Raw genomic sequence first — 144,179 nt, 5'->3', positions numbered from 1 at the left:
TCCTAAAAAAAATTATTTCTCCAATCATAGACATTTCAAATTCTTGCTGCATTTTAATAGAAAATTCTTTACATAATCCATCTTCTCCTCCAAAGATTATATCATCAATAAAAACTTCTATAACCAAGATGTCATCATTAGTCACTTTATAATATAAATTATTGTCTGCATTACCTTTAGAAAAACCAATCTTCAAAAGATACTTATCTAATCTTGCATACCAAGCTCTTGGAGCTTGCTTCAATCCATACAAAGCTTTTCTTAACTTGCAAACCATATCTTTGTTATCTGTCAAAGAAAATCCATCAGGTTGTTCAATGTAAACTTCTTCTTCAAGATCTCCATTCAAAAATGCACATTTAATATCCATTTGATATACTTTGTAGTTCTTATGTGCTGCAAAAGCCAAAAATAATCTGACTACCTCAATTCTAGCTACTAGTGCAAAGGTTTCATTGTAATCAATTCCTTCTTTCTGAGAATATCCCTTACACACTACTCTTGCTTTATTTTTGATAACCTTACCATCTTCATTAAGTTTGTTTCTAAATACCCATTTGGTTCCAATTACATTTTTATCTTTAAGCTGGGGAACTAATGTCCAAGTGTTATTCTTCTCAATTTGTTCCAATTCTTCTTCCATAGCTTTAATCCAATATTTATCTTCACCTGCCTCATTAACTGATGATGGTTCAATTTGAGAAATAAGACATACCAATTCATTTTCCAATCTTCCTCTTGTCATAACTCCTTTATACTTGTTTCCAATTATCTGATCTTTAGAATGATTCAGTCTTACATACCGGGGTGTCTTTGTTTGCTATTGTTCCTCAGGTACTGGGGTAACTGGATCTTCATTCTGTACTGGTGGATTTAGTGTAGGTTCATTTGTCAAAAATTTAGTTGCCGGTTCAGAGTCTATATACCTTGAAGTTCCTCTAAATTGTTCATCAATCTTTACATTTGTACTTTCAACAATTTTTTGCAATCTTTTGTTAAAACATCTATATGCCTTGCTCTTAGTTAAATAACCAATAAATATTCCTTCATCACTTCTAGGATCAAATTTGCCAATATACTCATCTCTTCTGATATAGCATTTACTTCCAAAAATTCTAAAATATTTAAGAGTAGGAGTAATACCAAACCATAGTTCATGAGGGGTCTTACCGGTTTCACCTTTGATGTGAACTTTGTTGAATGTATAGATGGTTGTACTGACTACCTCTCTCCAATACACATGTGGTAGGTTTGCTTCTGATAACATACTTCTTGATGCATCCAAGATAGTTTTGTTTTCCCTTTCAATAACTCCATTCTGCTATGGTGTCCGAGGTGCCGATAGTTGTCTTCTGATTCTATTTACTTCACAAAATATATTAAATTCCTTAGATGTAAATTCTCTTCCTTGATCTGATCTTATACATTTGATTTTCTTATCGGTTTCATTTTCTACCATAGCTTTGAACAGTTTGAACTTTCCAAGTGCTTTTGATTTTTCTCTGAGAAAAGTAACCCAACACATTCTAGAATAGTCATCAATGATTAGCATGAAATATCTATCACCTTGTAAGCTTTTAGTTCTAGTTGGACCACATAAATTAGTATGAATTAAATCAAGAGCATTATTGGATTTTTCTGGAATACTTTTGAAACTAGCTCTAACTTGGCTATGGCATAAGAGACTCATCCTTTACTTCAACTTTAGCTGCCAAGGTCTATTCTACCAATTGAGCAGTAGGTGGCAGTTGATCTTCTATTATAACAAAAAAAACCCATCCATTGTCTGTCGGATCCTCATCAGAATCATCAGTTATTCCTTCATCAGGAATGTAACAAGATTTGTCTTTATTCTTCTTAAATCTATATCTTTGATATTCAGGGTTAGGCTTGTATGTTCTTCTAGCTTCTTCTCTTAGTCTAGCATGTCTATTAGGGCATCTTGAAGCCATATGACCAATCTTATTGCAGTTAAAACATTTAAAGGGTGCTTTACCTTCATACTTACTTCCAACTGGACCTTTAGGTATTTTCCTTGGAAATAGTGCTTCAAGTTCTTCAAGTTCTTCATTTTGTTTCCTACTTTCTTCAAGTTCTCTTGCATAAAAGGCTTTCCAATCTGATTTATCAAATGATGGTGAAAAATGATGTTGATGCTTTAAAGACTAAATCTGTCTTTATAGTAGCAACAGGACCAAATTCTTCAATTTCAAAAGCTGAAAGTTTTCCAATCAATGTATCCCTAGTTACTTATGTATTAGGCATTGTTCTTAACTCATTTATAGTAGTGACTTTCATTTTATATGCTAGTGGAAATCCTCTTAAAACTTTTGAAATAATTTCATCATCACTTAAGGTTCCTCCACAACATTTAATACCCAAAACAATCTCATTTGCTCTTTCCATAAAAGCAGAAATCCTTTCATCTTCTTCCATTTTCAGATGTTCATATCTGACCCGGAAGCTTTCAAGTTTTGCAATTTTGACTGTGGAATCTTCTTCACTCAATGTTTCTAAATGATCTCAAATATATTTAGCAGTAGACCTATCTAATAGTTCCATGATTTGTTGATCAGATAATGCACTCAAAAGTGCTTCTCTTGCTTTGCAATCATTTTCTTCATCTTTAGTCAAGTTAGGTGGATTGGGCTAACTCTGAGTAGGAGTAGTATAACCATTGTTTGTAACATCCTAGATGTCCTTTCCAATGCAATTTAGATGTGTCTCCATTCTGATCTTCCATATGCCATAGTTGGTTCCATCAAGTTTAGGACTATCCTTCCTGAAATAGTTAGTAGACATTGGATCTCCTCAAGCTGTTAAACTTCTGCAAAAGAGGACTAGGCTCTGATACCAATTGTTAGGTCCCAAAGACAACTGAGAGGGGGGGGGTTGAATCAGTTGTCTGATAAATTCAAACCAAAAATAATTAAACCAACTTAAACCTTAATAGCGGTAAACCAGTCTAATATGTCGGTAAATAGTTTTAACAATTAATTGCAATACCGGTAAGGATTAATGCATGAAACAAAAAGACAAAGTCATCCACAACACATAACACCAATATTTGTATGTGGAAACCCTGTAAGGGGAAAAACCATGGTGGGAAACCTTACCCACAATCAGACGATACTACTGCAGATAGTAAGTGTATACAAATGGGGTCTACACATGCAAAAAGGCAAAGTGCCTAGAGCTCACTGCTCAATCACAAAATATGAGTCACACTGACTACAATTGGATGGTTAAATCCAATAAGAATGTACTACTCAAAATAGCATCTTCATATGTTGGATTCAGTACCGGTGTAGTTTTGATTGTGTTCACAAAAACCCTCCTTCGATCTTCAAATGAAGTTTCCATGTATAGCTCTGCTTATTCTTGCGTATACCTTCACACAATCCTTTTTCACATTCCACATTTGATCTTACAAATAAGATCTTACATTTATACTATACCCTAAGACCAATTTTAGTAGGTCGGCTCTACAAGATATATTACAATAAAATCATTTTACAAACAAAACAATATCCAATGCAATAACCGATTCAACATGTCAGCTTGATGCATTTACAACAATAATAAATCATCTTCATACCATGCCGTGCTAATCTGGAAAAGATAAACCTGCCAATGTAACCTGGACCTATTTGTTGGTAATAGCAAATATCCAAATACGAATATACCAATAAACAAAACTCCAAGACAAGGTGTGCACATGATGTCTTCGACATAACCAAGTGTTTTCCATATCATTCCAAGCGTCGGTGATAATTATATCCTGCTGGTGTACTAGATACCAGTGATTGTGCATAATTCACTTGCTTGCTGGTGAATGTTGCTGATTCTCCAAAGTGCCAGAGTTGATAAGTGTTTAGTAGGTGTTGACATCAATGACAAAACCATACCAAAATACCAACATTATCATAACTTTCATTTGAACCATTGGATCTTTCTCTAAATTGGAGGATAAGTCTATAACAATGATATCAAGAAATTGACCGAAGAGATTGGCTTCATTACAAGGTAAGGGAAGCCTTTGTCATGTTTGTCTTCCTCAAAGTATGGTTGGTGTCTATTAAGTTGTTGTCTTGTAAGGGTGTTTTGAAGATTGAGAAGAGACTTTTGATGGGTATTAATCCCATTGTTGTCAAGTATGCCTAATTAGAATTAAATGTTTCCAAGGTTTATGTGCATTAGAGGGAAAATGATTCCTGAGATTGTCACTTCAATTAAATAATTACTGAAAACTTTTAATTGCTTGCTTGTAAATGAATACTTTAAATAAAAGGCCAACAAATGGGAATGGTCGCTAGATCAAATTCCCCTGCACTTTAGGCTTCGCTAAACCAAGGTGGGTGAACCTATACCTGAAACCTAAATATGTTGGTTAAAGGCTTTTCTATAGCGAATTTTAAAGAACCAATGACTTTTCAAGATGGCAATTGTTCTTGAATTCTATCTAGTTATAATTCTTGCTTGCTGAAAATTGTGAAATGCTTACTTATAAATGACAAGGATTTGTTGGGGTTGGGATCTAAATTAAAAACTTCATTCACAGTACCCATGAAAAACCTAATGAATGCATCATCATTTGGGAATTGAATGTATCTCTTCACATAATTGTAATTTCTAACCAGAACCTCCAACAACCTTATGCTCACAAAGACATTTGGGATAGTTAACTTACCCAAATTCGTCATCCAAGGATTACAAAGAGACATTTACTTGTTTCTTCTTAGATAATGGAATAGGAACAATTCATGTCCCCTCACCTTAGTCCAAACATCACCGACCTCTTTGTTTCTATCTTCCAACAGGTCCCTTCAAGGCAGGTGTTGCTTCGACTTTCTGGACTTTGGGCCAGGGGCTTGCATTTTTTCAATCATATCTTCATTAAGTCTTCTAATAGGAGGCACATCCTCTGTCTTAGTCTTCTTTAACCATCTATCTTTATAATCACATTTCTTCATTGTGGATTTTAGAAACTCAATGTATTCTCTCTGCAAATTATCTTTCGCTTGTGTGACACTCAGATTAGGCAATTTTAGTTTATATGCCCAATGCATCTACATATAAATTTGCATTGATGAGTTTCTCATAAAATTGCCTCATGTGAACCATAGATGTACCTGCTACAAGAATTAAATAAGAAATAACTATTTTGGTTTTGAATTTAGATATGGCAACGACTCGATGGAATGTGTCTCTCTGATGTATACCTCCTTTTGGTGCCACCTGTTTATTTTGGTACTATACTCTCCTTTATTAGGATATCCTTAGCTGATAACTTATCTTTTGCTATATAGGTGTAAGTCAACCTGATACTCCCATCGATAGTCGAGTTAGATCATTAGATGTCATAGCGATGAGCATTATTTCCCCAATGACTTTCTTCTTTGGCGTAGCTCTTCCCATTATAGTCTGTTCCATCTTCATAGGTCTTCCCGATGTCATCCGTGTTCCACTTAATCGACCAACTCTTCCATGAAGTATAGGGATAGCTTGGAATGAATTACAATGATAGGCAACACTTTCCCGATGAAGTATGTTCCATCGGTACACGCTTTACCGATGTCTTTTTTGGACATCGGGGTAACTCGAAATAACACATCACGATCCCTTTGGTTATGTCGATGGCCTTCCATCCATGCTAGCCTCTGATCATCCAGCCTCCTGGGATTACTAATCATCTATTGGTGATTCATCACTCCATTCCCTATTATCTCTTTCATGAGTGCATCTAAGGTGTTGACAAAGGGATTTATCTCTTCACTTAACCTTCCCCATGTATATCCATGGGAGAGCTCACAGATAAAAATCCTAGTATGTCCATCCTCAGGAAATCTGTCAAATTTTTATTTGTTGAGTCTGATAACCATTGTGACCTATGAGAAGACAGTATGGAATGTGAGTCTACGAAAAGACTCGGTAAGGGCCCTTTTCTATCCCATGATACTTCTCTAAATTTCTAATCCTCCAAATGTACCAAATAATTTCACATGAAAGCAAATTCCAAAACTGACTATTGTCTTTTTTAAGTCTTTTAATAAAAGCAGATACAACATCAAGTATGCTAATATGCTAAGGAATAATAAACCCAAATAACTTCCAAACCTCCTTAGCTATAGAGAAGTCAAAGATAATATGTCTAACTGTCACTTTAACCTTTAAAATGTGGGTAAGTGCACAAAGATGGTAGTAAAACGGGGGCGTATAAGTGAACACTTTTTTCTGAAATCAAGTGAACCTGAACTTGGAGGCAAAATTTTAAAGTCATCCACTCAAGATATGAAGATAATCAAAGAACAAATATTGTAGTACTCTGAATATAGTTTCCAAACTACTAAATTGTTTCAAAATTGGATAAAATTAAGGGGATCAAATCCTTCGCGTACAAAAAAATAGACCCTAATGTTTTCTGAAAAGCATAACATAGTGTTTGACGTGCCCATCAAAAAATCATAGTTAGATTTAGTATTTTGACAAATCTTTTGGCCGAAAGATAGTTAAGAGTGAGCACTAGAAGATGTGTATTTGTTTGTAATTTTTTGTTGAGTATTTTGTTTTTTATGTTTTTTCCAATCGAGCACATCTTGAAAATTAGGTACCTGTTCGTGTGCAAAGCATAAGTTGCACTAAAAAAATCCAAAATACAATTTATTTATTTTTAAATTGTAAAGAATCAAGTGCACTACAATAATATATAAAGTTTTTTTAATTTGGATGAGTATATCAAAAGTTATTAAAAACAAGGTGCACCTATGTTTGTGAGAACTATGGAGACATTGGTAAAAGAAATTCAATAATAATATGTTATTGTTAATCAAATTTAAAAAAAATTATATGGTTAGAAATCTTAGAAGATGGGTGAAAATATGGTGGCAATTTTAGAAATACCCACTTGATGAAGTGTAAACTTGATGATGACAAAGTCGATAAACCAAGTTGATAAAATAAAACACATCAAAAATGAAGGAAATGGAGGGAAATCAAACTTCCAAACCATAGCTTTGTCATCCAAGCCTATTTCCAAGCCTAAACATTCAAAAGCTCATACCGAGTACTTATGTTGTAAGTAGCAAGTACGTGCTATGTTTACTATAAGCAGCGCGTACGTGCAATGTTTAATATAAATAGCACGCACACGCTATTCTTACTATAAATAGCATGTACACACTAAGTTTGTTTAAATTATGTTCATCATGTATGCTCTCCTAAGAAAATTTACTGATGGATTTGTGTGTATGTATTGAATAGGAGGAAGAAGGGTCTAAAATTAAACCACGGGTGCATTACCGTGACAAACAAGGAAACCTGTAATGATATTCCTCTTGAATGTGTTTTTAATGAGCAAAGCAGATGTGGAAAATAGTGTCAACAAAGAAAAATGATGAGTCAGAGTACCTATAATATGTTTTTCAGAAGGAAACAACTGGTAGGAAGAGAAAGAGGGAGAGTAACACAGATGATGTCCTAGAGAATGATAGTGGTGGGTATGCGAGAGTTCCCATGTTGTTACACAATGCCTATCACCTAAAGAAATTAAAGTTTGTTGTAAGCATGGCAGTGGTACTATATGATGATTATCACTTGTCAAAATTCTTGGAAGGGTACATACCCATGAAAGAAATGAAGTGTGTAATTTCTATAGTCACAATCGAGATCAGTCATATAACCCTGCAAATTTAATAGAATGATATGTTTTAGAAAGGTGATACTCTTAGGCTTAGGTCAAGCTCTTACACTTTCTTTTTAGAGAACCCTCATTGTTTGTTCGCTTGGAGTCTCTCTTATGCTGACAATGGTCTAACTTAGCTATATCAAAACTAAACTATTGATGTTTTATTGTATGATGTTCTATTCATAACTTTAAATAATATATCATTTTATTAGCCCACCATATGACCCCTTAGGTGTCATTAGAGGTCATATTGTTTCCTAAGAGGTCATATGGTGTCCTGTGACCCCTTAAGACACCATAGGACCCCTTAAGACACCATATGACACCGTATGGTGTCCGATGACCCTTAGGATACCTTATGACCCCTTAGGACACCATATGGTGTCATTAGGGGTCATATGATCTCCAACGACCCCTTAGGACTTCATATGGTGTCGTTATGGTCTCTTTGAGCTTCATCTCCCTCCCCCCTCTCTCTCTCTCTCTCTTCCCTCCCTCCCCTCTCTCCCTCTCTCTCTCTCTCTTCCCTCCCTCCCCCTCTCTCTCTCTCCATCTCTCTCCCTCTCTCCCTCTCCCTCCCCCTCCTTCCCTCTCTCTCTCTCTTTCTCTCTCTCTCTCTCTCTTCCTCTCCCTCCCCCCTCCTTATTATCTCCCTCTCTCCCTCCCTCCCACCTACTTCTCTCTCCCTCTCCCATCCTTCTCTCTCCCTCCCCCCTACTCTCCCCCTCTCTCTCTCTCCCTCTCCCTTCCTCCATACCTCTTCTTCTCTCCCTACCTCCCCTCTCTCTCTCTCTCTCTCTCTCTCTCTCTCTCTCTCTCTCTCCCCCACTCCTTCTCTCCCTCTCTCCCCCCCTTCCCTCTCCCTCCCTCTCTTCCACCCCCCTCCTCTCTCTCTCTCTCTCTCTCTCTCTCTCTCTCTCTCTCTCTCTCTCTCTCTCTCTCTCTCTCTCTCTCTCTCTCTCTCTCTCTCTCCCTCCATCCCTTTTCATTCGCATTTTTTCTACTACAAATAGCACATATGGGGTACTGAACCTATTAGTTCACTATCATGCCATAACTTTTTTAAGGCATAGGAGTGCATACGCGGTACTTATTACTTGTAAGCATGTACAGGCTACTGAGCCCATTATTTTCTGCCCTACCATAACATTTTTTAGGCTTAGGAGTGTGTACACGCTACTTTTTAGAATAGAATGGGAAAAAAAATATCATTGGGCTTGCCAACATTTTATGGGCTAACAACGCGCACACGGTTATTAATGTAGCACATACATGGTACGTAGAAATAGTTTTAGTTGCCCAAGAGCCTCAACGGCCTCAAAAGAATATTTTGAGGTCGTTGAAGGCCCCACTTGAACTATGTCTGCACTTCTATCACTGTTTGATACATAGAAGTAAGTGAATTTTTTGTTTTTACATGATTTGAAATGATTGAATTGTTGTTCCTATTAGTTTTGTCAATAGTATTGTGGTTGTTTAATAGTTTGATTACAAAAAATAGTGATAAGATGCATATTTATGGTTATTTTTTTGTTTATGAACTTTTTTTTACATATATGTGTGTAGGGGAAAAAGCGAGACTAGGCCAACATGCCCTAATCCTACCTTTTGACACACATTGTGGAATACGAAAGAGCCTAGAGGTATCACACAATTGGCTACTTCTTTTTGTGGAAGAGAGAGTCACGGGCTACCTACTAGGGTTTCTATTCCTTTGTTGTAATTGAAAGATAAAATGATGCAAGTTCAATTCCTAACCCCAAAGTGCAAGTATGAACTAATAACAAGATTGCAGAATTGAGATTAAACAATGGAAAGCTATAAACACAAGGAAAAGACAAGAATGTAGATGCATACCCAGAGTTAAAATCTGAGTGAAACTGTCCCGGACGAGGGCGCGGGCGCCACTGTCCTGATTCTGCCCCTGAAACTACTCCTGAAACTGCTGTTTTGCAACCTGAAAAGCTATCGGAAATGCTAAAACTTGTTGTCTGACTGGGGGACCAGGGCACCCAGCGCCACTGTCCCAGGGACCAGGGCACCTAGCGCCCCTGTCTTGGCAGGACCATGGCACCCCACGGCCCTATCCTAGCTTTCTGGCTTGGAATTTGGTGTGAAGTCCTGTCTCGGTCTGCTTCTCCCGGATCTGCAACTTGCTGCGTCATCCGAATCCCGAAACCTGCACTTATATCTGAAAAGGTATGGTAGGCGGCTATATAGGGTTTTACTTTAGTCAAACCCCCGCTTTGGTGATTTCCACCTCCACGAATAGCCAAGTTGTATTGTAAAAGTAGTGTGTGTGCAGACCTTGTGTGTGTGCAAGATCCTAAAATGCAAGTAAGCAAACTAGAGCAACCTAGAAAGTAAACCCTAATTGCTTGTAAATGATAATGTAAATGCTCCAAATCAAGATGCAAAGTGATCTAAAGCATGAATACAAATGATATAATGAAACTTATGCAAAGACATGAAAACGACATGAAATCATACCCAACCCCAAGGGAGGGGTACAAGCCAATCTTCAGTTGGTGATCCCTTATTGCTCTTCGATGCCTTCAAAGCCCTAAATGGATGAATGGAATTGATGAATGTTTGATGGATGGATGTTGAATGTTATTGAAGTCTTCAAAGATCTGCTCTTTCGCTGCATAGAAAGTCCTTGAAACCAAAAATCCCCATCCTTTCTAATGAAGAAAGAGAGCTCTTATATATGAAACCCTAGGTCTTAATTTCAACTTTTGGCTGACCTAGAGATTGAATCTCCCACCAATTTCTCGGGGTTAAGCTTTATTTTATGATTGGATCGTGCTCCTAAAATTTCGAGAAAAATGTCCGAGACCATGTGCACTCTGGGTGCCATGGTCCCGGCAACTTCTCACCAAATTTTTAGGGCCGTCGGATATGATGATTTTAGGGAGAATCCCGAAGTTATAGGTGATTTCGAGATGTTTTGACCTCCGAAATCAAGCCCCCAAGTTCAAAATAGGACCTAATTAGGGTTTTTGATTAAATGATGTATTGGAGGAATAAAATAAAAAGGGCACACTTTAATGAGAGGGCCCAACTTTATGATGTGGAAGATGATGAAATAGAACCTTAGACCTAATTAATTTAATTAATTAAGTACTAAAGGAAAAATGCGATGCAAAGTGCAAGATGCGCTAAGGTGGGTGCTAAACTAGGTGTGAAATTGTACCACCCTAGCAAGTGCGTACAATTTATGACGCTACATTTAGCCCCCACTTTAGTGGTCATATGAGTACTACGTGCATATGCAAGCTAAAGTACAGGAAAGTAAACATTATTTGAAAAAGGATATATCCATAAGTCTGTCGAACGAAGCCCCCAGCGGTATCTGCAGTACACAGTTAGAAACCACACCCTACAAAACACACGTTAGATCACAAAATCACCTAATGCTTACTAAGGAAAGTGATGAAATTTGCGAGTAGCTATATGCCCCCCCTGTTTCGGCTTGCTTATTAGGGAGGTGAAACAGGATAGCATGTTTGCTTACGACAAATTGTGTGAGAGATTATTGATGAGAGATATTCACTGAAGAGGCTTCATCAAAGCACGTTTTGGAACATCCCGGGAGTAAGGGAACGAAAATATGATTCCTTGAAAGTGACTATTGCATTTGTCACTTTGTTGATTTCTGAGTATTGTTCATTGTAGCAGAGCCCACATAGCCATCATCATGCCTTCACGATGACCAGAGCATCCCACAAGGATGGAGATCGTGCAATAGGCCGTGATCAGTGACGAGCCACTAGACTAGGTGAGTTGACTAAAATTTGACTTTGACTTTCTGCATTTCTATTGACTTTGAGTTTCTGTGATCGAATGCGGGCCCTAGAATCTAACCCTGGGTCCCACACAGGGCGCCATGGTCCTATCAGGGCGCCATGGTCCCTGAGGGGCACCATGGTCCTCTCAGGGCACCATGGTCCCTGAAGGGCACCATGGTCCTCTCAGGGCGCCATGGTCCCTAAAGGGTGCCATGGTCCTCTCAGGGCGCCATGGTCCCAATCAGGACTTTGGCAAGGGGCGATAGTTTTTGTTTTTCACGTAGATGATTGAGTACTGATTTCACTGATGTTTTTGCATTGCAGTGTCTCCCATACATGAGAGAGCACACTGCGGTGCAGATTCTTCATAGTCTATGAGATCAGATTCCCCAGCTGACTCAGGCAGAGAGGGATATGTTATCGATAGTGGGTTTATGGTATGCGATCCTCATGCCGGCCATTCGATTCCATCCTGCAATGTTGATGGCACTTATGGAGCAATGGGATCCTGACACATGTACATTCCATCTTCCAGTAGGAGAGATGACAGTTACACTTGAGGGTGTGTACCGCATAATTCGCCTACCTATCAGAGGAGCCACCGTGACATACGCGACCGATCGGTCAGCGGAGGACTATCAGAGGGAGGAAGTATACTGCATAGGGAGGGTCATGCTGAGTGAGACTAGAGGTCGCATCATGATCAGTTGGCTCTTACATCCTACAGGAGAGGTGCCCCTTGTGAGACGTCTTATGATTGCCATCATTGCACTAGCCGTCTGCCCTAATGGGCAAGGTACGCACATGCATTGGGGTCTCACATGGTGCATCAGGGCTATGGAGAGACATAGGAGAGTATATGCTTGGGGTTGGAGTATGCTTGCACATCTCTATCATGACCTCGAGGAGTATGTGTTTGGACAGTGTTGTAGCTTGATGACATGCACACTTCTATAGGTGTAGATATTTGAGCACTTTACATGCACCAGGCCTGTTGGCTATCCAATGAGTGCGGCTAGTGAGCAACCTAGGGTGTTTGCCTATCCACTTACCAACGAGTGGAGATTTGGCGATTTACTATATTGGAGAGTGACATTCGATAGATTGACAGCTGAGGTGACAGTATGGAGACCATATCTGCGGATGCACAGATGGGATGAAATGGAGAGGCAGCTAGCATGCTTACAGAGGAACCGCCTACTGAGAGGACAATACTGACATATCATAGTCCCATTCTACTTTGACTGAGTACGGAGGCAGTTTGGGCTAGAGCAGTGTGTTCCAGTTGATGTACCTATCTATACTCGACACTCGCGAGTCCTTCCTAGACCCAGAGCAGTAGCGAGACCTATGACAGATGATATCGAGATTACAGATATAGAGGGGTCCGATCAGGATGTGGTCACTGATTACTCTGCAAATCCCAGAGCACAACGCAGGTATCTCTCATGGTTTGTGAGGACATACCCAGGGCCCATCTTTCCACCAGATTACCCGACAGGTCATCCAGGTCCATGGAGACATGGAGACCGAGATGAGGATTAGGGATCTAGATCGGAGGAGGTAGGAGATCCTGATCCACCCATAGGAGATCATTCTAATGCCGAGGAGGATGACACAGATAGAGATGATGATGAGGAGGAGTCAGATACAACTCCCCACCATTCAGTAGATGATAGCATAGCCTTGGATCCTCCTCTTATTCCCCAAAAGGGGGAACACGAGGCGATACGGAGACCTGTACCCATCGTGCACAGATCATCTGAGCGTGGGGAGCCTAGTAGTTCCCAGTCGCAAATGCTACCATATCACGATCCCTACTGGTGGGAGGTAGATCCAGGTATAGTAGGTTTATATTGATTGATTAATGTTTTGATGATATAGAATGGTACTAATACAAAATCTATTCTACTGCTATAGCTAATGTGCAGGAGTGGCATTCCTTGATCCAGCAAGCAGTGACATATATTTCCATGATGGCACAGATCCCTAGTTCCTCACAGATTTCTCATAGGCCTTAGGGGAACGCAGGTTGGCATGAGGACTCGTTTTCCCCATTTCGAGTACAGGTGGAAATATGGAGGGAGAGAGAGAGAGTTCTATCAGAGAACCTTTAGCGGGCACAGCGTGACCTAGCAGTAGCTCAGGCCGAGGCTACCTCGTATCGCGCAATCCTTATGGATAGGGATCGTAGGAGTTCCTCTCGGAGTCATTCACGATCTATATCACACTATACACCTATGGGTCCACCTTCACGGCCGGATCAGGAGGGAGCGTCTAGTCATCACTCTCCAGCCACTAGCCCTAGGGATGGGAGATGATCTCATGATGTAGGATAGGTCACATTTTGGATGTATAGTGACCTAATTTTGTATATGGAAACATGATCCACATATATATATATGTACATGCTTCTCTTTGTCTCAAACGTGTTATCTTTAATGCCTAAAATAATGTATATTTTGATTAAAGTTAATACATTTGGTAGATGTACATGTATGTTCTGAATTTAATTTCCATGTGATTGATTTCTCAATGCTCCATGATTAAATTGATAAATGTGTGACTTAATTAAAATATTTAATCAAGTACTACATTGATGATAGAGAAGAAATATGTGTTAAGCCAAAGAATCATATAACTAATGTGATTTAATTTTAAACTTAAACACAACATGATACGATTCTACTTAACACATAAAGACATTGTATAATGTGCCAACATAATGGAAATGTAAATCTTTTGCAATTTACATAAATGAATTCAAGACAAACTATAAAGTAAAGAAACATGCTTGTCAGGAACAAAGAAATATAGATTAAACACAATATCATTTAATTCTATTTGCTCTAACCAAGATATGCTAACATATTACCCAATTTTGAAGAACTAAAAAGAAGATAGATGAAATGAAAGATAAGGAATGAGAAATCAAGCATAGTATCTACGTAAGTGCATAACATTTATAGGTTCTTTAAGAGGCGTACCATCTACATCCGCTATTTTGTAAGCACCTGATCCATAATCTTCAATAACAATATACGGTCCAAGCCAATTAGGACTAAATTTTCCCTTTTCTTCAGGTAAGGTATTCACATTGCGCTGATTCTCATAGAGGACTAAGTCACCTACTGAGAAGGAACATTGAATAACCTTATCATTATAGCTTCATTGTAGAGTTTTGTGATACGCTTGAATATGCTCAAGAGAGTTTATACGTTGTTCATCAAGCATCTCAAGCTGTTGAAGTCTTTGTTCTCTATAAGAGTCATCATCTACTATACCTTTGAGAGAAACTCTAAAGGCATAATAGCATTAGCACCATAAACAAGATTATAAGGGGTAGTTCCTATAGCAATTCGTACACTCATTCGGTAGGCCCAAAGAGCATAGATTAGCTGAGTACTCCAATCCTTACCATGCTTATTCACGATTTTGCGAAGAATTTGTTCAATTATCTTATTGGATGATTCGGCTTGACCATTTGATTGAGGATAGTATGGTGTAGAAAAATGATGTTTGATATGATATTTCTCAAAGAATTTTTTCACGTCCTTGTTCTTAAATGATGTCCCATTATCTGAGATTATAGTGGAAGGTATCCTGAATCGAGAAATAATGTTTTCTAGAAGAAATTGACAAATCACTTCAGCAGTAGTAGAGCGAAGGGGAACAGCTTCTACCCACTTTGTAAAGTAATCTGTTGCGGTTATAATGAAAGTGTGTCCTTGAGATGAAGGAGGAGAGATTTTACCGATGAGATCCAACCCCCATGCAGAGAAAGGCCAAGAAGCTACATGAGAACAAAGTTCTTGGGTAGGAGCATGAATCAGATTATTGTGTTGTTGACATTGATGACATTTCTTAACAAATGAAAAAGAATCCTTCTGCATAGTTTGCCAATAGTATCCCATACGAAGCAATATTTGAACCAAGGATTTTCCTCCAAAATGCCCCCCACAGGCACCTGAATGTGCCTCTTCAAGAGCAATAGGGATTTCCGATTTGTTATGACAGCGAAGGAGAAGACCATTATAACCCCTTTGGTAAAGAACATTGGAAAGAATGATATATCTAGCAGAAAACTTGTGGATTCTAGCCTTAGTGTTCCTATTGGCGGAATCAGGAAAGGTACTCTCGGTCAAGTATCTTACGATATGCGAATACCATTCATCTGATTCTATAAAGTCACAACATGTCACCAAGCTAGAATCATCTACAATAGCTGGAAAAATAAGGTTGTGAATAACAAATTTAAGATCAACCATAGGGTCCTCTAAAGATACAAGAGAAGCCACGCATGCCATTGCGTCTGCATGTTGATTATCTTTTCAAGGAACAGGTTCCATGGTATAAGAATCGAATTTTTGTAACAAAGAGATAGCAAGGTCTTTATATTGTGATAATTTGTCTTGTTTTGCTTGATACAGTCCTGTTACTTGTCTTATAATCAATTGCGAATCTCCATAAATATGCATGTGATTTACATTCAAAGCCAAGGCTGCCTTTATTCCTGCTATAAGAGCCTCATACTCAGCAATGTTATAGGTACATAGGAAATTCAGACGATAAGATAAAGGAATGGATTTCTTTGTAGGAGAAATTAGAACAACACCTGCCCCCGATCCCGTACGACACTTAGAGCCATCAAAGTATAACTCCCAAGTTTCATCTTTCTCTATACAAAGAGTGAAGTCATCGGGAAAAGACTCAGGGTTAGGGAAGGAGAAAGGTGAAGGGGCCTCAACTAAGTGATCAGTCAACGCTTGCCCTTTAATTGCTCTTTGTGAAACAATTTTAAGGTCAAATTCAGTTAACATCATAACCCACTTAGCTAGGCATCCTGATAAATCAGTTTTAGAGAAAAGATGCTTAAAAGGATCAAACTTTACCATGACATGGACTTCTGAATTTAAAAGATAATGTCTCAATTTCTGAGTCGCAAACACCAAGGCCAAGCATTGTCTTTCTATCGCAGAATATCGGGTCTCATAATCGAGTAAGGTATGACTTATATAATAAACCGGACATTCCTTACCATCTTTATCATGTTGTGTCAATAATTCTGCGAGAGCATGAGAGGAAGTAGTTGTATAAAGAAGAAAGGGTTTAGAAGGTTCGACAGGTTGAAGGATAGGAGGATTAGCCAAATATACTTTTAAATCTTCAAATGCTTGCTGACAATCTTCGTTCCATTGAAAAGTGATGTTCTTTTTGAGAAGTTGAGTAAAAGGAAAAGTACGATCCGCAAGTTGAGATACGAACCTACAAATAGCTTGAATCTTTCCTTGTAAGCTTTTGAGTTGAGACACATTTCTAGGAGGTGGCATGTTGACAATAGCATCTATTTTCTTAGTGTCCACCTCAATCCCATGATGCGAAACTATGAATCCTAATAGTTTTCCACTATCCACACCAAAAACACATTTTTGGGGATTCAAGCGCATGTGATATATACAAATTCTTTCAAAGATTTGACGAAGGATCTTAATATGGTCTATATGAAGAATAGATTTGGCTAAAATATCATCAACATAATCTTCTAAAATCTTATGCATATAATCATGAAAGATAAGGGTCATCGCTCATTGATAAGTTGCGCCAGCATTTTTAAGTCCAAAAGGCATCATCACCCAACAAAATGTACCCCAAGGAGTGGTGAAAGAAGTTTTGAATTGATCTTGAGGATTAATGAAAATTTGATTGTATCCTGAAAAACCATCCATGAAGGATAACAAAGCATGTCTTGCTGTAGAATCAACTATCATGTCAATGTTTGGGAGAGGGAAATCATCCTTTAAAGAAGCCTTATTTAAATCTCGAAAGTTGGTACACATTCTTATTTTATTATCTGGTTTAGCCACAGCGACAATATTTGAAATCCACGAGGAATAATCAATAGGGCGGATAAATCCAGCCTCCAATAATTTTTCAATCTCAGCCTTAACAAGCAGAGCTACCTTAGGATTCATTTTTTGAATCTTTTGTTTCATAGGCTTAGCATCAGGAACTAAGACAATATTATGAGTAACAATCTTAGGATCTATACCAGGCATGTCAGAGTATGTCCAAGCAAAGATCTCAGGGAATTCATGCAATAAATCTACATATTGTTTTTGTTCTCCTTCATCCAAACACTTTCCAATTTTAATAACTTTTTCTTCATTGCAAGGATCCATCTTAACATCAATGGTGTCACTTATGAGAAGATTACTTTGTTGAGGAATATCCTTTAATTGAGGGAATTCTTCCACAATCTCATCATTATCAATCTCTCTTCCAAAATAAGCTTCAGTGTTCAAACAATAAGGAAATCCCCTATTGTGATGATAACGAGGAAGAGTGTCATATGCCCCCAAGAACTCAACTAAAGCATCATCGGTAGGAAAGACATCCAAAGCATAGGCACATGAAGGATCCCCATCAATATACTCAGGGTGTCTCATTGGTAGAGATGTAGAAATAACATTAACATTAATACATGGTCTCTTAGAAGCTTTAGTGCGCTTGTAGGGATTATAACCAAGTCCAAAGGTCTCATCATAAAGATTATTCCCTAGAGGAATCTTTATCCCTTGTTCGTGAGTGCCACAACCATTTCCATTATACCCATACTTAGCTAAAATATGAAAACCACGACCATAACGATCAGCCATTTTAGAAAGAGAAGGTGGTTTTTCATAAGATAAAGAATCAAATTCTTCAGAATTAGATGCGCGAGGAGAAGAAGTTTGAGAAGCGGCCACAAAATTATTGTTCATAGGTTCAGATAAGGTTGATTGATCTTTAGTTTCTTCCTTCTTTTTAACTTCAAGCTTTCTAGGAGGAACCCTATACTCACCTACAAAGGTGGGATTAAAGTCAAGAGATCCCCAATCATCTTCTGTGAGAACCTTCTCAGGATCAAAAGCCTCTTCATGTGTAGATTCAAGTTGAGAAGAATCTTCTTCAAGAACCTCAGACTCATCCAAAGAATTTTGATTATCAGAGGGTGATGATTCATCCATAGGTAAAGAGTCATCACTAGAAGAGGAAGATTTAGAAGAACTCCCTTTGGAAGTAGATGTTTGCAAACAAGCTTGAAAATTAGTATCGCTTATCAAGGTATATGTCTTATTGTTATAAATAAATTTAACTTGTCTATGTAATGTAGAGGGGACAACTTGCATACTGTGAATCCAAGGTCTCCCTAATAACAAGTTGTATGTTATATTTCCCGACATAACATGGATAGGAGTGGGCAAAGTAACAGGTCCCACTGTGATGGGTAAAGTAATAATACCTAATGAAGACTTAGCCACATTATCAAAGCCTCGAATGGGATGAGTCAGGCTCAATAAGGGATGTATCCACATTCATCTTATGCAATAGATTAATGCTACACACATTAAGACCAGAGCCATTATCTACTAGTGTTCATCTTATAACAATGTCATTTATGATAACCACAATCATCAAGGGATCATATTGATGTTGAATCTCACTAGTAGGGAATTCATCTTGAGTAAACACAATTTGAGCTTTAGGATTCATCATAGAGTTAACCAAAGACATTATATTACTAGATGTATTAGGTGGAGGAACATTCAAATCTTTCAAGGCATCTTGTAACATTCCATGATGAGCGGAAGAAGTTTGGATCAAATCCCAAAGCGATATCTTAGCAGGGGTAACTTTAAGTTGTTCTATGAGATCATATTCCTTACCAATAGCTTGTGAAATATGTGGAGCTTGCGGAAGAATTGGTTGAGGATTAGGAAGAGAAACTGGAGTAACAGGAGGAGGATTAGGCTGCCTATCATTTCTAGTATTATAAGTGTGGGCAACCACATGATAACTCTCTATAGTTAATTGCTTGGCATAACTATAAGGACTTATAGGTTTTCTTCCTTGCACAAAGATGATAGGTTTATTCGGAGTAAGAAAGGAATCATGACCATACCCTCCTTGGACAGTAAGGAGAGGTGATTTAGGAACTTGAAAGGTGGGAGAAGGATAAGCACCTTGGACTGTAAAGAGAGGCTTATTATGCTCATTCCAGTTTATCATGTTAACTAATTCAGAAGTTTTGTTCTTGCTTAAAGATTTTGATAAAGCCACAAAGTCATCAAGAGCATCATCCAACAAAGCATGATCATATCTATTAAAAGGTTTATCTTTTGATTCAAAAGGAGACATCTCTTCATAGAGAGGATCATTGAACACAACCATGTTACTAGATTTAGTGGAAGAGTTGATAGGAATGTACCCTTGAGAGGAATCATTCGACTTATCTTTCTCATCACACCGAAATGGCATAGTAACAATGTTTATAAGTTTTTGGTATAATGAAGGTTTGGTATCTTTAGGGTTCAAAAACTCATCTAAAGCTTCATCTAATTCATCTTGGCTATACTCATGATCAACATAATTGCATACATCATCATAAATATAAACATCTTGCAAATAAAAATCTGACATTTTGAAATAAAGATTGCATAAAACTTAAACACACAATGCAAAGAAACACACTCTTTCTTTTCCCTTTTTTTTTTCTCTCTTTTTTTTTTTTTTTAATGAAAATGAAACTTAAATGAAACACACTAAATCTAGATCTAGATCTAACAAATGCAATGCAAGAGAAGGCAATAATAGATTCATGTCGGGTTCACCAAAATGTGTAGGGGAAAAAGTGAGATTAGGCAAACATGCCCTAATCCTACCTTTTGACACACATTGTGGAATACGAAAGAGCCTAGAGGTATCACACAATTGGCTACTTCTTTTTGTGGAAGAGAGAGCCATGGGCTACCTACTAGGGTTTCTATTCCTTTGTTGTAATTGAAAGATAAAATGATGCAAGTTCAATTCCTAACACCAAAGTGCAAGTATGAACTAATAACAAGATTGTAGAATTGAGATTAAACAATGGAAAGTTGTAAACACAAGGACAAGACAAGAATGCAAATGCGTACCCGGAGTTAGAATCTGAGTGAAACTATTCGGGATGGGGGCGCGGGTGCCACTGTCCTGATTCTGCACCTGAAACTGCTCTTGAAACTGTTGTTTTGCAACCTGAAAAGCTGTCAGAAATGCTAAAACTTGTTGTCTGACTGGGGGACAAGGGTGCCCAATGCCACTGTCCCAGGGACCAGGGCACCCAGCGTCCCTGTCCTGGCAGGACCAGGGCACCCCACACCCCTGTCCTAGCTTTTTGGTTTGGAATTTGGTGTGAAGTCCTGTCTCGGTCTGCTTCTCCTGGATCTGCAACTTGCGATGTTGTCCGAATCCGAAAACCTACACTTATATCTAAAAAGTTATGGTGGGTGGCTATATAGGGTTTTGCCTTAGTCAAACCCCCACTTTGGTGATTTCCACCTCTACGAATAGCCAAGTTGTATTGTAAAAGTAGTGTGTGTGCAGACCTTGTGTGTGTGCAAGATCCTAAAATGCAAGTAAGCAAACTAGAGCAACCTAGAAAGTAAACCCTAATTGCTTGTAAATGATAATGTAAATGCTCCAAATCAAGATGCAAAGTGATTTCAAGCATGAATACAAATGATATAATGAGACTTATGCAAAGACATGAAAACAACATGAAATCATACCCAACCCCAAGGGAGGGGTACAAGCCAATCTTCAGTCAGTGATCCCTTATTGCTCTTCGATGCCTTCAAAGCCCTAAATGGATGAATGGAATTGATGAATGCTTGATGGATGGAGGTTGAATGTTATTGAAGTCTTCAAAGATCTGCTCTTTCGCTACATAGAAAGTCCTTGAAACCAAAAATCCGCATCCTTTCTAATGAAGAAAGAGAGCTCCTATATATGAAACCCTAGGTCTTAATTTCAACTTTTGGCCAACCTAGAGATTGAATCTCCCACCAATTTCTTGGGTTTAAGCTTTATTTTATGATTGGATCGCGCTCCTAAAATTTTGGGAAAAATGTCCGGGACCGTGTGCACTCTGGGCGCCATGGTCCTGGCAACTTCTCACCAAATTTTCAGGGCCGTCAGATATGATGATTTTAGAGAGAATCCTGAAGTTATAGGTGATTTCGAGATGTTTTGACCTTCGAAATCAAGCCCCCAAGTTCAAAATAGGACCTAATTAGGGTTTTTGATTAAATGATGTATTGGAGGAATAAAATGAAAAGGGCACACTTTAATGAGAGGGCCCAACTTTATGATGTGGAAAATGATGAAATAGAACCTTAGACCTAATTAATTTAATTAATTAAGTGCTAAAGGGAAAATGTGATGCAAAGTGCAAGATGCGCCAAGACAGGTGCTAAACTAGGTGTGAAATTGTACCACCCTAGCAAGTGCGTACAATTTACGATGCTACAATATGTAATATGATTCTATTTAAGACAACCAATATCAATGATGGGAAAGAACAAGTGAGGAAAGATGGAACAAAGAGAGGCTGAAAAGGAAAGACAAAGGCAATGTATGAAGAAATTACGTGACATAAGAACAATGGGAGAAGAAGGTATGTCATCCTCAACATCTCAATTTGATTTACCAAATGAACATAATGTACCTAATGCAATTGAATAAGAGACATTTGATTTACCATATGAACCTATTGCAATTGAAGAAGATGCCACATTGAGTAATCAATTAAATGATGAACATAAACCTTCTCTATTTGATGAATTGAATGTATATAATGCACCGATGTTAACACCTCCTAGAATCATTCGTAGGAAACCAAAGTTACTAATTGACATTGATGAGAATATATTGAAGCCAATGCGCAATAAAATGAATGAATGAACTTGTAGGAGAATGGTTAAAATAATATGGTGAAACTATTTTGAAAACTTAAATCAAACTGCAAGATGTCAATTAATTGTTCAAATGATTAAAAATTTGAATTTTAGACAGACAATGAAAATTCTAGGCCTAAGATCATCTGAAAGTAACAGTGAAAGAACTATTGTGAGAAATCTATTTGATGCATATCAAGCTATTGGTTCAAAATCACATACTAAAGATTCTAATGCTACTCGACGTGTCATTACATCAACCATAAAGAGAAAGGAATTAAAAAAAGATTGTTTGATAAGGAAAACAAGTAAGTCATTAAATATTAGTAGAACAACATTAAGTAAAGCATTAAAGAGGCGAGAAAAAATAGAGGAACCTAACAATAATTCTCTTTGGTATTCTCGAGTAGACTACCATGCAAAGATAAGGTTGTTGTTGATGCACTAAGAACATTAATTGAAACTTTTTGGCATGACAACACAAGAGTTTCGCCCAACCAAAGAGATGTTGTTAGAAGGCAAATTGGGTCTATAAATCATGAGCCACATGTCAAACACTATTTGGCTATGACTCAAACTAAATTTTATGAAAGATTCCTTCAAAAGTTTTCTCAAATAAGAATTTCTCAAATATTTTTTGAAATGGTAAACCCTTTTTATATTAAGATTAATCATGTATGCACCACGTGTTGTTGTAGGATGCATATTGAATTTTCCCTGCACTATGATATTTTTCGTCATATTTGTTATACTTTGCACACTAACAATGTTTTGAAGGAATGCAATATACAAGCACCTCCTAAGTCGATAAGAGAATTTATTTCAAGTGTGCTATGTAATAGACATGATGGTTGCATTTATTATAAGATACATTGTTTGGAAGGTTCTTGTGCTATATGTGGTGGTCTGCAACGTTTACCAAGATGCGTACATTTGGAGAGCACACATGAAATTGGTACGAAACTAGTTTCTTTCAAAAAATACAAGAGAGTCACATATGGAGTTAAATATGGAAAAGATTTGAAGAGATGTAAGCTAGTGAAAAATGATATATGTGTAGTTGAATTTATGAAAATGTTTCAAGAGAAAATAGTTTATGAGTACATAATGCATACACATAGAGCTCGATGGTTAGATGAGAAATTCAAATTATGTAAGGACACATTTACTCTTGGCACCATTGTCTGTATCATTGATTTCGCGAAAAATTATATAGTACAACCTCAAAATTAAGTGCAATCTATGTATTATCACTCTACACAAGTTTCTATTTTTGTACACATAGCATTCATGCATGTAGATGATAGCACAGAGGAGGATAGAAAGGTTGTAAGAGAGTATCACTTCTACATAAGTGATGATCGTACTCATTTATCAGAGTTTGTACAAGGATGCTTTAAATTTTTCTATGATAGTTTAAGGGAAAGGAACATACGATACAACTGACACTTAATATGGTTAGATAATTGCACCGTACAATTCAAGAATGCAAGGATGTTTTATTGGTTGACAAGGATGCATATGAAAAGTGGTGTACAACATTTTTGCAATTTTACTGAGGCTGGACATGGTAAGGGAGAGCACGATGGTGCAAAAGCATGTGTGAAAAGAGCCCTAGCTAGAGAAGAATTGAAGTACGAAGGTGGTGTTGAGTTGATAGATGCAGAAACAATTGTGCGATGGTGTAAGTCTACGATGGGTCTAGGTAATCCAGGTATGTCTATGGTTCATAGATATTTTTAGTTGATCACCGAATCTAACATTGAAAGTTTTCTAGATTGTTGTACATTTGCAGGATCGAGTGACATGCACTCATTTATGAGTTCAAATTCAAGTTCACTGGTAATTTATATGGGAGAAATGGTATATTTTTTCTCTTCATGCATATATTTTTTGTGGGAAGAATGTGAATCACAAGAGTGGGTTGACAAATGGTCTTGTAGACCATTGGTTCCCATTGATACATATCAAATTCATAGAGCACTACAATTGAGCTAGATGGAGACATCAGTGGATTTTGACCATGTATCCAACCTAGTGGATTCAGGTGTTTTTTTGAGTTATTTTTTTTGCAAGTATTCTTTTTGGTCCACTTTTTTGTACATCATACTTTATTTTTGGTATTAATTAACACTTTATAAAATATAGGTCATGTGTATGCAATTGTTGCAGAAGAGAACAATGAAGAAGGAATGGATTACTATTTGTGTCATTGTGTTGAGCCAAAAATAAAATTAACAACCACAATCATTGATGGAGAGGGTATTGAGTACCCAATAGGGTCTCTTGTTGTAACAGGAACATGGCTTCAGAGATACCCTATCAAGAATTCTGATGTGTGGTTGTTCGAGGACTTTGAAACACATAGACATATTCTTCATTTCTCTAACCTTGTTGTTGCAACAATATTCATTTGATGAAGTATCGTAATAGACCTCATAAAAAGATTTTATGGAAAGTTCGTGAATCTGACCATGAGGAAATGCTTGACACAATACAGGTTAGAGAAGATCCTGAAGGCTCACTTGATTGATTCTATGATTCAGAGTAGAATGATTTTGATGATTTTGTATATATTGTCGATGAATTGCTCTATATTATTTTTTTGTATATATAAATGCCCATGAGCTGATTTTTACATGTTTAGGGGCATAATTTTGTATATTTAAATGGCAATGAGTTGATTTGTACATATATACATGCCAAATTTTGTATATTAAAATGGTGATGAGCGGAATCGCACATATTGTAATGCCAAATTTTATATAAAAGCACATGAGATGATTTGTAAGATATTTTTTTGTATAATAAAATAACCAAGAAATGATTTGACCATATTTAGAGGCAAATTTTTGAATAATATGTGACTATTTTTTGTGTCAACATTTTGTGACAATGTTTCGAGTACATGTGATGTGATAAGGTCAATCATGAGCATTCTTGATTCTTGTATAATCATGGAGAATTATTTGAGTCATTATCAGGTCATAAGGGTTATAGATTGAGACTAGATACAATTTGAGCAAAAATTATCATTATTGTCAAAAATGTTGTCAAAAAAATTGTCAAGCAACTTGTGCATTGCATCGATAGGGCATGACTCTCGACGTTCCGGTACTTTGGGATGCACAAAAAGGGAATACCTAATGTAAACATGCCCACCTAGATGCACTTGTGACGTTGGTTTGTGCACATGACAAACCAAATCAATTCTAACCAATCCTGTAACTTTTCATTGCATGCAACTGATAGTTTTTGCAGCAGGCAAAAAAATGCTAGCAATTGAAAATGACTCTGATTAGTCAAAAAATTAGATAGGGCATTGTACAAGAGCCTCACATGACCCCACAAGTTCAAACTGATTGATCATATGCATCTTGGATTGGATGAAATAGTCCGTCAAATTTTGACAATTTTTTGGACTCAGGGCACTTGAGACATTGCCCTGGTAGGGTATGACTCTCGACATTCTGACACTTTGGGATGCACAAAAGGGGCATGCCTAGAATAAACCTACCCACTCGGACATACTCATGATGTCTCTTTGTGCACATGGCAAACCAAATCGATTATAGCTAAACCAGCAACTTTGCATTGCATGCAATTGACAATTTTTACAGCAGACGAAAAATGCTACCAATTGAAAATGGCTCTGAGTCATCAAAAATTGAGATAGGGAATTTTAGAGGAGCCTCACATGACCCCACAGGTTCAAACAAATCAATCATATGTGTCCTGGATTGGAAGAAACAATTCATCAAATTTTGACAATTGTTTGGACTCAAGGCATTTGAGACATTGCGCCGGTAGGGTATAACTCTAGATGTTCTGACACTTTGGGATGCACAAAAGGGGCATACCTAGCATAAAATTTCCCATCCAAATGCACTTGTGATGTCAGTTTATACACATGATGAACCAAATCAATTCTAGGCAATCCTGCAACTTTGTATCGCATGCAACTGACGGTTTTTGCAATAGGCGAAAAAATTCTACCAATTGAAAATGGCTCTGAGTCATCGAAAATCAAGATAAGAAATTTTAGAGGAGCCTCACATAACCCCACAAGTTCAAATAGATATATCATATGTGTCCTGGATTGGAAGAAATAGTCCATCAAATTTTGACAATTTTTTGGACTCAAGGCACTTTAGACATTGTGCCAGTAGGGTATGACTCTCGCCATTCCAGCACTTTGGGATGCATGAAAGGGGCATACCTAGTGTAAACCTTCCCATTTAGATGTGCTCATGATGTCTCTTTGTGCACACGATGAACCGAATCAATTCTAGCAAATCCTACAACTTTGCATTGCATGCAACTGACGATTTTTGCAGTAGGCAAAAAAATGCTACAAATTGAAAATGGCTCCGAGTCATCAAAAAATGAGATAGGCCATTGTAGAGGAGCCTCAAGTTACCCCATAGGTTCAAACATATTGATCATATGTGTCCTGGATTGGAAAAAATAGTCCATCAAATTTTGACAATTTTTTGGACTTAGGGCACTTGAGAGATCACGCCGATAGGGTATGACTCTTGACGTTTCGGCACTTTGGGATGCACAAAAAGGGCATGCCTAGCATAAACCTACCCACTTTAATGCACTCATGATGTCATTTTGTGCATACGACAACCAAAATTTGACCATTGCGAGCGTGAGAGTGCTCTCGCACCAAACACATATTGTTGTTTATATTCATATTATCAATTTTTGTTGTTTATATTCATATTGTTGATTACACATGCAAATATTCATTTAAATTTATAAAAGGGAAGCCACCAAATATAGTGAATACACAATCATAAACTGAATACAAAAAGTTTGGTAGGGTTAATTCAACATTTTAGAAATTTTATCAAATCATATTCCACGAGTGCAATATTTTTTCATATATTTTTTTTGCTTATATTTATAGTGTTGATTACATAGGCAAATGATCAATTAAATTTATAAAAGGACAACCACAAAATACAATGAATACAAAATAATAAACTCAGCACACATTTATTGGATCGAATATCAACATTTATATATATCAAAAAAAGGCATGTCTGCCAAGTCAATACAAGTATTACAAAAATGTGGCATATGCCATGTCCAAATCGATATACAATAAAAATGTAGATTATATCTACACATATTGGTCATTCTATGACCAAAACTAACACTATATGATCCTAAACTTGTGGTGGATCATCAAAATCAAGCCTCTTCGATGCAGTATAGGGCTCTGTAGATGGCTGCAAAACCATAATTCAAAAGCGAAGTTAGAATTCTTTTGTAGAAAATAGTTCACAATTAACAACATAACTATGAATTTAACTATAATTCCTTTGCAATTGAAATGTATATTACCTCATCAGCTAATCTAGGAGCTAATGTCTTCGCTCTCCTCTCCTTGTCACTCTTATGATTTTTCTTGAAGACATACTTAAAAGGATCCACATTATGGTTGTACCATGAAGGGGTCTATTGTAGATTAAATGTATAATTAATACAATGTACTAACATAAATATATCAAAAACACTTAAAATCTATAATATAGAGAACAATGATGTACCCGTGCCTGAGATGCTTCTCCAATGGACTAAGGATGGCTCACCATGTATGGAGAAACTGTCACTATTACCTATACAAAAAATGATCAAAGATTAAATATAATTAATATAATGATAAATATTGTAGGTTAAAAAAAAATTAATGTAATATATCAAACAAAAGCGTACTGGATCCTGAGATGCTTCTCCAGTGCATGAAGGAGGGTTCACCATTGATGAAACAACTATCGATATTTCCTGTATGAAAAAATTATAAGATTATAATATATCACAAGTTCACATGTACGCGTGCATATAATCATGAAATCAAAAAAATAAATTAGAGATACATACCTCTACCCTCTCTTGATCCACAAATGAATCTAGTGCATTCAACAAATCCACATAGCTCAATGGTTGTTGTACATGTAAAATAGACAAAAAACACTAATCAATCTACAAACCCCAACTAATACTTGATTTCAAGATTTTCAAACAATTGTACAACTAAAACTGTGTTCAATTACCTTCTTCCCATGTTTTGGCATATTCGAGGAATTTTTTTCTTAGGATGAGCCCAAGACACGGAGGGGGTACCCTAAGAAAACAAAATTAACATGAGATATTAGTACAGATAATATATTAAACATAATTTTAAAAATCTAAAATGAAATGACTTGCATATTCCATTAAAACAATACATAAAAAGGGTTGTACAAAATATGATACGTATAGCCTTGTAGGCCAAAATCGATCACTAAGAGTGTGATGTCATCAATCTGGGACATTTGGTCCTCTGTAAACACCTGCAAACCAAAAATTGGAGCAAGCATTAAAGATAGTTAGTATATCTTGTATTTTTTTTTAATTCAAAGTGTACTATTCTATTTTAACATGTTACAAAATTTATACCTCAGGCATCGAAGTTGCAACTGTAGTAACTAGGGGAGGAGTATGGGATACCGCTGCTGCATCCTCAAATGCATATTATTTGTCTCAATTTAAATTGATGTATAAATAAAAATTCATTTATGTAATTACAAATTTAAAGTGACTAATAAATAAAATGCTATGAATTCAAATCAACACACCTGTGTCTGTCGCTGATGGGAACACCATGTCCATTAGCTCATCTATCAGCGCAAAATCCTTAGCCATGTGGGCCTAACATCTACTCCTAAAAATCATGCACCGATGAGATGTGGATCCATTTGCACTAGCCACAACATCTATCCCCAAGCATATCCCTTAGAAACTAACACACATATGTTGGATGGGCTCTCTGTCGCCACCTAGAACAACTAATGGCTCATCATCTAGTACAATAGGGTGTATTAATGACATCCCATGATGGATGATGGCACCAGTCAACATTGTGGCCTCCTGAAGAGTATGTAGTTCCATCAACTCTTTCAGATCTACTAGGACAGCCTAACGCACCTTGGGTTTAGGTGCTAGGGGGCGGCAACTCTCCATTGGTAATCGCCTATAGGCTCCAGGTCTATCTTGGGTAGAGTGGCCACCTCTACCATGGAACTCTCTCAGGTCAAAATAGTTTGGCCGCACATTGAGCACAAACTCACAGTATAATTTTATCAAAAAATACAATGGCACCTCAGAATTATTACAAGGTGGATCATCAAAGACCATCCACCACCTCTACCAAAAAAGATTCTTCATCTACAAATTGGTATACTAATGTATGGGAAACCTCTTTGCATTAAGAGGTAATGACTAACCGGTTTTGGGATCAACGAAAAGGGCACATATTTCTTGTTTACTAATATTTTTGTTTTTGACTCCCTCGTATGATAGCCCATCGGCATAGAATTGATGACACCTATCCCTAAAGTTTCCCCATTTGGTAATTTGTGTGGAAGTAGCTATGGTACCACTAGCTAATGTTTCTAGGCTAGTGGCGAGGGATTGATGATGCTCAAGTTCAGATATTTTCAAGTTATCAATTAGTCTATTGAATTTAGACGTATTTTGTCCTAACTAATTAATTAATTGCTCCTGTGTTTCAAGTGTATGGTCAAAAGGAGGAATTGGGGGTGTATCTTGTGGGTTTTCAGAAGGTGCATTTGGTTGTTCTAGTTGTAGATTAGAAAAATCTGGTTTTTGAAAAAAAATGAAACAACCTAATCAAAATTAATGAAATTAAATTCAAAATGTAAAACAAATTGAACAAATGAGAAAGAAAGACAAAAATTAACAAAAGCTAACGTTGATCCATAGTGTCTAGAGGAGAAATCTAGCACCCCATTCGCGGTTTAGGAGAGAAAATGAAGAAAAAACAAAATAAAAATGCACCTTTCACAGGAAAATAAGACCCAGTTTTTTAAAAAACTTTTTTTGACAAGTATCGCGCATGCGGTTCTTTAGGGATTATTAGCGCATACACACTCATTTTCCTATAACTAGCGAGTACGCGCTCATTTTTCTAGAGGTAGCGCATACACACTACCTTCTCTACGCTCGGGAACAACAAACCAAAGCGCATATGCGGTCATTTTTTTTGGGTGTTGTCCACTTTTCTGACCACCATCTTTGTGCACATAACCATGTTACACAAATCATCATTAGAATGTATAGATCTGATAGGTAACTTATCAAGTAGAAGCAACCATTTAAAAGCTTTCTTTTTAGGAGCAACAAGATGTTGGCATTACAATAAGTTGGGAGATTGTTGGCATTACAATAAGTTTGATGGTTGATGATATTGAGAAGGTTGTTGGAGATGAATGATATAATTGATAAATGATGATTACAGTCTTAATATTATTATTTTGTCATTCATGTCAAGCAATTGATTTTATGATTCAATATGATGTTGCCATATCTTAAAAAGTATGTTTTGATAAGTATAAAGTTGTCGGTAAAAGACACAGAAAGAATGTGAAAATGAAGGGGAGTAATAAAGTTATTCAATGGGCAACTATTACCGAGTTAGACAGTGATGAGATTATGATGTTTTTATTGTTTTGATATCCTATATATATGTATTCAAAGACTGAACAAGAAGGGGAAAAGATTTCATGTAAGAGAATGAGTAAAGATTTGATACTATTCTATTTTATCGAGCAAGGAGCTAGTCGGTAAACTCTAAGGTTACCAATATCGGTTAATGAAAGAAAAAGTCACCGAGAAGAGAATGTCTAAAGAGTAAAGTTCAATATTAACCAAGTATCAACCAAGCAGTAACAAAATGCATTAAATAAAATGTATACATTATTTAATGAAGGATGCCAATGAGCTGGGGGTTTATTGAAGATAGGAATGTCATGCAAGAAGTTTGTTAAGGATCAATGACAATTAAAATTCAAGAGTAAGATCTACAACACAGATTGAACGGTCCTAACTGAGCACAAGTACCAAGGAAGGATACAAGTTTCAAGGCAAGATAAAACATTTTTTAGATCGAAGGATACAATGAACCTAGTCAAGTTTGAAGATCTGATGGCTAAGATTAATCATGAGAAATGTGATTAGGGAGGTTAAGCGGTCAGGAATTGCTTATAAATAAAGAGTAGTTGAAGAACAATGTATGTGGGCAAACTGAAGCACAATGATGCTACAAAAGTGATTACCGAGTACAGAAGATTGAAGATCTGATTGAAGAACAGATTGAGAAGCATGGAGAAAGATAAGTCTTATGACAAGATTATCTTGAGCATATTCAGCACATAGAATCTGCTTTAACATTTTACATGTCAAGTTGTAGATATATTTTATTACTATTATTTATGTTTGTAAGTGACGGGAAATTTCTTAACCGAGTGGACCTAACAATCTTATTTGTAAATCCTCTTAGAAGGTAACATTCTGAATGAGTGTTTGAAATCCTCTGACAAGGTCACTTCTAACAAAGTGAAGATTCTAATAGATCTGAGGGAAATCCCTTAACCGGGTCACATCTAGCAATGTGTATGTAATCTTTAATAGGATTTTCTTTTAACCGAGTATACTCTAGAAGAGTATATTTTCTTGTGGGTCTGAAATCCCACAGTGGTTTTTCCCTATTAGGGTTTCCACATTAAATCTGGTGTCAAATGTGATTTAATGTTTTATGTTTATCTGTTTATGAGTTTGAATGATTTATAGTCATAGTTGCATATGAATAAAGTGCTACTGAGGTTGAATCTGATTAGAGTAATTATTATTGAGGTTATCTGATTCAGCCCCCCCCCCCTCATCTAACTAACAATTGGTATCAGAGCTTGGACTCCAGAAGAAAAAGTTTAAAGGTACTTGAGGCAAGATCCGAAGATGTATAAAAGGGATGCACCAAAGCTGAACAAGTCAAGTTTCACCACATGGCAGAAAAGGATGAAGCTGCACTTATCAAGAATTGGAGAATATGCAACATATTATCTAGAAAATGATTACATTGCACCCAGTACCTACCCTATGACAATGGAAGAAATAAAGGCAAATCAAGAACACATTCAAGCGATGATAGAGATAACATCAACTTTGACCAACTCAGAGTTTAATGATCTAGAAGGTTGTAATGATGCCAAAGCAATGTGGAATAAGCTCACATCTGTGTATGGTGGAGATGAACATGTTCAAAGAGTAAAAGCAAATAGTCTAAGAGGACAACTTGAATCCATGAGAATGAATGAAGGTGAGAACATTATCCAATACAATACAAGGTTAAAGGAAATTGTCAATCAAATCAAAGGAGCAGGAGGAACTATTTAAGAAAAGGAAGTAACAAGTAAGTTGTTGAGAACACTTCTACCTACTTATGCCATTAGTCTCTGTAATAAATGAATTGAGGTCTATACCAAACATGCTATTCTCTTTGGATGCTACTATCGGTAAGCTACATGCTTTTGAGTTAAGTAATTTTGATAATAGTGGGTCTTCGGTAAACAAAGTTGAATCTGCATTCAGTTCTTTTCATCTCAGTGAATCTGAAGATTACAATGATAGAATGTCTAAGTATGTTGAAGGAAATCACAGTGGAGCAAGTGAGAGATTTCTCAAAAACATGGAAGAAGTACACAAACAATATGAGGAAATCAGAAAGCAAGAAGAGTTTGAAGCATTATTGGCCAGAAGGTTACTGAGAGGCAAAGGCAAGTATAAAGGGAAGTTACCTTTAAAATGTTTTAACTGTGATAAAATTGGACATATGGCTTCTAACTATCCTGACAAAGATGATGAAAAGAAATATTACCAAGATGACAAATAGAAAGACAACCAATACAAAAGACATCGAGACTTCAGAAGGAGAGAAAGAAAGACATGCCTAGTAGCTGATGAGGAATCCAATGATGATAAATATGATGAGACTAAGACTGAGGAAGTTGTATATGTAGCTATCAAAGATGGATTAGATGAAGAAAGGTATGAGGAAAAATCCTTAATATCACACATAAATAAAAATGATTCTTGGATCATAGATAGTGGATGCTCACATCACATGATAGGTGATAAACACAAGTTTGTTAAATTAGAAGATTATGATGGAGGTTATGTAAGATTTGGTAACGATACACCATGTCCTGTGAAAGGTAAAGGTTCTATTACACTTCTTGACAATGCTAAATGTGATGATGTATATTGGGTTGAAGGTCTGAAATACAATTTGTTGAGTGTAGCACAACTAAATAATATAGGATACCGAATAGAATTTTAGAAAGGAATTGTAAAAGTTCATGACAAACATGGAAAGTTGGCTACTACCGGGACTCAAACAAAAGGTAATACATTTCACCTTGACTCAACTTGGAACAATTGTCTGTATGCAAAAATAGAAGATACATGGTTATGGCATAAAAGGTTTTGTCATATAAATTTTGATAATCTGATCAAAATAAGTAAGAAGCATCATGTAAGAGGTCTACCGAGCTTGGAAAAACCTGTGAATGCAATATGCCAAGGATGCCAGATGGGTAAGCTGACAAAATCAAGCTTTACAATTAAGTCTTACACTTCTAAAGGAATTTTAGATCTTGTACACACTGATCTTTGTGGTCCTATGAAAGTTCAAAGTTACTATGGTGATAAATGATTCATATTATTTGTGGATGATTACTAAAGGATGATGTCAGTTATGTTTCTAAAAGAGAAATCAGAAGCTTTTCAAATGTTCAAATGGTATAAGGCAAGAGTTGAAAAAGAAAGAGGAAAATAGTTGAAATGTCTTAGATCTGATAGAGGAGGAGAATTCATTTCTAGTGAATTTAACTTATTTTGCAATGATCATGGTATAAAGAGACAAGTGTTAGCACCAAGGACACCACAGCAAAATGGAATAGTTGAAAGAAGGAACAGGTCAATTGTAGATTGTGCCATAACTTTGATAATTGAAAAGAGTGTACCTCAAATATTTTGGACAAAAGCAATAAGCACTACAGATTACACCTTGAACCGAGTACAACTAAAGAAAGGAACTATGCAGACACCTTATGAAATCTGGTATGACAAGAAACCAAATGTAAGTTATTTTAAAATATTTGGAAGTAGATGTTATGTTCACAAAGATGATAGAAATGGAAAATTTGATCAGAAAAGCGAGGAAGGAACATTTCTTGGTTATTCCTCTAGGAGTAAAGCATTTAAATGTCTGATCAAATCATCTAACAAAATTGTGGAAAGTGCAAATGTGAAAATTGATGAATTTGTAGAAAGAAGTGATGAAGGAAATTCCAAAGAACCAGAAGATTATGAAGAGTTTGTATATGTACAACCGACAAGTCTTACCAAGAAAGCCAATGAAGAAATTACTCAGTTACCAAGTGATGAAGAAGATCATCCAGAGCCTACCAAGCCTATATTAGCAAAATATGTCAGAAGAAATCATGCATCCAGTCAGATTATAGGAGATAAAGATGCTCTAGTGATGACAAGCAACAAACTGAGACATAACACATGTCTGATATCTAAAATTGAATTGAGGATAGTAAGAGAAGCATTAAACAATGAAGATTGAGTGAATGCTATGACATAAGAGATTGATCAAATCAAGAAAAATGAAACACGGACACTGGTTCCAAGACCAAAAGAGGAAAATGTAATCGTTACAAAGTGGATTTTCATAAATAAGCTAAATGAAAAAGGAGAGGTCATTCGGAATAAAGCAAGGCTAGTTTGCAAAGGTTATGCTCAAGAAGAAGGAATAGACTATGGAGAGACTTTTGCACCTGTAGCAAGACTTCAAGGTGTAAGAACATTGTTGGTATATGCTGCTTACAAAAATTTCAAGGTATATCAAATGGATATTAAATCTGCATTTTTGAATGGTATACTAGAAAAAGAAGTATATATTGAGCATCCTGAAGGATTTATTGAAGAGAAGAATAAAGATCAGGTATGTAAGTTGAATAAAGCTTTATATGGTCTAAAGCAAGCACCGAGAGCATGGTATGAAAGGTTGCACTCTTACTTAATAAAGATTGGATTTATAAGGACTAGTGAGAACAACATGTATATGAAGAATGATGAGAATGGAATATTGATGTTAGCCATATTTGTTGATGATATTATTTTATGTGGAAATGACTCTTTATGTAAGAACTTTGGAAATGAAATGTGCAAAAAATTTGAGATGTCATTAATCAGTGAGATAAAGTATTTTATAGGTTTACAAATACTGCAAATGAAAAATGGGATTTTCATTACTCAATCCAAGTATATAAAGGAAATCTTGAAGAAATTTGGAATGGAGGATTCTAAACCTATAAGTACTCCTATGACTACTAATTGTAAACTATCAAAGAATGGTGAATCTGCATCTATTGATGAGACACTTTACCAATCTATGATTGGAAAGTTGCAATATGTAGTTCACAGCAGGCCTAATATAGCGCATGCAATAGGTATAGCTGCAAGATTTTCTATAGATCCCAAAGAAACTCATATGACAGTAGTCAAGAGAATTTTCAGATATTTGAGAGGCATTGAAGATTATGGTCTATTATATGAAAAGGGAAATGATTTTGACTTAAAAGTCTATACTGATGCTGATTGGGCAGGAAATATTGATGATAGGAAAAGCACAAGCGGTGGAGCTTTCTTTTTGGGAGAAAGACTAGTAAGTTGGCTTAGCAAGAAACAAGGATGCATTTCACAGTCAACAGCTGAAGCTGAATATGTCGTTGCAGCATTGAATTGTACCAATATAGCATGGATCAAATAACTGTTGGAAGGAATGAATGAGATAGTTACCGGGCCAGTAACTATATTTTGTGATAATACAAGTGTTATTAACATTTCAAAGAATCCGGTAATGCACTCTAAGACAAAACATATCTCTATAAAGTATCATTATCTTAGAGAAGAAGTTCAAGAAAAGAATGTTGCGCTGGAATATGTTAGCACAAAGGAACAAATCATAGACATCTTCACAAAGCCGCTGCCAAGGGACACTTTTGAGTATCTCAGAAGTAAGTTTGGTGTCCTACCCCTATCTAGCACTCACTAATAGTGTTCGGTGATAGCATCAATTCTATGACTCCATAGAATACTATTTGTGAGTTGATGCTAATTTACACACTTTAGAAGGATGTCTAAAGTTGTGCAAGAAACAGTAAATGAAGACAAGTTGCTCTGACCGAGATACATGTGTATTTGTTTGAACTACAAGGAAATTACTTCAAAGGGGGAGTAATTATGGATCAGTCTTACTTTTGGCATTATTGTCAAAGGGGGAGATGATTGTTTACAGCTCAAGGGTAACAAGAGAAAAATGGCAGTTTGAATCAATTGGAATAAATCAAGTTGGTATTGCCATCAATGCCAAAGGGGGAGATTGTTGGTATTACAATAAGTTGGGAGATTGTTGGCATTACAATAAGTTTGATGGTTGATGATATTGAGAAGGTTGTTGGAGATGAATGATATAATTGATAAAGGATGATTACTGTCTTAATATTATTATTCTGTCATTGATGTCAAGCAATTGATTTTATGATTCAGTATGATGTTGCCATATCTTGAAAAGTATGTTTTGATAAGTATAAAGTTGTCAATAAAAGACACAGAAAGAATGTGAAAATGAAGGGGAGTAATAAAGTTATTCAATGGGCAACTATTACTGAGTTAGACAGTGATGAGATTATGATGTTTTGATTGTTTTGATATCCTATATATATGTATTCAAAGACTGAACAAGAAGGGGAAAAGATTTCATGTAAGAGAATGAGTAAAGATTTGATACTATTCTATTTTACCGAGAAAGGAGCTAGTCGGTCCTAACCGAGCACAAGTACCAAAGAAGGATAAAAGTTTCAAGGCAAGATAAAACATTTTTCAGATCGAATGATACAATGAACCTAGTCAAGTTTGAAGATCTAATGACTAAGATTAATCATGGGAAATGTGATTAAGGAGATTAAGCAGTCAGGAATTGCTTATAAATAAAGAGTAGTTGAAGAACAATGTATGTGGCCAAACTAAAGCACAGTGATGCTACAGAAGTGATTACCAAGTACAGAAGATTGAAGATCTGATTGAAGAACAGATTGAGAAGCCCAGCATGTAGAAAGATAAGTCTTATGACAATATTATCTTGAGAATATTCAGAGCATAGAATCTGCTTTAACATTTTACATGTCAAGTTGTAGATATATTTTATTACTATTATTTATGTTTGTAAGTGACAGGAAATCTCTTAACCAAGTGGACTTAACAGTCTTATTTGTAAATCCTCTTGGAAGGTAACATTCTGAATGAGTGTTTGAAATCCTTTGACAAGGTCACTTCTAACAAAGTGAAGATTCTAACAGATCTAAGGGAAATCTCTTAACTGGGTCACATCTAGCAATATGTATGTAATCTTTAACAGGAATTTATTTTAACTGAGCATACTCTAGAAGAGTATATTTTCTTGTTGGTCTGAAATCCCACAGTGGTTTTTCCCTATTAGGGTTTCCACGTTAAATCTGGTGTCAAATGTGATTTAATGTTTTATGTTTATCTGTTTATGAGTTTGAATGATTTATAGTCATAGTTGCATATGAAGAAAGTGCTACCGAGGTTGAATCTGATTAGAGTAATTATTATTGAGGTTATCTGATTCACACCCCCCCCCCACTCTCTTCTAACTAACACAAGAGAGTTCCAAATATTATTAAAAAATTGCCCCATTTAACAACAGATGAATTAGAATACCAAACAGTATTAACATGATTAACAATACTCTCATTATACATCTAAGAATTATAAATAGAAATAGATTTAACATCACATCTTTTGGGTAACTACAAGGAGATCATACAATTTTAAGCATTTGCCCCCTTGATTTTTGGTAAATTTGTAGTTTGTAAATGTGGATTGTGCTTGTTGTGGGATGAAATTGTTTACTCATTTTGCTAGGAACATGGGTTCTGATTATTTTTTCATTTTGTCCAATATCATGCTATTTACCTCAAGAGGACTTGAATCAAACAAATTGGGAAGGTGAAAAGGCCCTTTATTCAAATTTAAAATTTAGTTAGCAATTACATACTAGATATAAAAGAAACACCACATGGCAAGGACATAATACAAGTGATTTACCTTGTGGAAAACTAAATTAGGAAAAAACTCTAATAAATAATTTATTATCACCAATGTACTAGTAAGATCCCCTCTATGAAGAAACTCTAGACACCTTATAAAATTCAAACATGGCCTCACTTCTCCAAGTAATTTTTTCTTACTTGTAACATAGTGAATTACTAAAATTATGAGTTCATTCCATTCTGAAGGATCACTATGAACACCTTGAGGCACCCTCTCACTTATATAGAAGGTGATAATTTTAGTGATTAGAAGTAATAATAAAACTCAAAAATAAACAATACAAGCAAAAACACAAGACAACACATGCAAATTACCCTCAGAAAACCTCCAGATTAGAGGAAAAACCTAGCATTAAGTTCAGATCAAAGCTTTTAATATAATGTTTGGATTACATGACTAGATATCAGATATACTTATCTGATTGGTGACTAATCACAGTCACTAACTGAAGTCTAATGTGAAGCCCTGTATTCAGTACCTAGTCCAATGGATATAAATCTAACTATTGAATGAGTTGTCCTCAATGAATTTGCCTGATTCACTCAAGTTGACTACATTTAGAATAATTTGAATGCACACTTGATGGCACTTATAATCATCTCACCCCAACTATTTGCCTCCTTAAGTACTTTTTTTGATGCCATGATGAGGGCAGTTCTGTTGAAGCCATTTAGCATCTGCACTCAACATATTTTTCTAGGAGGAAGAGAAAGAGGGAGGGAAGAAGAGTTGGTGGAAGAGGAAAAATAATTTATGTTGATCATATAATGATTGAACATCTCTCAAAATAATTTGTGACCACTAGCTACATTAAATATGTTCTCTATTAAGTTCAATGTTTTAAGATGAAAAAGAAGAGTTAAATGGTTTTGGTTCGATTTGCAATTTTTCCATAGCCTAATTTTTTTGCCTGTGAAGAAAGACCATGATAGATAATATCAATGAAGAACAAAATAAGGAGACAATTGCTAGATTATGGTCTAATTTGAAAAGAAAAGGTGATGGAAAACGTTATTGTTCCTACAAAATTTGTAAGGGCTTAAAGACTAGAAGACTTCTAATCAAAATAGCTAAGAAACATTGTAGGCAGCATGGTCACATTGAAGGGGGACATGATTATCATCCATTGTTAAGTTGTTCATTATATCATTTTAACAATTTATATACATAAAAAATCACTTGATGATGAGATCATAATCATGCTTTATTTATGTCGGTCATTTATATATAGGTCTAGCACCCCAGGGCACATGATATGGACCAACACAACCCGGAGAATATGGTTTTCGAAGTGGAGGAACATGGAGGTGTGAATATCGAAGTAGAAGATAATGATCCCATAGAAGATGATGATCATGTACCAGAAAACACATTTGAATATGATGGTTCAAATACATTGATCCATCACATGTTTAGTACTAGCATAGCTAATCATGATGATCAAGATGACCTTGATGTTGTTCATGATTTACCTCTACTTGAGAAGGCATATGAGGCCCTTTATGAAGGCTCCCAAACAACTATTCTCACAATTGTATTGTTGTTAGTGAACTTGAACGTTATGAATGGTTTATCCAGCATAACAATCTCATGTATGTTAAGGTATGTCATATATGTCATTATAGTAAATAAATGGGGAATCATGTACCATTAATATTCTTTATATTAACAAATTATATTTTTTTCTTTAGATTGATAGGTGAGTTTTTGTTACCACCATCAAATATTCTACCTCGCTTATACCGTGAATTATCTGCCATTATGAAAGATATTGGAATGGAGTATCAAGCAATAGATGCTTGTCCCAATGATCATATTATATATCATAAATAACATGAATTTGGAATAGAATGCCCTAAATGTCATATCAGTAGATATCGAATAGATCAAATAACAAAAAAGGTGCCTTGCAAGGTTCTTAGTTATATTCTCATTATTCCACATATGCAACGATTATTCAGGTGCACTAGCTTGGCACAATTTATGGATTACCATGCACGCAATAGAAGTTGAGATGACATTATTTGAATGCCTACAGATGGTTCATCATTTATGGACATAGAGGAAAATTGGCCACACTTTAAAGAAGAACCTCATAATCTCAGGCTTTCATTGGCAGCGGACGATGTCAATCCATTTGGAGAGTTGAGATCTGTTTACTTGGTGTGGTCTGTTTTTGTTATCAACAATAACATTCCTCCATGGATGTCAATAAAGAGGGAGCACATAATGTTGGAAATGATTGTTCCATGTATTTTCTCATGTAATAGTCATCTACATTTAATTATAAATACTGCAGTAAAATGGTCATAATAATTATGTAATGTTTTTATTCATTCAACTAGGTAAGTACCAAGTTAAAGATATGAATGTATATATTGAGCCTCTTATTGATGAGTTGTTGGAGCTATAGAATGGTGTCACCATGTATGACGTCTCTAGACCAATAAGACAAAGACAATTTCAATTCCATACAATCCTTGTATGGACAATACATGATGCCCCATGGCTAACACATTTTTATGATATGTTATAGTATTCAAGTTGCACATGATAATCATAATTATAAAAATTTAAATATTTAATCGAATTATACATTATCTTCTAGGTCTTCAAACAAAGGGAAAATTTGCATGTCTAGTTTCTGGTCCAAAGATGAAATCTCGTCATTCAAAAAGTTTAGGAAAGTAGGTGTTTGATGAGTATAGGCACTTCCTCCACAAAAATCATTCGTATCAGAATACTGAAAAACATCTTTTCAATGGGAAAGAAGAGACTACATCAAAGCCACAAAGAATGACACCTCACCTATGGAAGTTGGAATATAATAGAATTAATCGTCAAGGTAATGTCATTCCATCTAATAGTTCATGTTTGGAATTTGTATTTTTCTATTGTGTTTTGTTTATTGATGATGTAATTGATGACCATGAAGGTAGTCAAGGCATGGACGACTACCTTCCAAAGGGACTAAAAAGTTATCTGACAATTTAGTAGGTTTCTCTACTAGGAGTAGCTACAAATTATTTATTTGTTTGATACTATGCATATTGGAAAGACTATAACAAAGACATTATGGAAAATATTGGATGGAAGGCATGACAAAGAAAAAATTGTCAAAATTTTTAGTGACATTCAAGAATCCAATCATGCAATGAAAAATGTCATTCAATCAAATAGAAATGGAGACCATACTAATATAAGTGCCCTTCCTTTGTTATTAATGGAGCAGTAAAGAAATTCTATAAAAAAAGTCATATGAAAAAATTTGATTTCCCACAGGATTTGCTACGAACATAAACAATATCGTATCAAAGAAAAATGAATTTGGGCCAGGGATGAAAACTCATGATTGGAATACCTTCATTTAGGTAATTCATGTTCTTTTGTATTTACTATATATTCATATACTGTGCATGTACTTTTCGTTGTATTATGTTAGAAAACAATGAAAATATCATTCTATAATTGTTGCAGTACATTCTACCTATACCTCTCCTAGACCACTTCAACAATAATGTCAAGCAAGTCATATATGATCTTGGAAAATGCATGAGGTAAGTACTGATGTTTGTTTAATTTTTTGTCTAGATATTATATTTGTGATTTGTTCTACTTGTTATGTAATATATTGTATATTATTTTGTAAAGTCTTGTTTATATATTTTTGTGTCTTGAATCTCATGTAGGTGGTCATCATCTAAAGAAATCCATAAAGAAGATATTAAATATTGGAAGAGAAAAATTCCTCATCTAATGTGTGAAATGCAAAAGTGTCTACCTTCAAATTTTTTCAATGCACAAGAACACTACCTCATACACCAAGTTGAGGAGATTGAATTGTGTGGACTTGTACACACTACATCAATGTGGATAGTTGAGAGGCACTTGAAATTTTTGAAGGATTTGGTTCGACAAAGAGTACATTCTGAGGTTTCAATAGTGGAGGGATATATGGTATACCAAACTATGGTGTACATTACTGAATATCTTCCTAAGTTTGCAGCAAAGATCCACGTAGATCGTGTTTGGGATCCCAACCTCATTAACAAATTTGAAGTGGAGTAATTGTTGGGGAAAGGTAGATTGGGGAAAGTGAGAGGTAATTATAAGATGTTATTTTAGTTAATTAATTCTTAATCTTCAAAATAAATCAGTTGTAAGTCGTCTATTTATTTTTTGTACAGTTGGTCGAGAGTGGGATGCACTACATTTGTATATTGCAAACAATCTTGATTGGATGATAGTATGGATTGAAAGATGTCAACATTTTGGTCGCACATTAACATGGGAAGGTGTGGCTTAATTGGTTAAAGAAGCTCACCGTAAAGGAGACTCCAATCTTACGCAAAGGGAAATTGATTTAGCATATGGTTTAAGAGATAAACAGGTACGTATAAATTTATTAATCACTCATACATTTATCAACTCATGATGCAATAATTTTTACATGTTTGACATATTGCAGGTCAAAAACCACACGCTATGTGCTTCAATGGTCATAAATTTCACATCAAAAAGTTGGATGACACGAAGACAACTTGTGATTCACGAACAACTGCATTCTTTGAGGTGACAAATATTTTATGTAGAAATGGCATACATCCTCAAGAGTCTCAAAATCGATACTATGACATTTTGGATGATATACTTGAGTGTGACTTTAATTCCTTCAAATTAGTTATGTTCATTGTCAAATGGTATAGGCTACGACTGAATAAAAATGATCCTGATAGAACTGTTATTGAACATGATAATGAATTTACAATGGTTAATACAAGGTTGTTTGAGCAAGTTGGGGATGGGTCCTATGTTCTTCCAAGCCAATGTGAGCAGGTATTTTACTCAAAGGTTCCACATAAACCGGGTTAGTCATTTGTTTTTAGACATGATCCAAGAGGAAGGTTGATAAAGTATAATGTGATGGAAGAAGAAGATACTAAAGATGTAGAAGGTGATGTAGATGATGATCACAATCGGTAGTTAGTTGATGATGTTCCTGATGGAAATGTTCATGAAGAAGAAGAAGTTGATGATGATGGTGATGATGTTGTTGTTGTTGATGATGATGATGATGGTGATGATGTTGTTGTTGTTGATGATGATGATGATGATGGTCATGGTCATGGTCATGGTCATGGTCATGGTCATGGTCATGGTCATGGTCATGGTCATGATAAGGGTGATGGTGATGGTTATGGTGACGGTGATGGTGACGGTGACAGTGACGGTGATGGTGATGGTGCTGGTGCTAGTGGTGATGGTGATGATGATGATGATGATGATGATGATGATGATGATGATGATGATGATGATGATGATGATGATGATGATATCGATATCATCATCATCATCATCATCATCATGGTCATGATGATCATGATGGTCATGATGTTCATGATGGTCATGATGATCATGATGGTCATGATGTTCATGATGGTCATGATGATCATGATGGTCATGATGATGAGTTGGATGAAGAAGAAGATCAATGACATAAATGAAATGTATGAGGTATGCGATTAGTATATTATCTATTCAATATTGATTTCTTGATATAAATTTATTTGACTTATATGGTTACATAATTAATTCATTATGTGGATTGTTTATTATCTATGTGATGGATCGTGATTTATGATATATATATTTGATGGGTTACATGTTTATGATGATACATATGTCATGTTTATGATGCTCAATTACATATATGTGATGCTTATAATGCTTATGATACATATGTATTTATTATTTATCAAATTACAAATGTAATGCTTATGATGCTCAATTATTGGTGCTGATTTCATGTATATATTTTATGTGATGTTGCCACCCTTGGTGGAAACAGGTAATTGACTACAGAAATAGTCAACCCTTTACTTGAGGATCCCGCATAGTCTACATACATAAAGTAAAGCTAAGGAATAAAAAATAATACAATGATTATGATGACTGCATATTATTCATGTTGTGTACTATGTAATTTTTAGTATATGTATCATGTAATTTTTAGCTAACATAAGATAACTGAATTACATATACAGGAACCTAAACCCATTTGATGAGGATCCTGCATAGTCTCATGGATTGATAAGTATAAGTCAATACACCCTATAGAAACAGTTTATTTTTAAAAAATTACTAGGAATATAAACTTCCTTAATTTTTCAAACCTCAACATTAGCAGAAAATCTAATACAGTTATCAACACTTGAGGCCCCAGTTGGACTTATTCAAATTTTAATCTCAACATCAACTTTAGGGTCAACTTCTTCATCAACATTACCCTCATTTGCAAAATATCTCTCTCATTACCAACTAACTCTCTCATTTGATGGAGTGCAGGTATCACCAAATAGGTATTTGTCAGATGTGTCTTCCTCAAGTGAGAGAAATGCAAGAATAGAAGATGAAAGTGAGATGTGTAGTAGATCTAAAATAGGGAGATCAACTAGAGGTCAAAAGATTAGAAGAAAATTCAATAAACACATGGAATTTTTCCTTTCTCAAGGGAGGTTATGTTCTTATGATGATGAGACCAAAGGTGACATTGAGGTGCCCTTGAGGTACAAACATCTATAGAAACAATGAGTACCCAAGGAACTTCCTCCAATAAGCACTGATTTTTGTGTTAACAAGAGGATATATCGCATAGCACCTTCATCATTATATGGTTTGAGCCTATTTTCCATGGACGACATAAAGATATGTTACAATAAAGTTGTTGAATTGATGGAGTATGTCGGACCTTGTTACAATTAAAAAAATTGGATGTAGATTATTCAATATAAAAAAAGTATGTGTAAGTATGCACTGTCAGCAAATTATATACAATGGATTGATAATGATCAAAGTAAACATGGTTGTATACATTGATGGAAGGCCAAAATCAATAGGGAATATTGTAGGTTTTATAAATAGTACGCAACCCTGGGTCAACTGATAAGCAACCCAATTGCATATTTGAGGCACGTGAGGGAAATTGTGTACTTGTATGTGCGATAAAATCAATAAGTGCAGGGGAAGAGCTACTAATCGATTAAAATTTAAATTGTATAGATACAAACAAAGTTACTATCATGGGGTGATATGTACTATATACCATTTAAACCAACCTCCAATTAATGTCTCCAATATACCATTTTATGATTAGGGTTTTTTCTAGGTCTATTGGTTTCGTTTCGCTAACATTTTTATATTTGTAATTTGTCACAGGGCAACATGGATCTGTCACATAGCACAGATAGGGATGTAGGTCCTGACACTTCTATCGAGTAGGTAAACCTCATTGTAATTGTACAAATTAGATAGAAGCAAACTGTTACATTATTATGTTCTTTTCTTGAGTATTTTGGAGTAATTTTGATAGTGTTAATAATATTCTTATCACAAACAGATGTTTGGGGAAATGGAAAGGGACCTATAGTACCTCAGCACCTCTATAGGGATGTGGACTCAATAGTATTATGCAATGATGACATCACATTTACCACAAACCCTATAGAAATGATGAAAAAGTCTATTAGAAAAATTAATAGAGAGATTCTTTCTTTAGCATCCATGAGCCCTCAGATCGATGGAATTAATGAGAGGCTACAACAATTGATGCAGACAACACAAAACTTGCAAGTAAGCAGTAATGAAAGCTTTAATTATCACAAAAGTTCAATAATGATTTATATTTTATTCTCTTTTATGTCATTAACTAAAATGTGTGTGTGTTGTTTTTACAGGATTTTATGTGTCCTCATCAACCTGGTGGCCATGATCAAGTTATTGGAGGTAGTTCAAGTGATGACCATGTTCTATACATTAAAACTACTCCTTCTTTGGACTTGTGAATTTGATTTTTTAATGCCAGTGTTATTGATCATATATTTGTTATGTAGTTGATGCAGAGGGATCTAGTTGATGCTCTTCATGACTGATCATTCATACCTTAGGGAAACAAACACCCTTACACATCCCTTCACTTGTTCTCAACAAACCCCCAACACATCATTTTTCTAGATCCTTGACTTTGATCAACCTCTCACTTCATCACTTATAATTTTTGAGAGCTTCATACTGTGATTTGTTCTTCACTGTCAACTCACCTCTCACTATATGATACTCTCTCCTTTTAAATCTCATCACATTCTACTTCAGCTTACATTCTACTTGAGCTCAACTTCCAACAAGAGAAGTTACATGTTCAAGCAACTCCATGTTAGCCTTAACATTGTGAAAATACCAAGTATTTCAACCATCATACCTTAACATATACTTACCCCTATCCTCCAAGAGTGTTCTTTCATTGTCCTCATCTCATTAATGTTTGCTCCAACTGCCCAAGTACTCATAATCTGCACTTACTCATAGAATCCTCACAAATTCCAAAACTACAAAATAAGGAACCCAAACTACCATTCATTGTGACTATCATGATCAAACAAGTAGATTGAAACTTTCTTGCCTTATCACTTTGAGCACCCAAAACACATCATACTTGATACTATCTTAGACATATTAGATCTTCAAACATAGTTTGCAACCCATAAACATTGTACTCATGCCATTTTTAGTGCCTCAACACCTTAGGATCAATGTCCATCATACTGGGGAAGGTTATTTAGAATTGTTCCAACCTTATTTAATAAACATAGTCCTATTTCAACCCATTGGACATCACTCAACAAAACAATATGGTTTGTTGTACCAAAATAGGGAAAACTCTATCTTTGTCTATTACGGCACTAGTTTCCTTGACATTTGTACAACCATTCAACATGAGAACAACTCAATATGAAAGATACTTGAGTTGACAATAGGAATCCATAATTTGAGAAGTTTTCATTGACTACATCAATGGATATTAAAAAACCCTTGTGACTGACCCAGAACTGAGGGTTTTGGACAGTTTAGAGAAAAATAATTCAAACTCTCCTCATTCTTCACGGCCATTGCTCTAACTTGGCACAAAACAAAGTTACTTCATTACACTTCACCCTCCAATCCTTGATTAGATATTTTTAATCTATTTGCTTGATGAGAAGAAACTTTAAATAGTGCATGAAACGTGACTGTCATGGAAATTTGCAATTAACAAGTTCTAAAACACAAAATTTAATTGATTTTATCAAACCATAATACATTAGAGTGTTCTTCAAGGTCTCTCCTTCCTTCTTCCTTTACACTTACCTCTTGTCACAAATTTACCTACCTTTTTCCTCCTTCATATAATTCTATCATTAAGATTAGCATCGAACACTTAATAAAGGTTCATCTTTCTTTACAATTCTTAATAAAGGTTCATCCTTGTTTACAATTCTTGCAGTTTTCATATATTTAATGTTTTATATATTTAATGTATTATTCTTTAGGTGTTGTCAATGTTCATGCTAACGTCACCTCATCTAAGGTTAGCCCCACCTATATTGCCAATGGCAATGTCCGTAACACACAGCATGCAGACATCATCTAGTGCACATCATGTTGACCCACCCACTATTGGTAGATACCTCTTTTTCTCTCTCTTTCATTATGTGTTTATTTCCCTTGAAGCGTTCTTTCTTGGGGTCATTTCATAGTGGATTCATTTTTTGCAGCAGGAGATGCACATGAGGATGCACCAGAGGTGACTACTCCTGATAACATACCATCATTTCTTCGATCTTCTCATATTGCTAGTATAGGAACATTGTAGCCCACATTGGTGGTAAGCAACGAAGAATTGATTCCGTTAAAGATACAGAAGGTTCCAGGTACTTTAAAATTATTATTATATATAGTCTCATTATAATTTACTTATTGATTACTCATTTTGGACTAATGATCCCATGATTTTTTTCTAGGAAGTGATATTTTTTATAAATCTTAATGACATTGCATTGCAGATATTTGGGCCCACCATACGTAAAAGGTGGAACATCATATGTGACCTAACCCTAATCTACTATTTTGATTTCATATCATTGCTAGAATAGTTTTCCTTTGATCCTTTTCTTGAACTATATCAAAGGTAGCTTCAGTTTTTTTTTGAATCTAACAGGTTTGTTTTTGCTTTAAAGGTGGAATGACCAAGAAAAAAAGTTAAAAAATGAACTAAAAAACTATATAGTTGGGTTATTCAGAAATGACACATTTGACAAAACCAAGGTCCTTGAAAAAGATGGCACATATCTAAAGTATGTGAGGGACCAATACAGGACACATTTAGAGAAGAACATAAAGTATGAGCATCCCCCCATGATTCCAAAGAGGGAGTGGAAGGACCTGATTTTGGATGTGAAGGAGAGAATTGAAAGGAAAAAAGGAAATACACCACGAGATGCTAGAAGAAGGTATGTGATACTATAAAGAATGTAATTATGTACTAGTTACTCTTTATATTTATATAATCTAACATATTTCAAACTTTTCATAGACTAAGTGACACGTCAAAGGCAACCAAGGCAAGATAAGAAAAGCACGGGAAACACAAACTCGGCTCTGGTGGTTATATGAAACTTGCCACACGAATTGTAAGAATCAGTAAATGAAATATCACATCAAAGTATTTATAAATTCTAAACAATTTTTTTTTATCAAACAATACAAGCGAAATTCATGAGACTAAGCACTCTAAATTCAATAGAGCACCCACAAAAGATGAGAAGAGAATTGCCTACCAGCAAGGCTATATAGCTATGGCTGAATGACTATGACAATTGAGTGGGCAAACATGAGATTTTTATGCATCCGTCACAAAGGTAAATAAGATAAATGAAAATTATTTTAAATTGAATACTTTACCAATAATCTATTTGATGTTAAGTTCCAACATAAAGTGACTATATTCTTTTTAAATAAGCAAGCAATGATAACAATGTGCATGACATTGGAATGCATCATGTTAATCATGGAACACAACCTGGACATGAAGGTTTGGATGTGCATTCTAGGTAGTGGAGGTATTCATTTACTATTCAAAAAAAATTATGTAATTATTAATACAATTAAACATCTTAATTATATTTTAATTAATGTAGTAATTAATGTAACATTTTTTGTTAATTTTTAAGAGCATGTAGTTGGTGGTGACCAAGTGGAGCATGATCCGGGTAGACAACATCAGGAATGTGAAGTTCCCCAATCAGGTAAAGAGAACCATTGTTATTCCTTTAAACAAATTTAATTGTAATTGGTGTATTGATTAATGTAACCTTTCGTATTTCAACTCCAGAGGAACTAGAGGGTCTTCAACATGTTGAGGTTGAGGCTAGACAAAATGATGTGGAAGATGATATTTCCCCATCAGGTAAAAAGTGCCATGGTTATGTTCTTTAAATTAATGAAATACTTGTAACAATAATAAAAAATATTTTGAATTTAACCCATTTCTTTGTTATTGCAGAGGACTCCCCTTTGGTTCAGTGTCTTCGTCCTCTGTATAGGACTAGGCATACATCGAGATCATGAGAAGAGGGTAGAACAACTGAAGATGGGGGAAATGATGAAGAAAATGATGCTCCACTTAGTTTTTACATAGCTTCAAAAAAAAAAGAAAAAAAATGATTGTAATCTACCTTATTTGATAATGACTAATTTATATGTGTTAATGAATGTAATTATGTGCTAATGAATGTTCATGAATGATATGTGTTAATGAATATTCATGAATGTTGCGTGTTAATGAATGTTATGTGTTAATGAATGTTATGTGATAATGAATTAATGCTATATTTTAATGATGGCTGAAAGAATGAATGAATGTGAGATGTTAACGGGGAATTTAGAGTGATGTTAGGGGGGGAGGGGCCAAATGAGCTTCCACCTTCATGTGATTGGCCCTGTTAAGTAGATAATATTAAACTATTATCGAAACAAAGCGAAGCTCAATAAGATAACACACTTTTCAATATTTCATTATGTTGCATAGTCAATCTTATTGAATAATGTATATTGAATCTTAATGCGGGATCCAAGAGAGCCACAACACCACAAGTTGTTGGGTATAATGAACTCTCATATTGTCTTGTATGTACACTAACACTATGAGTTGCTTCTAGTGCCAATATGCATGACGCGACTGCAAAAGTTGTGAATATGCCCCATCCTTGTAAGTTTTTTTATTAGTTGACATTCTCTTTAGAATTTTTTAATTTTCCTTATCATTTTAAGTCTAACCACTTTTATATCGAATTTATTGTTCTAGTTTTTTACTATCTGCCAGACATTATTGATACAAGGACTTGCATTGCATCCATTTTTCAATTAGGTATTTTAAAGGGTAGGTTGTATTTGTAAATGTCTCTTTGAGTTCATCCAAATTTTATAATTGTAAATGTCTCTTTGAGTTTATCCAAATTCATTCTATGATTGAGAAGGTTTACTAAATTCAACAAGAGCTTGATAATGTAGGTGAAACATATTTTTTCAGGGCTTTTATTTTTATTTGAACATCTCTTTTTAATTATAAGGTAAAATTGAATTATGAAGTGAAGTATTTCCATTTAGATGGTACAACTGTTTGGTAAATCTCCATTTCTTTATCAACTGGACATATCCAATTCTATGTCCAATGCAAGTAAGATTTGTGCTACTATGATCTATGGTTATGTAAATCGTATAGTTTTATGACAAAGTAAGTTTCACAATGATGGAGGTGGCAAAAAACTATATTAAGATACAAAGATGTATTTTTTTTAGTGTGCATCTCTAATTTGTTATTAATTTTTTATTAAATGACTTCAAGTCATGGGATGGATTTCTTAATTTATGTGGTAAAGATATATTAGAAAACTCATGCTTGGATAACCTTCAAATAGTAAGAAATGATTCCTAGATGTTCCACACTAGATTGTCCTCTTGGGATTGTAATTTTAAAGTTCTCATTTATTGCTTGGGTTACATGTTCCATTCTCATCAAGTTCTTTCATGCTTCTCTTTCCCATTAACTAATTTATATGTCGACATCTACTTAATCTCTTCACCAAATTTTTGTTCCTTTTTGTCACCAGTTACTTACTTTCACTTTACTTTATTTTAGAAGCAACCTCCTTGGTTTTTATTGAGTAGTAAAATATGTGTGCTCAAACAAGTTGCTTACAACATATGAATAAAGCTCAAAAACAATTACCACTATAACTCAAAGAATTTATAGAATGTATTGTTCCCAAAGAAGTAATTTTCATCATAATGATAGCTAATGTTTGTTTATTTCTTCCTCTAACTCTTCTACCCTACTAAAGGAACTTGTGACTCTTATCATAGAATAAAAATTGAGATGAAGATATACTTATGTCCTTATATTCAATTATGCTATGTGTCACCTAATAAGAATTTTTCTCTCTATTAGGAAAATAACCACTCAAGATATGAGTGAAGTGAAAATACAAAATTAATAAACTAAAATTGACATAACCATTGCAAATCCATTATAATATTCATGTAAAATACAAAATTGTTAATTGAAACAAATAATATATAGTATATGATATTTAATATAATATATTATATAATTTTTTGTATTCTTTAAAAAAAAATTAAATAATTGTCAGAATTTCGATGCCCCCTATATTTGCACCGATGACTATACCATCGAGAATACAACATCCTCGTCAGTACATAGTTCCTGGTTGTCATCAGACGGCATCGACATTCTGATGGAAATCAACAAAACATCCAATGAAGATGTTGTATGCCCGATGACATTCTCTCAGCAGAAAGACATTAGAATTTCGACGTCCATCTAGAAAACATCCGACAAGGATACTATATGCTCGACGACACTCTCTCGGTGGATGAGCATTTGAGGTAGCATATGCCAATGAAATCCATCGGCAAGACTTACACTAGTGGTGAACAGAATATTTGGTCTTGGTGATAGGCGATCAAGATATCGGTAAGACATACACCCATCATGTATGTCTTATCCATAGTTGATGAAGCTATCAGTAAGACACACCGATGGAGACCTAATGGTTACCGTCGGAATTCGAACATTGGCGAACACCATCAGAATTTATTTGACAAGTTTTTGATGGCTATGTTTGTTGGCAGTCCTATGAAAAATAGTCAGAATTCCGACGAGTGTCCATCGAGATTGAGTCCCTAATGTACTAGTGTGGATACTCCTATCCACTTGACACCTATGAAAAGATATATGGCTTTCCTTAGACAGATTAGCAACAAACATTTGAAGGTCATTCTACAATATGACCATCTGCTTGTCCTCCATGCCATTAAGACCATTTTGGGCAATGATTTCTTGATGGCTGACCACAAATATAGGGTGAATACTAATATTTCTTCTATATGTTTGTTAATATCTTTACACCTAGGTTTGAAAAAAAAATCATTCGTCTATACTTCAACTTTTAGGGTATGGTTTTAAATAGATCTAGTTTAGGCTATTTTTTTATCAACATTTGGTTTCTTGGGATCTCTTTGGCTTGGACAACCTTAGCCTTTAGTTGTTTGAGTTAGTATATGTTGGGATCTTATCATACTTCATGGCTTCTATTAAAATTATTGGAATCTATTAAACATTTAAAATTTTATTTTAATATAATGGAAGTTGGCCGTTCCACCTATTTAATTACCCCAAAAAAATTAGAAATGTTTGCACATCTTAATATGGAAATTCAATTAAATTAGTTTTGAAAATCTACCTCAACAATTATGGAAAGTGTAAGACAAGTTCAAGATGCATGTAATGTGAGTACATAAGAAATAGATTTAAAAGGTGAATGTAAGAATTAACTTATTAAATGAATGTAAATCAGATCTAAAAATGAAAATTATAAGTTATGCAATCATAAGACATATCAGGTTAACCAAAATTCAATTGGTGAATATTAGCATCCTAGCATATGGATACAAACTAAGATCTACATTGATCACACAAGATCACTAGCGAATAATGAATAAGGTTCAAATTTTGTCCTAAAAGGAGAGATGAAAATTTTGATTGACCATTCCCTTTTTTATTGATATGATTGGAATGTATGTATGTAAGATCTAGGCTAAATGATAATAAATTGATAGATTTCTGCAATAATAGTGAAATGGAAAATAGGAATCCAACACAATTTCTCATATTTCAAAAGAGGGCATAGAAAGGAACCTGTAGTTGGAAACTAGTCTTGAAAATGTCAAACACAATTATTGGTCACCATAGTCTAAGGATGTTTGTGCACATAGAAATTCACAATTTTAGAGTGAGGAATTCCTATAGGTGTACCTCTTTGAAATTCAGCCAAAAAGTGTCATACATAGTTGGAGGACACCCTAGTCTAGGTGGTTTTGCTTGTTCAAAATCTAAGAATGTCTATCACTATATGTTTTTTGTACATATAAAACTCTTTATCATTTAATTTAAACTTGCACAAATGAAAAAGGGGAAAAATTATTGTGTTTGATATGTTCTTTCCTAAGTCAAACCTAGTGTTGGTGTTCCCACCTCCACTACAATAATAATTGATTAGAAAAAGAGTTTTTCTTCATAAGGATAGAGGCTGAAAACATTATGGAAATGCTTGAATTAACAAGTATTACATTAGATATGAAACCCTTGGCTTGAAGTCTCACACAAGGGTTTATGTTGCTTGAAATATGCTAATGCATGCCTTCATCATAGAGGAACATGTCATAATTAATCATGATTATAGAAAAAAAGATGTAGACTTGAATGCTTAACTCCTTAATTAAGATTTGTTCTCAATTGCCTTAAATGTGCTTGGTTAAATGCTCAGTTATGTTGGTTCTTAGATAAATTTTTGAAATGAGAGAGTTCTTTTTATATGCAATTACACTTTTTTTGATTTAATTTTGGGGAAGATTGACATTAGAGGGTAATTTCTCACTACTTACAAAGCTAAAATTTGTAATTCAAAATTTTTGGGTCAAATTGCTTTGATAGGGATGCTAGGCACCCTAGTACTTTTTTCTAGAACAAAAGCTGTGAACAGGGGAATACACCAAATTACTAAAAATGGTCCAAAAAATTATCACAATTAGACATGAATTAGTTGCACATTAGACACAACCACCAAAGTGGGTCCAAATTAAACGTGAAATTGTAAATGGTTATAATTTACTATGCTACAATAAATAGTATGAATTTCTATAAAGCTAATGATCTACCCAATGCACCTCCTAAATAACCTTGATAGATATTATGAATAATTAGCTTCTATCATCTCTAATGTCTATTTGTTTATCTTGACAACAAGTATTGAGTTTTTGGATCATGTTGAATTCATGAAAGAAACACTATTATGCAAATAAACATAACATGATAACAACTTTGAACAACATTATGATAAAAGATAATTAATATACCAAAATCATCCATAATAGAGGGTATTTATACAAAAAAATGTCGTGATAATTTAGCATGCTAAATTCAATTAATAAAGAAAATTATGATGATCTTTTATATAGAAATGTAGTAATTTTAGTGTAGTCTAAGCATTTGTGTGTTAGTGGTTTATTTCATTTAGACTTAGGCTTGTTTGCTTTCTATGCTTCTTTAGTTTAGACATAACTAGTCAAAAAACTAGAATGGATAATGCATCTTCATCAAAATAGATGACATGAATTTGTTTTATACGTACGCTAAAATAATTGCATTTCATAAGAATGTATCTTTGGGATATTTTATTGAAATTACTTTCTCATCAAGAATACCATTTTTTATATATCTTATAATGTACTTATTTTCAAAATAATTAAGACAGAATACTTAAAATAAAAGCCCACAAGAACTCACATGAGTTGAAGTTGTCTTATTTAATTTAAAATGAGTATAATATGTTTAGAAAAGTAAATCTAATATGTCACTTAAAAAAATAGATATGTTGATGTTATCTTCTAAAGTCCATACAAATAAAAATTGTAATATAATTTTAGAACATAAAAAATAAACAAATAAACAAATTTATACATATTGATATACTAATCATCTACACCTATCTTTTTGTTGGGCCTTCAATGTGCACCTATGAAACTTGTAATATAAAATCTCCAACAAAAACATCAATATGTTTATTCAACCTTAAACTTGTAATATAAAATCTCTAACAAAGAGATCAACATGTTTATTTAACCTTAAGTGAAATCCTATGGTCACATAACTTCAATAACAACATTTATCATCCTCTATTATTGAGTAAGAGAAAACAAGAGTTGAACAGTGCGGGTCGCTTTATTTCAATCTCACCAAGCACAAGAATCTGACCTGAAATGGAATTTATAAACTATGAGTAGCGATAAGCTGCTCTTACATGACATGACATAACAAATAGACCACACCATTATATGTTACATATTACCGAATGATTCATCGTATCCTTCGTTATTTAGCATGCGAATATAATTGTTTGAATATCTGCACCATTGTAGGCACTGCAGCCGCCACCACCAGAACTACGCCCCAGAACATAGTGAAAGTTCTCATAAATTTTGGATGCTTCTCCATAAACTCACCAACTTGAACCATAGTTCGCCTTCTATACCATCCATTAACACTAATCTTCAATTGCCCGAACTCATCTTCATCTGAAAAACTGAAATTAACTCCTTTGGAGAGACCGTTGAAGAGATCAGTCACTTCCTTGTCAGTCCCAATGGAGCTCTGAATTATTCCCTTCTCCCGCAGCAAAGCCACGTCTTCCTCAGACTGAATCAAACTGTTCATCAGAAAGACATACTCAGAGATAATGCTGAGTTCCTTTTCTTGGTACACATCTATAGCCATCAGATTTCTCAAAATCACCTCTGTAGAATCAGATACATATACAACAGGGAGATACAGAGTCTTTTCCCTTTTGTCAAAACGGAGTTTGGAGGATGGAACTCCATCGTATGCCCTAAACTTCATTCCATTCTTGTAGAACTCTGCCACTGAAGCCCTCAGCTGTTGACGATGAGACTGATTTTGAATTTGATGAAGTGGTGTTTCACGAGGATGACCATGGCGGCGGCGGCTGCTATGTGGTACAGTAAATTGAATATCTCCTGTCTTTTCTGCTTGGAACTCGTCCACAATAAAATCATGAAAAAAACCTAAAATGTGGTTGTAGTCCTCCAGATTTTTATACCTTGACTCGAAAATTCTCCTCAATTTCACCTCGCGCTGTCTATGCTCTGTTTGTTGTTCCTTCGTGTTTGGCTGAAGAGAATAATTGAAAGGGTGGACCAATGCAATTATACCATCACATATCATTCTGAGCAGCTCTATCATCGCTTCTTCTACCGCTGATTTGTCCTCCATTGCCAACAGCTCCATAAGCAGTACTATCGGAACCTGATTTTCAAGCATCAGAATGTCACTTAAAATGTCAAATTGACAAGATCGGACCCTGTTTCTATTAAAGACGGGATCGAGTTTCCATTGTGATTCAACGTTGAGATCCCATTGTGTTTCATCGGTGAGAAGCCTGAGAGTCTCCAGAATGAAACATCCGTCCAGAGTGAAAGTACGAATTGGTTTTCGTTCAGATGCTCCGGAATACTCATTTTTCTCGAATTCACTAATCCGATTCGTTTCCTTAATTTAATTAAAGCAGTTTCTGATTGTATATACCAGCGTATATATTACGGAGAAATTATTCATGATTTTGATTGGGGTGGTCATCTCTACGCTTATTACTGTAAGTTGTCCATTTCCAAAAGAAACAAATAACCTTCGTGTCGAGGATCTCAATTCAATGACTTGAGTTTTTATTTAAAAAATTGTCTAAAATATAATTGAAATTTTTGGGAGGATAGTATCATGAGAAAAGTGATTCTGGATACATATTTAAAAGGTCGAGTGTATTTTTATATATTTTAAAATAAAATGTTTTAATATTTATTTTTAATGATGCATTACAGAAATAAAATTATAATACATTATCTATTTAAAAAGTGGATAGAATGAAAGCACATTCCAAAGTCTATGATTTTTTTTTAAGTCTAAGTCATTATGACTATATAAGGAGAAGGCCCCTAACAATTCAAGAGATCTTGTTTACCAAGAATATGTTCCCAACTCATAACGCTATCATCTCTATCTATTCTTCTTATTGAGTAAGAGGAACATCCACAAGAGGAATTGCTCGGTCCAAGAAGGGAAATTTTTCTAAAAGCAAACATGGTTGTAGAGGAGAAACACAAATATAATTAAGCTCTAGGAATTTAGGCTCATAGAATTCAATTTATAGAGAAATACATCATAAATTGTGGAGATTGTAGATCTCAATTAGTAGTAGAATTTATCATAGACATGTGATATGAGATAAGGCAAGATCAATGTGGGCTAGTTGAAGACAGTGTTGAGTGGTTGGAGACGATGCATGCTTGGCTAGTGGTCTATGTCGACAGATTTGGTCAATATTAATTTATCTTATAACATTCCCCCGGAAATCAATTATAATGATTAATTTGATATCCCCTCATAATATAGAAAAGATGGGTCCTAGCCTAAAGCCTTCTTAGATACCCATTTACAACACTTCAAAAAATTTGTCTTTAAGTGTACTACTTCCCCTCATCATAATCACTTGTCCATTTGGCAACTCACCCCAAACTCATACAATCCTAAGGTGGTTTCAAGCTTACCACAAAACTCTACACTCACGTGGTTTTGGCTGACCAAAAAACCTCACATACAAATGGTTTTGGATTACCATAAACCTAGCATACACATGCTTTTGGATGACCACAAACCTCACATACAAGTGGTTTTGGCTAACCACAAACCTCTCAACAAAATGGGGAAACTAATTTATAATTGAAAAACTTTTTAATCATCACTATGAACTTTATTCATGGGATTTTATGCTTCTCATTCTACACATGCATTGAAATTGATTGTCGAGTCCATATAAAAAATGATTCATCTACCAAGATACATGGGTAACTATTAACTTTACTTGCTAATTGTATAGGAATCCTTTTCAGATATATGGTTCATCAATATGTTAATCCAAAAGATTTGGGGTGTCGGGTACAACTGATCATGCACCCCTTCCAACAACTCAAGTACAATATAGACTTCTATTTTTCCTTTTAACAAAGGTGACTACAAAACATTTCCCAAAAATACCTATACCCATTTATAATGAAAATTTTTCTTGGCTTCATAAACAACATCGAACTATTTCTTTGCAAATTCTCACAATCTTCATGATTTGCAAAATTTTGTTTTGGATTCGCCTCTTTTCAATATCCAACCAATAATTATCAATGATTTGACAATATTAAAATAACAATCTATTAAGAGATATATTTTAACTACTATCTTTTCAACAATGACCCTTCATAATCTTTGGTCTTGTCTTCACACAATAAACTTTATCATATCCTCTCACCTCCAATCCAAACACTTTTACACCCGAAGAAATCAAAGCTAACTCCCACAACTAATATCTATAACTCTACATACATATAATGCATTCACAAACCAAGTCTATATGCCTCGTAAGAAATAGAACTAGTCTATTAGGTCTCTCCTCTATAACTTACAAACACTTAGTTCTCCCAACCTCTATAACTCACCTTGTACGTAGATATGCTAGCATAAAAAACAACTTATAGCCTATAATTTTCAACAAATAATCCTTCTTTTACAAGTTCCTTGTGGATGGGATAACAATATTTTTCAGTTGTGATAGGTGGTGAGATCTTCAATAATCTAAGACATACCTTTTTTCTTGGCCATGATTTCATTATTCAATGATAAATTCAAACAGTTGTAACTTCTATTGACATGCTTGGTGTCTCTATTGTTAGCTTCAAAAATCAACAATCTTCCCTTTGTTTCTAGTAGTGAATCCACCCCATTCAAGCAATGATGATTCTATAGAATGAGTCTTTCATAGGCAGGGAATTCTTTGACACTCTTGAACAAATTTGACTAGGAAAACATCTACGGGGGACTCCAACCTTCAATCATCAAGTTCTCTTTATTCTTCTTTTCTTTTGCATCTCACTCAGCTTCAATGTTCCCTACAAACTTTGGCAATGTCTCCTGGCCAACAATCCTCTCTTGGCAACTATTCAATGCAAATAATCTTGCAATTTCTTCATTCCTATTTTTGGCTATAGCCTTCTAGTCTCAACGGGTTATTACTTCACTCCAACAACTAGAAACTCCTCTAACTTGAGGATTCCCATAATCAATGTGCTTTCCTTCAAACTATAGTCTCAAAAATCTTGTGTCATCAACAATCTGCTATCTAAATGAGGTTCTACCTAGTTCTAATAAACACTAGCTTTTCAACCTCCTCCTATGGAAACTAGTAAACCTTTGTCTTTAACACCATGTAAAAAAATGGATCAGCAAAAACTCATAAAGATGAGCTCTAAGGAATTCACACTTGTACTATTTAATTTATAGAGAAATACATCATAAATTGTAGAGACTGTAGATCATAGTTAGTAGTAGCATGTATCACAGATAGGTGAGATGAGATAGGGAAAGTTCAATGTGGAGTAGTTGAAGATGGCGTTGAGCAACTGAAGATGCTGCATGGTTGGCTAGTGGCCTATGCTGAAAGATTTGGTCAATAATTAATTTTTCTAACATTTTCTACTATCAAGCTATCCAAAATGTCAACTTTGAGAAGTGGCAAAACATTTATGTTGTATATGAGATCAACCATGGTGTTTATAATGGGGAGAACCCTACAAGAATGCCTAGAGCTATGGCTACAACTCTAGTTGTACCCAAGCATGCCTGGAGCTATGGCTACAACTCTAGTTGTACCCATTAGGCAAAGATACATCTCATATAGCAAGAAAAAGAAATACATAAGTAACCATACAAGAGAAATATGCCCAATGATTGATGAGAGTTTGCATGTGGATACACTATAAGGCACTTTTTAACCTTCACTTGAATATATGACATGACATATTATAAAGAAAATAATAGCTTTAATATACACAAAGAAATAATTGTCAACAAAAAAATATTAGAAGACAATAAAGTTTCTATCTTTCAAAATAGAGAAAATAATTTCCACTTCAAATCACGTCAAATTTAAGTGTATCTTTCTAAAGTGGTTTTTTTTAAATTATGTTTATTATCATATCCTTCACATCAAATTATTATTGTACAATGCACATGCTAAATATAATTTTATCCTCCAATTCTATCATAATTGAAATTCAACCATCAAAACACTAGGACATGAACTTTGTGTCTTTATTATGTACTGAATATAACACCATATATAAATAATATGTACATAACATGTAGAATAGTTATGAATCTCACATGAAATGATAGAAATACACAATAAATTCATAAATATACTCTTGAGGTAGGAAAATACCATACAATAGCAATGTGATAAATCAATTGCTAAATGTATCTTAATTATATGCATTTAATAGAAATATGAAAATGAAATAGATACATGAATAAGTACGTACAATTATTTCATAGAGGGGTATGATATCTTTCAATTGGATGAGAACAATTTATCTAATATTCTCTTGGAATAAAATTCTCTACATGATGTAGACAATTATTTTCAACCTAGGTTTAATTATTGGTTTTCTTTTTCTAATTTTAGGTCACTAAAGATAATGTAGAAAATTATTTTATTTTTATGAATAATTATTTATGTGATAATACATGGGTATCATTAATTTCCCATTGATGTTCCTTTCATCCTCACAACTAGCTTTGAGTTTGTATAGAGATAACAATTTTGTTCACACGTATATGATGGTTTATCTTCAAGCAACTTCAAAACAAGGAAGAAGATGAAGATGAAGATATATGGATGTGTTTTATTGTATTCCTCAATATTTATAAACAACACATCTTTCTATGTAGTGCAATTAAAGTATTTCATTATAAAGCTTATATTTTATCATAAGATATGTAGTTTAGTAAATATACGATGAAACATGTTAGTAGGGATTTTTATTATGAAGTAAATAAATGAAATTGTGGGTATAAATATTTTGTAAGTTATAGCACTAGTCAATTAAAATAATTGTAATCATTTAACCCATGATATATTAGCAGTTGTCTTTGAAAAGACTCTGCATCACAAGAACTTACCGAATGGAAAGAATCAATATTAGATATCAAAATTAGAGCATTAATATTAAATATAAAAATTAGATTTTATTATCTATTAGAAGGATTACACCTTCAAAATAATTACTATAAGTTTGATCTATGTTTAAAATGAATTTTAAAAAATTATTGAGTTAAAGAAATTTCTCTTCTATTCATTGGTTCTTTTACTTATATTTGAAATTATTTATACTTTCTTCTTTGATAAAATAATTTAAATGAAGACATAAACAATGATACTCTATTTTCCGACCACGGTGTCTATTTGGTGGAAATTAAAATCTGATGGTTCCTCCGAAGAAAATCTCGGTTGGTTGTGTCAAGGTGGGGTCATTCGTGACCATAGTGGAAATCTAACCCTTGCCTACATGACCAATTTGGGGATGCAAACTTTAAGTGTGGAAAAGGTGGTAGAAATATATCATGGCTTAGTTATTGTGACTGGAGGAAAGTACAATTGCATCATCATCAAAGGTGATTCAAAAAACACAATCTTACTGCTTAGGATTGAAGCCAAACTTGACTGAAAATGTGACTACCTTATTGCCAAGTGTCGGGACCTTATTCATAGAATCAACCCTGTTAGTCTCTATCACATGAGGAGGGAAGTAAATAAAGTTGTATACATGTTGGCCTCCTTAAGCCCATTTTCTAATCATTTGAAAATTTAGATGGGTATTAATGATATCCTAGATTTGGTTTGTGTTTCTATCTTTGAAGACATAAAGGCTTATGATGGAGTATAATCCAAGATTTACCTTTTTCATTATTATTGTCGCTTTTTTGGAAAGTTCTTTATGGTATTGGTGGAAAACCTCCCTTTCAAAAAGCAGTGTCACTTTCTCCTCTCCTCGTAAGTGTTTATGTGTCCTTACTACTAGTTTTTCTTCTTCCTACTTGGTTTTATCTTATGTGACAATGACGGGAGGCGAACTCATACAAATGGAGCTTGATACTTGCGATGAGTTTGAAAGTAATACAAAATTATGGTATAAAGTGGTCAAGGGGAATATTTTTAGCTATGTTGAGGTCATGCAAGGTTTTGATCCTAAGCTCTCTAAAAAATTTGCGCAATCCTAGAAAAAGGGGGAGGTGAATATTGGTGGAGATTCTTTTAGAGTCTCCCCAAATGTGATTACTTCTATCATTGGCTTATTATTGGAGGGTATTACCTTTTCAAAGAAGTCAAAAGGATACTATAAGGATGAACTTAAGTGATTCTTCAAGGTAGGGGAAGGAGTTTCAAGATTATAGAGTGGGTATAATAGAGAAGACCTACTTGGTATATGGAAAGATGTAGCCATTTTCCTGCTGAAATATTTTACTTTGAATGGGAAATTTAAAAGATTTCATGCCCAGATGTTCTCAATGCTAAACCACCTTAGGTACGACATAAAATTGACCTTTTCTTACTGGGTTTGTTCTTCATTGTCTAAATTAATTGAACGAGATAAATCTAAAAACTCTCTACCCCTTCATCAAGGGCTCATCCTTAGATTGTACAATTTCCATCTAACTTTATCCATGTCTAGTGATCCCCTATTATCTCCCCCTACCCCTTGCCACACCCTAATCTTTTGTTGGAGCTCTTGAATGCCTCTATTGTGAAGCCTAACCCCAATTCTACCTCTTCTTCTAAACCCAAGCCCGTTCCTACTCATTTCAACCCTAAAAGAGGGACAAAATAGAAAATCTCCCCCAATTTTCCTGCTAAGGATATGGAATTGTTGCAGTCGGAGGAGGATGAAGTTCCTAAGGATTATGAGTCTTTCTCTCACTCAAAATCTAAATGGTCTCCTAAGGAATCCAATGGAGTTTCTCCCTTTTCCCTTGAATAGAACTCCCCTAACCCTATTCCTAGCCCTCCACTCTGGTTTCTAAGTTTTTGTGGTTGGAAGAATGTGTTGAGCTACAGGACTTGATTATTGACTAACTCTTATCTTAGTTTGATGTGGCTATTAAAAATATTAATATGCTTGAGTCTTTTGGTGGGGTAGGCATGAGGGACAATAAATAGGTGATAGAGGAAAAAGACGAATGAGTATGGGAGGCTGCTAGCAACATGACTGGAAAGCTAGAGAAATGGAATAAGGTAGAAGTTATGTTGAATGACCTTAATCAAAAGATGTTGTAGAGGAATTGGAATAATGTTTTGATGGAGCTTAAGGAAATTTAAGAGAGCCTACCAAGAGAATTATTGAGGATATTTCTACTCTGAGTCGGGAGATGGCCTTAAGGAACTTGGCTTCCTTGAAAGCTATATAGGAGGAAATTGACTGAAGGAAAGAAAAGTGGAAGAGGCATGCAATGCCTCCCTCTACTATGATGGAACCCCATACCTTTGTGCTCAAAGATACACTGGATTCTGGTACTCTGACTTTTGTCAATGATTATAAAAAAAAAATTATTTTTTTAAGAAATTCATATGTCTTTGTAAAGATTGGCAATAGGGTAAAACCTCCACCCAGTAGACCATCCCTTTGTGTCTTTGGTGAGTGGTTAGTTGTATTTTGTTTGTTGGTTTTATCTTTGATCTATGTTTGGTCTTTAGGTAGTTTCTTGTTGTTTTTTGTGTTTTTTGTCTTTGACTAGGTGTGCATTACTCATGAACTCTAGGTGTTGTTGTTTAACGGTTATATTAAGATACGGGTCTTATCCCTCTTTTTATTGATTAGAACACTGATACTCTCTTTCCTTCTTTAATTAAAATATAATTTTGCCACAATCTTAAATTCGTGATTGAAGTCAGTGGTAGCATTAAGCAATTCCCATTTAGATAATTTTAGGTCCCACACATAACTAATCAGATCCGATGGATCCCATACAATAAGGGTGAAAGCACCTCTGCTACCTCCAAACCACTGTGCAAAAGATATGTTGGCATACTCTCAATTTCTAAGTCACTACAAACCAAAAACCCAAAAACATAACCAGCCACCTCTAATGAGATACGTATTAAAAACTATTAATCAATAAAATTAAATTTAACCCATGATTTCTTATAAACATGGAGTTAGATTTCCTGTAAAGGTTATCATAATCCTCATGACTTCGTCTACCTTAGGAAGTGGCCGCCATCACATGAAATAGTGTTGTTGAGAAAGAGCTGAATGCCTTTTTCTCATTTTCATTTTCCTAGTGTCCGTTGTTATAGACTAAACTACTATGGTAACTGATGTTTTCAACTATACTTGTGATGATGATTTTTGAGCAATCTTTTCTGGTTCATACTGATCATCTTTGCAACCGAATATATTGCCATCTAATAGAAATACGTTCTACATTGTTTGATCAGATCTGAGAGTACATTTAAGGCTGCCGCAACGATTGTTTGCATTTATATTAGCCATTGCCGGAGTTTTTAAATTAGACTTGAACTAAGTGAACTTCCCAATTTTTCTTTGGAATTCAATCATAAAACCAAACTTCGATGTCATTGCACGCACATAATGTTTCATAATATGGAAACCTTGGTTGCGTCAGAAGTATTTTGACCCTTTAGCAGCCAATACCATTAGACACATTTGTATAGCTTGCAAACGACCAATAGTAAAGTACACATCATTAGATAAAAACTTATATGGTAAGCTTGAGGAGACATGCTCATCAACACCTCTAAAAAGAAGGAAACAACGAATAGTTACCAGCAACTAGCTTTCATATAATTCACCAGATAGAGACATTATAAAATCATGACATTTATGAGTTACCATGAGTTCCATGATATTTCTATGATCCCAAACAAATTTATAAATCATAACGTCATTTTGGAATTGTGGTGGCGTCAAAAATTGATTTGATAACAAACCTCCAAATTTTGGGGTTTGGTGTTAAGTTGGCGATATTTTATGACTATATTTCATCATAATGACCCTCATATTTTGTGCATGTATGGAAGATCAACACTCTTACATGTAAATTGACACAAAAAAAAAATTAAGGCATTTAGCTAATATAAAATTAAATTCTCATTTTAGCTTTCTATTGGACTATGTCATTAGGCAACGTGCTTGGATCAGTTATATTGATGTTATCTAAAAAAAATTATTGCAATATATAAAAACATTAAATTATGGCTAGATTATCTAATTATGTTCAAGACTAATTCTACTATCTAAATTTCCTAAAAAAATTTCTATATATTTTATGAATGCAATAGTTCTGAATGTATTAAACTAGGAGAGGCTTGAACCTTTACATAACCGCAAAACCAGCGAGCAACAAAAACAAAGGGCTCAAGACCAAAATGCCTACTACCAAAAAAGAACAAAAACCAACAAATATCTAGCACAGCAAACAAAACCCAAAAAATAAACTAGCAGAACTAATAGACCGAAAAACAGAATAGGACACACCCCCACTAAATGCACAAACCAATGGCATACCTAGTGGAGGAAGACATCAACTTCCTATCTTGGCTGATTTCTTTGTCTTTTTTGAAAAAAAGAGCTTCCTAGTAGAACCTTTCCCAAAGGAGATGGTTGGGGAATCTGGGGTTGGATATATAGGCCTCCAACCCAAGGGTAGTGACAGAGTCCAAATGGCTCTGCTTCTTTTCTTGCTTCCTTGCAATTTTGTCTCGTATGGCTTGGAGAGCAATAGAGCTCTTCTCGATCATCTACATGTTCTAAGAAAAAATATGAACTCCATTTTTTTCATGGAGTCCTAATTATCATGCAATGCCTCAACCACTTCCACCAAATCCTTTATGTCATTTCCTTGGTTTATTTTCTCATTAAGCTTCTTCAATGAATAAAATAGTTAAAATATGATCTAAGAATGATGATTTTCAAAAAAAAGCCACCCTATATAAAAAATACCATCATCATAATATAGAAAATCATTTTCAAAATGTAGAGAGAGAAATGAAACACAACTAAGTGTAGTGTAGTACTCTCTATCTTAGGTAGAGGCTTTCCTTGGAATTTAATTTCCTATAGTATGTTAGTGTATAGTTCTATGGATTTTCAATTCTTGTGATATCATAACATAATAGAGTTAAAATGGGGTAAATAAAACAAGCAATAGTATAATAAATGAAATAATTAGCATCCATATTAATGTGACCTTGCAAAGTGTTGATTGAAGCTAGTATTAAAGTATAAGAAAACAACTTGCTTTATATAACGTTAAATCTCTCAAATGTAGAAATAGGCATTTTATCTTGAATTTAAAGTAAATTCCATGGATGAAAGCTTGTTTATTGATAATTGTGTCAAAACATGCTAATTTATTAAAAGTTATGAGGCAAATTTATTATCTTGAAAGAGCATTCAATTATGTACAAATATTTTCAAAAGAAAAAAATTGAAATTTGTAAGAACTTATGGTTATAGAACATAAACACAAAGAACTACATTAATGATGTAGGAGCATCCTTGGTTCTTGGCAATCTTGCATCACCAAAAAACAAAAATTTCCTTTCAATTTCTTTGTTATTTTCAGTAGTTTTCTTTCTGTGAGCTACTGGATACCTTGGCGTTAATCATTTCTCTTGCGAAGATGGATTTGAACTTCATTCTTGTTCTAGATCCGTGTTTCATTTGGATCTCTTTCCGGCAAGTTATCGCTTCTGGATTGGTTAGTAATTTTTTGTTTCCCCCGCATGCTTGAGCTTAACGGCTAGTTAGTGTTCTCAGACCTTGTGGAGTGATTCCTTGATTTGTGGAGCTGACTTATCATATTTGGGATGATCTTCGATGCTTGGTTGATCCTCTTGTTGGTTCGCGCTTCGTGGTAATCATTTTCAGAGGATTTTCATCTCATCTTTGGGCCCACCTATCTACACATTTCATTCTCCTTTCTTGGGGGAATGTGATCTTTCCTAGCTGACCCGGATGTTCTTGGATACTATATAATGATGTATTTGATCATAGTAGACTCAATATTCAAAATACAGAACACTAGATTTTAATTTAATCCAATGTTTACCTCTAGCTTGATGCATATGGATGTATTTCTGTAACAAGGCAGTTGCTTGCATGTAAGTTGAATGTTACTAGCAGTAGCATTTGAATCAATGAATTGATCCACACCTGATCCAGCATTTTCTCTCTCTTGTGTTATATTGTGTTGTTTTTATCTTGCTACATAGACCAAACTTCCTCTTTGAGGATCCTCCTATCTGTGGCTACATCGGTTGGTATCAGAGCGAAGCTTCATCCTATTGAATTTTGTTGTAGGGTGGTAGATTGTGGATCCAACCTGCAATTTCAGAGGACTTGCTCCTATGGCCTGAAGAGGTAATGTGAGAGGTGGAAACTGGAGAGATGTTGATTCGGTGATGATGCACATGTTGAGATAGATTGCGGCTCGTTTGGATGGTATTGAGACCACACAAAGAAGGGGTCGACATATTGAGCATGTAAGTGATAAAGAAGAAGAAGAAACTATTGAACTGAAAAATAGAGGTCAACCGGAGTTCGTGCAAGATGATGAAAGATTGATTAGAGATTTGACAAATATGAATAGTAAACTAGACACGAAGGTGAAATTTTCTTGCACAAAGTTCAAGGGACATGCTACCTTGTGGTGGGATCATTTGTAGACTCATAGACAGAGGAAAGGAAAGGACAAAATTAAATCTTGGGATTGGATGGTGTGTAAATTGAAGCCAAAGTTTTTGCTAGCAGATTATCAAGTCAATTTGTTTCGAAGATTGTAGAATTTGAAGCAAAAAGAATCTAGTGTGAAGGAGTACACTAAGGTGTTCTACAAGTTGAATATCAGATCCGAACATGTTGAAGATGAAGTTGAGCAGATTGCGAGCTATGTTACTAGTTTAAGAATGTCTATACAAGATGAGATTAGTAAGGTAAAATTGTAGAGTGTGCAAGAAGCTTATCAATATGCCCTAAAAGTTGAAGAAAGATTGAATAAGAGGCATTAGAAGAGACAAAGATGAAGAGATGAAAGATTTCAGAGAGGTAGATCCTTTACCGGAGGTGGAAGATCCTTTTTGGAATAGAATAGAGACAAGATAGAAGATAAGAGTAATGAAACTTCAAATCGGAGGAACAAAGGAAATTACTATCGGAATGTTGGACAAGGTGGTTACTGGAATGAGGGTTTTAAGAGAGATGATAAGAGAAAGTTTACTGGAACCTGTTTCAAGTGTAGTGGAGAAGGACACTGAGATTTTGAATGCACACAAGGGAATAAGAGGATAGAGAATGGTGGAAGAATCTTTTTTTTAGAAGATGAACCTACCTCATCATTGAACAAACCAAAGGATAGTGAAGCTTTGGTGATAAGAATAGCCCTATGCTAGAATGAGATAAATGAGGAACCATTTCAAAGGAAGAATTTATTCCAAACAAGATGTAAGGTGGAAGGTAAGTTTTGTAAGGATAATTATTGATAGTGGCAGTTTAGATAATTTTGCCTCAGAGGAGATGGTGAATAAGTCGAAGTTGCAGAGGTTGAAACACTCTAAACCCTATCAGATAACATGGATTCAAGATGATCATAAGATCTTGGTAAATGAGAAATGTTTGGTTAATTTGAAGATAGGAGAATACTATGATGAAGTTTTGTGTGATATTATGCCTATGGATTTTTGTCATGTTTTGTTGGGAAGGCCCTGGCAATATGATAGACAGGCTATGCATGATGGGAGAGGGAATATCTATACTATTGTTGTGAATGGGAGGAAGCAAACTTTTTTACCTCTAGAAGAACCCCTGAAAAGTAAGATATGCATGAGTGTCAGAATCTATTTGGTCGATGGGATAAAGTTTTTGGAAGGGTTGAAGAGTGAAAATGTGTGTTATATGTTGATACCTAAGGAACCTAATTTGAAACCAGAGGAAGAACAACTAAAGGAGATAAAAGAGTTGTTGATGGAGTATGAAGATATCATTTCAGATAATGCACCTGATGGATTACCCCCTATGAGAAGCATAAGTCATTGCATGGATTTGATTCTTGGAGCTAGTTTACCTAATAAGGCAACACACCAGATGACACCGACAAAGAATGAAGAATTGAATAGGCAAGTGCAGGAGTTGTTGAGGAGAAGTATGATCAAAGAAAGTTTGAGCCCTTGTGCAGTACCTATTGTATTGGCACCGAAGAAGAATGGGGAATGGAGGATGTGTACTGATTCAAGAGAAATAAAGAATATTATAGTAAAGTATAGATTTCCTTTGCCAAGGATGGATGATGACATAATGGACTATTTGAGTGGAGCTAGATATTTCACAAAGATTGATTTGAAGAGTGCATATCATCAGATTAGAATCAGAGAAGGTGATGAATGGAAGATAGCATTTAAGACAAATGAAGGATTGTATGAGTGGTTGGTAATGCCCTTTGGATTGACTAATGCCTTGAGTACTTTTATGAGATTGATGAATGAAGTATTGAAGAAATTCTTGGGTAAGTTTGTGATGGTATATTTAGATGACATTTTGATTTTCAATAAGACAGAAGAGGAACATTTATTGCATGTGACAAAATTTTTGCAAAGACTTAGAGAAGAGATGTTGTTGATTAATCTAAAAAAGTGTATTTTCATGAAGGAGGAGCTTGTATACTTGGGTTTTTTGATATTTGCGAATGGACCAAAGATGGACCTTGAGAAAGTGAAAACAATTATTGAGTGGCCTACACTAGAGAGTATTGGAGAGGTAAGATCATTTCATGGACTAGCTAGTTTCTACCAGAAGTTCATCAAAAAAATTAGTGCAATTTATAGCCCTATGACTGAGACAATGACGGGAGATCAGAAGGATTTTAAGTGGACTGCTGGAGCAAACTGGAGTTTTCAATTCTTAAAGAAAAAGGTGACTAGGCAACCTATGTTAGCCTTACCACATTTTAGTAAAGTCTTTCAGGTGGATTGTGATGCTAGTGGGAGTGCAATTGAGCTGTGTTGACCTAGGAAGGAAGACTTGTAGCATATTTCAATGAGAAGTTGAATGATGCAAGAATAAGATATTCAGTGTATGATCAAGAGTTTCATACCCTAATTCAAGCCTTGAAGAAGTGGAGACACTATTTATTGCCTAAGGAGTTTTTGGTGTACATGGATCACCAAGTTTTGTAGTATTTGAGCAGTCAGAGTAAGTTGAATCATAGACATATGAGATGGGTTGAATTTATGTAGAGTTATACTTTTGTTTTAAAATACTAGAGTGGGAAGTCAAATAAGGTTGTTGATGCCTTGAGTACAAGAAGAAATTTGATAACAGAGATTAGAGTTGCAGTATTGGCAATTAATGGATTGAAGACCCTGTATGCGGAAGATCCTGATTTTGTAGAACCTTGGTGAGCTTGTGTTGAACCTGTTGTTGCAAACTAGAGTAAGTGGTTGGATTATTTTATTCAGGATGAGATGTTGTTTAGGGGAAATTAGTTGTGTATACCTCAAAGTTCAATGAGAGATAGTTTGATCAAGGAGAAACATAGTGGAGGATTGGCAGGACATTCTAAGATTAATAAGATAGTGGCTTTAGTGAGTGAGAATTACTTTTGGCCTCAGATTCATAAGGATTTCAGGAAATTTGTTCTGAGTTGTATAATTTGTCAAGTTGCAAAAGGAAGTAGTCAGAATACTGAATTATATAAGCCTTTAACAATACCAGAGAGACCTTGGGAAGACATAAGTATGGATTTCATATTGGGATTGTCGAAGACTCAGAGAGGAAATGATTCTATATTTGTGGTCGTAGATAAATTTTCAAAGATGGCACATTTCATACCTTGTGAGAAGACAACAGATGCAGTTCATGTAGAAGATCTATTTTTCAAAGAGGTTGTGAGATTGCATGGGCTACCAAAGAGCATTGTTTCAGATAGGGATACTAAGTTTGTTGGTTACTTTTGGGGGACACTTTGGAAGAGCATGAAGACAAATTTGAAGTTTAGTTCTATGTTTCACCCACAGACAGATGGACAAACCGAGGTTGTGAACCAGAGTTTGAGAAATTTGGTGAGATGTTTGAGGGGAGATAAAATTGAAAGTTGGGATTTGATATTGGCATAGGCAGAGTTTGCATATAATAATTCAGTAAACCAAAGTACAAGAAAGACACCATTTGAAATAGTTACCGGAGGGAATCATAAGGGAGTTTCAGAATTAAAAGATATCAGTCATGAAGCTAAGAGGAGTGCAGAAGTAGAATCATTGGAAAATCATATGGAGGTATTGCATTTAGAGGTAAAGCAACATTTGGAAGCTATGAGCCGAAAATATAAAGAGAAGGTAGATGAGAAAAGAAGACATCAATAATTTGAAGTTGGAGATGAAGTAATGGTATATCTAAGAAAGGGTTTATTTCCTATTGGAACATATAATAAGTTGAGGATGAAGAAGTTTGGATCGTGTAAGATCTTGAGGAAATTTGATTCGATTAATGCATATGAAGTGGAGCTACCAGACACCCTGGACATATCACCTATTTTCAATGTTGTAAATCTATATCAATATCATGAAGTAGAATTTTGTGAAAATGAATCTAAATTGAAGTAGTTTCCTGAGAAGAAACAAGATGAGATTGAAGAGGTTTTGGATAGAAGAGTTAGTAAGAGCACACGCAGCAATCAGTACAAAGAATATCTTGTGAAGTGGAAAGGCATACCAGTTAAGGATTCTTCTTGGATTTCTCAAGCTGAGGTAGACCATCTTCGTTTTTCTCTAGCCCCTACAAAGTGACGAATCAAATTTCATTAACCCCGGATGTCTAATGTAGGAGCATCCTTGGTTATTGGCAATATTGCATCACCCAAAAAAAATATTTCCTTTCAGTTTCTTTGATCTTTTTAGTAGTTTTGATTCTGTGAGTTACCAGATACCTTGGCATTGATCATTTCTCTTGCGATGCAGGATTTGGACTTCATTCTTGTTCATCTTTCTTGTTCTAGATCCGCATTTCATTTGGATCTCTTTTCGGACTGTTATTGCTTCTAGATTGACTGGTAATTTTTTTATTTCCTTCAAATGCTTGAGCTTAACGGCAAGTTGGTGTTACTAGATCTTACGTAGTGATTCCTTGACTTGCAGATCTGACTTATCATATGTGGGATGATATTCAATGCTTGGTTGACCCTCTTTTTGGTCCGTACTTCGTGGTAATCCTTTTTCGAAGGATTTTTATCTCATCTTTGGATAGACCTATCTACATGTTTTATTTTCCTTTCTTTGAGGAATGTGATCTTTCTTGGCTGATCCAGATGTTCTCGGATGCTATATAATGATATATTTGATCGTAGTAGATTCAATATTCAGGGTATATATAGAAAAGTAGATTGTAATTTAATTTGATGTTTGCTTCTGGATTGATGCATATGGATATATTTTATAACAAGGTAGTTGCCTGCATGTAAGCCAAATGTTACTAACAGTTGCATTTGAATCAATTAATTCATCTCCCTGATCTGGCATATTCTCTCTCTTGTGTTGTATTGTGTTGTTTGGATCTTGTTGCATGGATCGGACTTCCTTTTTAGGGATCCTTCTATGTGTGTTGCATCAATTAAGGTAACATACATGCTTATCCTTAGGTAGATTCTTGAAGGTGGATTCTATGATCAAAGTCTGTGGTTGCACTTCATTTTCTTGCATTCTAATTAAATGTATATTTCAAAATCTTTGTTTTGAGAAGTCATTCTATACATTAATAATAGATCTTTGTTTCAAATGGTGCACTATAAGAGGATTCTCTTTTGCTACAAGTCATATTTTGCAAATTGGCATATGGCTTTTGTGTGCTCCTATATTGCTTATAGGAAATCTTCCTTAACTTGGTGGAAGAATCTTGTCCATGACCATATTACTATTTTTATAGATGTTTCTTATAAGGATGACGTTGTTTCAAAGGATCCAAAACCACCCACACTTGTTTCTTCTCCTTCGAGTTCTACTAAGGTAACTTTGGATTAGGGATTATCTCTTGCTCTGGTTTCTTTTTCTCCTATCCATCTTACTACTAATTTACCTACAAGAGTTGTTTGCTAGTCCAAATCTTCTTTCAATGATGAAATGAGTGGTATTGGGTTTGTTGTCTTTCTAGTTGTTAAAGAATCCATTGTTGCTTCTACTGGTATTGTTTTTTATTAAGATAAAAAAGTTTTACATGGAATCAAAACCCAAAACTATCAAAAAATAAACAAAGTTAAACCAAAGGCTAAACAGCTACTAAACTACAATAGAAATAGGGGAAGCATCCCAAAGAGACTAACGATAAAAAACACAACACAAGAAAACCAACTAATTGAGATCTTCCAAGAGCTTGATATTCTTCCAGATTGTCCTATTTTTTATCGCTTGGAGTTCTTCCATGATAAATCTCAAACTTCCCCTTTCTTCTTTTTTGCTCCTAGTATTGGTAGAGGGCCCCATGGAAGTCTACACATCCCGGTTCTTCTTGTCCAAGTTGATGTCAGAGGACATGTCGAATTTGATCAGATGAGCTTTCTGAATGGCAATTTCCTTGTTCACTATTTTTAGACCTTGCACATTGTTAAATACATTGCCTCCTTATTGATCTCCACTAGACCTTTGATTTTACCCTTTAAATCCTGAATATCATTCTCTAGCTTGTCAATCCTAGCCTCATGCTCAGCTTTCATAACCTTGATATCCTCTATAATTTTTTGGGTCGACTTCAGGAGTTTATCAAATTTATTAGGTGCCAAATTCTCAGTGAAACAGTCTATAATGTCCTTGATCCCTTGTTTTAGAAGATTAATTTCACCAAACACCCAGCAAAAACATTTCTCCTGGTTGGAGAATGAATTATCGAGGAGCCTGTCAACATCCATTTCATCCCTTTTAGGCTCATTGGGGTCCACAATGAGGGGAATATCAAGTTTAATTTCATCCTCCCCTTTTTCTTGAGTCTCCACCCTTTTCCCAGTCTTTTGGTTTTTAATATTTTGCGGGCCCAAATTTTGAGATTGAGAAACATGGGTTTTCAATTTTTTCACTGTCCATCTAGGTGGATTTATGTTGTTTTTGCTACTATTAGTACCTGGAGTGGGACTCTATGGGGGGGCCTCATCCTCTGAGGGTTTATATTCAGAGTCATCCAAATACATGGTTTTCATTCCAGTTCATAGCAATCTCGCCCTCCTCCTCACCAAAATCTGTATCTAAAACATCATGCACGTCCTAGGTGGCTAGGGGTGGGGGTTTCTCAAAATAGAAGAGGTTTGACCTCATGAACCTTAGCATACTCCATAATCAGGAGGATTAAATCCTCATGCAAGACCGGATTTCCCTCATTTTCATAATTCTTATGAATAGAATGATCAAGAGAAGAAAGTAAATGAAACAACATTGAAATTATTTTGTCATGCCTAAAGTGATTCAGAATAGTGAAATGATAAGTAAATATACTAGGGTTATGTTCCTCATGATGAACTCTATCATATCTTCCCAAAGCTTCAAAAGATCCTTTCGATTGTAGCCTCTATTCGGGTTCTTCTTTACTCTGCTTCTCTAGCTCTTTTTGTCATAGAAAATCACAAGGGATTCTTCCAAATTTTCCCTTTCCTTGTAGAATTTTTTACCCTCCATACTTAGCCTACTAATCTCAACCATGAAGGGTTCATCTACCTTGAATTTGGGACCATAGACATTGAGCACCCCCTTATTCCAGTTTTTTACAAACATAATTGATGCAGGAGCATCCCCGGTCAATGATAAATCTTGCATCAACCAAAAGTATTTCCTTTCAGTTCTATTATTGTTTAGTCCCTTGTGCAATTTTTTGTATTCTTACCGGTATGTACTAGTAGTTGCTTGTTCTTCATTGCAGAACTTGTTTGCAGTTTCCTGGCAGTTTCATATGGTTGATTCTAGATTTCTAGTTCATTTGGGTTCCTCTCTAGTCAGTTATCACTTCCGGTTGGCTGCTTCTGGGTTCCGAAGACAGTTCTTGGTGTGTGGATCTATATCGGGTCTTGAATGATGTTCTTTGGTATGTGGCTGACCTTCCTGCTAAACAACATCACTTGGTTGTTATTTTCCAGAATGATTTGTCAAATCTTAGGGCCGACCTAATTACACGTTTCATTTCCTGCATTGGTGAATGTAATCCTTTAAGGTCGGCCTGGATATGTTCTGGTGGGTATAAATATGATGTTATGTAATCATTTGTAGCAGCAGAGAAAGTAGAACTAAGAATAAGGATTGAGATTCGCATATTGTGATTTGGTTGATTCTTAGAGTCTCGGTTGGATTGTGTCTAGCTTGAAGCCTGCATGTAACCGGTTAACTACCAGATGTTCTTTGATGATAATATGATGGTTTTTGTATGATTGCTAGAAGTTCTAAGGCTGTAATCTAATCTGTTTATGTGAATTTTTTATGTTTCCTTACTGCTTTTGTTGTGTCTCTCTTGCTACATAAGTCGGTTGACTCTTTTGAGGGTTCTTACCGGTTATGGTTGCATCAATTTCTATGAGCTTTTGGTTTTGGCCATGGAATTTTCTTATATATGGTTCCAGACCACCATCCCCAACTTCCCTCCATACATCTTCATTTTTGTCCCATAGATCACATGAATATGGTTCCATTCTATTCTTTTGTCCCCCCATATAATTATTACCTATGCATTTTTTAGTCAATACACTAAAACTAGGCTTCAAATAGGCGATAAAAAACTAGACACACAAGGAAGATCTAGAAGGTCACAGCCATGTCTTTCTAGGAATGGTTGTCATCATTAATTCTCTATCAGAGAGAGATTTTCGGCGTCCATCCAAACTAGTTCGCATAAATGAAATGGAAAGGATTCTCCTTCCCACCACCATTTTTTATCATCCCTAGCAACGCCGAGGTTTGCCATGTGGTTTGCATGCATGTTACCCTCCCTAAAAAATGTGCGATATTTGAACTTCTTCAAGTCTACCAATCATTTCAAAGCACTCCTACATTATGTGATTAATTGTCCAACTAAGGCATGTCTTTTTAATCAAACAGTTGATTATTTTTAGTGAATCAGTTTCCAGCCAGACCTTCTTGAAACCTCCATGAAGAGCCATTTTAAGCCCAATGTAGGCCATATTTGCCTTAGCATAATGGTTTGTTTGGGTGCTTCTATTGGTATCATTGGTATCCCTAATACTAGTGTTTATAATGGTAATGTTGTTGTCCTTAATGTTCTTGATAGACATTCCTAATAGACATTTTGTGTGGTTCAACATTGTTTTGATTGTAATAATGGATCTACAAGGACACTTGTTAAATGGAAGAAGAAGTATCCCACTAACAAATCTTCTCAAGTTAGTATTTTAGATAAGAAGCCTCAAAACTCTAATTTAAAATAGGATATGAGCTCTTTAGCTCCAACTTTGTTGTTTGGATAGTTGCCCTATTTTGTTGTGTATGTGATTGGTTTTGTTCTAGTTCTGGTTTTTTATGGTTTGTGCTAGATCTGTAATGGGTTGGGGCCCTTTCCCACTTATTGTAAATAAAAAAATACATGATTATCGCTTGAGAATAATAAGACCTCCAAATATTCTTATAGACTTTCATGTTTCACTAAATATCTTCAAATATCAACAAGGAAAGGATTTTTAAATACAATATTCAAATCCATAAGCAAACATTGCATTCATTTGAGGCTATTTTTGTAAAATGTGGAAGTCTTGTCAATTATTTAAAAAAATGCTCCCAAAAATATGGTCTCACTAATTACACTTATTATAGAATATGCAAATTAGAAAAAGATTACATTCTAACTTTAAAGCTCTTTTTTGGTTGTTATTAATACAATATACTTTAATGACATTGTATTGCACTTAAAAAATCTCATCCATCTATACATTTTTTATCTAAAAAGACATTAGACTTGATTATGTAATTTATTTGGCATTAAAAAAGGCCAAAACTAAAGTGCACTTGAACAATTATAAAATAAAATATATTGAGCATATACAACAACCAATGTATTCCTTTGGACTCCATTTCATTGGGGTGTTATATTGAAATCTATGTCTCATCAAGAACACCACTTTGTACATCTTTTGTAATTATTTTCTACTTGTTTTCAAAGGAATTATAACATAATACTTCAAATCAAAATCTTTAGGTACTCACATAAGTTGAAGTTGTCTTAATTAATTTAAAATGTATATAGTATGTTTAAAAAGAGTAAGTCTAATAGGTAGCTAAATGAAATTGATATGTCTAATTTTTTTCTTTTAGAGTCTTTCATACAAATAAAAGGTGTTTGCTTGAATTCTTTTCTTTTGGAGTCTTGATGTAATAATGACCTACACTTAATTTGTTTGTTGGGCAAGAGAAATTTTCTTCAATGTGTACTTGAAAACTTTTAGTCTTAAAATATCTAACATAAGCATTAATATGTTTATTCAGCTTTGCTGAAACCTTATGGACACATAACTTTAATAACAATATTTACTACCCACCATTGTTAAATAGACAAAAATATAGAGTGAAAACTTTTATCTGTTTCATTTCAAACTTATTAAGCCCAAAAATTGTAGAGAAAAGCTCTTTTGATAAGTTGATCAATAACAACATAACTGTCCATTTTGAATTTCATTTGAACCAACTCGAAAGACATTAAAGAACTATCAACACATGAAAAATTAATAAAAGATAAAAATATAATAATTTGCTTTTCATATATAACTCCTTTTTTATCTCATTTAATTTAACCAATCTTTACAGTGACCTACAATGAATTTTATAAAATATGAGTAGCTATTAGCTACTCTCAAACGTGATAACATAATAACAATAGTCCACACCATTATATGCAACCGAATGATTCATCGTATTCTTTGTTATTAAGTTTTTGAATATATTTGTTTAAATATCTGCACCACTGTAGGCACTGCAGCCGCCACAACCAGAACAATTCCCCAGAACATAGCGAAAGTTCTCACAAACTTTGGATGCTTCTCCATAAACTCAACAATTTGAACCATGGTTCGCCTTCTATACCATCTTCAATTGCCCGAACTCATCTTCATCTGCAGAACTGAAATTAACTCCTTTGGAGAGACCATTGAAGAGGTCAGACACTTCCTTGTCAGTACCAATGGAGCTCTGAATTATTCCCTTCTTCCTCAGCAAACTACGTCTTCTGCAGACTGGATCAAGTCATTCATCAGATTAACATACTCTGAAAGAATGTTGAGTTCTTTTTCTTGGCACACATCTATAGCCATTAGATTCCTCAAGATCACCTTTGTGGTATCAGATACATATACGACAGGGAGAAACAGAGTCTTTTCCTTTTTGTCAAAACGGAGCTTGGCGGATAGAACCCCATTGTACGGCCTAAACTTCATTCCATTCTTGTATAACTCTGCAGCTGAAGCCATTATCTGTTGATGATGAGACTAGTTTTCACTCGGATGAACTGGATTTCCACGAGGATGCCAGCGGCGGCGGCGGGGGCGGCGGCGGCGGCTATGTGGTACTGTAATTTGAACATCCCCTGTCTTTTCTTCTTGACACTCATCCACAATGAAATCATGGAAAAGCCCTAAAATGTGATTGTAGTCCTCCAGCTTTTTATACTTTGACTCGAAAGTTTTCTTCAATTTCATCTTGCGCTCTCTATGCTCTGTTTCTTTTTCTTTGGTGCTTGGCTGAAGAGAATAACTGAAAGGGTGGACCAATGCAATTATACCGTCACATATCATTGTGAGCAGTTCTATCCTTGCTTCTTCTACCGTTGATTTGTCCTCCATTGCCAATAGCTCCATAAGAAGTATTATAGGAACCTGATTTTCAAGCATCAGAATGTCACTTAAAATGTCGAATTGACAAGATCGGACCCTGTTTCTATTAAACACAGGATCCAGCTTCCATTGCAATTCAACATTGAGATTTTCATCTGTGAGAAGCCTACGAGTCTAGAATGAAACATCCGTCCAGAGTGAATGCTCTTTTTGGCCATTCTTAACTTCTTTCACAAATGAGTAGATGAAAAAGAGATCAGGGGAGAAAGGCCTTTCTGCTTGATGGTCGAAAAAACTGTTCAAACTTTCAATCTTATTCTTCAGCTGTGTCTATTTTAGTTCCAAAACAGACCTTTTGTACTGTCATTTTGAAACCAGAATAAACACATCCACAAAAATCAAATATCACACATCTCACTCATCTCTTACCATTATTTTTAAGTTAACCAAAAAGAAATTAAACATTCCCCTCGCTTTGGTTCTCCCTTTTAGCCATCCCCCTCCCCTGAAAAAAGGAAAAGTTCTACTGCAATGATTGATGATAGCATAGTTTTCTCAAATGATAAGTATACTATTCTTGTTTGACACAGTCACAGGAAAATATGTAGCAAAATTGATTTAGGAAAAGGTAATCTACCGGCTAAGGCCTAAAGAATAATACAAATAAAGTTGTGATCATTCTTAAACAAAACCTAAGATAAAACGAATTAATAATAACACTTTCATTTAACTTTTTGTTGTACAAATATTTTACATATTATATTGATTTCATAGTAAAAAATATATAATATATGCAAGTAATTTTTTTAGTAATTTGTATTTTTTTAATTAGAAACGTACATTTATATTAATAGTAATTGATAATTGAAGTTTTGTTTTTAATGTAATTAGATGCCACAGTCTAAATCTTTAGAGACTCATCAAAGATTTGCACTTAAGTTTTACAAAACAAAATTTTTGAAAGTAATTTTTTAAAAACAAATTTTATTAATTATTATATCTCTTAATAAATAAATCAATTTTTTAAAAGATATTTAATTAATATTGATTTTTATAATGAATTTTTTATTAAAATATTTAGAAGAGAATTTTTTAAAGATATTTATTTAAAAATGAATAATTATAAAGTAAGAATTTGTAATTTTAGATAAGATTTCAATTTTTTTAACTTAATTTCATTTTATAATTTTTTTTTTTAACAATTGAAAGATTAAATTTAAACATTAGTTTAATCTATATATCTTGATTACAATTGTTAGAGATTAGAAATTTATTTTTGCTATGTATATTATATTTTTTTAATATGGTAATCAATAAAATTTTGTTAGTTATTAAAATTAAGTTATTTTAAAATGGTAAATATTTTTTTATTAATTTAATTTAAAATCATTATATTGTAGAATGTTATTATTGGTGATAATTTTGTTTCTAAAGTGATTGGTTCAAACACACGAACCTTAGGTAAAATTGTTACTAGCATGGTTTTAGGTTTTCCACCTAATTTTTGTATCCATTTACAAAGCTTCCAATGTATATAGTGACATGATAACTCAATCAACATATTATATAAATTTTGTAATAAATTTTTAATTTTAGTTGAATTATGGATAAAATTTTCAACCACGAGAATATTTTTACTAAAATTTGGTAATATTCATTTTCAAATATTAAAAAGGAATTTCAATTCAATTTCACTACTTAAATTAAAATTTGATAAAAATAACTTCTCTCCTCTCCCCCTCTCCTCTATCTCTACCTATCTCTCTCTCCCTCTAGTTGACTCCCTTTCTCTATTTTTTATACCCCTATCTTTGTATCCTTCTATCATAGTGCCACATGTAGGCTTGTAGCTCTATTTCTCCATCTATATGTAACTATCTCTTCCTCTTTATCTCTACCTCTCCCTATACACTTATCTATTTTTTTAATCTATCTCTATATCTCTCTACTTTTATCTCTCCATGTACCTCTTATTCCCTATATGTCTATCTTCTTATCTGTATCTCTCTATTTTTATCTCTCCCTCTACCTCTACCTCTACCTCTACATCTTTCTATCTCTTTATCTCTCTATCTATTACTCTCCTTCTTCTAATGGCAGGAACTTGACCATTAGCGTCCTTGTTTTAGTATGAAGAGGAGAGGTCATAGATATGACTCTTGACTTGTTTTTTTATTGGAAGAAAAGTATTTAATAATAAACAAGTATAGATAAGATTGATAGGGTGTATAGGTTTTAGATTATAATTAAAAATTTATGAAGATTTTGAAGTAATAAACATTTTAACAATATGGGAATTAGAAAGACAAGAGTGTAAAGAATTTATGAAGGTTCATTATTAAATATAAATTATATATAATTTTGATATTGTTTATATATAAAAAATAAATTATATATATGATTAAGTATATTAATTTTTTCATTTATTAAAAAAATATTAATAATTTATATATATAAATTCTTTTATAATATTACAAAATATGTATATTTAATATTTTGTAATTTATAAATTGTTATTTTTAATAGTAAAATAAATATGTTATTGTAAATTTAAACATCATTTGTTTGTTGTATAATTTTTTTGGTTTCAAATTTCATCACACACAAATAATATGATTAATTTTATTTTTTTTACCGGTGGACTTTTTGGGGCATTGTAAACTATTATTAGCCTAGCCTTGCTTCTTTTCCGATTGAATGAATACATGTCCATGGATCAACCAAATTTGTCAGTCTCATTTTTTGTTTGGTACTTTTAAACCTGTAGCCTGTACGCATGAGCGTTCACTCAAATTTTAAAAAAAAGTTTGTAGATTTACGTATGCAGTTATAAAAACTCTTTATAAATGTGATTTTAGTGCCTGTGACGGAAGATCTAAGTTGTCTATTACTTCATCGGTGGCTACGAACTAAGGGAAAACCCTAATTCATCGGTGGCTACGAACTAAGGGAAAACCCTAATTTATAGATTTATATACTTAAATCACTGCACATTTACCTTGCATTAACCTTTATTCATATTCATACAATTAAGTTCACTTTTAAAATAAAATATGGGGAAGAAATATATAATTAAAATATGATTTAGACTAGCACTTGCATCAAAATGAGGAGATATAATTAAAAATAAATAATTAAAAAATTAATTTAGAAAGATTGTAAGTTTTAATTTCAAATTTCAAACTTTAAGCACTCATACTTTTGTTAGTCTTGACAATTGTAAATTAAGGAGACTCCTTTTTAAAGTCAAGTTTTTTTTTGTAAATTTATGTTATTTTTCTATTTTTTTTGGAAGGATGTTGAAAAAATATTTACTCTCTACAATTAGACTAAATATGAAGAAATATATTATATTTATTACATATGAATAATTTTTTAATAATTTTTTTTATTGGCTTGCCACCAATTACATTAATGATAATCACGTTAACAAAAAATTGAATTATAAAATTTGCATCTTAAATATTAAGAAATATAAATATTTTTTTCAAATTAAAAAATATAAACATCTTGAAATCCCAATTATAAGAAGTTGAAAGAACATGATTTTTGTGAAAAGTACAAGACTGTACCAATAAAACAAATAAAAGGGCACCTCAATATTTTACATATCATAATTTCTAATCTTGTGCTCTCAACAATCATCAACTACTCCCATCCATAAGATAATAATATATTATGTCTTTGAAGTTTTTATTTTAGATATAATAATATTAAAATTATTTTATAAAATAATAATATATTACTTTAAGCATTTTTTTCAATAATGCATTAGTATTTTTATATATTTTTAAAATTATCAAAACTTATTAAAAAATAAGATTAATCTAATTATATTACTTCATTCAAATGACCTTTTTAGTAAGTAAATAAAAATACTATTCATTGTGTAAGTTATGGTTTCCTCTATCAATATATTTTTATTTAAAATTTAAAATGTTAAAAAATATATGATTTCTGTGTGGTTTGCCAATCTCTGTAAGGTGCTATTGTCAAGGAATCCTCGATGCATCATTCAAAAATTGGTCTCAATTCACTTGGACTAATGTTTTATTGCAGCATGTTTGTTGATCTCAGCTTTCGTTTCCCTTCTTCCTTAGATGGACGTATATAAACAACAAGAAAGCAGTGGGCAGAAAACAATAGGGTTTTGAATTCATGTTTAAATTTTAAGATCAATTTCCCAGTTTCATGTCATTAAGAATTTTACGTCAAGGGGAATTTTATCTCGCCAAACAATAGGGTTTGTTTTATCATCTATTTTAACAGTTTCATGCCATGTTAAAGTTTATCTAACCACATTAATGGGTGAGTGGCAATACTGCAACGATTTGTTTGTATAGAATTGACATCATACCAAAGTTGTCGTAAAATATAATTAAAATTACTTAATTAATTTTAATTATTCTAAATTTTCAAGTCAACAAAATTTATATCTAACTCTCTTTCTATATCACTCCCAATCTCTAAATTTATCTTTTTATTTCCCCCTCTCTCATTCTCTTCCTTTGTCTCCCTCTATATATTTATCTCTTCCATCTCTATCCTTCCATCCTCCTCTCCTTGTCTCTAATTGTCCTCTCAATATCCATCTCCTTCTCCATATCTATCTCTATCCCCTATCTCTATCTCTTGATTAGTTTCTCATTGTTTGTCTCTTCCCCCTCTATCTCTCCTTCTTTCTATACTTACCTATCCATCTTTCTGTCTCTCTATATTGTAAACATAACATGAGCATATTGATAATGGACTCTAATTATTGATCTTCCATGTCTTTTCGGCCTAACCATTGCACACCAAGATGCAATTGCTGATTTAATATAATATATTATATAAAGCAAGCAACTTACTTAAACCCTAGATGTACGCTATCATTTTGTATTGAACATAAAGAAATGTTGTACTAGCAGGGCCCACTTCCCACATAGGCATGCATGGTTTTCTCTAATCGTCTTCATTGGTGTTGTACTAGCAGGGCCCACTTCCCACATAGGCATGCATGGTTTTCTCTAATCGTCTTCATTGGCTCTGAAAAAAGAGACATTTTCATGCTTAATTAGCTTTTGCACATACCATCTGCCTTCCGTTTTGGACATATTATTTTTTCCTTAATATAAGAATTGGCCACTTCATTTAATAATTAATAAATATTTAATAAAATAAATAAATATCATTTATATAATAATTATTTATGAATTAATAAAATCATTTTAAATCTATTTATTTTTAAAAATTAAGAGATATTTTTTAAAATTGTATATCAATTTTTATTTTTATTTTAAATTTATATCATTATATCATGAGACTCCTTCATGTTTTAGCCATTTAATTTTGATAAAATAATTTTTTTAGTTAAATAAATTATGTAATGATATTTATTTATTTTTTTTAATTTAAATTAGAGATCAACATTTTTACTTATTTAAAAATTTAAATTAGAGATCAACATTTTCACTTATTTAAAAAATTTATGTTTAATGTTTTCTAGAGTATGTTCTATATAATCTAAGGGTGAAATGAAAACTCTAACTTTGATATATCATATTAATCATGTAATAAAATTCAAGCCTATGTTGCATGTTTGAGAGAACAATAAGAAAATTGAAATCCAGAATAACATATAACAAGGTTTCTACGAAACCTTCTACACTTTAAGCTTATCCAAAGCTCAGGTGGGTATACCTCTTGTGAATACTTTCACAATTTTAATATAAGATCCACAGTAAACCAGTGTTAAAAAACCTATGAACCTCATCACCTCAACGATACTGAAATATTAAAAGAAAACATGTGTTCATTTTCAGTCTTGACCCCAAGAAAGATAGAAACAACTCCACAAATTATATCAATGCCTTATCCGGGCTACAAAGTCACCCAAATTAAACAAGAGTTCTGAATCTAGACATTCACATACATCTCATCACTTCGACTTTCATTAACCTAATATATGCCTGACATATATATAAGTTTTTTCCCTTTATGCTAAAACCGTTTATCAAATTCAAGCAGAAAACTATTGATTTACTAATAGAGAAATTTCACATAGATTTAATTCCTCTCCGGGAGAGAAAAGCCTAAAAGATGTATGTAAGATTGCCTTGCAATCCCTATTGAATCAAATAACCCTAGATTATTCAAAAGAAACCAATAAATAAATGAATGCATACAAGAAGACAACACAGATATGAGCTCAAAATGTTTTGATCTGTATATTAATATCCATTTTCAAAAATAATACATAACTCGAGATCCTTCTGAAAAATAGAAGACCGTATATTAATTTTGGCAGAGTTTCTTTACAAGTTCTTGTGATGTCTTCTCCTAAAGTCCTGGTATCCATTTATAATGATATATGCAAACAAGCTTCGAACTTCCCTGGGAAAAGTTTGTTACAACCGTGATTCCCACTGAAAAGAAGTTACAATTATTTTATTTCTAACGGCTTTGAAGTCTGTTATACCATTGCAGCGTCAACTAACTGTTCTTGAACCTCCACTTCTTGCACCACATATTTGTTTTTCCACTCTTGGAACATGTCATCATCAGGCCAGGAGAAATTAACAATTTTCTTCCTCAACTTATTCAATCTTTTCCATGTGTTTCTTAATTGCTTAACCTTTCTCTCCAAAAAACCATAATGTGACTTCATCTTCTTAATTTCTTCAATTGTCTGAATAAATAAAGATGTGTCATCTGAATTGATGACTTCATTTATCCATTGAGACAATTTATGTCCTAGCTCATCTAGCCATACTTTTTCATCTTTTAACTCACTTGTATTGACAAAACCTCCAAGAAATATTTCAAATTTATGGTTAGCATATTCCTTCCTGTATAGATTTGCCTTTCTTTCTAGACCAGCTCTTCCTTCTACCAACCTTGTCATGCCTTTCACTAATTCACAAGTGGATTTAATAGTGGCATCAGCATTTGCTTCTTCATGGGATGAACACCTGAATTCCAATTCCACCTCCCTAGGCATCCACTTATTCAAAATTGGCTCTAGAATAGCCTTATCCTCTTTTAAACCTGTCAGTATGTTCAAAATTATCTGCATATATATATGCACAATAGAAGCCCCTATTGTGTCAACAAACTTCAAAATTGTGCCTCTGACCTTTTCCTCGTACTTACTTGCAAATAGGGCCTGAGCCTGCTTCAACTTTTCCACTTCATCTTGTAGGGTCTCAGTTGATTGAAAACTAGAAGTCATAGGAGAAGGGGGAAATTCAATGATTGGACTAGTGGATGGAGGTTTTGTTGGAGAAGAGGCAATCATTAAGGTAGAAGATTCACCTCTCTGGTATTGCCCTACTAATTGATTCTTCAATTTGGCAATGATACTATCCCTGTGGGCTATCTCCACTTTGGCCTCATTATAACCCTTTAGAATCGTCTCCAGTTTTACCTGGAGATCAACTTTTTCCTTGGCTTCCTTCTCGGCTATTGCCACATTGAATTTTGTTGATTCCAAGACTGTGCTATCAGCCTCTACTACCCCTGTGTCCTGCACTCTCTTCACAATCATACCTCCTAGGTAGCTGGACTCTGAGGTGTCCTTCATCTTTCTGCTCTCATCCCTCCTTAGAGACCACATGACCAAAGTAGCATGGTCCTTGCTAAATGTCACTCCTTCCAAGGGTTTTGTTTCTTTCCTTATTGCTTCAAGCACCAATGCATCTGCTATATCCCACTCAAGAAGAATTAATACACCAGCTTTTGCTACCATTTTTCTCCCCTGCTTAGGAGTAATGGCTTTGAATTCTGTCATCATTTCTTGTTTCACTTCTTCTTCCACTCTGGATGTATCTTTGTGGGGATGTTCACTTTTCTTCTTCTCACATATTGCTTTAAATTATTCTATATTTTGCCTCCAAACAAATTGCATGAAAGATCATGTTGTAACACAATTATTATCAGCTAGAAATTCCTCACTGACCTGTTTGATGACAGGCTCTAACTCTTTGCCTTTAAACTCCTATGCAGTCAAGTCCATTTCAGCATTTGGTGGTTCTTCAGGCATTCCTTCTTGTACTTCTTCATAAGTACAAGCAATCTCCCCAAGACTTCCCAGCTACAATAATTGCTTAGCCACTACATGTTCATCCCCCACATGGATTGGGGATTGGGATGGAGAATATAAAGGCTCACCTGTTTGTACCTCTTTTCCCACCCTTTGCCTTTAAGGGGAATCTTGGATTTCCATTACATCTTCTATTTCTCTTTTCCCTTTTGAAGTAGAAGGCTCACCCCTGACTGGCACTAGCACACTTTATTTTGGCCTCTTGTGCATCACATATTCACCTAGAGGGATGGCCTTGGCAAAGGTAGGCTTGGCTAGAACCAACTTAGCCTTTTCAAGATCATTTTTCAATATAGCTTCCCTCTTCTCCTTTAAGTTTTGCATTAAATCTTCAAAATAAAGTATCAAGAATTTAACCTTTTCCTCAAAGGGAGTAAAACTAGACAAAGGATCATAACCACTATCAAATTGGTGGATAAAATCTAGAGCCCTTTTATATGCTATCTATTTTTCCTTTGTTAATTCATGTTCATCTAGATTTAATTCATTTCTGATCAAATCCTCAGGAAAATGGAACCGGTGTGCTCTACCTTTACATACGGCTCTCTTATTGAACATGCCATTAAAGAAATCCTCTGGATCAACAAATCTAGCCACTACAGTAGACAACCTATAGGGTTGAAAGAAATCATCAAAGTGTGTCCAACCACCCTTGGTGATTACAAATTGATGAGCTACGGTGACAGCTGGGAAAATTGTTCCTTTTCCCCTATTTGTTAATTCTCCTTCTTGCAAACCTTCGATTTGCCTCAGGACCTCTGCAATTCCTATCTTCAATGGGAATTGATAGGGGAGAAAATATGGAGTTTCTCTGAAATCATAAACTCAGAACATAGTAGAGACAGGGTACAAATATATATCACCCCAATTGTGAACAATTTTGATATCCCCAGCAAATTCCTTAGGCCTAAGGAATTCAAGGAGAGCTTTAGGAATTCTAGGCTTCTGTGGGCATAAGAGGATCCTAATCCTAGATGCAAAACATCTATCAAACTTTAAGTAACTTGCATCTTCTCTGTCCCAGGACAAAATTGTGCTCCACAACTGAACTGGCATCTCCTCACCATCTTTTTCTTTGATCAGGTCCATTTCCTTAGCAAAATATTCAGCACCTTTAAATAGAAACATGTGCATAAGGAGAGAAAACAACCCAAAAGGTCTATCCACCTTGGCATTTTTTATCCCCATCAATCCCTCATGAATGGCATCAGTAAGATAAGGTGCAAAATCAAAAGTTACTGCTAGAGATGGGTTCAAAATCTGTGCTATCATGAGCATATAGTGGGTTGGCGTAGTGGTTTCTGCATCCTCCCCAAAAATCTGACACAAGGACCAATACATCCCTTTATCCCTCAAAGTAAATAGATTTAGAGAGAAGGGTTCCATGGTGCTAGGGCCTACAACAGTCAGTCCTCCTATTTTGACAAAAAATTCTTTCAGAGGGCCACTTCTGAGGTGATCTCTTTGTGCATTATAGACCTGTCCAAGTGTCTCAAAGTTGATGGGCTCTAAATAATTCGACACCTCACTAAGTCTAAACACTTTCCTAAACTCATCATCATTTATCTCAATTAAAGATCCCCCATTTACATCTCTCACACATCTGGTAACAGGATCATAGTTATTTGTAATCTGGGTTAACAGGTCCACATCCATGAAAACCCCAGGGACTATGAGCTTTCCAACATCTAACTCCCATATACTATCCATTGGAGCAGGGGAATTTCTCTGGCCGAATCTCACTTTGAAAATTCCCAAACCTGATATTCCTATCTGAGAATCCCTTAACCAATTCCTTTTGTCATACAAATTGTCACCAATTCTCAGGTGGGGAGCTTTGGGCACCAATTCTTTCATCTTAGCTGCGGCATTAGTAGACATAGTTAATTGTTCTAAAAAGTCATCACAAATGGCCCTCTCCTGATAATTTACCTTCCCTATGAAATCTATTCGTGGTGCCATCTCGGAATTACAGTTATTTCAATTAAAACTTAGATAGACTTCTAAGAAATCAAGCACCAGGTGATACCAATTTAAACTGTAACTGTTAAGCAATATGCAGAAACTTACTTGTTGCCTGAAGAAATTTGCTCTATGCACTAGTTCCTCTGTAAGACTCTTCAAAATGATGCTAAAGTTTCAATTGATGTGAAGCTTTTTACGGCAACTCAGCATTGAATAGAAACATTAAGCCACATGCTTCGGCAATCAATTTGAAATTGAATTCAAAAAATGGCTCTAACGAACCACAAAGAATTTTCTAAGTGTCATGCCTATTCGCTGCTTCGTGAAAGATAAAAACCTCGTATCTTTTCATTGTGAAACAGCACCATCCATCATATCCTAAAAGATGTACACGTTCTTTACCGTACCTGAGTCATCCTGCTTAGAAATGGGCCCCACCTTCCTTTTGCTGCTTCGCGAAGGATAAAAATCTTGCATCTTTTCCATGCAAAACAGCGCTAACTGTTGGATCATCCACTATCCGCTCGACCATTTTTCTTCACGGTGACCACTTGTCTATTCAACTAACCGTGACCGCCACCGCTAGTGGTTCTTCGCTGCTTCGCAAAAGGTAACCATCTCGCATCTTCACCATGCGAAAAAGTGCAAGGCATCCGATCAACTTGAAGTTGATCGGTCTTTAGTCTCTTTAGTCTTCAAAGTGGGACCTCTTAGAAAATTCACTCATTTGCAAACTCCCTTTAAGTATCTTCCACATGGTTATCACTGATTTGTCCCAACGGTCTGATAGTTACCACATCCGAACTACCAGATGTTTCATCGTACAATGTATTTTATCAACACCGCCACCTTTTCAAATAGACCGATCTTGAAATTTAATTGGAGCCACGCGTCCCAATGACTAATCACCTTTTAAAACAGTCGTGCCTCCAACTAGATTGCCACATAACTCTCCATGTCAGAGCCAACTCCTTTTTGCTGCTTCGCGAAGAGTAAATTTCTTGTTACTTTGGGCTGCGAAACAACGCACACCATTAGATCTTCTCAAAGATGCACTTTCTTTAACTTGCAAGCCACCCTTTCATTGGGCCCACTGCCTTTTTTCTATTTCGTGAAGCATAAATAGCACATATCTTTACCATGCGGAATAGCGTTGACCACTAGATCTTGTCAAAAATGTTCGGTCTTTAACCAAGGGATCCACTTACCTTTGGGGCCCGCCATCCTTTCACTTCTTCATGAAGGATAAACTTCCCTTATCTTTTCATCACAAAATAGTGACAACTATTGGATCAAGAACAAGACACGTGATGCTTAACTCATTCTTTAGCTTACCTTTCGGGCCCACCAATCCTTCATTATTTTGCAAAAAGTAAACACTGGGTTACTTCCCTTTTCAAAACCGCGTACATCGTTGGATCAACTAGAACTTGCACAATCTTTACGAAGACTGAAAAAGAAATGAAAACTTAGGAAAAGGCAAAAAATTAAAAACATTACTAACGACCCGCCTAAGGCAAAACTTAAAGGGGGGGACCTCTTCTCACGACGGACCAACCCTTCCACCCAAGTGGAAAAGGTAACAAGAAAAAAGAACGTCGGGACTTCAAGATGGAAAAGGTGAATTGTAGAAACCCTAAACCCTTAGACCAACAACCCTTAGAGGCAGAATGAAGAAACTAAAAACTATTTTGTAGATTTTAGCAGATTAAAGAACAAAAATCACCCAATAATCAAAAAAAGTGACAACAGCAGCTCTGATTGGGGATGGTTGATTGCGAGATCAATACAAGAACACAGAAAAATTTGGAGAATAGACCAAAAAACAAACCCAAAAGAAACCAACAGAAGCAAACCGAATTATGTATAAACTACAACTTACTGTGCATGGACTTCTAAAACTTAAGAGAAGTAATGCTTCAGGAATTGTCCATGCACTGGGAATTCTTGTACCTCGCCATTCATTGTCTGCAAGTAGTATGAGTCTTTTCCATTAAGATCACAAACAATAGAAGGGCCCATCCATAATGACTCAATTTTTTTGTGCTTGCCTTTATCTTGTCCTCTTGTGTTCAATTGAAGAACCAAGTCACCAATTTGAAACTTCCTCAATGTGGTTCTTTTGTCAAAAAGATACTTGGACTGTAGCTGAATCTTCAAATTCCTTTTATGAGCCAGAGTCCTGATTTCTTCCACTTCCACCATTTGAACCATTATGTCTTCCATGGGTTCGGACAACTCCAACTCCTCATCTTGTAGGAACTTATATACATGGAGAAGGTTATTGATTGGCACCCTATTTTGTGTGCCATAAACTAATTCAAATGGTGATACACCAATTACTTTCTTAACAGTAATCATGTCTGCCCATAAGTCCAATTTTAATTTCTAATCCCAAGACCTTTTGTTCTCCTCAAAGATTTTCTTAATAATATTCAAAAGGCTTTTATTGTTGGATTTTGCTTGTCCATTACCTTTTGGATGGTATGGTGAAGAATAAGACATGATTATTCCATGGCTGGTACAAAATTCAATGAATTCCTCTGATCTAAAGCTCATGGCATTGTCCATTATCAGTTTCATAGGAACACCAAATCTTGTTATAACATTATCCATCAGAAATTCAATGACAACTTTACCAGTGGCTCTTTTAGTAGGCATAGCCTCAATCCACTTAGTGAAGTAATCAGTGGCCACTATGATCCATCTGTGACCTCTTCCTGACTTCTCAACTATTTCCCCAATAAAATCAATGCCCCACTAGACAAAAGGGGCTTCCACTGTAACTGGCTTAAGGGGCAAAGCTCCTTCGTACTTTAACTTGGAAGAAAATTTTTGGCATGGGTCACACCTCCGGACATGCTCATGGGCATCTTTGAACACAGTAGGCCAATAGTATCCAGCCCGAACTATCTTGCCAGCTGTGGTCTTGGTAGAGTAGTGGCCTCCACATACTCCATTATGCATTTCAGTTAGCATCCTTCTAGCTTGGGATTTATCTAAGCACATCAACAATGCCCCATCTTTGTTTTGCCAATATAGATCACCCTGAATAAGGACATACTTTTGAGACTTCAGTTTCAATGTCCTTCTCTAGTTATGAGTCATTCCCTCTGAGTATGCTGCATCCCTCAAAAAATGTACTATTTCTGAATACCAGGGTTGTGTTTCAATACTTGTGACCATGATATTCTCAATTTCAACATTGTTAACTTCAACATCAAGGAGATTTGATTCAGCCATCAACTTAGCAAGACCTAACCCTCTTACCAATTTAGTAATTTTGATTTCTAAATCAAACTCTTCAACCCTAGTTATCCATCTGCACCTTTTTCCAGTGACCTCGGACTGAGATAAGATGTCCTTGATAGCTGCATAAGGGACATAAGCAATTATTTGTGCATTTACAAGATATAGCCTAAATGTTGGTGTAAATAATTATTCATCTTGGATATTATTACACCTTACTTAAGTTTACTTAGGTACATGCATTTCATAGTAGTTTGGGTATGAGACACTTGGGTGTTTGTGCCACATTGGGATAGTGTGTGTAGGAGAATTTCTACCTTTTATGGTGTGATCTTATTGTTACACTCCACATTCAGTGGGTGATCCACCTCATGTGGAATATTATATTGTTTCTCCTACCTACCCACACCTATTTCCTACCTACCCTTGTTTCTTATTGAGCCACATGTCATGTTTGTGTGCTCACATATCCATATAGTCTTGCCTATATAAGAAGGCTCATATTCACTATATGTAACGATTGATGATCCAGTTGATCAATATTTTCATCTTGATAGAATATAGTTTATTTCTATCATATATTTTGTAAGTTTTGGAAGCAACCTCTACACTCGCAAGCAAGGATTTATGGGTCGCAATCTACTTTTACTTCATAGCTTTCTGTAAGTTTTGGAAGCAACCTCTACACTCGCTCGACTAGAAAGCGATCGTGTTGCTGCTGTTGTGGGAGCCTTTTCATTATTTGATTTATGGTGTTTATTTTGTAGAGTTCCATCTGAGAGAGTAGCTTAGATACCCTGTGATGAAAAAGTCCCAAACGGACCACCCGAGGCACATATGCATTACTGTTTAAACTCATCAGATACACTGGCACTGAGTTTATGGAGATACGAGACAGATTTCCTAATTTATCATCTAACTCATTGTTTTCGGCCTTGTGAAATTCGAACTTGCCCTTCACATCCTCAAACCATGAGGAACGAATTTCTGGGTCCGTTACTGATAGATGCCACTCTTTTACAACCTATTTTTTTCTCTTTTTCGCCATTCTTTGACTTCTTCCACAAGTGAGTAGATGAAAAAGAGACCAAGCAAGAAAGAATCTAAAGTCTTTCCGATTGACGGATGGAAAATCCGTTGTAAAATTCAATCTTCTTCTCCCTACCTCATGTGTTAAAGTCTGGCTATCACCTCACCTCCAAAAATCAAGTATCACACATCTCAATGATTAGTCACCATTATATTTATTTTAAATGAAGAAAAAGCAAACATTCCCATCTCTGTGGTTCTCCTTGTCCAACCATTCCCCTCCCCTCTAAAAAGAATGACAAGAAAACGGGTATTAAACTTGATTTACAAATGATAGGTGTACTATTCTGGTTGATAGAGTCCGACATATTTCTTAGTATAGTTTTGATTATTTTTCAATCATTATGAGTAATCTAAAATTAATATCTCAAGAAAGATTTCAATAACTTATTTCATATAAGTGATTTTGATTTATTGATCTATTATTCTAGACTGAAAGCATGACAAGTATATAGTTGATTTTATTTCTTAAGAAAAATATTCTAAGTATAAAGTTGCTTTTATTTCTTAAAAAAAATATTCTAAGAAGTTACATGAGAATTCATGATAACCAAATTCATTTCAGCTATTTTTTCTTTATATTTCTAAACTTTATACTTGAAAAAATATACTTAAGAAATTGATGAGGAGTCTCATTCTTCTCTCTAATTACATTATACTAGATTTGACTTTTTTAATGAAATATTTCCCAAGGTTTCTGATAGAATCAATAATTTTATCTTACAATGTAAGTATGATGTTGTTCAAATGTGTGCATGGTTATTTGAATTATGAAATCAAATATGTCCAAAATGATAATTTATAGTTGATTAGGTACATACATGTCACTTAGGAAAGATGAATTGATGGTCATAAATTGACATCTTAGCCAAAAATAACATGACTATCAATATTTTATTTCTAAAATTGAATTGTGAAAAAAAATAAGAACCTATATGTCATGTACATTATGTAGCTTTGTAGAATCCTAAGCAGTATGGCCATTGTATTGAATCAATCAATGGAAAAAAAATTATAATAAAAATGTTAAAAAATGATTAAAAAAAAATAAAATATTCATATATGATCATAACATATGGTAGATGCTTATCAAACAAAAGAAATATATACAGTATAAATATTCTTTCACTTGAATCAACTTGAAAATGTATTCACAAAAATCATAAAACTTACTAAACTTTGACTATGCAAACAGAACTCATAAATTGACTATTCAAATAATGTTAGAAACTAAATATTCAAAAATAATAAGTTCTAGAATTACTATAAAATTCGTTAGTTTAATGTGTTTCATTTTATTTCCATAATACTAACACATTAGTGTTCTTGTAAAACCACCAACTACATGGTGCAATGTAGTCAAACCCACATTTAAAACCAAGCCCACATCTAACCTGCAAAGTTATATAATATTTAAGTTACCAAAGATAAATGAAACGTTAGCTTCATTCCTAGTAAACTCTTCATCCTGTATTTACATTGCAGTCAAGATTCAGAGTTACAGTATGTTCTCAATCTTAATCATATTGTGACTGAAGCGAAATTTATATACACAATACACACCATCGATATAAAACAGAAAAAAAAAAGGATGAGTAACAAGCCCATTTTCCTGTATCCAGCCTATGGCCGCCTATCTTGTTTTGTGAATATGACAATAAGTTGAACAATTGTTTATTCCTAATCTGTAGATAAACACAAATGGCCTAGCACACCCACACAAACAACCTTAAACATTTGAAGGCTATATAAGAGTTTTTAAATCTCAGTAACTATTCAAAAGAACTCTTAAAGAAAATCGAAATAGGACCGATGCAAGATCATGATAACTTAAAAGTACAAAGAGCAATAACAAATCTAGAAGTAAAATATAATAAAATGAAAATTAACACAAAGAAATATCTTGGTTACTCACGATTGTAGATAAGTAGAGCATTAATCAACATCTCTATTCATGGATGGTGCAGTGCATCAGGAAGGTAATCGAATTGGCTTCCTATTATAGCTTTTTCAAAGATGGCACTGTGCCAAAATTTTATTCCTTCTCTCCAATTTGGAAAAGTTGAAGTCTTTATTTAATTCTGACGGTATACCCCATGTTCGTCAGACTTCAGACATCTTGAAATTTCACCTTGGTATTCTGACGAACATGGATTTTACCTATTTATCGGTATATGTTGGTCCGATGATTTTCACAGCCTCTTGATTTCTTCTTACTCATTGGGATAACATACGTCAATGACCTCTCTTCCTAATAATCGGTGCAAGTTATCCCACTAGTCTCATCGGCCATCGGGATAGTTTAAAATGTGTTTAGGCGATGGGCATGATTTCCCCGATTTCTTTTCCCTCAACGTAGCTCCTCCCAATACGTTATATCTCCTTAGCATAATCTTTGACCCTATATCATCTTAACCTTTGCCAATGTCCATCGGGAAAAGTCTTACCAATAGCATCATCGACTATCAACAATACAAGATTTCTCCATTGCCGCTAGTGTGCGTTATGCCGATGGACTAAATCGATGTATTATATCCAGATCACATGGTCTAGTTGTGTTACCATCGGGTTGACTTTTGACGATAGTGCAGATTTCCTATTTCATGTTGGAATTTTGATGAACACATGGTATTTTTTTTTTTAAAAGTAATTATGCACCATCATTATACGTGGGCTTAGGGTGCCAAAATTGGGAGGAAGCAGACACAATTGTTGCAAATAGTTGTTGATGAAGAATTAGCCTCTAGCAACAGCAAGCAACCTTTTCTCATTCACAATCCTCTCTTTCTCTTTATCATGAGTCCCTATTGAGAATCGAACGTGGAACCTCTTCCTTGCAAATTCACCATGCATGAGAAGCAACCCATTGGAGCTAGAAACCCTAAACCCAAGGGAATTCACTCTACTTTTATTCATCAAATTCAAATTGAAGAAAATTGCAGTAGCAGATGGTAGTGCCATTGACACAACAGTTGTCACCATTATTGTTACTACCTCTTACCAGCTGTGCTTCATGTTATGTGTTGTACAAGAGGTTGGTCCTTTCATTTTTTTCATCAAGATTTTTTTGCAAGTTCCTTTGCTTTCCTTGCATTCTCTTATTCACTTTGTTTAATGGTATCGGCTTTGGCAAAAAATGGATCCTCAACCTCCTTAACCTCTCCCTTTTGCGGCTCCCTGTTATAAAGACAAGTCGCTGGACATATCAATCACCCCAGTTATGATTCACTATCTTTCTACCATCAAAATCTTTAGGTCTTGATTCAATTATAATTTGATCTTGTGTAATGAGAAGCCCAAATAGAAGTCCATAATTGAATAGGTTTCTCCTCCCCTTGCTTGTATCTGACGTTAATACTCAATTCCTCAGGCCACATACCCATAAAATGTCCACAAAATAAGATTAAATGCATCAATAATGAGTAAACCTTAAAATTAGGGCAATTATTAGGGTACAATTGCTGCAGATAGATGCTTGACAACAACTATACAAGAGATTGTTCCTTTTATTCTTATCATCAAGATGTTTTTGCAAGTTCCTTTTCTTTCCCTGCATTCTCTTGTTCACTTTGTTTAATGGTATCTTCTTTGGAAAAATATGGATCCTCAACCTCCTTAACCTCTCCATTCTATAGTTGCTAGTTATAAAGTCAAGTCACTTCATAGGAGGGGTGAACAATTCTCTGCGACTATAAACCCTTTTAGCCCTTAAAATAGCCCTTTGTATGGAAGCAACTTTTCAAAGTCCAAGGCCATCTACAAATTATAGAGGAGAAACATCCATTCATGTGATGTTGTTAGGTTTATGTCAATACCAACTTGGTTGGTTATTGCAACCATTACCTGTTTGACAATTCTTTGCGACTATAAACCCTTTCAACCCTCAAAATAGCCCTTTGCATGGAAGCAGCTTTTATACGATTATTTAGGACTCTATGGTCAATTGGCTCTACAATTTTCTCCATTGAAAGGGTCTCTTAATTTTCTCCAATTAGCAGATAAAATTCCTCATCCTAGGATGGCTCTTTATATCATACTAGCAAAAATCGTTTAGGGAAAAAATCGGCAAACCAAAAGTATAAGATTTTTTGAAAAAATCGACAAAAAATCATAGTGCACTTCCTTTTTCAATATCGTGTTAGGATTGTAAATTACCCATTCACTTATTTACTCAGCTTTCCTATTCACTTGTTGTCAATCGATGCTTTTAGTGTATTCATATGACTTTTTATTATTGTGATTGTCATATTAGTTCATGATTTTATCATTGTGTGATGAGAGATATGAAATCTAACATTGTCACTATCACTTCCTTTTCTTCCTATATGATTGTGAATCCTCATAACAATGATTTTATTTCCACACATTTTCCTTACTTTGACTATCATCTTCAAAAATGATTTCTCTGTCTTTCTCCGAGACTATCTTTTACTCATGACACAAGTCATCTTTATTGCCTCTAGGGATCCTGACCTCCTTGATAAGGGTTTTAAAGTGACTTTTTTATAGTGGTTTTAGCAAATGACAAGGTTTTAAATATTAACAACAATGGTTTATGAAGTCTTGATGAGGGTTTTATGAAGAGGCTTTCATAATGGTTTAAGGAATATTTAAATGCATATGGTTTTGGCAAATCGCTTATATTCTATAATAAAGCTACCCACATTTGTTTTAGTAGACCATCCCTAAAAATGGGCTCTCGATATTGAGAATAACTTTCTAGCTTCTTATCGTTATTGGATTCATTTCACCATTTCCTACTAGATAAAACCTCTATCATTCCTTGCAAACACTTTTTCTTGAAAACTCAATGGAGATCTTCAAAAAATACTGAATAATAAAAGACTATAGGCTTTTTCTATATGATAGTGGTAAAGGTGTGAGGGTTTCAACACAATAGACCTGCCTCTTTTAGATGATGCTTATGATATTCATACCTTTCGTTCTCTTACATGGACTAGCAATGACGGTCTTCTAGGGTTCCATAGCCATGTCCATATTTGTATCTTTCATCATGAAACGTCTTTATATTTGTATCTTTCATATTTATATTTAATTATCCCTAAAAGAACTTTAAATCATCAATACACATCAATATGTTCAAAAGATCAATTTAACAAAAATGATGATCAGAATCATTTTGTAATGTATATTAAAAAATATTTTATTTTATATATGAATTAAACTTTTAAATTTGCAATCATTGATACTTTTGTGTTTTCAACCAATAAGAAACTTCTAAGATTTTCAATTGTCCGTCCTTCCTTTCAGTTGTAAAACAAACTCTATCAATTTTTATGTAGAAACAGGAAAACAAAGAATATGAAGAAATAAATAGTGGGCGCCTCTATATTTCAAAAAATTATTGCCAACCATACAACTGTATGCACTGTGGAAAAACATGTTAAAAAACTTACTTGACAGCCCTACGTGACCGACAAATTCAAACACTAACCTGATTCATTTTCTGAAAGGCCATATCCTGCAATGCCATTCATTGGGATCTACGAAAGTATTTGAGAGTCATTGGTTACAGGGTTTCCGATTATCTCCGAGACAATTTCAGACTCCCTATGTAAGAACACTTATTATCTCTTATATGAGTTATTTAGGTAATCACAGATTAAATAAGCACACACAATCCAACCAGAACCTTAGAAGAACAAACTGAATTAAACAGAGCATGGTGGCTTTCGATCAAGAATTGATCTGATTATCCACAAATTTCTTGACTATTGGTAAAAGGGTGGGTACAGCAGCCCCGAGAGCAAGTGCGATTGCCCAAAATATATAGAAGTTCCTTAGAAGCCTGGGATGCCTGATAAAAAAACGTTTCAATTTAACCCATCGCTGATTATTATACCACATATTTAGATCCCGCTTTACCTTCGCAAAGGGATATTCCTGAACATCCTGCAAATTGAGTCCCTTGCATAGCTCATTGAACAAGTCGGTGACTTCATCATCGGTTCCCATGGAACTCTGAATAACCCCTTCCCTTCTTAGCACGGCAACATCTTTTTCTCCCTCAATCAAGGTATTCATGAGCAATATATAATATGAGACATATTTCATACTTTTTGGCCGGCACACCTCCATGGCCATCAGATTCCTGAAGATCATCTCTGAAGTATCTGTGATAAAAACAGTAGGCAGAGAAAGTGTTTTCTGCCTGAAACATATTTTTTCCTTCGATGGGACTCCATAGTAAGGCTTGAACTTCATACCATTATCGAAGAGCTCTGAGGCCGAACCCTTTATAAATGTATTGAGTTCCTGCTCATCACCGATCTTCTTATCACTCTGTTTTTTGCCATTCTGTTTTTTCAATTGCTCTTCTTCTTGTCTGCTTGTATAGTTTTTTATTGGAAAGCAAATAGCAGAAGAATTTTTCTTGATGTCTGGTTTTTGTTTGCCCTCTAACCGCCTAGCTAAGTATTCTTCTGTCACAAAGCAATGGAACAGTCCCAGGATGTGTTTATATTTCTCCAGATCTCCAGCTTCTTCAAATGAATCTGGTTTTTCCGCGGTGGGAAATCCCCTGGGAAGGAAAGGATGAATTATTGAAACGATTTCACAAATCATTTTGTACAATTCTTTCTGAGCACTCTGAGGCGAATCCATCTCCAATTGTAATAGACTCGACAGAACCTTAATGGGGATCTGATTTTCCATCATGAAGAAATCACCCAGAATATCAAACTGGCAGGTTCTAACCCTATTCTTATTATAGATGGGATCGGAATTCTCCTCTACCTGTGTAGGGGAAGTAAGATTGTCAGGAGGACGATTGATCTTATCTTCCTGTCGGGTTAGAACTCTGAGAATCTCAAGAACAAAGCAGCCATCGAGAAGACAAGTCCAGGCAATAGTTTCGTCCCCAGTATCCATTCCACCTTCGTAGCAGCTTGTTATTTCAGGGATTGATTTCTTGAACAAATCGACTAAAAATGTTTGCTTTGATGGTTGCAGCCTCTGTCGCATTCTCAGAACAGCATCTACTTTGCGACGGTCCATTGCAGACAATGCTCTGGTGGGCTGATGATGAAAAAGGCCTAACGACACAACCCGTGGTATGTAGGCTTTGGCATTCAGATCCTTGAAATACGTTGGAATTCTGTGAATGGAAATGGTTCTTGAGGTTTCTTTTCTCGCTGTCCGCGTCCAGGCTCCCTCATTAAACCTGTGCCTCACCTCCTCCAGCCATACTGATTCACTTTCTTTGTCACTCATCGTCTTGTCCCCCGCCATTATTGGAGCTTTCGCTTTCGCCGCAATGCGGGAATTCCTTTTCGCTGCCTCGGATTTTCTCTCTTGCTTCACAGGAGTCGAAACTCCTCTTTGCATCTCTTTGTCTGAAAAAGTCAGGACTTTCGTAAGTCAAGCACCATAAGATGTAATACTATTTCATTGAAATGTCATTTCCTCTGTTTTCCCTAATATCAAGTAAACAATAACTGAGAAATCAGGATTTTCGTGAAGCCGAGCACCATTAAATGCAATACTATTTCATTGAAATGTCATTTTCTCTGTTTTCCCTCATTCCAAGTATATTACAACAGAGTTTTTATAAGTTATGTATGTTTCGCGTTCCCCACACTGATCAATTCGCACTGTAGCCACAAATTTCATTTGCAGAAAGTGGAAGCGTTAGCACTTGAAGATGAAATCTAGAAAATTTATAATGGCATTTCATCGTTAAATTTTGGCAAACACAATGGAAGACCCCACAACTAATATTTCTGATGTTAAAGAATTTAATTTACAGACTAATGTTGCAGCTTCATTTTTAACTAATGGAATTAATACAATCACCAAGGCCTGATTGTGAATTTGATGTTTATAGCCATTCGTTAAAGAAGAAATCCAAAGATTGTGCCCTTGAATAATTCATCACAACAGAGATTTATGTTTTAATAGTTCTTGTTTTTTATTTTAGATCAGTTAGGATACAGATCTTCCATTTATTATTAATATATGCGAAATACTGACCTCTTAAGACCAGTCCGTCTTTGGTTAATTGAAATTTATTTCTAACACCCCAAGCCGCTCTAGAATGCGTAGGGCTCTTAGACTGGTTTAATTCTCATACCATGTTAAGATTTTAAAGAATTCTTGAGGCTCCTAATCTCAATAATATAGATGTGTTCTAGAAATAGGCTTGGAGAAAAATCAATTATGATTGTGCTAGGACTATCTTGCATGGGCTGTGGTTCTTGGCAAAGCTGGGTTACCAGGGAAAATTTGGCATCTGGGTTTTTCTCTTCACAATGAGATCTTTAGGCAGGCTTTTTTGGTCAGATTTCTTGGCTTTAGATTATTGGGAGGAGGTATTGGATGGTATAGCTAACTCATTCAGGGCATTCTGGAAGACTTGACATTGATGATTAAACCAAAGAGTATCTACTGTCTGCTAGATTCTATGTTAATGTGGTTGTTAGTAAAGTGCTTCTATCACTTTGTATTGCTATCTCTCAAATTAAATAAAAAATAAAAGATCGATAGTCATGCAGGTATGTTTCGAAAGATCAATCAAAGAAGCAAAATCCATGAGAAAAAAGACTCAATTGGTGCCATCTCTCCCTTGATCAGATGTGGAGTTACCCGTGGTTCGAAGTGGCAGGGAGTTTCCCTCGTCTCCACTCAGGGCTCTTTTAGCTTAAATAAGAGGTTGGGATCTAAGGAAAGGTTCTCTTCATGCCCCTTGTTTATTTGTAATTCAAGTTTGGTTTAAATGAATGGAAGTTCTTTCCAAGAACCAAAAGAATTGTATCAATAAGGTAGTGGGGAGGAATGATGCGGGGGTTCAGAGCATTCTAAAGTACTTTAACTTCAAGTCACATTGAGCTGGTTGCTCGTTGTTCATCATTAACAGTTACTGAAGTTTATAAACAATCAATTCAAAGTTAAGGTAGTTAAAAGTCAAAATGTTCAAAAAAAAAATTATTTTTCTTATTATGATTTGGTTTGTTTTTTATTACTTAAATAGGAAAAGGGATCCTGATCACTCAGAAAGTTAAAACATCACACGGTACAAAAAAACAACAACAGAAACAGCAACTGACATCACACACGAGATAGTAACCTTGAAACTAACAATTAATTTGGTTTGTTCTTACTAAACTTCTTTATCATATCTACTTGAACTTGTACTAATGAGTTGAGACCCTTTCAAAATCTCCACGTTTAATTCACTCAAAAAATAACTGCTTATAAAATTCAATATTTATATAGATTACTGCTTCGAAAAAGGTTCTGTAAAATTGTATAAATTCTGCAAAGGGCATATGCAATACTCGTGAATTACAAAGGAGAGCAATTTTGTAATATTTATTAATTTAAGATAGTTTTAAGAAACAAATGTTTTAATGCTTCATCTTTAAAACATATTCTTGATTGGATTATGAATACAGTTTCTTGGTTTCTTGATTTCATGTTTCCTTCTGATCAATATACATCTTCCTGTTTCAGATCACCTTCAAATCCTAAAAGTAATCTTCTAATACAGTTTAATAAGATAAAGTATTTGACAAGTTCAAAACAAGATTGTTGGAATATCTAATAATTTCTTATTTTGTAGGACGAGAATGCATGCAAAGTTTTTGCCAGAGTTAAAGAAGAGTTTTACATGAATTTGCATGCGGCTATTTTTAGTTGTCTTTCAATTTATCCAAAACTTCTATATGATGAAATCATTGTAATGCATCCTTTCTCTCTGATCTCTAGACATTATGATGAAATCATTTAATCATTGAATCAATAAGGAAATTATATAGAAGTTAATGTAATGCATCCTTCATCTCTGATCTCTAATCAAATTATCAAATCATTTAATCAACACGAAAACTACATGTTTGTTTTCTAATCTCTTCATAAATAAATAATATGAACATAATAATAAACAATGTAAAAAGACCTCACTCTATCTTATCTCCGACGCCTGAAACTTGTGCAGAGGCGAACGCCCACCGATTGGCAGTAGAAACACTTACATCCAATTTATGTAATTTGGAGCAAAATTACACGTCATACCTCCCCTTTATTCTCTTCAGCTGCTCTCTTTTACTTTAGTTAGAAATTCCGAATTCTCAGGCTTCTTTTGCTTTCTCTTTTGACTACTTCAATTAGAGATTATCTTCAATAAAATTGTTTGATCTCTTTTGACTACTTTAATTAAAGATGGAGAATAGATTCTTTTGGTTGGGCTGTCTTTTGTTCATTGCCTGTCGTAGCTGTTTTTACAGCTGGTTTTTAAATGACTCTTATTCCAATAAAAAGATCAAAGATTATGCCAAAGTAACTGAGAAATGATAAGAATCAAGACACTTCGCTTCTTTCTCTTTTAATGACATCTAGTATTGGTAATTTTCAACCTCTTATTCCAATTTTTTTTTGTCAACACTATGATAATTGGTCTTTTAGAATGAAATTAACATTTGATTCACATGAGTTATTAGACGTTGTTATAAATGGTTATACTGAACCACAAGATGAATCTATCTTGAGTCCAGATGATAAGAAAAAGCTTAATGAAAATAGGCAAAAGAATAGAAAGGGCATTGCAGATACTTGCGCAAGGATTGGATGATACAATTGTTGGAAGGATCAAGCTAGTCACTACAGCCAAACAAGCTTGGGACATCCTTGAAATAACATATCAAGGTACTAGCAAGGTAAAAATTGTCAAACTACAAGCACTTAGAAGAGAATTTGAAAATTTGCAAATGAAATATTCTAAGACAAAAGATAAATTTACATATCTTGTTACGGATTTGGTTAATCAAATAAGGCAAAATGGTGATGAATTCACATATCAAAAGGTTGTAGAAAACATTTTAAGAAGTTTGCCTAAAAATATTGATACTATTGCTATGGTAATTGAGGAATCCAAGGATTTAACTACATTTTCTATAGATGAGTTGGTTGGTTCTTTGAAAAATCATGAAGATAGGTTGAATAAGAATGATGTTACCTCATTGGAGAATGCATTCAAAACACAAGTGACCTTTGGTAGAGGCAGAGGAAGAGGAAATCTAGGATTCAGAGGAAGAGGAAGAAACAATTATCAAAGAGAAGAAAGGAGTCCAGATCTAGGAGGAAGGAAAAATCAAAATTTTAGCTCAAGGGTATGTAATAACAATTAGGTATCACAAAGGTTTGACAAATCAAATGTGCAATTTTATTACTCCAAGAAGTATGGTCATTAAGCAAATGAATGTCGAAAAAAACAAGTTGATATGAATAAGCAAAATGCAATTTTTTCTAAGTGGTTTCGAAACATTATTCATTACATGCCATGTAGCTCAAGAAAGTTCAAATAATATTTGGTTTCTAGACAGTGGTTGTAGTAATCATATGACTAGAAATGAGGATTTGTTTGAGAATTTGGATACTTCAATCAAATTTGAAATCAAATTGGGTAATGATAATATTGTTGAAGTAATGGGCAAAGGTGCAATTAATGTGATAACTAAACTTGGTAAGAAGACTATTCCTTATGTTTATTTTGTACCTAGTTTGAAGCATAATCTTATAAGTGTGGGACAAGCTATTGAAAAGGGCTATAGAGTTGTTTTTGAGAATAATGTTTGTACTATATTTGATATTTCTACAAGTATCATGGTGATTGCAAAGGTTGAGATGACAAATAATAGAATTTTCCCACTTCGCATGGAAAGTGAAATGATGGAGGAGATGGAAGCAAGTTTCAAGGCAACAAGTCAAGATCAAGCATGGGTATGGCATTTGACATATGGCCATCTAAATTTCAAAGGATTGTGTTTGTTGCAAAGAAAGGAAATGCTAAGAGGTTTACCCCCTATTGAAGCACAATTAAGTTCATGTGAAAGTTGTATTTTGGCTAGGCAACATAGACAGAGTTTTCCAAAAGGAGTGTTATATAGAGCTTGGGCACCTTTAGAAATTGTGCATACAAATTTATGTGGTCCAATGAAAACACCATCATTAGGGAGGATTATTTATTTTCTAACATTCATTGATGATTTTAATAGGAAACATGGGTTTATTTTCTTAACTATAAATCTGAGACATCTGGAAATTTTAAGGAGTTCAAAGCATTAGTTGAGAAACAAAATGGCCTGTCCATCAAAATATTAAGATCAGATAGAGGAGGTGAATACAAGTCAAATGAGTTTTTGGATTATTGCAGTTATCATGGAATAAGGAAGCAATTTACTACAAATTACACACCTCAGCAAAATGGTGTTGCAAAATGGAAGAACTAGACAATAATGGAGATGGCAAGGAGCATGTTGAAAGGTAAGAATCTACCTAATGAGTATTGGGCTGAAGCAATAGCTCGTGCAGTTTATATATTGAATAGGAGTCGAACAAAGATTGTTAGGGACATGATTCCTCAACATGCATGGAGTGGTAAGCATCATAGTGTTTCTCATTTCAGAATATTTGGTTGTATTGCATATGCACATTTACCTAAGGAAACAAGAAGCAAATTAGATGATAAGAATGAAAAATGCATCTTTATTGGCTATGATGAATACTCCAAGGCATATAAGTTGTTTAATCCTATAACCAAGAAAGTCATGGTAAGTAGAGATGTTGTGTTCAAAGAAGAAGAATCTTGAGATGGAAATATAGACAAGACAATTGCAAGTGTAATAACAATAAACAATTATGAACAAGGAGAACAAGGAGAACAATCGCATGAACCAGGAGGAAGTCCATCAAGAATCCCACAAGGAGAAAACTCATCAAGGCAAGTTGAGCAAGGAAAATCATCAAGTCCACAAGTAAGTAATGATTCAAGTCCTACAATTGAATCTTTAAAACCAAGACTAAAAGGAAAGAAGATTAGAAGTTTGCAAGAAATTTATGATCAAGGAGATAGGATAGATATGCAATCAAATTTATCTTTTTTTGCTCAATATCCCATATATTTTGAAGATGCAATTAAAGAATAACATTGGATTAATGAAATGAATGATGAAATAAAGTCTATTGTGAAAAATGATATATGGGAAATAGTTGATTTGCTTAAGAACAAAGAATGCATAGTTGTGAAATGGGTTTATAAAACTAAGTATAATGCAAATGGTGAAGTTGATAAATATAAGGAAAGGTTAGTAGCTAAGGGATTTGCACAAGAATATGGAGTTAATTATAATGAAACATTTGCACCTGTTGCTAGACTTGATACTATTAGAATGGTACTAGCTATTGCAGCTCAAAACAATTGGAAAGTCTACCAAATGGAAGTGAAATCAACTTTTTTGAATTGATATTTAGAATAAGAAGTCTATGTTCAACAACCACCAAGATATCAAATAAAAGGACATGAAGACAAGGTATACAGGTTGAAGAGGGCACTTTATGGGTTGAAGTAGGCACCAAGAGCATCGTATAGCAGAATAGATTCATACATGATAAAGAATGGATTTAGCAGAAGTACTATTGAGCCCACTCTTTACATCAAAGTCAATGAGCAAGGTCAGATTTTAATTTCTTTTTTGTATGTTGATGACTTTATTTTTACTCAAAATCTTTCTATAGACATTTTTAAATCTACAATGAAGAAAGAATTTGAGATGACGGATTTGAGTTTAATGAAATATTTTCTTGGTATTGAAGTCACACAAAATGATAAGGGCATTTTCATTTGTCAAAGTAAATATGCAAAAGATGTTTTGAAAAGATTTAGAATGATAAATTGCAATCCAGTTTCTACTTCCGTGCCAATAGGGACAAATCTAAGTAGAGAAGATAATGAGATAGATTTTGATTCAACTATATTCCAAAAATTGATTGGTAGTTTGATGTATCTCACAGCAACTAGGACGGATATAATGTATGGAGTTAGTTTGATTTCTAGATTCATGGATTCACCAAAGATCTCACATTGGCAAAAAGAAAAAAGGTTATTGAGGTACATTACAAAAACTATGAATCATGGAATATTGTATTCCACCTCAAATAATTTTTAGTTGATTGGATATACTGATAGTGATTTTGCAAGAAGTATTGATGATAGAAAAAGTACATCTAGATATGCATTTCATCTTGGAACAGGTGTTGTAGCATGGGCATCAAAGAAGTAGCCAATAGTCACGATTTCATCAACAAAAGCAGAGTATGTAGCAGGTACATCAGCAACATGTCAAGAAGTATGGATGCGGAGAATCTTGAAGGATCTAATGCATGAGCAAGAGGAGCCTACTATAATCTATTGTGACAACAAGTCCACCATTGCATTATCAAAGAACCATGTTTTTTACAAGAGGACAAAGCACATTGACACTAAATATCGCTTCTTGGTATTGAAGTCACACAAAATGATAAGGGCATTTTCATTTGTCAAAGTAAATATACAAAAGATGTTTTGAAAATATTTAGAATGATAAATTACAGTCTAGTTTCTACACCTATGGCAATAGGGACAAAACTAAGTAGAAAAGATAATGAGATAGATTTTGATTCAACTCTATTTCGAAAATCGGTTGGTAGTTTGATGTATCTCACAGCAACTAGGATGGATATAATGTATGGAGTTAGTTTGATTTCTAGATTCATGGAATCACCAAAGATCTCACATTGGCAAGTAGGAAAAAGGTTATTGAGGTACATTTCAATAACTATGAATCATGGAATATTGTATTCCACCTTAGATAATTTTTAGTTGATTGGATATACTCATAGTGATTTTCTAGGAAGTATTGATGATATAAAAAGTACATCTGGATATGTATTTCATCTTGGAACAAGTGTTGTACCATGGACATGAAAGAAGCAGCCAATAGTCACGATTTCATCAACAGAAGCAAAGTATGTAGCAGGTACATCAGCAGCATGTCAAGCAATATGGATGCAGAGAATCTTGAAGGATCTAATGCATGAGAAAGAGGAGACTACTACAATCTATTGTGACAACAAGTCCACCATTGCATTATCAAAGAACCATGTTTTTCACAAGAGGAAAAAGCACATTGACACCAAATATCACTTCATTCGAGAGTTGGTCAACAATGGACAAATCATCCTACAACATTGCAGATCAAAGGAGCAGCTTGCAAACATATTCACAAAGGCCTTGGCACAAAAACAATTTGAATATTTAAGAAATCTTTTAAGTATTGTAAATATTGATGTAGTTAGTGCTAGAAATTAAGAGGGAGTGTTAGAAGGTTCTAAAAATTTCTGATAATTTCTATCACCGTAAATCAGCAGTTGAACTCTTAGTTATTTCATGCATAGTTATTTCATGCAATATATTCATGCAATCTTCAGTTGTCATATATCAAATCTATATGTATCTCCTGAATTTGTGTGAGTCGACACGTTTCTAGAATTTTCCATATATTTCTAAGTTTCTCTATAAAAAGAGGCAATGTAAATATGTTTTATGTAATGCAATAAAGAAAAAATCAGCTTATCTTGTTAGTGTCGTAGCACATTTTCATTGTTTGTTTTTTTGTTTTGGTTTATTATTCTATTTTTCTATGCCTCTGCCCACCTCACATGTAATAATGAAAAATTGTAAGTCAATCATACAATATTCTGCTCAGACACCTCATAATTTTGCAGAGGCAAATGCCCATGGATTGGTAGTGGAAATACACACATCCAATTTATGTAATTTATAGTAGAATTACACGTCATACCTTCCTTTTATTCTCTGTAGTAGCTCAATTTTAATTTAATAGGAAATTCCAAATTCTCAGGCCTATTTTGCTTTCTCTTTTGACTACTTTAATAAAGATTATGCCAGAGTCATCAAGAAAAGACAGAAGCAGTTCATTCTCCTTCAATGGTTTTTCCATGGGTTATTCAAATAAATTCGCAACTCATACAACCTGTGCTTCTCATTAACCTATCACTGAAATACTTGTCAACATTCTTTCATCCTTGAGTACTACTATGATTAGGCCGAATGGGATAATTCTCCATCACTTTCATTCTTTCTTTAATGTTAAATTTAATGAAAAAGAAGATGTAAAATAACCAATGCATAGGAAAATAAGAAATACATAGGAATTAGGTGATGTTATAAAGGATCACTCTCTCAGAGATAGATTTTTTAAAAAATTTGATTCCAACTTTGAAATGGTTGAGTGGGTAGAGTAAATTTTTGAATATGTGTTTATTATCAAGTTAGACTTTTATAAGTCATACTATTGCATTATATGGTCTTTTATTTTTAACATGTTACATTAGTTGGGATTTGGTCTTATCATTCTTTGATTAAATTTGAATGTTTTTCATAGATGCTAGTGCAAGGCGGGCAATAATTGACTCTCTTATCTAAATTAACTATGTAAAATCCATCAATCAAGGTCTCCCCATTATTCCCTTTCTATATGTGCTTGCGATTGATGCTCTTGGATACCTCTTCCAACATGTACAACCTTACCCCTCTCTCCTCTATGTTAAGTTCCTCAACCCCACTTCATTGGTGGTGGCAATGTTTGTTTAAAATTCATTAGATGAAGTAACTCACACATTGGATATATTGGACCTTTTCATGTTGTCCCCCCCATGGATTATTGATGAATAGAAAGAGGTTAAACATGGCCCCATTACTAGGTATCTTCATTTCCTATTCAATGATGATGTTTCTTTGAAAGACACATTGAGGTGGCTTCTCGAAATATTGAAAGAAAAATCATGAACTAGACTAATTGAATTTTATCTATGGTTAATCACAATCAGATTTCCAACAAAATTAGATAAACAGAAACCATGTGAATATCTCATCATGTTCTCTTCCCTTAAAAACTAGTACGATCAATTAAATCCACTTATAAGAAGCTTATGTGGGCTAAGTGGGGGAATAAAATGGGTATACCAACCACTTTATATCTGCATTATATTCAATAAAAAAATAAAGGAGACTCGGAATACTATATGCTTTATAACAAGGTTGAGTTTAATAGATAAATAAATAGTTACATCTTTGGATGTTGAGGCACAATATGAAAACCTAACTTGTTTTTACATCCATTTTGCTAATGTTGGTAACCATTAGACCATTAAAATAGAATGAAAATATTATTTTAGCACTACTCTTTAAAGCTGATGTCTTGGTCCTCTTTAATAGCTTCTAGAAAGCATGACAATATATATCTCATAAAGGTTGACTTGGTCTAATCAAACGTTAAGTTATTGTCCAAAAAATTTCACCTCCTTGATTTATTGAAACAATTGCATCCAATGAGATCACAAACCTCTTGGTATTTGTATTTTTATAGGAATGCACATATATAAAAGGGAATTTATATCTTTTGTGACAAGTTGGATCTTTCTAGATTCAAATGGAAAACACAATGATAGTTAAATTATCAATTCCATCTTAGTTATTATGACAAACAATCAATAGGAATTCAATATACGGCTCCTTGTTCTCCATGTTATATCAAAGTAATTTATGAATTATTTTAGATGGTATAATGGTTGTTTCATCATATTCATACCCCTCAAAATATAATTATAGATATCTGTTTCAATCTATTCTCCTTGACAATCCTTTGAAGTCTAGAGGCCTAGAACACATGTCATTCCCTACAACATGCGAAGCAAAAGATCTCTATCATCATCTACATCCCCATCCTCTCTTGTGGCATCACGATCCATAGAAACCCTATCCCATCCTCCTCGGCTCTCACTTTCCATTATTTGATATAGGCCATATGTAAGTTTCCAATGAGATTTTTTTTCTTTAAATTATGTCTAACAAATCTAGTTATCATTATTTACACATTGAAAAAATATGTTACAATTGTATTAGGTTAAACTATGTTGGTTGTACATAAGGGATTTATTAAAAAGAAATTAATCCTAGTAAAAAATAATTGACAAAACTTTATCAAAAAATTCAAAAAAATATCTTGATTGAACTTCAATGATACACATGCATATTTTGGTTGCCAATACACATTTTTTAGAAGGTCACTTTTGTATATACTATGTATCCAAATTGAAATTTTTCATGTAGGTATCATAATAAATTCATATTTTAAAAGTATAAATAAAATTGTATATTTCATATTTTTACACTATATTGATATTCTATGTGTAAGTGCTTTATTGGTTTATCCTAAATATAACAAACCTTGATTTTCCTAGAAAATGCTTCCACATTTTGACTAAAGGATGGAGCCATTATCATCAAAGTTCAATTTCCTAGAGCTTATGATAGTATTGAATGGACATTTATTATTAAAAATATTTAATCTTTTGTACTTAACCATTAATTCCTTTGCTCAAATCGAATGTTATTTATGTATTCTACAACTTATCTCATCTTCAATGATAAACAATCCTCTTCATTTGGGTTATTTAGATTCATCAACCTAAAATTGTCTCTTACTCTAGCTATTTATATTCTTGTAGAAAAAGGTTTTAGCTTTTTGTTAGCAATGTACTTTCCCAATAGAGGACAAGATATTTTCCTTCCCAACACAAATCTCTATCTTTTTATTAGAAACTTTATTGATTATTCATTTTGCAATCTCCTAGAGTAGAGAGTTATGTAGTGAAATCCTTGTAGTTTCTAAATATCTTTTGCCTTGACTTTGGCTCTAGGATACAATGATAAACGTATAAATGTTATCATCAATTACACTTATCAAATCCTCCCTAACTCGACTATTTTTCCTAGAAATTATTTGATAAAAAAAAATATTCATTGTTTTTGTATTCATTTTGATTTTTAATACTCATCTTCAACATTTTGATAGTCTAATTCATCTTACATTAAAAATAAATTGTAATTATAGATTTTAAAACATCTTATCCTTATGGTTAAGTTTAAATTATGTTTCAAAGTTCTTGCTACCACCAAAGTGTAATGGTCTTCCTACTTGGTTCCTTTAAAGTTTACATATATTAATCAATCATTTTGTTTAGGCCTCTTCTAATTAGGGATAATGATTGTGTGGAGTTACTTGTAATTTTGTTATCTTTAACATAACTTCATTAAACTTGGCCTTATTGATACTCACAAAAAGGTTTGGACTTGTGTGGAAGTTACATTATTAAATCCTTAAAGAGCAATTGAGCCTAGAAAATTCCTCTTTAACACTATATTAATTTTGAAACTATACATGGTAGATAGGCCTAGAAAGGTCTAGGCTTTCACTACATTCTCAATATAAAAGGATCCTATGCAAGCTCAAGGAATTTTTTCCATAAGTATCTAAAAGTCTTGAGAAGCTATTAAGCCTTCGCATACATAGACTGATAGTGATTTCAAGATTAATATTTTCATAAACTAGTATTTTCTTTGGTGGTCTCATATGATCACATTCCATGATAGAATTCTTTCTAAATTATTTTATGCTTACACTTGAAATTTTTTCAAAACATCTGTTTCATATAAATAAGACCTCTTTTCCATATCCATTAATTGTTGGTCACCTTGGCCAAAATTTAAAGCTAAATATAAATATAGAAATCAAGAGTTTGAAGACCCTTCTAAACCATTATGAAATCTAATCCTCTTTAGATGAGTCATAATATTTGAAGTTGTACAAGGTTTTGGTTGAAATATTGGGAATGGTATCCAAACACTCCTTTATAGAATAAAATTCATTTTTAAGGCTACTCATGGCTCTTTCCTCACCTACCAACATTTTTAAAACTCATTGCAAAGTGGAGTCTCAAATCGATTGATACTCAATGACATCAAGTATGTTTCAAATAATTTGGGCTATCATGTGAAGCCCAAACTGGTTCATTTTTCTTGGCATCTCCCTTACTAAATTCTACTTATTGAATCTTAGATTATACACTTGATTGTCTCTAACCCACTCTATCCTTTGTGTGGATGTTTAGACATAATATTTGAGTGTTATCCATGTTGGAGAGGTATGTGGACCTAGATTAATGGGTTTCTTCAAACACTTTTTGTCAAAACTTTTATCCTATCCTATGATTATTTTAGCTCACTAACCTAGAATGCCTTTGCAGTTTCTCCAAATTTGGCATGCTTTCAAAGTAGAGCTTATATCTACTTTATGGAAAAAAGGAATACTACTTTTTTTTTTCAGTTGTAATGGATGTTCATTTTTTCATCTATATCATTCAATCATCATATGTTGCAATGGTATGTTATAGATTTAATTCAAATTTGATAGAATTGCTTTGAAAGTTTCCCAATTGTAGATTCTTATTGGGCATTAGGCTAGTATTTTGTGTACTATTTCCCATGTTTCACTTACACGTACTAGCAGATATGCCTTCTCTCTACATAGGCATTGTCATGACTATAACCATACTATTTCCTTCAGATGTGGATCCCATATGTCCCCTAAGCATAGATGTCATGGCTAGTCTCCACCATGTGGTTATTCTACTTCTTTGTGTGATAGTGGCATCCTTTTGACTATTATGAAAGTAGGAAGTTTGCTTGGTTCAATGTAACACTTTCTCTTATTTTCACAACTCCAATTGATCATGAAATAGAATAAGATAAATAGGACATAATCAAAGGTTATAGGTCTATCCTTGATTGTTTGGATCTTCCAAATTGTCAAGTGAATCCACTTACCATAACCCTCCTTCTCCTCCCATTCGAATAGTTTTAGCTCCATAATAGCATGAGTACTTTACTTATATTTGTGATATTTTGCATCAACTTTTGAAAGTATAATTTCATTCCTCTATTTTCTAAGAGTGGTTTTCTTTTACCACATCAATTACATGCCTTCTTTTCAACTACTTTTACTAAATCACAATATATATCACTATATAATATTATTTTTTTATACAATATTTTAAAAGTTCCCTATATTCATATGTATATAACATTGACTTCGAAGCAAACACCCTATGCAGTAAATAGACATAATCAAATATATGTAGAAACCAAGATTGATTTGAAATTGCATAAAGTCGTCAATATACATAATAGTAGTGCGGAAAACCAAACAGACTTATTCAGTGGACTCATGCTACCGTGGAACCTAAAAGAGTCCACCCTACATCACAGGGTGGAGAAAAAACTAAACTAGAGCTGGCAGGGTGAGCTTCATTCAAGAATTGTTTTGACTTTTTATATATTTTTGGAATATTGGGAAAAGAGTGGGTAGACCAGCCGCTAAAACAAGTAGGATTGCCCAAAACATAGATACGTTCTTGACAAACTTGGGATTTTTCTTCATCCACTTTTTCAATTTTACCATGTGCCGGTCATTATACCAGCCATTCAGATCAAATTTTACCTTCACAAATGGGTCTTCATCAATATCCTGCAAGTTAAGTCCTTTGCAAAGCTCATTGAACAGATCGGTCACTTCATCATCGGTCCCCATGGAGCTCTGAATAACCCCTGCTCTCCTCAGCACGGCAACGTCCTCCTCTCCTTCAATTAAGGTATTCATCAGCAATACATAGTATGAAATATGTTTGGCACTTTCTGGCCGGCATGCCTCCATGGCCATCAGATTCCTGAAGATCATCTCGGAAGAATCTGTGATAAAAACCGTGGGCAGAGAAAGAGCCCTCTTATTCTTATCAAAAGATAGTTTTTCTTTTGATGGGACTCCATAGTAAGGCACGAACTTCATACCTGAATTAAACAGCTCAGAAGCCGAAGACTTTATAAATGCTTTGAGGAACCGCTCATCATCATGTTTTTCCTCGGTCTCTTTTTGTTTTTTATCACCCTGAGTTTGCAGTTGATCTCCTTCCTGAGGTTTGCCCATACAATTTTTAATTGAAATGCAAATAGCAGAAGAATCCTTTTTAGCTTCTTGTTGGGGTTTATCCTTTTGACCCCGAGCTAGGTATTCTTCTGTCACAAAGCTGTGGAACAATCCTAGCATGTGATTGTATTTCTCCAGATCTTTATCTTCTTCAATCCAATCTGGTGTTTCCTTGCGAAACCCCCTGGCTAGGAAAGGGTGAACTATTAAAGTTATTTCACGAAGCATTCTGTACAATTCTCTCGCAGCATTCTGAGGTGGATCCATCTCCAATTGCAATAGCTTTACCAGAACCACAATGGGGATCTGATTTTCCATCATGAAGAAATCACCCAAGATATCAAATTGGCAAGATCTGATCCTGTTCTTGTTGTAAATGGGATCAGAATCCTCCTCAGCATCTGAAGGAGGAGGAAAGCCAGGCTTATCTTTTTTCTCTTCTGGCCGTGTCAGAACTCTGAGAATTTCAAGAATAAAGCAGCCATCCAGAAGGCAAGTCCAAACAACAGTATCATCCGCGGCATCTGTTTCTTCTTCGTAGCAGCTTGTTATGCGAGAGATGCAGGATTCTTTATTAAACACATCAAATAAGGAAGTTTGCTTTTGTGGTGGAAGCCTTTGCCACATTTTCAGAAGGGCGTCCACTTTGCGACGGTCCATCTCAGACAACTCCTTAGTGGGTTGATGATTGAAAAGGCCCAAGGATACAACACGAGGTGTATAGGCTGCAGTATTTAAATCTCTGAGAAACATGGGAGTTCTGTAAATGCAAACAGTGCCGAAAGACTCTCTCATCTTTTTTCTACTCCAAGCTCCCTCTGTGTATCTGTACTTCACTTCTTCCACCCATGCTGATTCACTTCCTTTGTCCCTCATGCCTGTCTCTTTCAGAGTTGCTGACTCACCTCCTTTCTCGCTCATCGTTGTCTCCTCCACAATTGCTGAATCTCAATACCCGATGTGAAAATCCTTCATCCCTTTCTCAGATTTGCCCTGTTTCTTGAAACGTGTAGAATTTGCTCTGATCTCTTTCTGTGGAAAATTCACGACTTTCAACAAGTAAAACACCATTAAATGTAGTAATATATGATATTTTTTAAATGATTAAGAATAAAATATCATTTGTAAAGCAATATTATACATGTTTTAAGAAAATAGTTGGAAAGAAGTCATACGGGGCTAAACTCTGGAGCATAAAAGCACAGAAATGTATAGAACGTCCCTGGACAGGTAAAACAGTAGCAAGAGAGGCAGGGAGAAGGATCCCAATACTTGAGTTACCCCATACATTAACCAAGTCTAGAGTGTTGATGGAATGTCACCTTAGTTATTTTTGTTTAAACTAACCTTAGGTAAATTATAATAGTGGTTCTGTTCATTTTAAAAAATAAAAAATAACTGTATCTCACGGTCTTGTCTACACCTTTCTATTAGATGTCAAGATTTTAAGATGGTCTAAAATTCATTTGTTAGGCTTACTAAATCTGTAAAAATTACGTTATCTAATAATCTTTTATTTTTGCAGGGAAATAAGTCTGAATATATCTGTCTTTATATAACAATTTAAAATATTTTGAGTAAGCATATATAAATCACAACTCACTTTAAGCTAATGCGTTTCTAAGATTTGAATTTTAATGAATGGTCTTATATCATATACCATCATTCTCACCAATTTTACTCATTCAATTGAATTACGACCCTTTATAATAATTTTATTTTGAAACATATACCTTAGAACTGTTAGACAATTTTAAAAGCTAATTTTTTTTTTAACAAAAACAAGAAAACAAAATTGATTTGTTAATTTTGATATGGAATGAATTCAACAAAATTCCAAGGTTTGGGTAGTGAAATTCAATTCAATTAACCTACTTCAATCAGAAACCATTTTGGTTTGCTATCTCATAAATAGAGATCACAGCAATGCAGACATTCTCAATACATAAACAAAACAAATATATGCTACATCCAACAACTTTGAATTCTAGAAGCAAGTCGATGCCTAAAGAAGATAATCACAACTGAAATAAAAAATAAAATCACGAAGGCGAATCTACCATTGGCGAAAGCTGTCCATTTAGGGTTTGATTTTGCAATGGAGTTTGTATCAAAACATTTCACTGAACTTTGTGGGCCATGCCTCAAATCAGTATTTTTTTGTTATAAACAGCCCTGCGTGGGATCAGTTGAAATCAGCCAGAAAGGAATTAACAAACATAATTAAAACCCAAAATATCACTGCCGCTATATAATATAAAACCATACCAACCATATAACTTCATATAACAATCTATCTTTTTGAAGATGAATTTGTAAAAATGTAAATTAATTATGTCTTTAAACCATTAATACTGATCTTGTGATTGTTGTAAATATTGATTATCACACAATGAAAGTTAATGTTATAGTATGGTATAGTCTTACGGAGGAAATAGAAATAATACCAGAAGTAATGAAATGCTTAGAAAAAATATGAAGAGAAAAACTGTGAATCCCACCTTTACTTCTCCCAAATTTTTGGTGCAGGAGACGCCCATTGATTAGCAATGGAAAGACACGCAATCAATTTATATGATTTCAAGGCAGAATTACACGTCACATGTCCAAGCAATCCCCACATACTATCTTTTACTTATTTATTTTGATCCCCACAAACTACTTTGATTAAAGATTATGCCAAAGGAAATCTACACCTGTTAAGCCTTTTTCTTCAATCAAAGATTATGCTAAATCGACGGAGGAATTCTGCGGATTTTTCCACGAAGCATTGGAGAACTGGACATTTTTTTCCATATATTCTTTAATGTGAAAAAATATTCTGGAACAAAACTTTTTAAATCTGTATTTTCTGGACAAAATGAAAATAAATAATTGTGGCGAGGCAATAATCATGGCGAAACTTACTCAAATTTATAAAGGAGAGGATTGAGACCATGAAGGAGAACAGAAAAAGTGCTTTAAATGTAAATTCGAAATAAAGATTTATATTTGAATTTGTTCCTTTTACATCGAAGGGTATAATTTTTAGATGGTTTTTTATAAAGTTTTTTGAATTATTTAATTTCATTGAAAAATAGAGGTCCATAAATTCTAATATATTTAATTTTTAATCTTTTGTATTGTTTTGAGAGTATTTTTGATGAATTTAATTATGACAAATCTTTAATTCTTATTAAAAGTTTGTTTGTTAATATTCATCTTTAAATTAAAATGAATAAAACATGAAGTAATGATGGAAAATCAACAAACATATATTTAAAAATAAATAAATAAATTGAAGGACATTAGCAAACGTAGTATCATTTTTAGAAAGGATTAACTTCAGATTATATCCTAAAGCAATGTATAAATCTACCAAACTTGATACGTATTTAAGAACAGGGATTTCTCACTTAAATTTGTTTTTGTTTTTTGAAATCTTATAGTTATGACAAAGTAAGACATATACCATAGCTCCTACAAATCACTTCCATGGTAGACATGACATGATAAAAATAAGAAAAATACATAAATAGAAAATAAAATGGGATTATACATTATTGTTTACTGGGTATTTAAAAGGAGTCTTTGGGAAGAATTGGCAGTATACCTCGCAAGCAAAGATTTCTAGAAAGAAAAGAAGACCACTACCAAGCAGAGGATTTATAAGGTGGTTAAGCAGATTGCAGAAGTTAAGCACTGGTTAAAAGAGCGTGCATCATAAAAAAGTTGTAGGATTTTTGCTAGTTTGAAAGGAAGAAATCGTCAGTTAAAAGGATGATTTCGGCTTCAAAGAAAATCACTATTTGAAAAAAAAAAATGTTCCAGTGATAGTTCATCCCATGCGGTAGATAGTGTGAATGCAATAGTAGGAGTGATCTCCACCAAATAAGAAAGGAGGAATCATAGTTTTGTTGTTGGAGATCTAGTTGTACATAGAGAGTAAAAATTTCCAAACTAAGAAAAGGAGTCGCTGCTTGGAAGATTGCTATTGAAAGAAAATAAAGTGTTTGATGAAGACGATCAAATGGAAAATTTAGTCCATTCAAGGACAAATAGTAGCTACCAAAGAATATCATATTTGATTTGAAAACTATATAAGATTACTAGTATTTTAGAAGCTATAAGTATTTCAAGATTGTTGTCGTTAAGGGATAAAAAGAGAGATCTTCCAAAGTAGAATGGCTTCTAGAGGCTATCATCATTCAGGGGGGGGAGGGGGCGGGGGGATTCTAAACTCTCTTGGTGGCAGGACGGTAGACTTTCGAACCCTTGGCGAACTCGCAAGAGTTTCCATAACCAAAATAATCTTAGCAATGTCATTCAGCTTTCTAGAGTAAATATCCTTGGACCTAATGGTCACCCGTGTAATGTAGTCTCTCAGAATAGCTTCAATGATCTTGCTTCTTGGGCAAGTAGGATGGCAACCGGACCAAACAAAATCCCGCTTCTAGTTAAGGGCTACACATGGTCAGCCAAAAGGTTTGATAGAAATATTGGGGCCTTTCCTTTAGTAGTGAAAATCACTTTGAAGGACTTTGGAAGACCCCTACAAAACTCTTTCATAGACAAGCAAGTCTTGGTAGGATCCAGAGAGATAGGATTGCAGGTAGGTTGGAAAAGCTTTCCTCATTTGAATTCTGCTCCTATAAGCTCAATACCTCTTCACATTGTCCGAAAGAGGAAAGGATTAAGAAATAAACTATTGTTTATCCCATCATTTGCATTGAACCCCAAGATAGGGCATTTCAAAGAGAATGCCTTTTTTTCTAAGTGGTGTGGGATTGGAGGTAGTAGCCAATAGATCATGGAAAAGTGGTCTTCTTCCTTCTTTGGTATGTTCTCTATTCATCCCATGCAAAATGACTTCTTCTTCATTGAATGCATTGATTCTAGTCTAAAGGATAGTATTCTCAATGGTAGCCCCATCTTCTATCTTGGTTCAACCTTCTACTTTATTGACTGGAAGTCGAGTTTTGACCCTATTTCTCATAAGATAAAGAAAATTCCCCAGTTTGGCTCTCCTTAGAGGGACTGCCCTTGGAGTTTTGGTGTTCGAAAGTGCTCTTTAAAATTGGCGATGGACTAGGCTTCCTAGTGGGGATTGAAGAGGATTTTTTGAATGGGTTGAAAGGGGATGTTGCTAACATCTATGTTGAAACGAATTTGGAACGAGGCTTCTATGGAGAGATGGAAACAGAGAGTTAAGAGATTGGTTGCAGAAATTCCATGCAAATGCATTCTTAGAAATCAGATAGTTAATGGGAATTTTGTGCAATGTTTAAGGGGCTCATTATTCTAGTCAAGAGAGAAAATGCAACATTTTGCTCTTCATGGCAACTCACAGCAAGTTCCTATTGTGGAATCCCAAATACAGGACATTGCCTTCGTTCCATAGGATTTTCAAGGGAAAGATGTACCAGAGAAGATCCAATTTCAAAACCCTATGGGGAATCCAAAAGATAAGTAGGTTGGCTACTTCTTCTCCCTTTGATCTCTACGTGTTCTTTGAGGATCTTCACCTAATTCTCTCTCCTAAAATAAAGTTAAACACCAAAAACACTTCAAGAAGACTTTTTGGTCAGAAAAAGAACCCTATCTTAAAATGGGGAGAGTTTAATGTCTGTATTCAGAAACCCAGAAAGGTTTCCAAAAAAGGAATCGAGTTAGAAATCAGAAGTATAAGGGGAGCTCTTCCCTAGCAGCTACTTATAAGGAGAACACTTATCATTATCCAATCTTCTATCAGAGGCAGAGATTCTCAAAAAATATATTATTCAAGAGTTTAATGCAACCAAAGATTCTTTTTCTAAAATCTAGAGGCTTCCCCCATTTTGGAGGTTCAGCAGGAGGAGTACAAAGCTTCTCATTCTAACTCATATCATACCTCCCCAGAACTGCAAAAGCTTGTTAGTCTTTCTTTAGAATCTCCAAATCCCTTTATGGTCTCCCCACCCCCCATGTGGGCTTCTTGTATTGCTATAAACCTAGATTCAAACACTCAACATCTTCTTAATGACTTTATTAATGAAGAAGAGGGCCCGAAGCTGGCCATTGAGACCCCACTTACTGCCATATATTCCAAAATCAATGAGAAAAGGAAGCTGGTAATTAAGCAAATGATAGATGGAAAGGAAAAGCCGAATTATGGCTTTACTTCTCCTAAGAGAGGCATGAAATTAGTCAATGAGCAGTTAGTTAAAGACGGAGAGAATGAGATTCAAACCAAGCTCACTGGCATGTGGAAAGTAGGGAAGGGATCTCCCCTTCTTGAACATCAATGAAAATATTATCATGGAATGTTATGGGCCTCAATGCCCCTAACATACAACAGGTGGTAAAGAGAAGAATTCTCTTGATCAACGTCGATATCACTTGTCTCCAAGAATCAAAACTAGACTACCAATAGGCAGAGTCTTTTGGTGCAGGATTAGGATACCAATTCCAAGCTTCGCGGCAGGTTGCAATGTTAGCAGATGGTGCCTCAGGAGGTCTTTTGATAGTTTGGAAACCTTCCTTTGTCTAGATAGAGAGAGTGGCCTCTTCTACAAATTGATTACTTGTGAATGTTTTTCTCCTCCAATCTAATGTCTCCTTCTTTCTCAATGTCTATGGACCTCCATCCCCTTCTTGTAGATGTAATCTTTGGATTGCTCTAGATTGAGTGATCTCCAAACATCAAGATCAAAATATTTTTATTGGAGAGGATTTTAATGCCATTAGAGGCTTGGGAGATAAAAGGGGTGGTATCAAAAAAATTGGTATATCACAACACAACTTTAATGATTGGATAGAAAAAAATGGGCTTCTTGAAATTGAATTAGGAGATAGCACTTTTACCTAGAATAACCAGAGACAAGGCTTCAATAATATTGTGGAGAAAATAAATATAATTTTTTGTTTGGGGGATCTCTCTTCCTTCCCTTTCATCTTGGAGTGCTCTATTCTACCATGCTCAGGCTCTGACCACTTCTTTCTCCTTTCTCTACAAGGGGGCACAACTTGCTTGAAGCCACTCTTCAAGTTTGAGTACATGTGGATGAAAGATCCGAATTTTCTATCTTTTATTGAAAAATGGTAGAAAGAGATCAGCTTTGAGGGATTGAGGCTTTTTTGTTTTGTGTCCAAGATCAAATATATGAAAAAGAAGCTTTTACAGTGGAATGGTTCACATTTTAAAAATATATTATTTGCCAAAAATAACCTAGAATCTCAGCTTGAAGCAATGAATGAGAAGATCATTAAAGAAGGTATGTCGCATGCTAACTTCTTAGAAGAAAATCAGTTGTTGAATGAGCATGAGGATATTCTATCCAAAGAAGAAATCTTTTGGAAGAAGAAATCTAGAGAGAACTGGTTGCAAGCTGGGAACAAGAACACTAAGTACTTCCATAATATTACAAAAGTCTAGAGAAGCATCAACAAAATCACTAGGATGGAACTCCAAGGAAATAACTTTATTGAAGAACCTAAGGCCCTCAGAATAGAAAGATGTATATTCCATGTTAAACCTCCACACTCCAAATCATCAAACCAATGTATCTCTAAAGTAAAAGAGTTATAATACACTTCAAGCTCATAGCCTTAACATGGAGTATACGTCTTTCTCTTATCTAGAGAATTTATAACACCATAACAGTATCTCTATAATAATCACCTTTTAATACTTTTATAATAAACAATACAATAGATATTCAATAATATATAATCTAGGTGCCAAAGAAAGAAAATCCATCTTCAACAAAGCAAAAGAGCTAAATAAAGCACACCATCAATGGCTCTAATTTCATCTTACATATTCAAAAAAGATTATCCTACTTTTTAAAAATAAATCTTAAGGAAAGCATTTTAATCCTTAACTTAGCCTTCAAGAAAAGATAAAAGAAAAAAACTACCTCCTTTTATTTTCATATTAAGAATAAAAACTGCACAACAAGTCTCTCTTCTAAACATAGGAGACAATCAAATTTGTTTTTATCTTTAACATGGAATCTTTGACTTTAGTCCCCTAAATCATAGGACTTCCAAAGTGGGCACCCATTTCCTAGAAAATAGGGATTACATTGTATCTTCTTTCCTACACAATAAGAAACATGCATGCCATTGATTTCGTCTACCATGTAGGATGCCACCTTTCTAAGAGGACCCACAAAGTGAACAAAATAATTAGGAAATAATCAACTTAGGACAAATAAATATGCACCAAAATAATTAGTTAAATTAATGATCAATTTTAGGACTCAAAGGTTGAGACACCTTAATCCCAACAATTTTATGCATATGTTGAAAATACATTTTTTTTGAGGAATTTTATTTAAAATACACTTTTCCATCAAGACTATTCTACGTATTCTCAATAACTTTTTGTACTTATATCCAAAGGGACGATGACACAATATTACATATCAACCCCACAAGAACTCACACAATCTGAAGTTATCTTATTTAATTTAAAATAGGTATCCTAATATAATTTGACTTGTTGATAGTTACTGATGCCTTGCAAAATGGACAAGGTTAGTCAATGATAAAGAACACAAAAGACACAAGAAAATCGTTAGTGTTAGTCAATCAAAAACTAATCTAAATAGGCATATCAAGAGAGACACTAAAAACATGAAAATATATTTAACTAAAGAAGCAAATATGATGAGGCATCTCCAAATCCCTCCTAACATGCTTTTAGCTCCTTCTCCCTTGTTCCTCTCCTCTCTAAGTTCCAAAATAGTGTAGCTCTCAGCAGTTTTTTGCACTATGGATGCTTATGGAGGATTGAGATTGTAGTATTGCTCTAAATGTAAAATAAAAAGCTAAAATACTAGATGATATTAAAATGATTGATTTTAACCCAAAATGACAAGATATTAGTTGATTATGCTAAAATGCTCTCTTAAAATGCCTATAGCTTAAATGCATACAAGTTTTCTGGATCTTAATTATGAAGAAATGGGATCTATTTATAGGAAAAATGGAGCAATGGATGGTTGAGATTGAGTAATCTCAACAAGGGTCAGGATTGAATGATTTCAAATCCATGTGAGGGCTTTCAACCCAATCCCAGGATGACAAGTGTCAATGTGAGATAGGTTGAGAGGAGAGGGAATAAGCATTTAATGCTTGACATGACCTTGGGAGTTAAAGTCAAGGTTGGTTGAATGAATAAACTCTTTATTCAAAGAATAAAGCTTTTATCCAATGGATAAACTCTTGTGCAAATGTGAAATGGATGAATATGGTCAAAACAATAAATGTTTGGGGAGACAAGTTTGAAATAACCATAAATGGTTATGTAAGAGCCATAAATGGTCATTTAAGAGCCATTAGTGGTCTTGGAAGACTTTGGGGGTTAATTTGTTGAACACACAAAGCATTAAATGCTTTTCTAAGACTTTGGAGTCTTTGAGAAGTGACTCCATTTTGCTTAGGAATGTGACAATAATTAGGGGATGGATTAGGCTAATTAGGAAGGGGTTAGAAGAATCTAGAAGGGGATTAGATTTTGCAAGTGGATTTGGTGGGTGAGGGAAAAAATGATTTTATTAAAATAAAAACTCATTTATTTCAATAAATGTGTGCAAGTTGCATTTGTAGGAAAATGCAAGTGGGGGGGGGGGGGATAATGATTTAAATAAATGTTTTATTTAATTTATTTAAAAGAGGAATAGGGGGATTTAATTAAATAAATAGATTTTATTCATTTATTTGATTGTGTATTTGATTTAATGAATTAATTAAAATAAATTGAATAATTTATTTAATTAATAGGAGAATGTTTGGAGATGAATTAATTAAATATTAATTTAATTAACTGATAGCTAGTGGATTTTTAATCAAATAAATAGCAAATATTTATTTAATTAAGCTGGAGAGATTTGTGTGACTACATTTGCCCCTCTTTGAGACGGTGTGGTTTATCGCGTCGTTTCAAAGAAAGAAAAACTGGTGTGAGAAAATGCCCCATAAAATGTAAATTTAATGGGTGGCATGCCCCTTCGAGAGATGGACCAAAAAATTTCAAAAAATCTGGCGATCTCTCGAAAAAGAATGAAAATTGGCAGGGTGTTAGAAGAAAAGAAGTTAGCCATACGGGTGCAAAATAGAAGAAAACGGGGGGAAAATGGAGAAATGGGGGGCTCGGGAAGCTCATGGGGACCACGGCGGTGAGCGGGGGGAAGTTACAATGACGGTGAAGGGTATAAATGGGGTGAAAGGGATGAAAACAGGATCATTTGTGACCGCGACTAGTGTGAAACCAGAGCTTTCATAAGGACATTTGGAGGAGCGAGCAGCAGTTAGGATGCCAATACCGATAGCAGAGCATAGATTCGAGCGAGTCTAACGGTTCCAGCGCCCAGACGACTATGGACTGGCAGTACGCAAATTTGAATTTTTAATTTTTAGGCTTTTTTGATATGTTTTTAGTTGAGTCCTAGTCGAGTCGGAGCAAGAACGTTGGAACTTCGATTTTGGCACTTTTGCTCCATGAACTAGCGCTATTGTGTCGTAATGGTGCTATTGTGCCCTAATGGCACTATTGTCCCTTTGTTTGAGTGTTTTTTATTTTCTTTAGCGCTATTGTAGGCAAGTTTAGGCGCTATTGATTAATAAGTGCTATTCAGGGTTTATTTGAGCGCTATTGAGCTTGATTAGCGCTACTGTGTAGTTTTTCTAGCGCATTTGTAGTTTTAGCGCTATGGGATAGTTGATTGAGCACTTGTGTCAGGGTTGTAGTGCTATTGTTGGGAAACTAGCGCTTTTGATAGTAAAATAGCGCTATTGCTTTAGGATAAAGATATGCCCCAGTTTGGATGAAGAGAATCTCCGAATGCCAATGATGGCTGGATGGCGAGGTGAAGTGGGAGTTGTTTTGAACCATAGCAACCTGATGAGACTTAGGTCATTTGTTTAGGATAAATGCCCGTTGAAGTCTAGGTGGCCATGATTGCTTACCTGTTGAGACCCGAAGATACTTGATTAAAGTATCTGATGATAGTCTAGGTTTAAACTTAAGAAAGTTTGAAAACAAAACAACTGATGGTGATTGATGAATGTCCATGTGCAGGAGGAGCTAGGCGTGTTGCAGTTACGCGAGCGCCATCCTGCGACACAGGGGTTGCGGGATTGATTGACCGAGGTGAAGATTGATTGCATTGCTGCAACTTGACTATATGAGGTGATGCACATGCCCGTGATTTGTATCAATCACAGTTTGATCATAGCGTTAGCAGAGCGGTGGCACAGTGAGACGTGCACCTTCTATCTGGCTCAGGGGGAGATGACAGTGACCCTGGAGAATGTGTGGTGCATCCTACGGATTCCGATTCAAGGGGAGCTAGTCACATATGATAGATCTTGGGGGACTCTTGTAGTGCAGAGGATTTTTGATGAGGATGTTTTCTTTGATGATGGCTCGATTGCCTGGGAGGAGATAGCCGCTTTATATGAGCCTCTTCCAGCAGTTTTATCAGGTATCGTGGGAGGACTGCTTTGTCCAGATAGGCGATCACATGGTTTGGCCATGGGGTGGGGACAGGTGATCGAGATGATGGTTACCGAGGGGACCCATTTTGCGTGGGGGTCGTGTGTGCTGGCACACTTGTACCAGGAGCTCCATGAGGTGGTTTACTAGGAGAGGGGTTCATTAGCAGTGGGCATGACATTACTGCATATTTGGGCCTGGGAGCACCTACCAGTGACTCGACCGATGAGTCTGCGATTTCGTGTGGTAGATCAGCCGTACATGTTCATGTATAGCGGCATGATGAGTCAACCCCACCTGGGGAAGTTAGAGTGGTGGCAGCGGGTGTTGGATGATCTGGATGCAATGATATGGCAGCCATACTTGGAGTGTGAGCTATGGGATGATGACGCAGAGGCACTACCTTATGTTTTTATGTCTCGATTCCTCATTGGGAGGACCTCGTACCATGTAGAGAGACAGGTGCCTGGGAGAGTGCTGAGACAGTTTGGATGGTAGCAGGGACTGCCCAGTGGATCAGGAGAGTATGCTCAGGTTATTCAGGAGAGGTATGCATGGGGTCCAGTGCTACCATATGATCAGGCACTGGCAGAGTTCCAGACACTGCAGGTGAGACCATGAGATATACGATAGAGGGTCGTGGATGCAAGTGTTACAGACGAGTACACGCAGTACCGGGTAGTGCACCCGATCCTATGGATATCAGATCCAGCAGAGCCGATCCCAGATTTTGAGGATGAGAGGGGATGGAGATGGAGGAGAGGAGGAGGAGGAGGTGGGGGAGGAGGAGGTGGTGGAGGAGGTGGTGGGTTGGGGATGCGGAGTCAGCAGAGAGGGAGAGGTGGACTGCCTCTACAGATATCATAGAGACCATTGATACTGGGGGGAGTTCAGCTGAGTGGGAGGGGGATGGAGAGAGAGATCCCGATGGACAAAGGAGAGGAGACTACTGGAGAGGGTGGTACAGGTGAGGTGGCGATGGACATCGGGGAGGGAGCCACTGGAGATCTATGAGATCATATGATTGTATGCTTGCAAACCCGGATAGAGGATTTGGAGGTGGAGGTGGTAGCTAGGGATGTGCAGCTATTTGCACGGGAGGCAAAACTGGTGGTGGTGCTGCGAGAGAGCGATAGTGCAGTGGAGAGATTGGCCGAGCTGCAGGAGAGAGTCCAGATGGGAGTAGGAGCACAGGGTCCTACAGGGGAGGTGATGAGGGAGATATGACGAGCACAGACAGAGATAGACTACTGGCGGGGTTTATATGAGCAGGTTGTGCCAGTTAGTCAGCGAGCTCTCAGCTATTCTCAGACGAGGCAGGCCAGATCAGAGCGATCGTAGAGGGCGTAGAGCAGTGGGGGTGTGATGGGTCCTCTACGGAGGGAGAGATCAAGGGATGCAGAGGGAGTGGGGGTTCAATGAGGCCTCCACAGAGAGATGGATCAGGTGGTGCAGGCACCGGTGGGAGTGTAGGTGGCGATGGTGGTGGTGGTACAGCATCTGGCCAGAGTGGCATTTGAGAGAGCATTTTTGCATATATGTATTATATCATTGTTTATTTTTTGGACTGTATCTTGGATGCCTCTTGATAGCTGATTTTGTAGACTTCATTGTACTCTGATATATGAGATGATATATATGAGGAGATCCCATATTTGGATGATATGCATTTGATTTTTATGGATGTTTATGCAGGATGATGAGTTATTGTTTAGATGGATTTGTGTTCATGTATGCATTTGATGAGATGTTTCTTTTATGCATGTTTTTATGATGATTTATGATGTTGGATACTGACATATGAATGCAGGTTTATATATGTATGATTTGTTTGATTTTTGATGTAATGCTTTATGTATGTAATGCCATGATGATGATGTATGCTTATGATGATTTATGAACAAGATTTTGGTGTTTCCTATGGCGATATAATGATGAGATGATTTATGCGATGTTGTTAATGCAATGGTTGAATGATTGATTTTATGTATGGATATGCATCTAGATGTTTTTAGATGAATGTAATATGGATAAACAAAATGTAAAGTACAAATGTTTATATGATAATGCTTAAACAAATGCATATGTATAATGGATATATAGGATGGTATGACCCAATATTTGGAAACAAATGGATTTATGATTTTAAATGCTCTTATATGTTTTAATTAAAAATGATAATATGATGATATTATAACTGGTGGTTTTAATAACTGCACCTTAATGCAATTTTAAAAAGAGGATAATGAATGTAATGTGAATGAATCTTAAAATGAGCATAATAAGATACTTTAATAATGAATGAATGCACTTTTTCACTAATGAATGGATGCAATAATAAATGATAAAGGATGATGAACTGATGATGGATAATTGACACTAAATGAATGCCTAGTAAATGATTTAAAACAATTAAAGACAATTTGAGCCCATGAATGAATCTAATTATTTATGATTTATGCAATGATGCAAATGATTAATGAAAACTAATGTCAAAAAAAAATGAACTATATGCAATATTAAGTTAAAAATGACATGAATGGACTTAAATGCAAGATACACCAAAATGCGGTGATGATATGACAATGAGGAATGCAAGGTTTTTAAGATTTTGCATGATGCATTGATGATGTATCAGAGTACTTGGTCGTGATTGTATCCAAGATCAGCTGTAATGGTCACTTTTGCATATAAAGCCTACATATGAATGAATGAATGGATGGGTGATATGCAACAGAATGCAAGATATAAACAAATGAGATGAAATGACGATCCATAGTGCTCTATTTTCATCATTGAGCTTTAAAATGTTAGAAGAGAATACAAGCATCTTGACATAATGATTCAAGATGACCTGAGTATTCCTTACATGGATTTGATATAGCAAGTTAATACAAACGACTTGATATAAGGTTCAAGTCGACCAGAGTATTGCTTGCGGAATAGATAAGGATTATCTCTGTTCATGCATGACTTGGATCGTCCTCCTTGATCTTAGGCTGATCATATCCTGAGACAAGTGCATACCGTACTAAGAAATAAAAACCTTTATCCAATTTGGCTGAGGAGGAACCAAAGAAAGAGCATTGTACCTACAAACAAACAGTATATACATAAAGAATAAAGAATAGGGATCCTTGGTAATGGTTCATGTTCATATGGTCGAGGTATACGCTGTAGTCAGCAAGCTGTAATGATCTATGACTGCATTTGGCATAAGATCACGTAGCCTAGTGAACATCCCACGTAGACACCATTAGTACATGCCCCAAAACTTCATCGAAAATAATGCGCAAATGATACAAAACAATGCTGAAAGATCCCGATACAGATAAACGAATGATTGTACTCACAAATCAACCAAGTATTTGATAGCTTAACATAATTTTCTTGTCAAAGAAAACATCACTTTTGTCTTTGTTTTGGTAAGGAAGGATGCATCCTTGTTTAAAGACAATTTTGAGTGTTCATGTTGATTGTGTGGTTTGATTGATAAATGGTCATTGTGTGAGTATTATGTCAATGTTTGATTTGCATCTATGTGGATGAGTATGTACAAGGTGTTGCCATGTTTTTGTGTGATTTTCGATGTTTTTGGATTTTGTGGAACAGTTTTGAATGTTTTTGGATTTTTGTGAGACTTTTTTTAATGTTTTTGGAGTTTTTTGGGAGACATTTTTGAATGTTTTTGGATTTTGAATCATAAGTAATGTAGAATCCACTTCCATCATCTAGATTTTAAGGGTATTGCCCCCAAGTGTAGACATGACTATGATAGAGTGGGATGCAAGACGCATGAAGTACTATCTCTTTATTGCAGATCAAATAGCAAGCCATGGTTTGGATGGATGGATGTGTGTATGTATGAATGTGATCGCAACGAGCCTGAAAGATATTGGAGCCATTGTCTTTACGAGTGGCACCTGTTTGCTAGGTTTTCACCATCGTACTTACCCAAGGTGCCACCGGAGTGGTTGTTCACCATTTGGATGCATGATTTTTCTTTAATTTTTTTAATGTTTTTTGTATTTCTTCAGGACATTTTTCTGAATGTTTTTGGTATTTTCTGATATGCAGGGGATCCTGATGCTCTGGATAGCTTAGGTATAAAACTGTTTGAGGTGCATGCTGTTAATTAGATCTGCGAGCAGTTCTCCTTCTGATGTAGCCAACAGATATGCCCCAGACCCGAATACAGCAGTAACAACATATGGGCCCAGCCAGTTTGATTCAAACTTGCCCTGATGTGCTCTATGTGGTTGGTTGCGAGGATTCTCTCATAGAACAAGATCACCTACCTCAAATGTATGAGATCTAACTCGGTGATTGTAGCTTCTACTCATGCACTGTTGATAGGCTTTGAGGTGATTGTATGTAGCTTGTCGTTTCTCATCAAGTAACTCTAAGTCCTGAAGACGGGATACTCTGTAGGCTTCGTCATCGATGAGATTGTGCAAGGAAACCTATAATGATGGTATCTCCACCTCAATAGGCAAGATAGCTTCTGCACCATAGACCAATGAATAAGGAGGGTCACCTATAGGGGTTCAAATGCTAGTTTGATATGCCCATAGCACTGGATTTAGTTGAACATGCCAATCACGACCGGCATCATTGACTATCTTCTTGAGGATTCTTAATATGTTTTTATTGGATGCTTTGGCCTGACCATTGCCTTGTGGGTAATAGGGAGTGGAAATGAGGTGTTGGATATGAAATTTCTCACAAAGTTCATGGACATCCTGATTTTGAAAGGAAGACTGTTATCTGTGATGATGGACATGGGCACACCATACCGACAGATGATGTAGTTGAGGATGAATAAGGCGATCTGCTTGCCGGTGACTTGGGTAAGTGGAACAGCTTCAATCCACTTTGTGAAATATTCGGTGGCAGTAATAATGAATTTATGGCCGTTGGATGAAGATGGATGAATCTTACCCACAAGGTCAAGGCCCCATTGATAGAAAGGCCATGGTGTTGTGATTGGTTGTAGTTCCTGGGCTGGTGCATGTATCAGGTCACCATGAACTTGACATTTCTTGCATTTTCTAACAAAGTAGTAAGAATCTTTTTCCATAGATGGCCAATAATATCCAGCGCGCATGAGTTTCTTGGCTAGTGACGAACCACTTGACTGAGTCCTGCAAATTCCTTCATGTACCTCTTCCAAAGCCTTTGTTATCTCACCTTGTTCCAAACATCGAAGGAGAGTACCATCAAGACTGCGTCGGTATAGGGTTTCAGCAATAATGGTATATCAAGTAGTTTGGCGAATGAAGGTTTTACGTTGGTTATTAGATTGGTTGGGAGGAAGGGTGTGATCGTGGAGATAGGTGTAGAACTCACCGTACCATGGGGATTCAGAACCGACAAGGCGACATATTATTTCGGATTCGGGGATATCATAAGCGGGAATCCAAAGCTGTTCTACCAAGAACTCATAGCGTGTTGAATTCTGTGGAAGATCTAGGAGAGATGCGATGGTAGCCATAGCGTCAGTGACTCGATTCTGATCTCTTGGTATCTGCTCAAGAGTGATAGTAGTAAATGATTTTTTTAGATTGTCCACCATTTGCTTATATGGCATGAGTTTATCATCCTTGGTCCGATACTCATCAGTTGCTTGTCGAATGACGAGTTGTGAGTCACCATATACTTGCAGTTCTTGTAATTTCCATTGTACGGCTAGCCTGAGTCCTCTAATCAAGGCCTCATACTCTGCTATGTTGTTGGTGCATGGAAATGTGAGCCTGTAAGACTTCGAGATGCTGTCACCTTGAGGTGTGATAAATAGAATGCCTACCCCCGAGCCATGCCTAGTGTATGAACCATCAAAGTATAATTTCCATGGTTGTGTTGTTGTGACCATGAATATCTCTTCATCTGGAAAATTGGAAATGAGAGGATGATCGTCTGTGAGGGGTGCATCGGCCAACTGATCTGCAATAACTTGACCTTTGATAGCTTTACGATCCACATGCTCGATGTCAAATTCACTTAGAATCATTACCCATTTGGCTAAGCGACCTGTCAATGCTGCTTTGCTAAGTAAATACTTGAGTGGATCAATCTTTGCAATGAGTTGCACTTTATGTGTTGATAGATAGTGCCTCAGTTTAGTGGCTGCTAAGATTACTGCTAGGTAAGCTCACTCAATAGGTGTGTAATTGAGTTCATAGCCCACCAGTGTGCGAGAGATGTAGTAAACAGCACACTCTTTTCCTTCCATGTTATGTTGTGCCAGTAGTACACCCAATGTTGTACTTGTTGCTGAGATATAGAGTAACAACGGTCTACTTGGATCTGGTGGGATCAACAATGGTGGATTCATGAGATAGTCTTTAAGTGTCTGAAATGCTTGCTGGCATTGGGCATCCCACTGAAAGCAAATTTTCTTGTGTAGCAAGTGTGTGAATGGGTGACATTTATCGGCCAATTGTGCAATGAATCTTTGAATGGATTGAAGCCGCCCTTGTAATGTCCTTAGCTGACTGATATTCTTTGGTGGTGGCATGTCCATGATTGCCTTAACTTTTGCTGGATCGACTTCAATACCTTTGCTTGAGATAATGTATCCTAGAAGCTTTTCGGAGGTTACTCCAAAGACACATTTTTTTGGGTTGAGCCGAACATGGTATTGTTCCAGTCTATCAAAGATTTTATCTAAGATGTGGAGATGCCCTTCTCTGGTGAGTGATTTTGCTAGTAAGTCATCCACATAATCTTCCATCATAGTATGCATCATGTCATGGAAGATGGTGGTCATTGCTCTTTGATAGGTCGCTCCTGCATTCTTTAGATCGAAAGGCATTACATTCCAGCAATATGTGCCCCATGGACATGTGAAGGCTGTCTTATGTTGATCCTCTGGTGTGATCTTTATCTAATTGTATCCTGAAAAGCCATCCATGAGTGAAAGCATGGCATGTCCTGCTGTCAGATCTACTATGATGTCGATATTTGGTAGGGGGAAGTCATCCTTAGGATAGGCCTTATTCAGATCTCTGAAGTCAGTACAAATGCGGATGCCCCCTTTTGGTTTGCCGACAGGCACAATGTTGGAGATCCATTCTGCATAATCAATTGGCCTAATGAAACCAACATCTAGGAATTTCTTGAGTTCTCTTTTGACTAGTACTGGAATTTGAGGATGCATCTTACAAAGCTTCTGCTTGACAGGTTTGGCTCCTTCTACGACAGTGAGGTGATGCATGACTAAATCAGGATCAAGCCCAGGCATGTCTGCATATGACCATACAAAGTTGATCTGATGCTTCTAGAAGAACTCTATAAACTTAGGCTATTCCTCTAGAGTGAGAAGAGATGCTAGATGTATGAGATGAGGATTTTTAGGAGTCCCCAAATTGTATTCTTTGGTTTCCTCGATGAGAATCGTTGATCATTCCTGTTGTGCATTAGCAGGGTGAATGTCAAACCCTTCATCCTCAAGCACCTCAGAGAGGTTTTCACCATTGGATAAGCTCTTTCTTTTTACTTTTGTGGGATCAAAAAGTGCCACAGTGTGGTTTTCACTGGAAGATCCATGTTTTATTGTTATATTTTTGCAACTGAAAGGTTTGGCATCTGCCCCGAAGTATGTTGTGCTATTTAGTTCAATGGTGAATCCAGCTTTGTGATCCCTTCTTGGTAGGTTATCCCTTAATTCCAAAAATTCAATGATGGCCTCATCGTTTTGGAAGAAGTCAAGACATGGGGGATTTGGTTGGTTCCATTCGATGAGTTCAGGGTGGATAATGGGCATTACTTCATCAATTAGGTTAAGTGCATTAGATGTATCAGTGAGGGTTAAGACGTTATGGTGAAGGTCATTAATGATACTCTCCCTGTCAGAATCGGGCATAGGATGAGACGTAGGGTCTATGGAAGATGTTTCCAGCTCAAAAACCCAAGTGGTCTTTATCTGTGGTTCTCTGTAAATAGGGATGTCTTTGCGTGGTGGAGGTGGTGATGTGTCTTCCTCATCTGAAGTGTTAAGCTGCACAAAATCAAATTCCCCTTCATGTGAGTCAGTCTCTGAATCGCTTTCCAGCATCCGATTACTATACCATACTGGGATGTCCTTTGAGTTAAACACTGAAGGTGTGATTGGTTTATGTACCTTTGTAGTGATCGGTGCTGTAGGGAGTTTGATGGGGATCAAGGAATCTGATATGGGGAGTATCAGTAATATTGACTCAGTGGTTTCTGCTGGAACTGCTAGTGCCATAGATACTGTTGTGGGTTCTGATACAGTTGCTGCTGCTAATGGCGCTGGTGATGGGATTATAGCATCATTTGGTGGAATGAATGGCATTGGTGATGGTTGCGTTGGGTTTGTGAGCCTTGATGGGGTAGTTGGGATGGTGCTTGAGGTTGTTTTAATGATGAAAGGTGTCCTTTTTGTTGTAGGCTGACATAATGGTTTGCTGGGTTTTCCTTTGAATCTGAGTTTAGGAAAGATTTCTTTCTCAAAGCCTAGGCCTGTATTACCTTTGGGTTTTAATTCTGGCAACAAAGGTTCATGTCGTCCTTGTTTACAATATCCCAAAGCACTCTGACCATCATATCCCATTCGTTGCATAATGAGGAGACCTTTGCCATACTGAGCTGTAGGAAGTTTAACTTGCGGGATATCAGTGGTGATGGGATCTTTATAGATCCATTCCGCTAAGTCCTCATCTTGGGTTTCTTCCTCTTGACTCTTTCCAAGGATGAAAGGCATCAAAGCACATGTTGGCGTGATCAGTGGTGGCTAGAGTAACTGTTGTGGCTTACCATGTGTTCTAGGAGAAGTGGGCATCTATCCCACAAAAAAGAGTTGACTCAAGTTGTATTCCCCGGGACCTTCCTCTGCTATTTTCATTTTAAGATTTTCTTGCTTGGGTATAGTGGTGTTTGAACTAGTAAGAGAGGCTGGACTTATATATGATGTGGAGAAAATGGCTTCTCTATTATTAGGAACAGTAATCTTTGGTTGATGGTTGATATTATGGCAATATGCAAAGGGATTTGCATCGCCTAGGATTGTGATCTCTACACCGTTATGTGGGAACTTGATACATTGATGGTAGGTAGATGGAACGGCTTGCATGGCATGTATCCAAGGTCTCCCTAACAATAGATTGTATAGCAGAGGAAGATCCAGAACCTGACAGATGATGTGTTTTACCACAGAGCCCATTCGGATTGGTAGTACCATAGCTCCTTTGGATGAAAGCTCTGCATCATCATAGGCTTTGATTATGATCTTCTTATGAGGATCCACTGATTCTACCGCATAGCCCAATGCTATGACCAACTGTAGTGTACAAATGTTCAAGCCTGCTCCATTATCTATCAAGGCTCGCTTGATCCTATGTTGATTGATAAAGCCTTCAATGTGTAGCGAAGCGTTATGAGGTTGCTGGAAGGAAGAGTTGTCGCTTTCGAAAAAAGTGAGACAAGGTGATGACTTTATACTTCCAACCATGGCTTGAAATTGGTTTGTATTCAAATTTGTAAGGACTGATGCCTCTTGGAGTGCTTGATCCAAGATAGTTTTATGGGATGGTGATAGGCGCAATAGCTCTAAAATGGATATAAGCGCAGGCATTTTATCTAATTGTTCCACAAGATTGTAGTGTTTTTGGATGGAGGTGGTGCCTTGTGGAGCTGCCTTTATGGTGACCTTGCCATGACGTGTAACAACATTGCAATTTGAGTTGGGATTTTTGAAGGTTATAGTTGCAACTTGTTCACTAGCATCATATAGATGATTTACAGTGTAATTATACGCAGCCTGTGTATAATCAGTGGTATCAGTGCCTTGCCTGGAAGTGGAAGGACCCCTTTTATCTTGTGATGGAAGTGGATTTCTGAACATTAGATGATCATTATTGGTTGTTTTTGGGTCATATCCTTCTATTTCAATTTCTCCTCGATCAATAAGATCCTGAATAAGATCTTTCAATCGGTGACAATTACTTGTCTTGTGTCCTCTCCCTTGATAGAATTCACAGTGTTCAGTATCTCTCCACCACGCTAGTTTGACTTGAGGCTCATAGTTTAATACTTTAGGTAGAGTGACCAAATTTTGAGAAATGAGTTGTTCCAAGACAGTTTCAATGGGTTCCCCTAAGGGAGTGTATGTGTGTTTTTATTTTTGCCGACAAGGTCTTGGTTCATCATGAGATGTGATGCAACCTTGATTGGAAGGATCATTTGTGTTATTCTGAGGTGGAGGATTATGTCCTGCAAACTGAACCACAGGTTGTGCATTTTGGATAGTCCTGGCATCCACAACCCCATCGTTGATGATATTCTTGTTCTTGTTCCAGAAGCTTGGTTTATCACTATTGAAGCGTGGGCGAGGACCATCTTTTGGTTCATTATACATTTTGATGAGTCCTTTCTTGATGAGTGCCTATTAACATTTCAAACCCTTTGTGATCATATCATTAAAAGAGTCTGTGTCTTTGACATCCAGGTGAAATTCCATTTCTTCGTTTAAGTTGGAAATGAATATTTCCACTAGTTCTCATTCAGGTAACTGAAGAGAACATCTACTAGACATTTGGCGCCATTGTTGCAGGAATACTGAAAATAGTTCACCTAGTTTTTGTTTAGTGTTGCACAGATCAGCCATGGTGATGTCGCGTTCAATGTTATGAGAGTAATGAGCGAGGAATTTCTGGATAAGTTCCTCAAATGTTCTAATGCCCCCTGGTAAGTGGGAAAACCATGATGTGGTTGTTCCTCCCAAGCTTTGGGGGAAAAGGCGCATTAGGTAGGTGTCTTCATATGCCACTTCAAGACAAGCGGAATGAAATTCTCTGACATGATCACAGGGATCCCCCTTTCCTCTATATTTTTCAAATTTGGGTGTTTCGAACCCTCGTGGAAATGGTGGCATGTAAAGATTCCTATCAAAAGGATAGGGACAGATGTCATTGAGTGAGAATTGGTTAGTCTTGACACCACTATGAAGCTGTTGGGCGAGATTCTTGACTTGTTGCTGCAACATCTCCATTTCATTTGGAGGAGGAGGTGGTGGGTTACCTCGAGGAATGTTATATCTGATGGGATCTCTACCTCTTTCCTCTTCATGGTGACTTTGTCTTTCTGATGTTTGTCTTAATTGGGCAAGATCAAAGTCAGAGGGGAGTTTTACTCCTTCTTGAGCAAGTCTTAAGAAGTGAGCATCCGCATTGCTCCTGAGTATTTCGTCAAATAGTCTGTTAAAGAGAGGGTTATGTTGGGCCCTTTCTATTGTTGCAGGAGTAGGAGTACTTGGGTTTTCATCATTCGCATTTCCTCCAAGTGCTTCTTGAAATTCATTGAGATTTTCCTCTTCTTCTTCTTCCATTTCTATTTCTCGTTGCCTTGACTGTGATTGGGTTTGGGCCATTTTGCTTATGAGTCTTTGTTGAAGTTGAGTGAAAATGATGATGAGTTGTTTGATGAAATGAAAGTTTAATGGTTGGTGAATTGTGTTGCATGTGGATCTCTAGCACTTTTAAGGTAGATGTAACCGAAATTCCTTTTTTGAATTGCTTTCTTGTTTTGATAAATTTTGATGTGATAAGGTGTAGAGAAATCCAAGATGTGATACAGATTTAACTACCTAGCAATGAGAGGATTCACTCATGAACTAGTTTTAACCTGCGTAGATGTGTCTCTTAGGATGAGCTTATCCTAGATGTAGAAACAATCTAAAAAGTGATGTGATGTTTTTGATTTCAAGCAATATCTAAAAGAGAACTTGGGACAAGAACCTCTTAATGTTTTGAGAGTTGAAATGGATGGATGATGAAGTGATAATGAGTGAAGAAGATGATGGATGAAATGTTTTCAACTTCAATAAAAACTTTGTGTTATAAATGGGACAAACTCTACCTTTTCTCTTTCAGGTGTTGGTGGTATTTCTCGAGTTGTGTTGTATGTGATATAGACGTTTGGGAAGAAGTTGGGATTAATCTTACCTCCTTGGTTTTTGTGATAACTTAGAGCTCTATATTGCATAAAAGCTCTGTGGTTCAATGATTCGGAATCAAATTCGTTTGTTTTGCCTTGAATGTAGAGACGCATGTGATGCAGAAAGACTTTATGTGAGACAAAGATTTGTCTATTTATATAGAAAAATTTCCTCCTTTTTATCAAAGCCTTTGAGCTTAATGGTCTTCTTTTCAAGTTGATATTCTGATGACACTTCTTCTTTCGCAAGATGTGAAGAATGGTCATAAAATTTGACTCTTTGTTGTTTTGCACTTTATTTTTGATGTGTTGGGTTGTTTTTGAGAAATGTTGGATGAATACTTTGTGTTTGGGACTGATTTTCTGGTTTTTCTTTGACAAGAAAACAAAGCAAGCACACAAACACAAGAATGTTGCCTAAAAGACACAAATGAGTATGGGTCTAGACCAACCCAATCCTTAGACTTTTTATATGACCCTTCCTTTAGATATATTTTAAGGTGTATTTCCAAAGCCTGAAGTCGGCTCAATTTGTACTTGGTCTTTAAAACGAACACACTTCAAACACTTGTTATCCCTAAGGTCAAATGGCCAGTTGTGATAAATTTAGCCCACATCTTGATATTTCTTCGACTTTGGTACTACATACCTTATGAATCCCGCCATGGAAGGTAAGGATGTGATATATTAAGTCTTGCACGAGCATAACAAATAGATGATCCCTATGATGGGGGAGTCACCACTTTTATCAAGCCACAAGTGACTTTTCAAAAAGCTATGTTTCTACTCAAGGAAATATGTCTGATGAGTATGTTGGGAGCAAAACCATCTATGCTCTTGCACTAAATTATATCACAAATATCCTCAATCAATAGAACAAGTGGGCTACTACTTAAAGGTGTTTAGTCATGTTCGATTTTTTTGGACATAAGTTCATTCTACAGTGACTCACTTAAGAGCCTTGTAACTAGTGGTGGGGCCCATTTGTCCTTTCGACCAGTTTCACTGTAGGAGCAGTTATACCCAAGGCTACAACTTTCGCTCTCACCTAATTTCTATAGCAGCTCAAAGGATTTATCGCGCGAGGTCGTTCCTAAGAGTATCGATCTCTTGGCAGGCCTCTCTTAAAAAGATAAAATTTGAGTGTTACTAACACTTTTCTCTTGCACCTAGGACCATGAAAGCCAAGGGAGAGGATAGTGTGTGTTAGAGGTAGGACCACTTGACTGACTTTTGTGCACAAGTGTGCCAAACATGAAAAACACTTGTTCTTTTTAATCCACCATTGCAATGTGATCTAACTATTTGGAGATGTTGCTCCAACAACCATGGTGTTCTTTTTAACTTCAAAGGCAATGTGTTGTAATCTAGGAATTGGAAATCCTGGTCAACTTAAAAAAACACGTTTGCATGAAGTAAAATCGCTTGCAAAAATCAAAACAAGTGGATTGTGTATTTTATGTGCACCAAAATTTGAAGTGTGGATTTGTACATTCTTTAGTTTGATGCAAGGAAATCAAATTTGTTTGTTGATTTTAAGCACCAAAAGACAAGTGATCCTAACTAGAAAGCAATGAAATTTTGTTTGTTCAAGTTTTAAAAGCACCAAAAGATGAGTAATCCTAACTAGAAAGCAATGAAATTTTGTTTGTTCAAGTTTTAATGCACCAAAGGAAAATTTGTGATTTTTAATGGTGAGTTTTAACCTGCACAAACAACAAATTGTTAGTAAAATCTATGTCCAAGGGGGGGCTTCCACAAGCCTATAATTTTCACTTTTTTGGTTACAAGGTGATTTTTACGACATTCTGTTATAATAGTGCTAGCCTGTGTTTGAACAGAGGTGCTATTTAACACAAAAGCACTGAAAGAAGGGGAAAGACAAAGAGGCAAAAATGCTGAAAAATGGTTAATAGCGCCAAAACGACGTCAAAAGCACCAAAACAGTTCCAAAAGTGCTGAACTTGAGACAATAGCGCTATTGTAAGAACAATAGTGCTAAAACCATAAGTATCGATAGCACTAGAACGTGTTCAATAGCACCAAAGCGCAACCTATGTGACACTTTCAACATTCAGACATGTTAGTTTGTTAAAAAATGATGATATTTTTGGTGTTCGATTCACGTCAGGTTCACCAAATGATGCCCTGCAAAATGGACAAGGTTAGTCAATGATAAAGAACACAAAAGACACAAGAAAATCGTTAGTGTTAGTCAATCAAAAACTAATCTAAACAGGCATATCAAGAGAGACACTAAAAACATGAAAGTATATTTAACTAAAGAAGCAAATATGATGAGGCATCTCCAAATACCTCCTAACATGCTTTTAGCTCCTTCTCCCTTGTTCTTCTCCTCTCTAAGTTCCAAAATAGTGTAGCTCTCAGCAGCTTTTTGCACTATGGATGCTTATGGAGGATTGAGATTGTAGTATTGCTCTAAATGTAAAATAAAAAGCTAAAATACTAAATGATATTAAAATGATTGATTTTAACCCAAAATGACAAGATATTAGTTGATTATGTTAAAATGCTCTCTTAAAATGCTTATAGCTTAAATGAATACAAGTTTTCAGGATCTAGATTATGAAGAAATGGGCTCTATTTATAGGAAAAATGGAGCAATGAATGGTTGAGATTGAGTAATCTCAACAAGGGTCAGGATTGAATGATTTCAAATCCATGTGAGGGCTTTCAACCTAATCCCAAGATGACAAGTGTCAATGTGAGATAGGTTGAGAGGAGAGGGAATAAGCATTTAATGCTTGGCATGACCTTGGGAGTTAAAGTCAAGGTTGGTTGAATGAATAAAATCTTTATTCAAAGAATAAAGCTTTTATCCAATGGATAAACTCTTGTGCAAATGTGAAATGGATGAATATGGTCAAAACAATAAATGTTTGGGGAGACAAGTTTGAAATAACCATAAATGGTTATGTAAGAGCCATAAATGGTCATTTAAGAGCCATTAGTGGTCTTGGAAGACTTTGGGGGTTAATTTGTTGAACACACAAAACATTAAATGCTTTTCAAAGACTTTGGAGTCTTTGAGAAGTGACTCCATTTTGCTTAGGAATGTGAAAATAATTAGGGGATGGATTAGGCTAATTAGGAAGGGGTTAGAAGAATCTAGAAGGGGATTAGATTTTGCAAGTGGATTTGGTGGGTGAGGGAAAATAGGATTTTATTAAAATAGAAATTCATTTATTTCAATAAATGTGTGCAAGTTGCATTTGTAGGAAAATGCAAGTGGGGGGGGGATAATGATTTAAACAAATATTTTATTTAATTTATTTAAAAGAGGAATAAGGGGATTTAATTAAATAAATAGATTTTATTCATTTATTTGATTGTGGATTTGATTTAATGAATTAATTAAAATAAATTGAATAATTTATTTAATTAATAGGAGAATGTGTGGAGATGAATTAATTAAATATTAATTTAATTAACTAATGGCTAGTGGATTTTTAATCAAATAAATAGCAAATATTTATTTAATTAAGCTGGACAGATTTGTGTGACTACAGTTACTATCTAAAGTCTTTCATACAAATAATAAGTTATTGTTTAGTTCTAGAGAATGCATAAACAAAATTTTAAAAATCTATACTTATTGATGTGTTGATCATCTAGATCTATTCATTTGGTGGAGAAGACAAGTTTTTTTCATATGTGTTTTTGAAATTTGTAATCCTAAATTTTTTAATATAAAGATAGATATATTTACTTACACTTATTGAAATCCTATGAGCATGTAATTTCAACAACAATACTTACTATTCAACATTATTCCATAGAAATCAATGTGAAATCAAAAGATAACAATACATTTACTCTTTTAGTTTTAAGTTGACTGAACTCAATAATTGTTGACCCAAATGTTGCTTAACCAATTTAATCCACAACCACATAATTGTCCATTTTGAACAACATAATAAACCAATTCCAGATCCATTAAGAACCATCAGCACACAAAAGAGTTGATAAGAGATTGTTTAAGAACTTAGTAATTTAAATAATCAATTCAGCACCGCAATGAGATATTTCTTAGACTAATTTTTCAAATGATTAAAGAATGAATGTAGACTATATATTGGTATGAGAGAAATAGTGAATAAATATATTCCCCTACTTTCTCGTAGATATAGTTTTTAATAATGAACCACATAATTCATTGTAATAATCTCTATTTTTAGTTTCACTATTTGATATTATTTTTAGCTCTTTAGACTCAATAGTTTGCACATATTCTTTTTCTATTATGACAGGTTTTCTCCTACAAATGAAATCTATCTATGCATTCATGCAAAAGGGTTGCAGGACAAAACTAATTCTAATGTGCTATACATAATTTTTAGCTACTAAGGCAAATACATAATTTTGAGTTGTCCCTATTTGTCCCTAGTTGCCTACTCCTAGACAGGGTGTAATGTCCAACTGGGCATTCATGCAGAAGGGTTGCAAATTTAGAACTACTAATGTTGATGTGTACTGTTTGCTATACAAAAATTTTAGCAAAACTGTATCATACGAAACCGTTGAATGTCCTACTCTTACAACCTGCTTTTTGTTCTGCGTGGCCGTTCTTACAACCAGGGAAGAAAGGATGCAATGTTATCCTGGTTTACGATCGGAGAATCAAGTACCAAACATCTCAATCATCTCTTACCATTGTTTTTAAAGTAAAAAACAGTAAACAAACATTCCTCTCGCTTTGGTTCTCCCTGTTTCACAATCCCCTTTCTCTAGAAAAGGGAAGAGTACTCGTATTATTCATGATATTGTTTGTTAAAAGCAATAAGATAATATATAGCAGAGTCTATTTTAGAAAATTTAATTTCTTGGGTATTGTGAGAAATCTACAACCCTAGGCTGCTTTATCGTATAAGCCAAAAGATTTACATAATAAAGATCTGATCTTTGAATACTTTAAACAAAAACCTACACTTATTTGGTTGCATGACGTAAAAATAAATTCCTTCCCTCGAATTGAGATGACGTGTTTCCATTTTTCTTGTCAGTGTTACCCACCAATGATTCGATGCCTTGACGATATCTTTGATCACTCGTTTTTCTTGAGGTCGCTGATTCGATTTTCCAGCAATGCTATGTTTCCTCTTTTTCTTTCTTAAAGCAGTTTTTTATTGTATATAGTTTTCCACCGTGTTTACTCTGCAGTAATTGTTCAAGGTTCTGATCATATGTACTAATAACTGTATGAATACAAGTTGTTTGAAGTGATTTTACAAACATTATCTTTAATATCTTATCCTTCCCATCAGATTATTTTTCCAGATACAATTCACATGTCTACAGAGAGACTGGGCATGGCTGCTATAGTAATCAATCTAAAATATCATTTTTGATGCTCAAACAAAATAATAGAAATATCTAATATATTAATAGATAAATATAAATTTAGGGAGGATAACTATAAAAAGGAAATAGATATATGAATAGATTTGGAGGATAATTATAAACAATGGATTTTTTGGGGGGTTGAATGATAATAATTTAATAAAAAAAAATTGAAAAGAAATTGTACATGATATAAAAAATTGTATTCAGCCTATATTCCATAACCTACGCATTATCTTTAATGAAAGTAGTCAAAAGAGAAAGCAAAACAAGGCTGGGAATTCCAAATTTCCGAATCTTAAATGAGAAGTTAAAAGTGAAAGTGAGCAGCTTCAGAGAG

At 35.0% G+C, this 144,179-nt stretch overlaps 3 protein-coding genes across 5 annotated transcripts; all 3 read right to left on the bottom strand.

Annotated features, from left to right (window-relative positions):
• Positions 1-55,608: 55,608 nt before the first annotated feature.
• On the bottom strand, positions 55,609-78,237 carry LOC131859229 (putative UPF0481 protein At3g02645). Its single transcript, XM_059212804.1, has 2 exons — positions 78,133-78,237; positions 55,609-56,802 (listed from the first exon to the last, which is right to left on the bottom strand). Exons 1-2 carry the CDS (start codon positions 78,235-78,237, stop codon positions 55,609-55,611), a joined length of 1,299 nt encoding a protein of 432 aa, XP_059068787.1.
• A 20,471-nt stretch (positions 78,238-98,708) lies between these two features.
• Positions 98,709-103,371, bottom strand: LOC131076081 (UPF0481 protein At3g47200). Of its 2 annotated transcripts, none has more exons than XM_058013122.2 (2): positions 103,307-103,371; positions 98,709-100,740 (listed from the first exon to the last, which is right to left on the bottom strand). In XM_058013122.2, exon 2 carries the CDS (start codon positions 100,730-100,732, stop codon positions 99,083-99,085), a length of 1,650 nt encoding a protein of 549 aa, XP_057869105.2. In that variant the 5' UTR covers positions 100,733-100,740; positions 103,307-103,371; the 3' UTR covers positions 98,709-99,082. The 2 variants fall into 2 exon arrangements, with proteins under 2 accessions (XP_057869105.2, XP_059069574.1); XM_059213591.1 differs by lacking the exon at positions 103,307-103,371 and adding an exon at positions 100,876-100,998.
• Positions 103,372-114,389: 11,018 nt separating this feature from the next.
• LOC131076080 (UPF0481 protein At3g47200-like) lies at positions 114,390-117,659 on the bottom strand. 2 transcript variants are annotated; one of them, XM_058013120.2, is made up of 3 exons: positions 117,564-117,659; positions 117,123-117,237; positions 114,390-116,111 (listed from the first exon to the last, which is right to left on the bottom strand). In XM_058013120.2, exon 3 carries the CDS (start codon positions 115,981-115,983, stop codon positions 114,391-114,393), a length of 1,593 nt encoding a protein of 530 aa, XP_057869103.2. In that variant the 5' UTR covers positions 115,984-116,111; positions 117,123-117,237; positions 117,564-117,659; the 3' UTR covers position 114,390. The 2 variants fall into 2 exon arrangements, with proteins under 2 accessions (XP_057869103.2, XP_057869104.2); XM_058013121.2 differs by having other exon boundaries at positions 114,390-116,094.
• Positions 117,660-144,179: the final 26,520 nt, after the last annotated feature.

This window comes from Cryptomeria japonica, chromosome 10 (genome assembly GCF_030272615.1).
Source record: "Cryptomeria japonica chromosome 10, Sugi_1.0, whole genome shotgun sequence".
Classification (NCBI taxonomy): Eukaryota; Viridiplantae; Streptophyta; class Pinopsida; order Cupressales; family Cupressaceae; genus Cryptomeria; species Cryptomeria japonica.
Note: the sequence above shows the minus strand (reverse complement) of the source record. Positions and strands in the feature narration are given on the sequence as shown.

Excerpts from the sequence above, each read along its gene's own strand:
- LOC131859229 (XM_059212804.1), bottom strand. The coding sequence starts at position 78,237 with ATGGTTCAAATTGTTGAGTTTATGGAGAAGCATCCAAAGTTTGTGAGA. Across the intron at positions 56,803-78,132 it reads CGGCTGCAGTGCCTACAGTG|GAAACGAATCGGATTAGTGA; the intron begins GTGCAGATATTT and ends AATTAAATTAAG.
- LOC131076081 (XM_058013122.2), bottom strand. The coding sequence starts at position 100,732 with ATGCAAAGAGGAGTTTCGACTCCTGTGAAGCAAGAGAGAAAATCCGAG.
- LOC131076080 (XM_058013120.2), bottom strand. The coding sequence starts at position 115,983 with ATGAGCGAGAAAGGAGGTGAGTCAGCAACTCTGAAAGAGACAGGCATG.